Source organism: Canis aureus, chromosome 23 (genome assembly GCF_053574225.1).
Source record: "Canis aureus isolate CA01 chromosome 23, VMU_Caureus_v.1.0, whole genome shotgun sequence".
NCBI lineage: Eukaryota > Metazoa > Chordata > Mammalia > Carnivora > Canidae > Canis > Canis aureus.
Genome location: NC_135633.1, coordinates 12,305,606 through 12,449,784, shown reverse-complemented (window position 1 = coordinate 12,449,784; position 144,179 = coordinate 12,305,606). Strand labels below are relative to the sequence as shown.

Below are 144,179 nucleotides of genomic sequence, written 5' to 3'. Positions count from 1 at the left end.
TTAGATGTGTAGAAACTGATTTCCACCTGGAGGTTCACCTCATCATCAAATGCCTGGAGGAAAAAAGATTGAGTTCAAAGAGCTGAGTAGCTATTGAATAGATGAAAAGCTACTCTTTATGCGGTAAAGAGCCGGCATACGTTACAGGAGTTACAGGAATACCTCCCAAGTTTTAATGGACGCACAAATCACCTGGGAAACTTGTTGAACTTCAGACTCTAAATCCACTGGAGTGGGGTGGGGCCCAGGATTCCTCATTTTCTAACCAGCCCGCAGGTGACCCCGATGACGCAAATGGGCTGTGGACTTCATTTTCAATAGCAAGGCTCAATGTGACGCCAGAGGGGAGAACTGGAGCCCGATGGAAGAAGAGAAAAGGCAAGAGTTCTAGCTCAGGAACCTTCTACCACCTAAGAGCCCTGTGGTGCTTCAGTATCAAGACACACTGAGCAGAAGTTAGGCCACAAAGTGGCAGATGCACAGTACACACAGAGTACGTGCTCTGGCAGCTGGGCCTCCACAGGCGATTTCAAGATGTTTTTATTGATTTTGATAACTGTGTACCGACTTGACTAATTTTAGATTGACGTATTAAAGTTTTACATCATATATTTATTCTTTTTTATATTATATACTTATTTTTTAATATTTTATTTATTTATTCATGAGCGACACAGAGAGAGACAGAGACACAGGCAGAGGGAGAAGCAGGCTCCATGCAGGGAGCCCAATGCAGGACTCGATCCCGGGACTCTGGGATCTCGCCCTGAGCCGAAAGCAGATGCTCAACTGCTGAGCCACCCAGGCGTCCCCGTATTATATATTTAATTCATTTATTTCCTACTAGAAAATAAATTTGAAAGCAGCCATGAAACTTTATCCATGGGTCTTATTTATTACATCTCAAAAAATGTGGTAGCCTCACAAAATATTCCAGTTACATTTTTAAAAAATGATCAAAAGAAAATGATTCAAAATTTGATGCATCCCTATCTTGGTCACAATATCGAGATTTCTTTTTTTTTATTTTTAAGATTTTGTTTATTTATTCATGAGAGACAGAGAGAGAGAGGCAGAGACACAGGCAGAGGGAGAAGCAGGCTCCAGGCAGGGAGCCTGACATGGGACTGGATCCCGGGTCTCCAGGATCATGCCCCAGGCCGAAGGCAGACGCACTTAACTGCTGAGCCACCCAGGCGTCCCAATACCAAGGTTTCAATGCTAAGTTATACTTTTATCAGAATTTTGACCAAGACAGGAAAAGCTCCAACGACCTATCAAAGATACGATTCCGTGGTTACCTTTCCCGGGCACGTTCTCCTTCTGAACCTGCATCATTTTGTCCCACCTGCAGGTCAAAACATCATGAAGATCTGGGTTACGGCTCCAATGCCAACGACATCTCTAAAGTACCGTAGGGGCCTAGTTTCATCCGGAATCTCTGGGTGCAACGTTCTGCGCACCAAATGAAATTGGTCCCCGTGCCCACACGAGTGCCCACGGGCCACCCCGGCCGGGTCCCGTGCACACGGGCAGCATGAGCAGCAGCTGCGTGCTGGCCACTGTCAACACGGGCCGTGTCGCCCAGCCCCCTGGCATCTCCTACTCTTCATTGCCCTTTTAGGCCATTTGACTCTTGCCCTTGGCATTCTCTCTCCCCACCACTGTGGTTTCCTGAACTCTGACCCTTTGGCCAGGAGACCCCCTTGCCGGAATCGTTTTGAGTGACTCTTGTTTCTGTCCCCCACCGATGCTCACTGCCAGCTTCTTCCCTAGTGACACTGCTGAGCCCGCCTCGGGGCTCCAGAGTTTCCTCCATCCACACCTCCTCCCTCAAATCCTAACTCAGCCCCCAGCCTTTGTTCTCTTTCTTCTGGAAAGAGTCAGGTGCCACCTGCAGCAGACCTTGTTGGAAGGGAGGCGCAGCCAGCCAGCGTCGGCCTCCTCCTCCTTGCTTGCGGCCCACCTCGCAGGGAGGCAGGCCCGGGGGCTTAGTCCACCACGGAGAGGGAAACGGGACTGAGAATGAACCCTGGCCAGACAAAAAAATATTTTTGATTGTGCCGTTTTTTTTTTTTTTTTGAGACACAGCATAACTCATCTGCCCCAAGGCAAGTGGTGATATTGCAGTGTCTGTTTGATAAGCACATCAGAGAAGCCCACGGACCATGGGAACCAAGAGAAAATGGCACTGCGGGGTGACGTGGGCCTCGGATGCATTCCCGGACAGAACAAGTGTTACTGTGGGATGACACAGACCAGAGCTCAAAGCAGATGCTCGTTTGTCCTGTTCTCAGAGAAAAGGCCGGCTGGAAGTGGAGCTCTGAGACAGGGTCAAAAGTGGCAATGCTCTTCCTGGCTCATAGCCCTCCTCCAAGCCCTGTCTCCACAGACTTTCACTGGGAAAAAGACAGACCCCAGAAAAACCCCTGTGACTGTCTTTAGAATTAATCGTGATTGATGCTCATCCAAGGGAGTGAATGGATCCAGGACAGGGGGAGAGAGATGTCTGATCGCAAGCCTGAGTAGGCTCTTGCCCAAATTTGTTTTCTGTCCCATTAAAATCTCATCAGGACAAATCCTTTGGGGGACCTCAGACCGTCCCCCTGGAAGCATTTGGAAAAGCAGTGATCCGGGCAGGAAAGAGGGTGTCAATCTAGATGTTCTCCACTGGATGGGGATAATAGCAAGAATGGAGCAAACCGAATCATCGGAACTGGTAAGAACCTTGGAGTTTGGCAAATCTGGGGATTTGGGAAAGAAAGTGGGGCTTGGAGAGAAACGAGGACACGCCCAAGGTCACACAGTCAGTCACAAGGTGCCAGGGGGGTGCGGGGAGGAGGGAAGGTGAGCCAGGACGCATCCTCAGTTCTGCCCACACCCAGCCCCGAGCTTTTTCCTCTGCACTGAGCCTTGAAGGACAGCCTAGGAATTGGCGAGGACGCTGCTTCCCTTTCCTGCTGCTCTGGGGCTGGGGAGAAATGGGCCAGGTCCTAAATGCAGCTCTCAGGGAAGTCTCTAGCAGGTTGTCAAGTGCTCCTGCCAGTGCTGAGCTGGCAAAGGAGGGTGGGGAGAAGTGCTTAGAAATCCTGAGCACTGCAAGGTGGCCTGTAATTGTAAAATTCCATTTCCTTTCAATTAGCAGCTGATTGCATTTGATGAGCTGCAACATTGTTTCCTCCGTGTAGATTAGGAGTCAGAGCAGTCAATGAGCTGTGAAATTCTCTCCCTGCTGAAACAATAGACAGTGATTAAAGCGCAGCTAATCCGATCATTATAGCCGGAGCCCACTGATCATTAGCTGCTAACCAGATCCCAGAGAGCAGCTCCAGCCCGCCGGCCAAGGCAGACTGGATGCAGCAGGTAAGTGCTACCCACATGTGGGCCTGCCTCCTCCCCATTCCCAGAAGTCCCAGTGGGCCCAAGGGCCCGGTGCACCCCGGGATGCCACAGTGGAGGCGGGGAATGAGCCCCACAAGGACAAGGAGGCAGGTGCAACAGATCTGGGCTAGACTTCCACCTCCCACCCCCAGCCCACCCCAACACACACACACACACACACACACACACACACACAATCCCTAGTTTGTTAACCTCTGAGCCTCAGATAAGCTATTTGTCCCAAATCCTCCATAATACCTTCCTTGTGTGGTTGTTCTAAGGATTATTATCACAGCCTAGGTAGGATCCCTGGCATAATGCTAAAAGTCAGTAATAACACTAACCAACATTTCAAGTGTTTGCTACGTGCCCAGCACTGTTCTAAGGGCTTTATATGGATTAACTTGTCTAATCCTCATAAGGGCTCTGATAAAGTAGATGCTATTATTATCCTCATTTTTTTTTTTTCCCAGAGAGGAACACAGAAGTTCAGTAACGTGCCGGAAATCACTTAGCCATAGCGACAGAGCTGGGATTTGAACCGGGGGAGCGCAGGGGTCGTGCTATTAACTCCCCCACCTTGCAGCTCAGCTCCTCAGAGAATGTTAACACTCCTTGTCTCCCTCTGCGAGGCCTGTAGTTTCCAAACTTGATTGTGTGGATGAGCCAGAGAAAGCCTCCAACAGGCTGATCATCAGCCCCAGGCCCCAGGGATTCTGGTTCAGCCAGTTTAGGACGAGGATCAGGAGCCTGGGGGTGACCAATCACCATGTGCCACGGGGGCGTGGCGGGCAGGGACCCCGGAGACGGTTCTGGTAAAGTCCTGCTGCGCAGCAATGTGCCTGCCTGGACGGCCTCTCCTGGCCAGATGAGGAAAGCCACGACTGCGCTTAGGGGAGGGCAAGACGGAGGCAGAGCGCACAGCCTCTCGGCCTTGTAGCTGCTGCTTCCCAGGCTGGCCACATAAGCCACCCAGAGGAGGACCTTTTTAGGAGTCACAGAGGGATGTTTAGGATTATTCCCAGCCAGTAAGCACAGACTGGGAGTATCCCAGACAAACTGGGCCTGCTGCACCGCGGGCCCTAACTGCGCCCCCCAGGTCCCCACCTCCAGGGCTATGGTGGCGAGGTCTGCGACAGCAAGCACCTGCTGCGCACGTCCCGCCTGAGTGCAGGACAAGCATGGAAGGGTCCAGGTGATGTCCTCAAGGCAGCACCAGCCAATGACAGGGAGTCCGTGGCTAAATGCCCTAGCATCCTCACCTTCTTCGCCGGAATAATCACTCTGCAAATGTTCTTCTCCAAGCCCCCGAGTTCTCCAGCGGGGCTGAGCTCCGGCGGTGGCCGCAAGAAATAAATCCATTGTCGCTGAAACTGCATTGTCCTCTTTCCCTTCGCTACCTTATGTTTCCAGTCCTTGTAGGCTCTTCCCTGGAGTCGCCCGCCACATGAGCAACTCGTCCCCAGATCCTTTCCCCAGAGTCTTCTTCTGAAACAGTTACCATTTCAGGTCCCTCTAGTTCAGGTGCCTTAAGGATAAACTGGAAATAACAATTGTTGACACATGCAAACATAGGACACGGCGAGCACCCTGTGGCGATAAACGTGCAATTCTCTCGTCGCTGCCATAAGCAGTGAGAGTGCTGGTCCCTGCTCTGATTCACATCTGGAAGCATCTTTTCTTGTGGTGCTGCTGTTGCTTCCTGCTCCTCCTCTGGACGGCTAGCGATACCCTCCCGCGGGGACATCCGCCCTTGTCACATTCAAGCTGGCCTCCAGACCGCGGCCAGGGGCTGTCCCATCTCTCATCACTACCTGCTGTCTACCAGGCCGAGTGCTGGGCTCCGAGAACTTGTAACGTAGTGTTTTTCGATCTCTTTTGACAAGCGACCCCGGATGACCACTTCCGAAGGAGAACACCACATTTATACACCAAATGCCAAAAATCTCACCCTGACGCTGAAGCTCGGCACACACTTCTAAAGTCCCGAGTTTATCTTCGCTCTCTCTTTTAAATACCTGTCATCGCTGCCACTGAACAAAGTCCACATGTGGCTTTCAAGGTCACTTTGTAAGACCTCTCAGCCACCCAAAAGCTTCGCTGACACTGTTTCTGCTCAGAGGCCTCGCTGGGCCACAGAAACGCCCTCTGCGAGGCTCAACCCTTCTTTTCCTTCGAAGGAAACCAATGTGAGGTGTGCTCGCCTACTCCTTTTAATTTTTTGCCAAGCACAGTTGAACAGCTGATTTCAGTTATTTCTACCTATGGTTTCCTCCTTAAAGCTAATTAGTTTCTTTTCAAGTAATTGCAAATAGTACATTTTCCAGGCCCTTGGAGTCAAGGCTGACAACTAGCTGGTTGGAGTGGGCTCTTATCAATAGCTCACGGAAATTAGACACGCAAACATCACACTGGGGCCCCGAGGGTTGCTCTAAGTTGTTGAGAATAAATAGCTTATGGAAGTCCTAGGGCTCTTTTATGAATGGTCCCACTCATGAGATACTCCGGGGTGGTGTGGGGAGGGGTAGTCGGGACCTTCCCCAAGCGTCAACGGGATCAGCTCCACAAGTGCCAGATTTGCTGGGCCCTCGGCCCTGTGACTGATGCTGACGGTGGTCCAGGGGACACGGACGGCGGGGGGCAGGGGTGGAAGACGAGAGATCGGGAAGGTTTAAAGAGGTGGACAGTGACGTTCCCTGGAGGAGGAGGGGTGGGCAGGCTCCCTGGGATATTAATAGCCCCCCCATACCAGTGATTGGCAAGTCCCAGTACCTCACCCTCCAGGAACCAAAGCTGGCTTCATGCCTATGAAGTTCTAGTTCAGTCTTTGGGACGTGGTGGGAACTCATTCTGGATCTGCTGTTTCCATCGCATCTGGTGTTATCTGTTTATTTTCCTTTTCCTTTGATTTTGACAGCATTATTTGGGACCTTGGACGAGCAGGGCAGACGCATTCAGACTCCACAGTTCAATGCTCGTTGCCGACCATCAAAACCCACGCGAGCCCCTCTGTCCCCGGGGTGGTTTCCTAGGGCTGCCAGGACGAATTGCCACAAGCCCAGTGGCTTCAAGCCACACAGATGTAACTATTTCAGAGTTCTCTAGACCAGAAGTCTCACTTGGATCTTCCTGGAGAAGATGAAGGTGTTGGCAGGGTGCCTTCCCTTCTGGAATTCCCTAGAAGAGAACTGTTTCCTCCCTTTTGCCAGCCTCTAGAGGCTCCTTCTTTCCTTAGCTCATGGTCCCCTCTCTCCACCTTCAAAGTCGGCAACTTTGGGCCTCGTCCTTCTGCTGCCATCACTCCTAAATAGTCACATCTCCCTCTGACCCATACTCCTGCCTCCCTCTTCCACTCTTAAGGACTTTGGTGGTTACACTGGGCCCACCTGTGTAATCCAGGCTCCTCTCTCTACCTGCTGATTAGCAATGTTAATTCCATCTGTAACCCTAATTCTCTCAGGCACATCACAAAACAGACCCACAGGTTCTGGGGATTACGATGTGGACATCTCTGGGGGCGGGGGCCCGGGTGGGGGCATTACTCTGCCTTCCACAACCCCATTCTTATGCTCACTCCTTGTTGTCAGCATCTACACTAAAGTAAGCATGTATTGAACACATGCCCCCAGGTAGGCATGTTTCCTTGTACACATGCCATCAGCGCATGGGTTTTTAACTGGCATATATGGTATTGTTCTATGCTCTGTCTGTGGTATTGTTCTTCCGTTTCTATTGGACACCATGGTTTTAAGGTCCCCCATGTCGTTCTGGACACACTGAGTTTGATGCTGCTGATGACCCCACGTGAGCGCATACTGTGCATCTGCCTTGGTTTCCCCATCTACTCCTCCGTGGGTGACTCCTAGCCTGCCATCGCCCCCACTCCTCACGATGTCATGACAAGTCACTGTAAACCCATGCAAGCACTTCTCTGGGAAGCACACTGAAGCTAGGATTGCTGGGTCACGGGGTCTATATCCCTGCTTAATGTCACCAGCAAATATTTGGCTCTCTTGGAGCCATACGAGCTAGACTGGCACCAGTATAGGCTCCACTCCTCTTTACGATGATGGTGGTTCCGTGTCTCCCCATGTCAAGCTTCTTGCCCACGAGCAGAGCTGAGGGCCCTCTCTGCATATCTCCCGTGTGCATTTTTGTTTCCTACACAGGTTTCAGGGCCACTAAATTGACTGTCTTCAGGCAAAGTTTGGGTCTCCATTGGCTCCCCTTCTTCGTGTGTGAAGCGCTGAGCCAGGACCTGGGCTTCATTAGAGACCCGCTCTGTGGCTCTGCGAGTTCAGAGTTGTATTTCCATCCCTTCTTCTCCATCTTCATGCCTCTGGACTCTGGTTTCATTAAAGCAACAAATATTTCTTGAGCTCCTCCTGCTGGAGTATGTCGCCCCCCACTCCCCACGCTGGACACCGAGGATGTGGAAGGAACAATGAAGGGGTTACATTGTCATGTCCTGTCAACTCAACCTCCAAAACTCAACTTATGCCCATTTGCTTCTCCCCAAAGCCAACTTAGAGCAAGCCATAATCACTGATCACCTGAACAATTGCTTTTGTCTCCTACTTGGTCTACCCATTCCTACTCTTGCTCCATCCACTTCTTTCTCCATCCAGCAGCCAGAATAAGCATTTGAACATATAAATCAGGGTCCTTTTAGTCCTCCATGTCTGTTGACATCCCATTGCTCACAGAATAAAATCCATGCCCCATGGCCTTGTTTGCAAAGCTCCCTGGCAGCTCCCTGCTGCCTGTCTCTCCGACCCCCTTTCATGTTGCTCTTTCTCCATCCACCACATTTCAGCCACCATATCACTTTCTCTCACTGCAGTAGGGTCCATCTCTTCCCGCCTCTCGGCTGTCCCCTCTGCTTCGAATATTCTTCCTTCCAAGCTGCTTATGGCTTGCTTCTCCTCATTACCCATGCTTTGGTCTTGTTTTTATTCTCTGGATAGTACTTATTTATTTATTACCACTATTTATTTATTCATTTATTAATGGGTTTATTGCCTGCCTTGCGCCATCGAGTGTGAGCTTCATGAGAATGATTTGATCTGGCTTGCTCACGGCTCTATCAATGCCTAGTAGACTGCCTGCTACAGAGTGGGTGCTCAAGATTGATTTCTGAAGAATCAACGGATGAGTCTAAAGCAGTAGTCAAGCTTGGCTATTCTCATCCCTTGCAGCGAGTTGTTAAAAATGCTGACATCCAGGTCCCCCCAGACCAAATGAATCAGAATCTCTGGACATAGGGCTCAGGTACTGACACTTTAAAAAGCATCCCAGACAGATGTGCATCTAGAGTGGTAAGCCATCCATTTGAAAGATAAGTGCCCATCTCAAGCACGGTGAATTAGGAACTTTCCCTGGGATGTTGTATCCAGACTCAAGAGAGAGAGATGACCTTCCTCTATTTCTGATGTGATGGGGAGGATGCCATAAGCCCAGAACTGTCTGCAGCCCAGCAGCCAGCACGCTGCCACCAACCCTGGCTGCGTGGAGGAAGCCAGGTTGAGGGGGAGGGAAGGACCAGCTCACAGACAAGTGGAGCCCTCTCGAGGGGGGCTGGTGGGCATGGCAAGGAGGAGGCAGCAGGATTGCTGGCCCTGGCGATGCTGTGGAAGCCCCACTGCAGCTGGTTTTTCTGCTCGAGCAGATGGGGGCTAGCTTTCCATCTCTTGCAACTTAAAGAATCCATCCAAGCGAATAACTGTGGGCCAGAGAAAGATGATTTAAGTGGAATCCAGGAGGCAGGACGTTAAGGCAGTGCCTTTATCGATAAACCCACATTCCCAAACACAGTCTCCTGCGAAACTAGGACGAAGCCCTGGCTTCTCTTATTTCGGCAGGTGTTGGCATGTTCCCAACATGTCACAGTGAGGTGCTTCCACGGCCGAAGGCAAAGGATTAGATCCCTCACTGTCCTCAATCGAGGGGACAGCTTGGCACTGGGCTGCACTGTATGTTCACCACAGGCCCGCGCTGGCCAGCTCTGTCGGAGGTGCTCCTCACCCAGCAGGCCCCCAGGAGAGAACCGCACACAGGCACTGAATGCCGAGTCCTCTCTGATTTCCTTGTACTCCGCAATCCTTTTTTTTTTTTTTTTTTTTTTAAGATTTTATTCCTTTATTCATGAGAGACACAGAGAGAGGCAGAGACACAGGCAGAGGGAGAAGCAGGCTCCCTGCGGGGAGCCCAATGCGGACTTGATCCCAGGACCCCGGGATCCTGTCTTGAGCCGAAGGCAGATGCTCCAGCGCTGAGCCACCCAGGTGCCCCATCCTCCACAATCCTAAAGGCCTGGCTCCTTTTGAGCCTTCAGAAGGATGCTGAGAGGGTGGAAGCCGTGGCTTCTACAGGCCTGATGACCCTGCGTGGTCCCAGCTCAAGCAGGAGCGGGGGAGCTCTGTGGGAAGGTGTGCGAGTCGCCGATGTCTTGGGGGCACCAAAAGGTTGAGAAAAACGGAAGACGATGGAACAGATTGTATTTCAGGGCACTCCTCTCAAAGAGAGCATGTGGTTGAAAGGCCCGGGGCAGCCCGGGTGGCCCAGAGGTTTAGCGCCGACTTCAGCCCAGGGCGTGACCCTGGAGACCCGGGATCGAGTCCCACGTCGGGCTCCCTGCGTGGAGCCTGCTTCTCCCTCTGCCTGTGTCTCTGCCTCTCTCTCTGTTTCACTCATGAATAAATAAATAAAATCTTTAAAAAAAAAAAGAAGAAAGAAAGAAGAAAGAAGAAAGGAAAGAAAGAAAGAAAGAAAGAAAGAAAGAAAGAAAGAAAGAAAGAAAGAAAGAAAGAAAGAAAGAAAAGAAAGAAAGGCCCTGGGCTGCTGGAGCAGAGACGCAGCCTGGCACACCCTGGATGGCACACCCTGGGGGACGTGTCTGAACCCCTTAAGCCTCAGGTTGACAAGACCCATGTAGTGAAATCCCATGTACGCCTTCTTCCCGCGACCTTCCTGCATTCCCCCAAAGATGAGCTGTAGGGCAAAGAGAAAGAAGATTTTCTGCAGGGTCTGATTTCCACATACAGGCCCCGACCGGGGAGAGGGCAGCTAGCACTGCACCGGGGCAGTAGGTTAGCCAGGCGGCTAGGCAGGGGGTAAGAGCCGGCCTAGCTTGCTGACTTGCTGTCGGGCTCCTGCCCCGGCAGCCGCTGTGGTGTAGACGTGGAGAGGCCCCCGCATCAGCCCCAGTGGCGAGGCCGCTGTAGCTGGTGCCTTCCACCCCCGAGGCTGCTCCCCTCCCCCCCGCCATGGGCCAGGGGCTGCAGTGAGCTCCGGACAGCTATTGAAGGGGATAGCAACCTGCGGTGGCATCGACAAAGCACAGCCGTCGACCTAGGACAGTGTTCACGACAAAGGGATAGTCAGTCGGTACTGGATAGGATCCCCCAAACCTGTGCCAAACAGCGGCCTGCAGATGAGTCCGGTTACCTGCGGGGTTGTGTTTTGCTAAGGGAAGCATGCAAGTTTGGGGCCAAGCAGAATGGTTATTACGGCGGAGGAGAAGCCAGCCCAACGCCTGGGTCTCACTCCCACCCCTTCGCCCTGGCGCTGCTCAGCCTCTCCGCTAAGTAGGTGTCGAACAAATACCTCAAGCCTGTGTGTGAAGGACAGCCAGACCCTTGCCTGGCTGAGCAGCTGCACATGACCGCGCTGTCCTGCTCGTGGCCGTCGGGCAGCCTCTCTCTTCCCGAGGTTGGCATGGGAGGTTGGCATGTCCCTCCCAGGACAGACACAATGAAGGACACTGCATGACAGCCTACAGGATGTCTCTTTACTGCTTTTGTATTCCAGGGTGTTTTTTTTTTTTTTTTTTTTTAAGATTTTATGTATTTATTCGTGAGTGATGCAGAGGCATAGGCACAGGGAGAAGCAGGCTCCCTGTAGGGGGCCCGAGGCAGGACTCGACCCCAGGAGCAAGATCTGAGCCAAAGGCAGATGCTCAACCACTGAGCCATCCAGGTGCCCCTGTTTTTCCAGTTTTTGAACCTCAAATTACCCCTGGTCCGTTAGCCCTGCCTTTTGTGGGTTTTCTGTGGAAATGATTGTACTTTGATGGGACTAAAGCCTGAGTAGAGTTCTCCACTATCAACCAAAGCCCTACAACCAAGGTCATATAAATCCCTCCATTTAACAAGTTCTCCAGCATGGAGAGAGAGCCCCTTCATATATTCCGTGATCGACTCTCTGACTGGGATGAACGTCTACATAAACCTCTGCACACTGGACAGGTTTCCAGATTGGAAAGTGGAGCCTCATCTTTCATAATTACGTACCCCTTGGTACCCCTTGCTAGCACTCTTGCCCACCTCCTGACACCACATCCTAGGGTCATTCCCTTGTTTAATGCCGGATCTCTAAGATGGGCGCGCACGCACACACACACACACACACACACATGCACGTCATTCAATGCAAATAGAGAAATAACTGAACAAAAAAACCCCAAACAGGGGATCCCTGGGTGGCTCAGCAGTTTAGCCCCTGCCTTTGGCCCAGGGCGTGATCCTGGAGTCCTGGGATCAAGTCCCACATTGGGCTCCCTGCAGGGAACCTGCTTCTCCCTCTGCCTGTGTCTCTGCCTGTGTGTGTGTGTGTGTGTGTGTGTGTGTGTGTGTGTGTGTGTGTGTCTCATGAGTAAATAAATAAAATCTTTTAAAAAAAAAACCCAAACAATAAAACAGCTAAAGAAAATGAGATTATCTTTTTTAAAATTTAGGGGTATAATATTCTTCTCTCCTCCCAGCGTGATCTAAACAATACTTTTCCTCCCCAGTTGACATTGGTCTTGGCCGTACTACTTGCCTTCCAATAGGATGCTGTGGATGCGGCATAAGCAGGTGCACGAGCTAGTCTGTGTGTCTGCCATCGCCGTGAAAAGAACACGCCCTGCCGGCCCACTGATCCAAGGAGGATGAGAGACAGGTGGACCAGGGCTGAACCCAAGCTATAGCTGAAAGCCAGGCTTGATTTAGATCAGCTAATACTTAATCCATCGATGCACGGATGATTACAGTTTGAGGCCACTATATTTTGGGGTGGTTTGTAAGACACTTTTGTTGTGACTATAGCTAAATAAGACTGAACAATAAGGATTTTCTGAAGCGAGACAGGAAATGCAGATGTCAAAAGAGAAAAATTCCCAGAGCTGGGTATGGATTTTTAAGAAGACAGGACCATACATAAGCTTGCAGAATGAATCTGAACCAATAAGGAATGCTATCTTTAGCAGAGTTGAGGGTGAGATGCAGGGAATGCAGAAAGGGACGGAATGTGGGAAATCTGTGTGCAGTGATGATTCTCAGCCCTGTTGTCTGCAGAACATCGTGCAGCTGATAAAAAGAATGAGGGCAGTCGTTCGTGAGCCACCACGGAAGGATGAATAGAAATTTCAGAATACTCGATGGGTAAGATAATATCTTGAAGAGGGATCTGGAAGGAAAAACCACCGTTATTTGTTGTTCCTGGGGATTGGAACTGGGGGGGGGGGTGAGGATGGGGAACTTCAGTTTGGCTGTGACTGTGTCGTTAATCCTTTTCTAATGACCATGTATCGGGTCTGCATTTGGTCTCAGATACCCTTTTGTCCAACCGCTCAGTATTATAATTGTGCCATCATCATGTGGTCGCCAGCCATGTGTGGAAGACCTCCTTCAGCGACGGAAGCCCTTTGATAAATGCAATTTCTAGAAAGTTCCTCCAAGTATCTCCACATATTTAGATGAAATCTGCTGCCCTTTCTCCAGATTTCAGGTTAACTTTCCTCAGACAGTTGCTACATCTTGTTTGTGCTTCATCTTCCTCCCAGCGAAGGTTAGTTCACAGTAGGTGTGTTTAATATTGGAACACGCAGAAACGAGGGTGCGCAGCTCCACTGTCTATTGTGGACTCTGAGAGAGATCTCAGACCGTGCTGTTGGCCGCTCCCTCTTAGTACAGAGAGGCATATGAGGCTCCAGAGGGACAATGACCTACAGAGGTCCCAGAGGTGGGAAGTCAGAGCCAGGACTCAGAGGCAGTGAGCCAACTTCCAGGTCAGTCCTCCTTTACCTCTCCCACCAGAGGCCTCACCAGTCCTGTTCATTTATTTATTTATTTATTTATTTATTTATTTATTTATTTATTTACCAGTCCTGTTCTAAAAACTGTTTGGGGGCACCCAGGTGGCTCAGCAGTTTAGCCCCTGCCTTTGGCCCAGGGCGTGGTCCTGGAGTCCCAGGATCGAGTCCCATGTCGGGTTCCCCGCATGGAGCCTGTTTCTCCCTCTGCCTGTGTCTCTGCCTCCCACTCTCTCTCTCTGTGTCTCATGAATAAATTAATAACATCTTAAACAAATAAATAAAATAAATAAAAGCTGTTTGGTTCTAGGGCCTGGGAAAGCAGGGAGGTAGCAGGATATGGTGGCAAGAGCGTGAGCTTTGGCATCAGACAAATATGGTTCGAATTCCAGTTCTGGGATTTGCATGACCTGTAATGTCGGGCACGTTACTTAACATCTCTGAGTCTCTGCGCCCTCACTCATAAAATGCGGTGGTAACAGCCACCAGCAGAGTTATTGTGAGAGAAAAATGAGACAGGGTTTATAAAGCTCTCAGCACAGTGCCTGGCAGAGAGTAGGAGCTAATTAAATGTGAACTCCATCCCTTCTCTGTGGAACACCTCGGTAGCCGAAACACTCCTTTATCCATCAGGAAATTAACACCACTGTTATGAGATTAATTCACGGCAATGCACATGAAAACAGTGATTCGGATCATGGCAAAAAACTATAATTAAAGTATCTGGTATTGTTTGATTACAGGGTTGGCTTCACTCACTTCACCACTTTGTGGGCAGAGAGCAGGCAACCTGGGGGCAGAGCAGCTTTGTTCTCGGGGAGCCTTCTGACCACTTCTCTGGGCCCTGCGGGAGGTGATGATCCCCGATTCCTGTTCGGCAAGGCCGAGAAAGGGGACTTCACATTTACTGAACATCTACTATGCGCCAGGCCCTTTAAATGCTTGTCCTCACTGGATACCCCCAGAATTCCCCAAAGGTCAATACTTGGAACTGCGTTTGACAACCAAGAATGCTGAGGCCCATTGGTAAATTCGGTAATGCTCAAGATGTCATGCCTGGTAAGAGATGGAGCTGGACATACCGGACTCCAAAGGCTACGTCCCACCCTCCAGGCAGGCTGCCTCCACCGAATTCACAGCCAACTAAACAGGCACCAGGTAAGTGTTACAACCAGACTGCTGGTTACCGATCGGATTGCGTTCTCCCCTTCTTTACTGCCAAAACCCCACATTTTCATTCTGAACAGCGGTATGTCCAACCGCAGATCACTTCCCAGTTTCCCTCGCAGCTGAGGAAGCCCCAAAACATCCAAGAAATTATTGGTTGGAACTACCAGGAGATTGCCTCAACAGATACTGACCCACTTGACACACATGACTTTATGCCCTCTGTTCCCTCTCCCTTTCCTTCCGCCTCCCCTTTAGAATATAAGCTGAGAGTTGGTGCCTGGCAGCCTTTTTGAACCATGAGGCTCATGAGGTGAAGATAGGGCCAAAGGTGGAAGAGCAGCAAGGTAGACAAAGCCTGGCCCCTGACAACTATGGAACTGCCCTGCCAATAGAGGGTTGTCAAGCTTTGAATTTCTTTTAAATGAGAAAGAAATGTGCCTCTACTAATTTAAGTCACTTACTTTTTTGGTTGTCGAGGCAAAACAAGATCCTAACTTCTATGCCTGTAATACAGTGTTTAATCTTCTAATAGTTCTCCGAGGTAGGTATCATTTTTGTTTCTCAGTGATGTAACAGAAACACAGAGAGGTAAAGCAACTGGCCCTAGATCACTGAGCTAGGAAGTGACAGAGAGTGGATTTGAACCCAAGCCGATGTATACTCTTAATAATTATATCAGACGGCCGACTTGGACTAGACATCAAAGACTATTTTTCCAAGCTGAAAAACTTTCATGTCTCAGTGGAATTTTCTTTCAGAATCAAACTTTATTTCTGATGGCTTGAGCCCTATTTGCATCTGGCATGAGGTTAGTTTTTCACTTTGTAAGAAATAACATTCTAATGGGTTTTTAAGGGCCCAGAAGACTTGTTAGCCATTCCCTGGCTGCCGCAGGACAAACTCATTAAAAACATCTGAACAAAACCAACAGAACTTGAAGGGCAACAAGAAAATGAGGAAGACGCTGCATGCATGGGGTTAGAGAATCTGAACAGTAAATCACAAATGTCAGAGGGCCCGCTCGCCCAACTGGAGTTGGGACTCCGTCCAGGACATTGAACCAGTTTGCCTTCCCCAAGCTCAGAGCTTAGGAATGAGGATTGCAATCACACATTCATTCTACCAGAATTTCTTTCGATGAAACAATCTGGATGTTCCTGCAGTTTTCTCTTAACAGGATTTTACCTTTATGGAAAAGAGTTTGCTAAGTAAATGAAGGAAGCACATAAAATTAGAGGAGAAATGTTTGGCGAGCTGAGGAGGGCAAATCATTTTGTGGCACCAGGAAAGTACCCAATCGTAGTAAAATGCGGTTTTTTCCAAGGTTCTATTTTTTTTTTAATTTATTTATGATAGGCACACAGTGAGAGAGAGAGAGAGAGAAGGCAGAGACATAGGCAGAGGTAGAAGCAGGCTCCATGTACCGGGAGCCCGACATGGGATTCGATCCTGGGTCTCCAGGATCGCGCCCTGGGCCAAAGGCAGGCACTAAACCGCTGTGCCACCCAGGGATCCCCCAAGGTTCTATTGATTGGGACTTGCTATTCAGTGTCATCTGTAATGTGAGGAAAATCGCATTGACGTTCCAGGGTGGTGGTAAGGAATCCTCAAGGTACACCACGTAGAGGTGACTCAGCACAGTGACTACCACAGAGATAAAAATACATTGAGATATGCTTTTATTCTGCTATGGGGCTCCAGGCCCTAGGGCTGGCCACCATGTTCCCTCGTCCAGCTTTTGAGAAGCAACCTATGGATGACACAGAGGTAATTTTAAAAATAATGAGCAGAGAAAAAGCGACAACTCCTCAACTTAAGACCGATGCATTAACAACTCAAGCACAGAGCAGATAGCATTGGCCCGAGTAGCTGCAAATAATTTTGTGGGCTTTCTGGCTACTTGGTTTTTGGAAGCCCACCTGAGCAAATATCAAAAGGCAGCACAGCATATGTTGTCCTGGGTTTAAATCTTTGCTCTTCACCTGCATGGCTGGGTTAGTTAGATGTTTGCAAAGTGGAGGTGGTAATAATACCCATAGTCGGTTGTGGCAAGGATTCAATCGGATAATACAAGTGAAGTGTTAGAAAAATATCTAGCACACAGTGAGGGGTCACTCATGATCAATTTAGTGATCAGAATTATTAGTGCATGGTCTGCCGTGATTGTCTTCCCCCCCCCTTCTGTGACAGCCCCATAATGGTTGTTCCCACTCTTGTGGGGTGGTAGCAGATTAGACTTCAGAGCATACTCAAGAATCCAGCACAGAGATCGACCAGGGGAGGCCCTGATCAAAGGTCTGGCAAGCTTCTATTAAAATATTGGAGCTTAAAATTTGGAGCCAGGTCCAAATTTAAATCCTTAGTTTTCGGATGACCTGCTGGCCCTGTGACCTAAAGAGGATCTCGGGACCTCAGAATGTACATGTATATCTCTGCGTACCCATGAACTTTGCTAATTAAAAAGTAAAATAAAGATAAATTAAAAGTAAAATAACCCTTCCTCTTGTGAGTTTTAAACTTTGTAACTAGTGACCTACTCACTGCCAGGACTGTTCTGAACTGATGGACATGTTAGAGGGATGGCCTATGGAATTAAATTTAGAGGACCCCTGCACAATAGACCATCTCAAACCTTAAGCAGCTTCAAACAACAACCATTTGCTTAGCTGATGGCCCTGAGGGTCGCCAACTTGGTTTAAGCTCAGCTGGGCGGTTCTTCTGCTGGTTACAAATGGGTTCCCTCACCTGCCTACAGTTAACTGCCAGCCAGCGAGGTGACTGTGCTTCTGGGAATTAACTGGCTGTTGATTGGGGTGATGGAGGCAATAGGTTACATGTCTCTCATCATCCAGCAGCCTGGTCCAGGCTTGAGTACACGGGGGTAGTGGTGGGGTTGCCAGGGAAGCAATAGAGGGTTAGGTCCCAATACACAAGCACTCTTCAATTTGTGCCACAATTGCCAAAGTAAATCAATACAGCCACACCCAGATAAGTATATGGGGGGACTCCCCAAAGGCATGGCTGCAGGATGGCATGAACCCATTAGGAGCCATCACTGCCACAATGTACTACAAGCACCACAGAAACTAGTCTGAGAGAGATAGTTCTGAAATAGGCACTTTGTACACATGAGGCCAAAGTGACTTTCCTCTTCATGAATCCTAAGGAGAAATCTTTCAATCCAGCAGTCTAGACAAACAATTTGAATGATAAAATTCTTTTTCCAACCAACTGAAAAGTTGGATCTCATGTATAGATTTTCTTAACCTGTGAATTAGGGCCCCAGAGCAGGAGGTTTCTAAATTCTCTTTAAACTCTGACATTCTGTGAGTCTCTACTTTTCCATTCCAATTAGATCAAAGCAGAAGCCCAGACCAAGAAAGCTCCATTTCCTCACCCAATGAGGTAGACAGGAAATTTCAACCCAATGCAAGAAGCAACCGGTCAACTATTAGGATTGAGTGAGCATGGGTTAAAATGCCTCAAGAAATAGTGAACTCTTTGTTATTGGAGGTGACCAAGAACAGACTGGACAGCTGTTTATTTTATTTGAATGATGTGAATCTGTGGTTTTTATGGTAGGTGCATGTGGGCACATCAGAATTTTCATGCTGCTCCTAGGGATTCTGATGCTGGCCCCAAAGCAGACCACACAGAAAGGAGGGATTAGCCCTTGTATCAAGTAAAAATTTGGGTTAGATTTACCCAACAGTAAGAACAACAAATGAGCACTTACTGTTAGCAAATCAAAGTGCTTTTCCATGTATGCCCTTCTATTGTTTGAGCGCCAGTAATTTCTTTTTACAAACAGAAGAAGAAAAACTCAGAGAGGTAAAAAAAAAATTGCTCAAAGCCATTTCCCCATATATATTGATGATTGTTAAGTCCTTTTGTTGGATAGATCCTTTAAGTATGATATAGTGTCCCTCTTCATCTCTCACTACAGTCTTTGGGGTAAATTTTAGTTTATCTGATATAAGGATGGCTATCCCTGCTTTCTTTTGAGGACCATTGGAATGGTAAATGGTTCTCCAGAGGGAAGGGAGAAGAAATGGGTAGAAAATATCAGAAAGGAAAAAAAAAAACAAAAAAAAGAAAATATCAGAAAGGGAGACAGACCATGGAAGACTCTTAACTCTGGGAAACGAACTAGGGGAAGTAGAAGGGGAGGAGGGTGGGGAGTGGGGGTGAATGGGTGACGGGCACTGAGGGGGGCACTTGATGGGACGAGCACTGGGTGTTATTCTGTATGTTGGCAAGTTGAACACCAATAAAAAATAAATTTATTATTAAAAAAAAGTCATCTCCCCAATTAGTAGGTGTGTGAGCACTTCTTGTCCTGTGTTCTTGGGTGATCTGCTTCCTTTCCTCCTTTCCTTCCACTGTTCATTCATTCATTCAGTCTGTCACTCACCCGAGGCTCTTCTTTAGTGAAATTCCTGCTATGAGTGAGGAACGACAGGTATTCGTTATCCTCAGAGCGTGTTCGCACCTCAAGTTCCACACCTTAAGGCTTGGGTACAAATGACACCAGGTAACACATGGAAACTCCAGGGGGCCCTGGTAGCTAAAACACTCCCTGAAGGCTGGCTGCTATTATTCTGGGAGAGATGACAGGAAGCTTTTGAAACTGAGCATGAGGGACACCTGGGTGGTTCAGCAGTTGAGCATCTGCTTTCACCTCAGGGCATGATCCCGGGGTCCTGGGATCGAGTCCCACATGGGGCTCCTGGGACCACGTCCCGCATCGGGCTCCTTGCAAGGAGCCTGCTTCTTTCTCCCTCTGCCTTTGTCTCTGCCTCTCTCTGTGTGTGTCTCTATCTCTCATGAGTAAATAAATAAAATCTTTAAAAAAGAAAAAAAACTGAGCATGAGCTCAGAGAATCTGAGATGACTGTTGAGAAGGAAATGTGTGCAAAGGGTTAGAAGACAATAACCAGAGCCTTGGTCCCTTGAGCCCTGTGGTTGTCACAGGAACCCTGGGGAGGACACCCTGCACGGTGGGCAAGTGGACACCTCCAGGGGAGCTGGCAGAGAGGGAGCGCAGCCCCGTGTGCACCCCGATCCAGGCTCACCCCCTCCCACCATGCAAGCCAGCACTGAGAAGTTCTTGGAAGGGCCGCTCTTTGGAAGCGCTGTGTCTTTCTAGAGCTTGCCAAGAGAGCATGCCACTGAGACCACGCGGGGGGTCTGCTCCACGCGGCGCTGCCCGAGGTAGGCGGGCGATGGAGGGGTAGCTGTCTCCCTGTTCTGTGCTCCCGCATCACCTCCGGTAGCCCCCCGTGGGCAAGGCCTAAGACCGCCCCACACTATTCCTTACAGGGGGCCAGCGTCTGGTCCCCAGAAAATACTCAAGAACTCCCCGCCTGGCAACTCCGGGAGTGCGGGTCACACTCAGCAGCCCGCCCCTTCCTCCTTCGCTCCAAGGACATGACAGCGAGCCAGGTCTAGCTGGGCCTATCCCGGGCACAGGCGGGTCACAGCCGGGCCACCGCGCAGCTCGGGGCCTGTCTCGGGCTCTTTGCACGGCCTGGGAAGCCCGTCCCTCGCCCTGGGTGCAGATCTGCGAGGAGGAACGTTGTCTCTGAGCAAGGGCGAGCGCTTGGAGGGAAGGACCGACTGTTCTTTATTTTATTTTTTTTAAGATTTTTATTTATTTATTCATGAAAGACAGAGAGAGAGGCAGAGACACAAGTGGGGGAAGCAGGCTCCATGCAGGGAGCCCCACGTGGGACTCGATCTCGGGTCTCCAGGATCACGCCCTGGGCTGAAGGCAGGCACTAAACCACTGAGCCACCCAGGGATCCCCGAATGTTCTTTAAAAGAAGATCCTGGGCAGCCCCAGTGGCTCAGCTGTTTAGCTCCGCCTTCAGCCCAGGGCATGATCCTGGAGACCCGAGATCGAGTCCCACGTCGGGCTCCCTGCGTGGAGCCTGCTTCCCCCGCTTGTGTCTCTGCCTCTCTCACTCTCTCTCTCTGTCTCTCATTAATGAATAAATAAAATTAAAAAACAAATAAAAAAATAAAAGAAGATCCTTTCCTGCAATTGTTTTAAAGTAAGATGCCGATAAGGCAACTCTTGGCCATGGGGGAAAGATCAGCATTAGCTGCCTGAGCCGCGTCGTGGAGCATCAGGTGGAAACAGAGGCAGGTGGAGCAGGTGCTTCGCCTTTGAAGGCGCCCCCCCGCGGCAAGCGCAGGACTCGGGGCGCAGGCCCTGAGGGAAGTCTTCTTTCCAGGACACTTGGCCACCTCGGAGCCGCGGGCCACACAGAAGCAGTGTCAAGGCCCCCGGGGTGACAAGCTGGCGCAGAGCAGGAAGGCACAGCATTCACAGTCCGCTGTGTGCGTCCTGATGGGCTGAGCGCCTTCTGCACTGAACCCCACGTAAATAGAGAAACAAACAAACAGGTAATTCGGTGCCATCCGTGGTGCAGTTGGTGTCTTAATTAATTAATTTTTTTTTTCTGTTTCCCTGCGAGGTTCTCGGTGCCCGGAAGGCCCTTCTCCAGCATCTCCATGCTGCAGACTCCGTCTGTCCTTCCAGCCCCCACTCGGATCCCACCGTCTCTCTCGGGGAAGACTCCCGTGGCCCCCCTCTCTCAGCACTGCCCTCCCCCCCGCCACTCCCCCAGCTGGAACCTCTTCATCCCGTACTCACGCGTTCTGTGCTGTAGTCTCCACCTGTAACGTGGACCTGCCAACAGTGGCTGCTCCAAAACGTCCTTGCAGGGGCTCGTAAGGACACTTGGACAGAAGCTTAGTATACACACCAAGCTCAATCATTAATAATGATAATAGTGACACTAATCGTGGTGACTGATGGATGTGCCTGCCCTCCTTTGCTGTACCCTGAGGTTTTATTTCATTTTATTATTTTTTTTAAGATTTTATTTATTTATTCATGAGAGACACACAGAGAGAGGCAGAGACACAGCCAGAGAGAGAAGCAGGCTCCATGCAGGGAGCCCGATGTGGGACTCGATCCTGGGTCTCTAGGGTCACACCCTGGGCCGAAGGCGGGTGCTCAACCGCTGAGCCACCCGGGCTGCCCCTTGCCCTGCGGTTTTAGACACAGGGCAGGGATGAGGTCTTACTCATCCCCGAGCCCGAGAGGCCGCAGGTGGCCTTGGCACTCAGCAGATAGTAGGCTCAGGAGGCAATCAGGGGGATGTGCGGACAGGAGCGGCGGGGGCCAAAGGCAGGCGTGATCCTCGAGCCCACAAGGGCGCTGCTCTGACCCCTCCATCCACCTGGCCTTCCTTCGGGGCTGCTGTCCCCCTTGTCCAAGGCCAGGCCACGGGGTCCTGGGGCTGGCTGCCCGCATCCTCGCCAGAGGGGTGTCGCCACTGCCTCGCAGGCGGATGGCCTCCCCGAGGCTGCCTCCCAGGGGGCCGGTGCGGGGGCCTGTACCCGGGAGGTGGGGGGCCCCGCGATGCCGCCCCCCAGGCCGGCCTGGGCACCCGGCAAGGCCCTGAGCTCCGCGCGGTTGACTCTCTACCTTGTGGCCGCCGCTTCCCGGCACGGACAGTTCCTGAGGGATGTCAGACTTTGAATTTCTTATCATGTTGTTTATATCTAATAAGTGACTCGCCCTGTTTTTTTAAAAGTCAGCTTTTAAAAATACTGTGTTTGAACATCTGTCAAGGGCTGGGGATTAGCTGAATAGGCACTGGATGCCAGGATATTATATTCTCTCTTATCCTTTATACTGTAATTATCTTGATCCTCAAACAACTCAGCACCAGTTACAACCACTTTCGCAGACTTGTTGTTGCTGCAAATTCAAAAAATTATTTTATTTGAATCTAAATTAAACTGATATGTAACAAGGTTTTTTTTTCCATGCTAAGTCTCAAAAAACAGTATCTGCAGATGATTAAAAAACAGTAAAACATGGACAATTTCAAAGTTTATTTCAAGAATAAACTCATGAAAATTCATCTAATTATGCAGCAGTGTACCAAAAATAATCTTTTCCAAACCTAAATTTGTTTAACAAAACACACAGTCAGCTAAGCCAAATGAAAGCAAACGTGTGTTTATGGCACAGTCACCCCCCCCACCCCCGCCCCCACCCCGCCACTGGTGCTCGAGTGGGCAGGAGGGCTTGGCGGGGTTCGGAAGCCTGTTGGCGGCTGGTGTGTCCTGAGCTGTGCCTGTCGCCCTTTCCAGCGAGGGGACACTGGCATCGCTGGTCATGGAAATGGGCCCTCTGGTGGGGGGGCTCAATTCCTGGCCACGCGCACAGCTCGGCGTGGAGAACTTAGAGCATTTCGCCGTCAGGAACCGTCTCAGGCAGAGGGCACCACCAAAGCATCGTGCACGTAAATGATGCCCAGTTGGGCCACGTCTGCCACCGAGTCACAGGAATCGTGGTGACAGCTACCATGTACTGAGCCCTTGCTCCGGGTCAGCTCTTTATTTGCGGGCCTTACGTTCATTTTGCCAGCTGAGCCCTAGAGCAAAACTGGGGGCTGGCTGCTGCGCCCTTGCTTCACAGGTGCAGAAGCTGGGTTCAGAGGCAAGTAGCCTTCCTAAGATCGCACGAGTGGTTGGCTGAGCTGAGCTGGACTCTGTCTTCCAGAGCTATGTTCTTCTCTGCTCTGTCATCTATGTTGGCTTGGTCCGGGGTCAGCTTCTCTGGGGAATCCATGGGAATCTGATCTCCCAACCCAAATAGGTCCTTGTTCCTCTCTGCATCTCACCTGAAAAATGGAGAAGGCAAACCTTAGGACATAGTAAAAAGTCCAAAAAGTCATCAAAGATTACTCTAGCCCTGGACCGTACACTCTCAGAGAGCAGGAAGGTACCATCTCCATCGCATCCCTGGTGCAGTATGGTGGCTCTTAGAGTGTTGGCTGCATTGATCCATGGGAAGTGGAAGAAAAAGAGAAGTGTCCTTCCTATTAATTGTTTGCAGCATATTTGGGGAGACAAGACTAATTTGTGTGGCGGAGGAGAGACCCACTCCAGTGAGCATGCCGTTAAAGGGAATGAGTATGGGTTACCTACCAGGCGACCCATCAATAATGTCATCCTGGAACTGTACCTTGCCAAGCATTAGACATTGGTTTCTGGACCCAGTGACTCAATTTTCTAGCTGTGTGGCCCAGGCAAGTGTTTGAACCTCTCTGAGCTTCTGTCGAGGAGAAGCCATGCTGCTCTCACTCTGCTTTTCTCCTTGTATAGTTGCGGGGATCCCCTGAAATACCAAAAATACTGTCTTGTACTATAGGAAAGGTCATGATCATCATTATTCTTGACAATGAAAACAGGCAAATGAGGTTGAACTCCCTGGAGGGAATGGGCAGTGGTTCGAACCATGAAGGAGGAGCCACATCTCACAGTGGATTGGGATGGATTCCAGGAGAAGAACTAAAATCAAGGCTCTATATCAGATCCAAATCCTATGTTTCCAGAAGCCTATAGCATCCTCAGGGCTTCTCATTCAATCTTGCCTCCCAGTGGTGATATTAGACACTCACTGAATATTTTTAAAAATTAGCTCATTTGTCTTAATTGCAATTAAAGAACTGGGTTAAATGAAAGGGAATAGGTTTGAAACATAATTAAAATCCACCGACCCCCCCAAACACACAAATAAAATAAAATCACCAGATCAACTGTCTTTGCAAAGTTCTGTGGTCTGTCCCACCACTATACCTTTTCCCTAACTGAGGCAGAGAATGCGGGGGAAGAGCTTGGCTGCCAGAAAGGACCACAGAGGATTATGTGCTTGGACACCCAGGAGGAAGGAACCGGGGGCTTCTAGGACACAGGAACTCCAAACACGCTTTACAAAATTGGCTTCAAGAGGGAAGGTCTTCATCTCAGCAGTCAACTATCAATCCACGCAATATTTTTTTGTCCCTGCTGTGTGACTGGCACTGTGCTAACACTTGGATCTCCAGGCTTTTCTTATTTTCTCTCTCTGTTACCTTGGGCAATGCTCTGATCTGCAGTTTATCTGTAAAACTGGTACCATTTTATATGCCTGCCAGAGTCAGTAGGACAATTGAATTAGACTAAAATGCTTAGCACACTATGTGACATATAGTGAGTGATTCCTTTAAAAGAAATAGTAGTGAAAGAAAGAAGAAAAGAAAGAAAGAAAAAGAAAGAAAGAAAGAAAAAGAAAGAGGAAGGAAGGAAGGAAGGAAGGAAGGAAGGAAGGAAGGAAGGAAGGAAGGAAGGAAGAAGGAAAGAAAGAAAGAAGAAAGAAAGAAAGAAAGAAAGAAAGAAAGAAAGAAAGAAAGAAAGAAAGAAAGAAAGAAAAGAAAAGAAAGATCTAATAGTGGGATAAGCCACAGAAAGAACTAATAAAAGTTGGAAGTAAGGCGTGCGTGTGCAAAACACAATCCGGATTATGCCACTCCATCCTCAAACACCTTCCGTGCTCACCACACTGTTCTAGGGAGCCCAAACTCCTGAGGCCCTGACCATTCTCCAGACTGTTCTCCAGACCTACCTGTCACAGCCCAACTCCAGCCCCTACCCTGTGGCCTCCTTTTCTACCACATGTGGATTCGTTTGGTTGGTTCCTTGTGTATGTGTGTGTTTTAAAGATTTTATTTATTTATTTGAGAGAGAGAGAGAGAGAGAGAAAGAAAGAGCTCGCACAAGCAGGGGAAGGGCAGAGGGAGAGGGAGAAGCAGGTTCCCTACTGAGCAGGGAGCCTGACGTGGGGCTGGATCCCAGGACCCTGGGATCACGACTTGAGCTGAAAGCAGGTGTTTCACTGACTGAGCCACCCAGGCGCCCCAGCTTGGTTGGTTCTTGAAGAGTCTGTGTTCTTTCAGGCATCTGCACCTCTACTTGAAAAGCCCCAGCAATTCAGCGACAGCCTGCTGAATGGCAGCCCTTCTGGGAGACCTCCTGGCCTTGTACTCTTGTTCAGGTGGAGTTCTGCTCCCTCCTCTTGTCCCCGCAGCATTTGGACAGTGGATGCAATGTTCATTTTGTGACCAGTTCTCCAGTAGACCACGAGCTTCTTGAGGAAGATGCCTACCCTTCATGGATCCCACGATTGGAGGGGTCTAGCACGGTGCCTGACGGGGGGGCTTTGGGTGACAGAAGGGTTGGAGAGAGGGAAACCCACAGGCAGGAAGAGGTCAAGAAATTCTGGACAGTTGTCCCCACAGGGGGGAGGGTTGGTGAGTCCAGAGATGGGCTACTGAGACTCACCTGGAGAAATTCTGAAAACAAAGCAAAATCAAGCACACATATTTCCACCCTCCTGAGATTGTCAGTGTGTGGACCCAGGCAAAGATGGGCTCGCCCCGAAGCTACTGGAGCTTATACGCCAGCATCCTTCCCTTGTACACCCCATTCCTGCGCCCGGAGAGGAGCTCCAGCATTTCTTATTTATAATCATTTTTCTTTCTATCTATCTATCTATCTATCTATCTATCTATCTATCTATCTATAATTGTATATTTAATTACATATAAATATATCTTTATATCTATATATCAATATAAATATGTATTATTTATATATCAACATAAATATATATCAGTATATAATTATATATTATAAATTTATCAATATATTATTAATATGTAATATGTTTAATATAATTAAATTATATATATGATTAAATATATAATTTAATTATATATTAAATATATATATATTTATTTATTTAAAAGGACCCTCCATATGGAATGAGCTCAGGCCTCATAAAACCTGGACCACCTCTGGCCCCCAGGATCTAGAGCTTTAATACGCCTGCCAAGTAATTCCGATACACAAGTACGGTTGGAGATCACTTGCCACTCAGTGCAATCAACAGACCGGAAGAATCAGTGTCACGGGCGAGTGTCTTACAGTTCAGAATTTCGGGATCCCCCTCAGACCTATTATATTGGAGGTTGCATTTTCACAAAATCCCTGAGCTGACTCATATGAAAAAAAAAATCAGATCCAAAATAAAATTTGTGAAGCGTGGCCCTCAGAATTTCTCTGAGAGAAAAAGTATTTCCAGCCATGAGATGATCAAGGAGGCCTTCCTGGAGGAGGTGATCCTTTAGCTGGGCCTAGGAGGGCAGGGTTTGGATGCGTGAAGTACATCCAGCAGAGGGAGCAGGATGGGGAGGATGCGGGTGTGCGCGAGTAGTCCGGGGCCTTTGGGCTGGGATAAGAGAAGAACAGCCACAGGTAAGCCACAGGTAAGCTGTCTGGAGCAGGAATGAGAGAGGCAGGCAGGATCTCAGGCAACCCAGGGCTGGGTTAATAAGGCCTCTGGGTTCTAATAGGTAGGGATGAGGCAGCCTGGAGTTTTGGTCGCAAAGATAGGCCACATCAAGCCACAAAGGCAAGGGTTTCCCTGGGAGAGAGAAAAGGCCACAGGTACAGCCACCTGCTCAGTACACATGGGGCTGCCCCTCTCCTGAAAGGAGTACTAGAAGGGGGGGCAGGAGGCCCAAAGAGGGGGCTGAGAGCAATCACCAGAGGCCCTCTCTTTGTTTCCACCCTGGGGTCCCCCTGGGGCTCCCCCCCCAGGAGCTCCCTGACTGTTGGCCAAGGAGGTCTCAGCAGGGGGGCAGGGGTGCTGCAGGCGGGGCCCTGCGAACCCCGTGCCCCCTCCCTCCGGGCTCCGCAGCCTCCTCTGGCTCACGCCTTCCTGCGGCCCCAGCAGGAGCTCCCGCCCCGTGGTTGGGAGGGCTGAGGAGGGCTCTCGGGCCCACCGGGATGTCCCGGGACCTGACCAGGTGCGTGCGGCCCTTTGAACTTTGACATCACAGCTCGCCCTTACGCATTTTTCTACCCTGTACCTGGTTCAAATTCTGACACCTGGTGGATCTGCAGCGAATGCTTGGCGGAGCCCACGGCCCAAATACCAGCTCGTGGGAAACTCCTTGGCCCGCGCACACCAGTAACCACGGGCGAGCGCTGTGCACCCTTGCATTATGTGAGGTCCCCGCCTGGGGCGTCCCCGCCTGCCCCCGGAAATGCACACTGGGTTCCCCCCACCCCACTTGCCCTTCTCAAGCGGTGGGGAGCCTCCACATCAGGTTCACGCTGATGGATCCGTACCCACAGCCCCGGAGTCGGAGGATCCCCAGGAAGGATCCAGTGTGATGCTGCTGCCCTACAGGTGCTGGGGGGCCCAGAGAGCCCCTTGCCTCGCTCCAGGCCGCGCACCCCCAGGGTGGAGGGGTGGGCTCCCCATTGGGTGGCTCCTACAGGGGGAGTAGAACCAAACACTGGGGACAAGCAGGTTATCGTTCTCACTGTGCCCTCACCTCTTGGGTCCCACCCCCCATACCCGCTGTCCCCTTTGCTCCTCTTCTACTTCATCTCTTTCTCAGGTCAGCAAACATGCACGAGGTCCCCTGGAGCCAGCTTTTCGAAGCCCCCCGAAACCTTGTGCAGCAGGCCCTATTCGTCTCCCCCTTTTACAGGTGAGGCCCTTGTGCACAGAGACGTCCAGGACATCGCCCAAGGTCAGAGAGCTGGCCGGTGCGAGGACCCATGGGGGTTTCCGGGTTGCGCTGCCCCCCGGACTCTCGATGGCACTGGAAGGGAAGTCAATGCCAGCCGTGGGGACAGACAGTGTTCCTGCAAGACTTTTACATTTTTCTCCTTAGTCGTTTTCTGGACGACAGTCCTCACGTGGTTTGCCCCAGACGGTCAGCGGGGACTGCTCGGTGCAGGGGGCGCAGGGGGCCACTGACAGAGTAGTGGGGAGGGGTTGGGGTCATGTGACGGGGAGTCCCGAGAGCTGGAACTTAGCTGTGTCTCTGCCACTCGCTCTCTGTGACATGGGGCGCGTCAGTTCACCCCGCTTTTCCTCATCTGGAAAATGGGAACAATAGTCCCTTCTACACTATCGTACTTCGGAGGGTTAAACTGAGCTGAAAGTGGTTCATAATGTCAAAAGGCAAAGCCAAAGAGAAATCAAAGTCATTTTGGCTACTTATTTTCCTTTGCTGATTATGTAGAGCGGTTTCTCAAAAAAAAAAAAAAAAAAAGAAGCAAGAGACTCTGTGGGGCGCCTGAGTGTATAATAAAGAGCCCAAAAAGGAAGAAGGGCTTAGCAGAAGAGCTCTCTGTGGCTAAGGGTAAGGGGACTGATTATTTGGAAGAACGAAAAAGGCCCAGGGGATAGTTAATGGTCTCAGGTTAAATGGACGGTCGTAGTCCTTCATTCATTCAATAAATATTTATTGTGTCCCATGTGCCAGTCACAGTGCTGGACCCTGGGGTGGTTTACAGAACAGACACAGCCTGGATCCTCACGAAGCTTCCCGTCTACGGAGAGTCGGACACGGAACAAATGCATGCAGCATTAAAATGCTTTATTATGAACTATAAGGCCAAGGAAAAGAAGAGGTTTTTTTTAAGATTTTATTTATTTATTCATGAGAGACACAGAGAGAAAGGCAGAGACACAGGCAGAGGGAGAAGCAGGCTCCCCAGAGGGACTGGATCCTGGGACCCTGGGATCACGCCCTGAGCCAAAGGCAGATGCTCAACCACTGAGCCACGCAGGTGTCCCGAAGAATTTTCTCCAAGAGGGAAAACAGCATTGGGTAGGTGGGGACACACTGGAGGACTCAATGCCCTACTTTCCCCGCCCCCCTCACCCCGCCAACCCCCACTCCTCCCAACCACCCCATCCCCTGCTGCATCCCCTGCTATCCCAAACACCAGAGGCCTCTGCTCTGTCCAGCTTTGTATTAGCTTGATTCTTACTTCATGGAAGCTGCGATCACAAAACACCCAAACTGGGTCACTTGTAACATTTAATTCTGGGATTTCGGGAGGCTGGCAAGTCCGAGATCACAGTCCTAGCGGACTGGGTGTCTGTGGGGACCACTTCCTCATTGATGGCTGTCTCTGCACTGTGACCTTGAACGGCCAGAGGGGCAAGGACTGTCTTTCCTGAGGACACTGATCCCATTCATGAGGGCCCTACCCTCCTGGGCGGGTGGGTGACCTACTCACCTCCTGAAGGCGCCCTCACCTTGGGGTTAGAATCTCAACGTGCAAACCTTGGCGGCCCGGCACAAACATCAGCCCGGGACAATGAGAAATTTTTGGAATGTCCAAGAAAAATCTGCACACATATCTGCAGGTGTCAGTCTGCTTCCACGGGTCTTGACCCTGCCCTCTTCCATGGGCTGCAGGCATATCAGGATTAGTCCCACTTTACAATAAAAAAAAAGTGGGGTCCCTGGGTGGCTTAGCGGTTGAGCATCTGTCTTTGAGCATTTGTCCAGGGCGTGATCCTGGAGACCCACGTGGGGCTCCCTGCATGGAGCCTGCTTCTCCCGCTGCCTGTGTCTCTGCCTCTCTCTCTCTCATGAATAAATAAATAAAAATTTTAGAAAGAAAAAATGTTCACAACCTACAGTGACCGGCCTAAGATGCCACAGCCAGTAAGGCCACAGCAGAGCTCCGAATTCGAGCCCTAAGCGAGGGTGACAGACGGGCCGGGGGAGTCCCTAGAAGGCTGCGGCCGGGCCTGACTCAGAATGAGGTCAGGCTTCCAGGACGGGCGGAGGGCGGAGGGCTCAGCCGGGGAGCAGGCATTCTCTGCAACACCCGGTCGGGTCGGTCGGGTCGGGTCGGTCTGGCGGCCCGCGGCACCCCCCCCCCACCCCCCCTACACCCAGAGCAGGGTTTTCAGAGCTCCCAAGGGAGCTGGAGGCAAGTGGGGGGGGCCCTGGGGCTCCCTCCCGGGGGGCAGGGCCCCAGTCACCGTCAGCCCCCTGGGAGCGCGGCAGAGGAGCAGGGCTTGGGGGGCCCGGCTGGGCTGCCCCCCCACGCCGGGGCCCTCCCGCCGCCGCTCCCCCGGGCGGGCCGCGCCTGCAGTTCCCCGCCGCGGACAGTAGGTGGCAGTGGGTCGTGCGGAATCTCGGGCGTCGCGGGGCCGGGCCGGGCGCGGGGACCCAGCCTGCAGAAAAACCTGGCTGGGCTTCGGCCGCGGCGCCCGGGGATGCGCGCCCCGGGGTGGGTGGGGCGGGCGGGCGGGGCGGGGGGCCGGGGCTTCGGCCCGAGCCGAGGTCAGCGAGGACTTGGGAGGCAGCGCCGGAGCAGGACCCGGAGGGCTCCCTGGGGCTCCGCGGGGCGCCCTGGGGACCCTGGCGGGGGGAGGGGCAGGGGAGGGCCCTGCCCCCTGCCTCCTGGGCCAGAACGAGTGCCCGGCGTGGGAATCTACATCCCGAGCGAATAGGCCTTTTTTTTTTTTTAACTGAAGAAGCAATTGCCTTCCAGGGAGGTCCAGGGGTTTGGCTGCGGCCACCGCGCGCGCCCGCCGTGCAGGACTCGAACCCAGGGCCCGGGGCTCCCGCGCAGGGAGGGCCGCCTGGGCCGCGCGTCCAGGGGCTCGGCTCGGCGGCGCCGTGGCCCCGGGCGGCTGGGCTGCTCCGGCTGCTGGGGCTGCTGGGCTGCTGGGCCCCAGGGCGGCGGGTCCCCAGGGCCAGGCCTCCCGCCGCCGGCTCTTTGCAGGCGGGCGCCGAGCGGCTTCCCGCGGGCAGCTCCCTGCGCCTCCCCGCCCTCCCCGCGCGCAGAAGGGAGAACGTGGGCCACGGGGCGGGGGGGGGGGGGGGTACAGCCGGGGCGGGGCTGCGAACCCGGGTCTTCCCTGCCGCAGCCCCAGGAGAGGCCGCGCGGGGTGCGGGTCCCCTGCAGCGGGGGGCGCCCTCGCGGCCTCCTCCACTCGCACCGCCGGCAGGCAGGGAGCAGCGGGCAAATTAATTCACGCTATCTTTACATTATGTATAATGCTGCGTGATTTTTATTTTGCTTCATTCCCGAAATCTTTTACAGTAATTAGTAGCCGAGTAAAATATAAAAATCAATGCAATATAACACTTTAATGGTAATAATACACCATCCTGTCTAATTAATAAAATCTGTTGTTTCCAAGCTCGATTATTTATTTGACAAATTGATAGCACACATCCTGTTCATACCCTCTTTCCCGGCGCACATCCTTTCAGTTTATTGAATAAAATCGTAGCGGGAAAATAAACAGATTGTCTTCTGACCTGACAAGCAAGTGAGAAATAAACCCCTCACTCATACATCCCTAATTGTTCTCAACAATATTCTCTAACACATGTCCAGATTGGTTAGAGATGCATCTCGATTTCTTCCTCCTTAAAAAAAAAAAAAAAATTGTTTCTTCTTATTTTAGGGAAAAGAGACGTGGCTTTCCCTTCCTTCTGGGCAGTGTTTGCGTTGAGGCAGTTTGGGGAAATGAATTTTGTGGCTGTGCTCAGAGATCTGCATGGCTCCTGCGGCTGTTGAGGCTCTGGGGAGAGGAGGTGCCCTGCTCTGAGCTGCCCCTGGAGCACTGAACCCCTGTCAGAGGCAGCAGGAGAGGGTCAGGGGACTGGGGAAACTGGAACCCAGAGCCGGGTTAGGGCAGGATCCTCAGGCCTGGTGATGTTTGTGGGTGGGGGTAAGGGTGAGGACCACTGTCCAGGGTTTTCATAGGCAGGACTTGGGGGTGAAACACTGATCTAATTACAAACTCGAATGTGTGTTATTTTATGCAACACAGAGATGGTTCAGATGCTAAGTGTGAAAATACAAAGCATTTTACGCTATATATAGGGCCTCGAAGAGAGAGAGAGGCAGAGATCCTGAGACAGAGACAGAGAGACACAGAGAGAGAAAGAGCAAGACGGCAAGAGAAAGAAAAAAAAAGAGGCAGACTCACCATCTGCAGGTTATTTTGCAGCACTTTTCTCTGAAAGAAAAATTGTGATGTGATCTGTGTTTGGGGAAAAGCTGTGCTCTCCTCAGCTTTCAAGCTACATTTACTGTAATAAAAAACGGAAAAATGTCCAAGTGCACACAGGTGAAGTCACCCTCTCATGGAGATTGGCCGCAGTACACACACAGAGGTGTGCACACCTAAACACACACACACACACACACTCACTGCAGGCACAGTGATGTACCACAAAGGCACACACACTCTCCTGAGCCCAGGCTATTACATCGCCGCACACGTGCCACATTGCTGACACTTTCTGAGCCATCACAGTAACCACTACCTTCCCTTGAAGTTTCAACAATGCTCTGATCTTATTAAACCTCCCCCCACCTTTTCCTCTGATCCACCTCCACTCCCACCACCATTTTGTGCTAATATATTATTTTAATAATAATAATAATAATAATAATAATAATAATTTAGAGAAGATTTGCCTGAGAGCATTTCCTACCATCTCTGGAAGCCCATCAAGTAGGTGGTCACTTTGAGCTTGTTGCCAACATGCAAGTACACAGAAAGTGATCAATAAGTGCACTTGGATTACTTTACCTTTTATAAAGCATTCCCTATGAATTGTGTTAGGCCAGGGGTTCTACGCCCAATTTATAGATGAGGAAATAGGTCATTTCTCTCCAAGAGAAAGCAGTTGGGGTCTTCACTGAAAAATAATTTTCACTGAAAACTTTCCATGGGTCAGAGACTATCTAAATGCGTTATAGGCATTATTTCATTTAATCCTCACAGTAACTCTGACATGGTTTCAGTTATTACATCCAGTATGATCTTCAGGAGGTTTAGGTAATTTGCCCCAAATCATACAGCTAACACGTGATAGGGCTTGGATTTGAAGCATCATGTGTCTGAATTAGCAATTCCTCAAAGCTGTGTTCTAGTCCATCTCTGACAGTCAGTGGCTGAGTGACTTTGAGCAAGTAGCATATCTGAGACTCAGTTTCCCCAACTAAAAAATGATTAAAAATTCCCACCTTATGGAATTGATATAAAGGTTAAAGGGGGTGGGACATTATTATAAAATAATGTGCCCAGGAGAATGCCAGGCATGTATTAGGATCTAATAAAGTCCATTTTCCCCTTCAATTTTCCTTTTGTCCTTCAAAGGGAAAGTCACCCCACCAGAAATCGCTGGAGAGAGAACTCAGTAGGTTGGGGCTGCACCTAGTGGCAGCTCAGGGTTCCAAGCCTTGGTTTTATCATTTGCAAAATAGGGAAATAACAGGCTTTTTGCAAGAACAAACTGAGGTAAAGCATAAGAGGTGAGCATAGTGCCTGGCATACAGTTGGCGCTAAACAAATATTTGTGAAACAGAAGAAGGGAGGGAGGAAAGAGCCTGGTGAATGGTGCTCAGGTGCTCCAAAAGAACCTGTCCCCAGCAGCTGTCAGGGCCCGGGACAGTCCCACCCTGGCTCCACCAAGCAGTGGGCAGGAATGTTCCAGAGGGTGGCGAATGTCCTGTGGACCTGCTCAGTGCCATCGATCAATATGTTTTATGATGGGTCTAATTAAGCTCTCTAACGAGAGATCACGAGATGACAATTTATCCCAGAGCCATCACTCATTAAAATGCTATTTCAGGAGATGACATCGTTCCAGCCGTAATTGGAGGAGTTCGCGTGACTGGAATCTCTTGGGAGCAGAGATGTCCCTTGTCACTCCTCACCTCTGTGGTGAGGGGCTCAGAGGGGCCCTGAGAGGCACAGGAATTCCTCCCGTGTTGCAACAGCCCGGGGCTGCACCTCCTCTGCTTAGCTTGGCCCCCTCCAGCCGCTGGGGCGCGGGGCTCTAACCAGGCAGGCAGCCTGCGGCTGGGCAGAGACCCGCACCCAGAATCCGAAGCTGGGCACCCTTGTTGTGTAGGATGGGGAAGGGGCCGTCCCCGTTCAAGCCTCAGTTTCCTCATCTGTAATGAAGCCCTGGTGATGCCTTCCCTTCCCAGCTCACTGATTTGTTTGAAAGATTAGAGGAGGTGATCCCGAGGTCCTGGGATCGGGTCCCACTTTGGGCTCCCCACAGGGAGCTTGCCTCTCCCTGTGCCTGTGTCTCTGCCTCTCTTTGTGTGTCTCTCACGAATAAATAAAATCTTTAAAAAAAAAAAAAAGTGACTTCATTTCAGCAGTCAACTATCAATTCACAGAATAGGTTTTGTCCCTGCTGAGTGCCTGGCACTGTGCTGACACTAGGACCTCCAGGCTTTTCTTATTTTCTCTCTCTGTTACCTTGGGCAATGCCTGACCTCAGTTTATCTGTAAAACTGACATCACTTTTATTATTATTATTATTATTATTATTATTATTATTATTGCTATTACAGAACAGAGGAGTGGGAAGAGCACAGCCGTTGAAGCGATAGTCTATAGGTTCAAATCTCTGTTCTATGACCCACCAGCCATGTGACTCTGGACAAGTCACTCAGCATCGCTGAGGCTTGATAACAAATCAGTAATAGTGGCCACTTCCACAGGCTGTTGGGAAGATTTTAAGAATTCTACAGTCAGCTTGGTTTCTGAAGGTCCTGGGGACACAGAGATGAAGAGACAGGGCAGTTTTCCCAGGGCTCCTGTCATACCTGAGTGTCCGCAGAGTAATATCCATGCCTAGGGCAAATGACAAATCTGAAGAGGACCCGATCAGCCACGCCGGCTATACCCTAGAGGACATAAGGGAGTAGGTGGCATTTTAGCTAGACCTGAAATAAGAGAGCTTCTTCAGTTGAAGAAGAAAGGAAAGAGCATCCTGGGATGCTAAGGACTTGAGGCTGGAGAAAGTTGGGGTGTTGGGAGCATTGAGAGCAGGGAGGAGGAGCTGGTGGATGAATAAAGGGAATGGCATCCAAGGATTTGGGGTCGGAGAAAGTTGGGGTGTTGGGAGCATTGAAAGCAGGGAGGAGGAGCCGGTGGATGAATAAAGGGAATGGAATGGCACAAGGAGAGAAGGAAAGGAGGCTAGCAGGGCCAGCAGAGGGCAGGGGTTTCTTAAGGTTCCCGAATGTCATGCAAAGTGTTTGGACTTGAGTCCGAAGGTCATGGAAGCTTCGCTGAGGATGAGTCTCATAGCGCCGTCACTGAACGTGAACCTCAGAGAGGAGGCAGGTTCAGGCACCCCTGCCAACCAAGGTGGCTCAGAGCCTGCGGCGTGAACCTCCTCCGCCCACTGGGACCAGAGGCCCAGGCCCCCCACCCAGGGCGCCCGCTGTGGTCCTGCAGGGAGCAGGTGAGGAGAGGGCAACCGGGATGGGGCCCCAAATCTGGAGCTGCTCTTCTCCCAGGAAGGAGGCCAGGAAAGGCCACCTGAACCCACTGAGCTGCTATCGTGCATCATGCGTCAGGGACGCAGCACTTAGTTCTGACAACACTCAGATGCCATTGTCCCCATTACCAAGTGACGCACCTAAGTCTCAGGAAGGGACAGGGGCTTCCCCAAGGTTGCCAGCTAACAGGAGCAGAGTCAGGATTCTATCTGTGGTCAGCTGGTCCCACGGCTGCACTGTCACCACTGCCACCAAAAGTGGTCACATGTCGCATCTCCAACCTGCACTGGCTCGAGGTACGGGCAACTTACCTCGGTTTTTCAGAGGAGGATGCTGACCCCCAGAGAATTCTCCAGGAAGCATCTTGCCATGGATGCCTTCCATCAGATAACTTTCTGATAGAAAACAGAGATGCAGCTCTGACCTGACAGCTATGATGCTGAGGAACATGTTTTCCTGCAACTCTGGGACAGCACTGATGGCCTGATTCCAATCTGTTTTTCCAGAATCCATTTGCCTTTGCTCATTCTTGACTTTAAGAGCATATGTGACCAATACTGGCTCTTTGATTTTTTTTTTTTTTCCGAAGGGGTAGAGCTAAGAAGTGGAGACATTTTCCTATTACATAATAAAATCATTCCCTTAACCAAAACGGTGGGAGGGGTCCACCGTGTCTAGTTTGAATGCTTTTCAGAAAATAAATGGGGGGAAAAAGTAGCTAAAGATATTTGAAGAAAGGATGCACCCCTAAATGTGAAATTGTTCAGAAAGTATTTGTAATAGGATTCAAAGTATTCATGACAGCCACTACTTACACTGTTTAAAAAGTTGCAATTAGTACCAAAAGGCTTGGATGAAGAAAACATCATATCATAGGCATATTTATAAAACAACTTCCATCAGCCAAAGGAAAAATGGACAGAACTCTATTACAAGCTTTTTATATTTGAAGAGCAATTTCTAATAATATATCTAGAAGCCATTTCTGAAATTGACTTAGTGTGCATGATCTGGGATTAATGTTTCCTGCAAAATCACATGCTCGTTTGAACGTAAACATTTTGCACTTCCGTTCCACCTCCTGGTTCAGAAGAATGCACCTCCAATGTGTAAAATGATCTATCAAAATTAATTGTGAATGCCCTAATCCAATCAAGTCCACCTCATTAGGCAAACATTTAAATTATTAAGTTAAATAGTGGGGTATTTCAATATAATCTTGTTATGCTATTTTTATGGCAATACAAATGCTGTCTACAGATGGGCGCAGCTTCCCAGCCGTCGTCCCCATTGTTGATGCACTTGCCATCCCCACTGCTGGTGCGTGGCATCGGTCCACAACCACTCAGTCTCTCCTTCCTTCATAATTACAGAGGGAGCCCCTAGTATGTGCTAATATTGGAAAGCTGGAGAAGACGTTCACTTCTCCTTTGTGGATGCGGGGACCAAAGTTCTGAGAGGTTGGGTGATTTTTCCTGGATCACCCAGCAAATCTGTGGCAGAGCTGCATGAGTGCTGCAGGAGAACCCCGGCTTCGGGACTCTGATCCACCCTTGTGCTTGCTTCACTGTCCCGAATTGGTTTCTCTGTCCATCTCCTTTCCACTTTGACTCAAACAGAAATATAGAAACAGAATACATCAGGTCAATGCTGGACATCGTCCAAATAATCAGTATTTTGCACAATGACTTTTTTAACCTCCTTATATAGTACAAGATATCTCCCCAACCTGGTTGCTCTTCACCGAGCCTTAAATAGCTTGTTCTTTCCCAAATTCCTCCAGCCAGCAAATAGCTATTCATCATTTGATATTTCCTTGAAGGCCAGCCCAACAAAGACATGTTTAGAAGAAATAAGATCTGGAAGTCTCAGACTCTAGCCCCTAATTTAGTCTCTGGATATGTGTATGTTGTAGGGAAGAAGAAAAAAAAAGGAAACAAGCAGACTGAAAGCAGGCCTGGGGGCTAGCTATCGCGATGGGCTGGGCGCCCATCCTGGGATCCTTTTCGGAGCCAGAGCGCCCATCCCGTGCTCCTCTAGGGAGTTGCGTCTATGGTGTCTCAAGATTCAGATTTAACTCAGAAGACAGGTCTAAGGGAACTTTAGACCCTACCCTACTCTTGGCCATAAAGTGAAATGAAGAACTTCCCAGTGTGCCCCTGCTAGTGTTTGGCTCATATGTAGACGTGCTTTTCTTTTCTTTAAACCTGGGGCATGGCTGAGACAGGGCGAGACTTCTGAGTCATTCCCAAGGGGAGCTGACTGACACCAGAGTGCCATGAATCTGGGTATCCTTCTCCCACAGTTTGGTTGGTTCTCTGGTCCAGGCTACAAGACCTCGTTATGACTTCCATAAGCCCTAGTTTATCACTCCATCGATATAAAGAATACATTAATAAAAAATAAAACATTTTCTTCCTAAAAGTTCTTTTTTTTTTTCTTTCTGGTTTTAAAAGAAATTAAAGGGCGCCTGGGTGATTCCGTTGGTTAAGCGCCTGCCTTTGGCTCAAGTCATGATCCCAGAGTCCCGGGATTGAGCCCCACATCAGGTTTCCTGCTCAGCGGGGTGTCTGCTTCTCCCTCTCCCTCTCTTCCCCCATCCCAGTTGTTCTCTTTCTCTCTCTCTTGCTCACACACTGTCTCTCAAATAAATAAATAAAATCTTTTTTTTTTTAATAAGAAAGGAACTGAAATGTTTTCATGGGCACCTAAATGTACTGTGGGTCCTGGGCACTGAGCCTGCTATGGCTAATAGACACATGGGCCCCGCCAGGCCTAAGGACATGAAGCCCAAGGAGAACAAAGCCTCCCATTCTGCCTCTGTTTGGTGGATGGACCCCAACCATCAACTCCAACACTCTGAAAATATCTAGCTTCTTTATCTCCCATCCTCTTACTTCCCATTTCTTGTGTGGGGACAGGTTAAAAATTACTGGTGTAAAAAAAATGCCCTTACTACCAATCAAGCTCAGGCTCTCCAAGTTTATCATTGCAAGGGGGATGACCTTTGTTCTTTGTCCTCTTGGTTTGATTCCTTCTGCCACCATCCTACTCAGCCTCATTCTTCACATACTAAAACATGGCTCAGTTAGGGTTAGAACAGTCAGAAAGACCTTCCCAAGGGGAAAGCAAACACATAGCATGCTGTAAATGCATGATACAAAGGGGCCCATAGGAACAGAGGATGTCAGCAGCTAAGACTCAGCGGGAGGCTCTGGGTAGCCCAGGCTGTGGAAATTGGAAACCGACACAGTAGTGGTGGGAGGGTAAGCTGGTGCGACCACTTTCGAAGACCAAAGTCGAATGTAATGTCTTATGACCCAACATTTCTACTCGAAAGTAGTAGATTGAACCATGTGAACTTGCCAATATTTGATTGTTTCTGATCTACAAAAATGGCAACTTAATTTGATTCGACCTAATACATAACTAACAGAAATGCATACATATGCTCACCAAAATTGTGTATGAGGATGGTCCAGCAGCACCACTCAGAATAATCAGATACTGGACACTGGGCAGAAATCCACCAACCATGGACTGGATAAACAAGTTATGGTTTGTTCATGTAATAGATTAGGGCAAGCAATGAAAATAAGGTGTAACTATACTCAACCACTGCTAATTGAAAGAAACCAAACACAAACGTGTGTGTATTGTATGATTCCACGATAGATAATTCAGACACTCCTTATCCATGGTGTTAGAAGTCAGAAAACAGTTACCCTAGTCAAAGGGGACTAAGCATTGACTCCAAAGGTACATGAGGAGCTCTTTCTTGATCTGGGGACCAGTTTCGTGGATGTGTGTGTGCACTTCGAGAAAATATATCAAGCCAACTTATGAGCTGCATATTTTTCTGTACATGTATTTTCCTTTCTTAAAAAGTTTAGCTAAAAAAAAAAAAAAAAAGAGGGCCACAGAAGGATTCAGGCAGCTGTTGGGGCAGAGACAACAGCAGCTGGTTCCAGGAGGGCCAGCACTGCCCTCCTGCTCTTGTTTGTGCCTTGGTAGATGTTTTGACCATTAGGTAATACGGCTCCGTGCCAGCTGCTCCCCATGCTTTATTTCACTCAGTCTACGACTCAGCACTGAGTTGGCTCCTATTATTTATCCTAACCGATGGATGCAGACGCTGGGGAAACGGATGCTTAACGACTCTAAATAACTCTCCCAAACGCACACAGCTACGGAGACATAAGCCAAAAGCTGCCCCCGAGAGCATATGTGTCCAAGCCCTCATCTTTCATGTCCGTGCTCCAGAATCAAAGGAATGGTGATCACCCGGGACAACTGGATGTTACAACGAACTCCCTTTGATTTGGGTCCAGATCCTGCCTTTCGGGCCCCTACCTTCTCTCATTGGTCCCCGTTCCTGTCCCTTCCCACCAGCATGGCCACCCATGAAGCCGAGAGATCTTTCAGAAGGAGCCAGGGTCGTGCACCTGGAGGTGGCTGGCCCAATCGAGCAGAGATGTGGTTTTCTCTGTGTTGCCTGATGGGTTGTGGCAGGGCCTCAGCCCCCCTGGGGCTGGTTTATGCCAAGGACGCCTCAGCTCCTTCTCCTGCGTACTGCTTTTTTTGACTTGGTTCTGTGTCAGTTTGTATGCAACTATGATATATGGACAATCATGTGGCTCTGGGCCACAACGAAGGCCAAACTCGGCTTCTGCCTTTTCTGACCAGAAACCCAGCCTTCCTGTGCCCTGATTCTTCCCACAGCCCCGTTCTTGCTGAGTGTGGGAAGAAGTGGCAAGGAGAAAGGCAGGAAGGAGCACTTCCTGAGTGTTCTGCGCGAGTCCATGGGTGTACTGTTTCCCTTCAGCACACAGGCCACCCCTGGGAATCGGGAGTCATTACCCTCACGGTGCTGCTGAGGAGTCGCAGAGCTCATGGGGTTAACTGCAAGGGCTCCTGTTTCCTGGGCCTGGGATGGTGAGGCTGGCAGAAAAAAACTGCTGAGATTTCAGGGGCAAGCAAAACCCCCTCTTTCTCTACTCAACACTCCTGGAGTCCTGGCATTGGGTATGGACACGCTCTCAGAGCTTGTGTCCAAAGGCTCTGGTGCATGAGCTGAACCTGACTGGTGCCATTGACAAGACGTGCGCTGCACACTGGACACACAGAGAAGGGAACCATTGTATACGATGAGGGGCAGAGGATGAGCGAGATTAGCAGGTGGTGGTTCTAGGTCCCACTTGGCCACTTACCGCAGGTGAGCTTGAAGAAACTTCTCTCTTCTCTGGGCCTTCACTTTCCCATCTGTGCAATGAGGGAATGAGGTTTGTGGACGTCTGCTGGTCTTCTCAGTCTAGGCTTGTGGCATCTGTGACGAACCTTGGGTCTGGACCCTGAGGTATTGGTATCACTAGGAAAACACTCTCAGAATGGAAGAGGCAGGAGGGAACTTACCCCCTTGGCCTGTGGCTCAGGTGGTTGGCCGAGTGACAGGTAGGAATGAGGGACACGCATATTTGGTGGCCTGGGTCCATCAAAGGTATGGGTCCATCAAAGGTATGCCTCTCACTAGGCAGTGAGAGGAAGGGCTCAGGACGGCAGGGCCTGACAGGGCAACTAGACCAGTGCCAGATCCACACCCAAATCATTGCTGCAACCTTCGATTTTATATGTTCACCACCTGACCCCCATTCACCCCAACTGTTTCCATAATAACTCAGCAGTTCTTAAGGTGGAATCCGTGCCCTTTGAAGTCGTTTGCAAAATAACACGTGTAGGAGAGTATGAGAATTTTTCTGGAGCAAGAAGCTTCAATTAGAGCTTAGACACACACACACACACACACACACACACACACAGTGAAGAATAACTCTTTCAATTCAAATGCATCCCTCCTCCATCCCCACCACCTGTGCCCAGGTTCAAGCCCTGGTCATGGATATCTTGGACTATTGCAATGACCTCCTAATGAGACTCTTTGCCTCCAGCTTCATCTTTGGCCAGTCTGGCTGTCACAGAGCCCTCAAGGTCACCTTCCTCACACTTTGCTTTAACAGCCTTCTTTGGCTTTGCATTAAATTCTCCAGATAAAGTCCTAAGTGTTCAGCCTAGCTTGTGAGGTCCTTCCAAATGTGGCTTTGACTTCTTCTCCAGCCTTACCTCTTGAGAAGCCCCTTGCCTGAGCATCTGGTAGGAATGTCCTTCCTCTTTAATTTGTTGAACTCTTAGGACATAAAAAGGCTTAATTTGAAAAAAAAAAAAAAAGGCTTAGTTTGTTTTGTTCACTGCACTATCCTAACACACAGTGAGCGCCTGACACGTGTAGGCACTCAGTAAATATTTTTTGTAAATAAATGAGTGTCCCCATCTGTTGAAGCCTTCTCTCATTCCCCTGGTAGAGGTGGTCATTTTCTTGGATCCATAATTCACTGCATTGCAACTATTTTTATATTATACATGATAGTATTAGGTGGCATTGTATGCGTAGTTATTATACGTCACTGAGCTGTAATCTCTACGTTCACAGACCCAGTTTGGTGTTTCTTTATATCTCCAGTATCTAGACAAGGACTTGGTATCTACCAGTTGCTCCAAATAAATGTATTTTAGATAGGTGAGAAAATGACTGAGTGTCCTTTCAAACTCCAATGCTAAGCCAATCTTTGCCCATCAAAAAACCTATGCATCTTGAGGGGTCTGTCTCAGGTTCTAGTTCTTTTGTGAATCTATTTGCTCCCTTGTCCCCAATTTGATATATTTCTGGCTTCCCTGTATGTTTTGTTGATCCCTCTCCCGTGGACTAATATCCCTTTCCCCTGCGCTAAGAATTTATCAGGGAGCTCTCAGCTGCTAGTCTGCACACTCTTTAAACCCTGGAGACTCATCTATTCTGTTCGTTATCCACTCCCGCCCTTGCAGGCTAACGCAGCCCTAGCACAGCGCTCCATACTGTGATACGTTACCAGGCCATTGTCAAGCTGATTGTTAAATTTTCCCAGTTTTGGCTGGAACTCCAGTTCTTCTCCTCACACGTGGGACAACTTCAGTGTTTCACAGAATCCTGTTCTCCAAAGAAGAAAGAGAAAGATCCGCTGGCCCGTATGGAAACGTCCCTGGGAGCGTCAGCCCTTTGCATCCTACCGTGCGCACGGCCAGCCGAACCCTCCCCAGGAAACCTGACACAGCGAGACATTCACACTTCAGAAAAAATAAAGATGCAGAACAGGGGAAAAAATCATTATGGGCCACAGCCATTGCACAGTGAGAAGCCCTAATTATTCTGTGTAGCCTGAGTTTTTCTTAGTAGGCAAACTCTTTTGAATATTAACAAATATTTATTTAGGAATTAATAATTGACATCTATTAAAGCATAATTTATGGAGAGTGAATTCCTCTTGCTTTGGGTTCCCACTGCTCGGCTACATCTGGCTGCTCCAGGAGTCACTCTTTCTTTTGTTAAAAGCGAGATGCAACGCTGGGGAAGAGCTCCAGCAGGGGACAGGGACGCGCTTCAGTGACAGAGGGCACTCAGCCCGGACTGGCCGCTCCTGTTTCTTGCGGCCTTGGGAGAGTTTCCTGCCCTCCCCAGCCTCCCTTCCAAGTCTAAGAAACAGACATCTTCATGTCCACCTTTATTTAGATGGACATGCTTGGTTGCAAGTAAAGGAAATTATTGTGAGTTGGCTGGAGCAGTGAAGGGGGATTTGGATAAGGACAGGGATCATCTCCTGAAGCCCCCACGGGGATATGGCTGAGGCCTGGGCGCCCCTGGGAGCCAGGACTGGGAAGCTCTCTGCTCACTCTCTGCTTCTCACCTCTGCTTTTCTCTGCGCACCTGCTGTTCTCGTCCCTTCTTTGGTCTCCACAGCAAAGGCACAGCCTTCTCACAGCATGCGAGCATTCCCTACGTTGAGTGTGGCCACAGAAGAGTGTGTGAATATCCCTTTCTGTCCCCATTTCCGCTTTGCCCCTGTGTGGTCCTAGCTGCTTAGTGCAGAGGTGGAGAGGTCACACAACCAACCATGGACAGGGGCACGGGGCACCAGAAGGCCACACCTTCTGGGCACCACTTATTCATTCACACATGCATTTGTTCATTCATTCAACAACTATTGACTAGAACCCCCTGAACCAGGCACTTTTTGGGTGCTGGAGATAAGGCAGTGAGTGAGGCAGAAAGGGGTGTGGGTCAGAGAGGTCAATCCAGCAGAAGCAGCATCAGCAGAGAATTGAAAGCAAACCACTCACCATCCAGGTCTGCAAGGCTGTTTTTTTGTTTTGTTTTGTTTTGTTTGTATTTATGATAGGCACACACAGAGAGAGAGAGAGACAGAGAGAGAGAGGCAGAGACACAGGCAGAGGGAGAAGCAGGCTCCATGCACTGGGAGCCTGACGTGGGATTCGATCCCGGGTCTCCAGGATCGCGCCCTGGGCCAAAGGCAGGCGCTAAACCGCTGCGCCACCCAGGGATCCCTGCAAGGCTGTTTGAAATGCACAGTGAAAGCTCTAAGCTTTTGCAAAATTGTAAGAGGTTATTATGATATTAGACATTTTTAGGGAAAACTGGGTAGCCCTGGTGGCACAGCGGTTTAGCGCCGCCTGAAGCCCGGGGTGTGATCCTGGAGACCAGGGATCAAGTCCCACATCGGGCTCCCTGCATGGAACCTGCTTCTCCCTCTGCCTGTGTCTCTGCCTTTCTCTCTCTCCTCTCTCTCTCTCTCTCTCTCTGAATAAATAAATAAATAAATCTTTAAAAAAAGACATTTTTAGGTAAAACTGATAAGAGGCTAGAAAAGGAAGAAAAGGAGGAAGGAAGAAAGAGATCAAGAGAAAAAGGAAAGCCCATGGAAATAGGAATGATAGGAGGTATCTATTTTGGACCAGGATAAGAATTATTCTTATGTTCAAGGCTTTGAAAAATAAAATCGAGAGAGATTTTATTTGAATACTGAAGCGTATTCAAGCCAAAACCAGGTGGCCTCAGCCAGGGCTGATTTATAGGTCACTCTCATCAATGGGGAAAAAATAAACAAGGTGACCGAGGAGGTGCAGCCCCATTTCCTAGTTTGAGAAACCAATCTTTATAGTCAAATTTGAGGTCTTAGGAGATGCCACACCTCTGGCATTCAAGGAGAGAGGCTGCCTGTCACCTTCCCTGGCCTCCCAAGACAAGAGCGTACACCTCATTTTAACGTTAAATAAAAACAGCATTTCATCTCCTCTGGAATGCAAAACTGTGAATTTGAGTGAAATATGCAGTTTTCATTATGTTAAAAGATCTACTCATTACAATCAAGATAAGAGGATGTGAATAAGACAAATTGATCACCACTTTAAATGTATTAATCAGCTTGCAACTCTTGTCACCAGTCAAAACAGAACAGCTAGACATTTATTCTGTCTCAGTTGTGTTTTAGAGCCCATCCCGGGAGGTCACAGAATCAGTGAGCTTCCCTACACAGTTTATGGGCAAACAGTCTCAACACATTACAGAAGTTCTCACCTGCTTCGAATGGGACTCAGAAGACACAATGAAATATGTCTACTCATTCTGCAAATATTTATTGAGCAGGTACTAGGTGCCAGGCATTGTGTAAAGCTCTGGAGATACAAAAGTAAGTCAGAGCTGGCTGGTCCTTGCCGCCCACGTTCCCGCAGCTTAGGAGGCAGAGGTGCAAGGAAACAATTCCAATACAGGGGAATTGGGGTTCAATCAATGGTCGGCATGATATGCTATAGGACCGAGGACCAATCTGGAGATCGTGGTTGTGATGGCATAGCTGGCATGAGGGGTGCTCTGCACAGATGGTGTCTATGCTTTAGAGCTGGAAGAGAAAAAAGCTCCAGCAAGAAGAGATGCCGGCGCATCTCCAGAGCCCGGCTGTCGGTGGTGTAGTAAGGAAGGCCCGAATACTCAGTTCAAAAGAACATGTCTTCTTCTAACCTTGCCTGGTAGGGAAGCCTTGGGCTGATATGCATGAATTATCATACTCGGTCCAAAGGAGAGCCATGAACCTGGGCCCAAACCCCACCCAGGCCGTGCCTTCCTTTTCTCACTGCTCCTGGCCACAACGGGGCCCCTGAGTTCTGGAGGCTGAGGGGTAGGTCGGGTCAGGACCTAGGATCAGCACAGAGAAGGAAGCCGGGGGAAGGATTTATCCAAACAGTAGGAAGAAGGCCAGTGTCCCAGAAAGTGAGCTTCTGGGGGAGTTGGACAGGAAGGAAGCCGAATGGCCGAGTTGGGTCAAGCCCAGGCAGCATGCTCATCCCTGGGATAATCTCCACTCTCAGAGGGCACAGTAGCAAGTCAAAGGACTTGGGTGCAGAGGAGCCAGGAACAGAGCCACTTGCCAAGCCTGAGCATGAAGTGGCAGCTTGGCCAAAGTCAGAGTACGCCAAGAGCCAGCCTCATTGTTCAACTCTAGCACCTTCGATCCTCCCTGCCTGAGAACGGTTGAGCAAGGCTGAGCTGAAATATGTGGGGAACTCACCCGCGGCTGGGAGTGGTCAGAGATACAGGGACAGACCACCTGTCCAATGTCTAGCAGCCCTCTCTTCTTTCAGTCAAGGCTGATTCTCAGGGGAGTGTCTAAAATCCTGAGAATAGACTCCTAAGAAGCCTAGTATTTACCTGAATTGAAACATTTTGGTTTGGGGCTGGAGACTCAGGTACCAGTGGGAAAGTGCTAAAGGCATGCTAAAAGGCAATCAGAAAAGGAGAGCTGTCCCTAAGATTTCTTTCTGTGCCTTTGCTCCAAGCCTCCTGGAAAATGTGGAGGAGCCATTTGGAAAGGCAGGTATCTTCTGGCACGATCTTTACCCCAGGCCATCCATGAGGCCAAACAATCAGCCCACTGAGTTGAACTTTACAAGTTACTGATTTTTTTTTAACTTCAATTATCTGTTGTTGACGATTCCATTATGGGAAGGGAGAAAGGTGTAAACTCAATGTAGGGACCTCTGGAGCAAGGCATTTATCTGCCTTTTATGAGGCTTTGAGACACCATAATGCATGTTTTATGGGCCCATTCTCATTTTTAATCTGCTATGATAAGATCACTGTGCCAGAAGGATACGGAAACTCACTGGCGAGCCCAGCTCAAGGCAGAGACCATGATTCTGGCGTGGGGAGGTTTTGCTCCTGTGGGGAGTTCCCTGCATGTGGCCTGTTAGGATCCTGCGCAGTGAAGGCCCTCTTGTCCCACCCTGGCAGCTGTCCCCTCTACACGGATCCTCGGTGGTAGCAGACATGAGAGGGCCCAGACCTCACACTGTGACAGAGTAAATCACTTTAACCTCTCCTGAGGTCACAGAAATAGCAGCATTTTCCAATGAGTAGCACATGTAGTGAATAAGAGAAAATGGAATCCACGTGCCTAGAAACAGACAAGGCTTTAGGCACAGATTTCTGATCCTCGCTCTTAGTCAAAGGCTGATTGAAGGCCATCATCCCCGGCCTTGATCCTCTTCAATCATCTACTTGGATCTTCCAATTCTGTCTCCTGCATCAATTCTCCCAGTGGAAGAAGGAAAGAGCGTGTGCACCTGCCAAGGAGGGAGGACAATCAATCCTCTCTAAGTCTCCACATGCTCCTCTCCGTCGCCTGGTCTCCTCTGCATTTGGGCTGAGGCCACACGCCAGGTCCACAGGCTGCGCACGGCAGGCACTTATGTTGCTTCCAGTTCAAAATTGTCAGGAACAGCTGTGAATTCTCCATGCTTTCTTGCCCTTCCCCAGTATGGAAAGCGAAGACCATCAAGATACTAGTGATAAAGGGTGGAAATAGCCTTGATTCGGGAGTTGCTTTTGGAAAACTGTCTCCAGTGCTGCCAGACCCATGTGGCACTTGATGGAGTTATGTCATTGAGATGTAGGGATTGTTCATGCTTGCCCAACCTGAGCACCATCTATGTGCTTATGGATGTCTACTCTGGAGAGTTTTGGCCTAGTTTGGGGATGTGATGGAATTCCCATGCCCACCCCCCAAGATTCTTCTTCTTCCAATGTACCTCCAGATCTTATGCCAGAATCTCTGACACCGGATACTCCTGGGTTCTCTTCTGTAGAGTTCTCCTGAGAATCCAGGCTATCGCCTTGGTCTGGGAGGTATCACCTTTTGCTCGGGACTTAGTCACTGGATGCTGGAAGACTCACCATTTTCCTGAATTGAGTTGATCAGAAGGTGACTGAATAGTGTATAAAACATTAGCTTTTCAGTTGGACAATATGAGTTCAAATTTTAGTAACACTTTATTCCTTCATGGAAGCATTCGGCACACATAACGTGCCGTTTACGCCCAGATGCGCATCTCGAGCTTGGACTGCTACTCTAACCTCCAGATCCAAGTATCCTTCTGTGGTTTGGCACCTCAGACATAACCAGAGCTCTTGATGTCCAGAGCTTCTCAGGTTCCCCTTCCCAGTCAGTGGAGTCTCTATAAGCCTGGGTGCTGAGGTCAGAAGCTTCCTCTATTCATTGCTCTCCCTTCTCACTCGATCATCCAACCATCACTGAGTTCTCTAGATTCTATTGCAGATACCCCGTGAGTTCCTGTCTGCATTTCCACATCCATTGTGCAAGCCCCAGCTCTTCCCCTCTCTCACCTGGAGTACCTCAATAGCCTCTTTGCTGTGTGCATCTAATTGCCCCACTCTATCCATTCTCTGTCCAGAGCCAAAGGAGCTACTCAGAACCTCCCTGAAGTCTGATAATGCCTTTAGGGGGAAAACAGATCCCAAATTCGCATGCAACCCTGAGTGACCTGTGTACCCTCTGCTGACTTCATGCCCTCTTACCCAGACATGCCAGATTTTTAGGCTCTGATCAAGTCCTCAGACGGGCCTCATCATGCCATTGCCTAGAGCTATCACTCATTTCTGGCCTGGCCACCTTCCATCATTCTTTTCAAACTCAACTGAGATGTCCTTCTCTCTGGTACGCCCTCCCTAAACTCTAGATTTGGTCTGCCAATATCACTTTCAATCACACCCTGTACTTCTGCTTCATCTTACAGTTTGGAGTTGAATGTTTGTGTGTTTATGTGCTTCATGTCATCTCTTTGACTTGACCTTGAGCTCTATGGGGCAAGGATACCCACGATATCTGGGTATATAGCATAGCATGTGCCCAGTACATGCTGCTGGATGGGGGGAAGGCATTTTATTGAGTGATGCTGCCACTGCAGTGGTGGGCAAGGGCCCTAGCTTCAGGGGGAAACTAAAGCGCCCAGTACAAGGACCCTACTACTCTAAGACAGGCTCTGAGATGTCCACATTTACAAGATATCGAAAGGAGAGAGTGATTGATACCAAAATGGAGTTTGGTAACAGGCTTCTTCCCAGGGATCACTAATAGCTAATATCTGCACGGAGCTTCTCATGGGTCTAGGACCCTATATGGATCCTCACAAAAAGGAGGTAGGTTCTGCTTTCTTGTACCCATTTTTAAAGTGAAGAATCAGACACAGAGGGGTTTAGTGACTCACCCACTGTCACACAGCTAAAAACAGCAAAGCCAATATTCTCCCTAGGGTTTTGTGTCCCCATGGTCGGGGCCTAGCCACTTTGTGCTATGCTGGGAAACGGATTCATTAAAGTGGAAGATGAGTGACAGATGAGTTTCAGACCTGCCTGCCTCTCAATCAGACACCTAACACAGGGACATGTCGCTGGGCTTCTCAGAGGGAATGGTGAGCCACCCCTGGGACGCAGCATTTCCTGGCAGGGGTCAGAGAGCCAGGTAGACCTGGTGTCTAGTCCTGGCCTTTGCCAACTCACCAGGTGACGTCAGGGCAGCTTGTGTCACCCTCTGAACCTCTGCTGCTGCTCCCCGGGCAAAAGAAGTGGGATGGACGGGTTGGCCCGGAGCCTTTTCTGGAATTTAGCTCTCCAGGATCCTGGTGGTTCTACCGAGAGCCGTTCCCTGGCAGGCCCCTCGCCCGGGTTCAGGGCAGGAAGGCCCCCGCCAGCCGGGGCCTGCCCCCAGCCACTCAGGTCCGGGGCTGCGCTGCCACAGGGGAGGCAGAGGCCGGAGGCGGAGTGCAAGACAGGACACAGGACGGGAGGAGAAAGGTGGGGCGGAGAGGAGGCAGGCGAGGAGGGAACGGCCGGGCAGGGCAGGGCGCCCGCTCGGTGGCCCTCGCCCCGACCACCGCCACCGCCACCCGCAGCGGCTTTTGACCTGCTCGGAGCCAGGAGAGAGCCAGCCCTGAAAAGGATGGTTTAAAAGCCACAGGCCCGCGGAGCAGAGATGACAGATACAGGACAATAAGTGTCCTGGTGGTCAAATCGCCGATTGGAGCATCTGCGTTAGGCCGCGGTCGGGGCCTCTGCGAGCGGCGATGGAGAGCCTAGATTGCGGCCGGGGAAGTCACACAACAATGGGGCCTGATGTTTTGTTTCCACTCTTCAAAGGCGCTCCTTTTCTTCCTCCCGGTGATAAGGCCCAGGAACTGGTTAGTGACATGCTCGTGGGAACCGGGGAGAAGAATGGGCGGCGTATCAGCGGCCGGCGGCGGCCCGGGGCGGCGGGCGGGCGGGGCTGCGGCGGGGAGATAGCATTGAGGAGCGGGGCGCCCGGCCGGCCGGGCCCCTTTATCCAGCCGGGATGGGTGGGAGGCCAGACAATGTAGCGCTATATTTGGTTTGACAACAAAGGGCCCCAGAAAGGCTTGATAGTGGGGGGAAGGCGGGGAGGGCGGGCGGGATGCAGCACAATGAGGGCTTTGCAAAGGTATTGAGCCCCGGCCCTTTATGCCCGGAACGTGGCACCGGGCGGGTGTCCTCGTGATGTCGCATGGCTTTTGTCTGCGCCACGGCTCTGTTTGCTAGAGTGAGGTCCCCCCCTGGCAAGGCCGAGAGAGGAGCCAGGGTGCGCCCCCGGCCGTGTCTCCGAAGGGCCACCTGGACTCCCACTCCGCTGAGACAGTCCTCTCCTTCCCCAGAGCCTGGGCTCCCGAAGGCCCCCAGTGTCCCAGGGTCAAGGAGCAGTCAGAAGGGGAAGAGCTGTAGCCTGGATGTCTGCAGGGAATTAGCAATCAAATGAGACCTCCTGTCCCCAAAGAGGCAGCCCCGGTTCCGCTCAGGTCCAGGCATCACAGAGCACAGCACCCCAGCAGAGGGGGAAGGGATGAGGGCGAGGCCTGGCCTTGTGTACTGACCTTGGTCATTCTAGGAATCCAGCCCGTCGTAGGGCAATAGGCACAAAAGATGGCTAAGGCCTGAGTGGTAAGGCTGGGGAGAGTCAAGGGGAGTAGCTCCAGGATGGGGGAAGGGGGTGTAGAAGGAGGACCTTTCCTCTCTGGACTCTGGGGCCTTCTGGAGGAGTATATAGAGTGAAGAGAGCAACCCCAGAGACACAGGACGCTGGGTAGTGGGGGTAGCCAGGAGCCCGGCTGTACCAGAGCTGCATTCAAGACCAGCAAGCGGTATGGGAACAGGGGCTACCACCCAGTAAAGACCCTGATACACTTAGGACTTCAGTCCCGGGGGGAAGGAGTATCACTGACTGTTTTCAGCCTCCATTCTGGGTTTTGTTATTTGCAAACTCCTGCCAGGCTGCCCCCACATTGATTCCAGGAAAGGAATATGACAACCAGGGTTGGGATGGGTAGGTGGGATGAAAGTTGGGACTGGAAGAGGATAAGATGGTGCAGAGTCTCTTTGTTCTGTCAGAGTGACCTCAGCAGTCATGGGGCCATCAGACTGATCTCCCAGGTGCAGCTTGAGAAGCCAGGAGTAATGCAGTCCCCACTGGCAGAGAGATCCCTGGTGTGGGAACACTTGATCCCTATTGCCCTCTTTGCAAAGCAAGATTAACTGCTACGGACAGAACCCAATGCAGGGGCTCCCCTCTGAGAGTCCCATCCAACTCCCCTCTGCTCCCTTAGACCATGGAATCTACCAGAAGTGCCTGCCTTATTTTGTTCCATGTTTATCAGTTCCATCCATCCATCCATCCATCCATAGAACAAGGATTTACTTCACTCCTAGGCGCCTCGTGTTATGCCACGTATTAGAAACAGAACATGAACTCCTTGAAGCCCAGCTTGTGAGGCCTCAGACTAGAAGGAAGATAGTGGTCTAAACACATCGTGACCATGACAAAATCAGACAGCAGTTATTATGGGCGTATCACATTGGACTGAAGAAAGCCCAAGAAATCTTCATGGATGAAGTGATACTTATATTATCTGCATCTATTTTGTGGGCTAAATCGTGTCCCCTCTGAAATTTGTATGTTGAAATCTTTGTCTCCAGTATTTCAAAACGTAACTGGCTTTGGAAATACGGTCTTTAAAGAAGGAACTGAATTAAAATGAGGTCATTAGGACGGGTCCTTATCCAACTTGACTGGTGTCTCCTTAAGAAGAGGAAATTTAGACATAGACACATACAGAGAGAAGATGATGTGAGGACACGGGGAGAAGATGGCCATCTACCAACTGAGGAACGAGGCCGAGTCGGGAACTTTCCCTCATGCCCCTCAGAGGGGACCCTGCTGACACCTTCTGTTGTGTAAGCCACCCAGTCTGCGCACTTTGCTATGGTGGCCCTAGCAAACAGATGCAGCTACCACCCCAACACGTCGTAGCATTCTGTGAGGAAGGAGCTCTTCCTGTGGGTCTGGCCCAGGGCTTGACACACAGTAGGTGCCCAGTAAATGCTGACCTCAGTGGAACTGCCCATTCATTTTTAATTCCGACTATTCCAGCCTCAAGTAGAACATGCAAATCAAAGAGTGCACAGCCCTGTCCCTAAACGGTGCCCCGTCCTTTACCTCAGCTTGCGTTATCTGTACTCGGTCAGGAAGTCAGTTCGTAATTTAGTCAACATATATTGAGAACTAATTATGTGTTAGGCACTGGAAATTGTAGTGGGAGGAAAGTTCCTTTTGCATGATAAAATTCCTTCTCAGCTGCTCCCCAAAGCAAAGAATACCTCTCAGCAGGGTCACAGCTCCGTCTGCCATTGGGCTCATGTCTGGAACACTCTGGGCTGAGGCCTGTGGCCCAGCCTGGCCTCAGTGCAGGCTCAGTGGAGGGCGGTGGGGGAGGGCAGAGGCAAGAATAACAGGCAGGGGGGACATTTCAGATGTGGGAGGGACTGCACTTTGTGAATTCCCTCTTGCTGACTCTAGGGAGTATTCTCAGTCCTGGGGTGAAGCCAGGACTGACAGGGACAGATCTGTGCATCCCCTGGATAACGTCAGGAGTCCCAGCTTCTAGTTGGCAGGCATCCAGACTGCTGGGACAGCTTAGTGATAAGAAGGCTGCGGAGCAATTGTGGGTGTTAATGAGGGCCGGGGAGTCAGCCAAGAAGCAAAGAGGTGGCATCTGCTGCAACACGACTTCCTGTACCTGCAGCTTTTGAGGCAAACATGATAGGTCAAATCTACATACATTCACACACATACAAGCACGCACATCAACCCACGTGCCCTCATACTTCCCTGGAAGCACACGCATGGGTCAGCATGTAAAACATGCATGTCGACATGGCCCCTGTGGGTATCACACTGTCAGGAGTCATGAGCACAATGCACACACAGAGCTGGGCATGCTCTTGGGCTCCCACATGCCTTACATTTCAAAGCTCACACTGACACATTAGAAATTAAGTCTGGCTAATGTCTGGGCTGTGAAAGTCACATAAGAGTTCCATATAAGATTCATCTCTACAGCATATAAGCCTATAAGATTCATCTCTCATCAGAGTCTATATCCTCTTCAATGCTCCAGAAAGTCCTCCTGAGACCCAAAACTAGCAGTCTTTTTATTTTTTAACCAGTTGGGTGAGGGTTTTTTGTTTGTTTGTTTTTGTCTTTCCTACAGGTCTTTGAGGAAGACAGTTGGAAATTTCTCAATTCCTTTAGGAGATACAAAGTTCAGCCAACACCAGGGTAGAGGTACCATCTTACCACCACTACAATTTTGGGGGCAGAAAGATGATGTGATACAAATAAATGAGCAATGGACTGAACACCAGAAGATTTAGATTCTAGTCCCAGTTTTGCCTCTCTCTTGATGGACTGTTGGTTTGGATCCAGGAGGACAAATTTCTTCAGAGTCCCATCTCTGGTAGCTGTGTTGTTGAGTGTTCTGGGGCTATGAACAGGCTCAACGAGGAGGAGTGCCATATGTGATTAGCATAGAATAAGGTGCTTCTGAACCTTCTATTTCTAACATTTTTTAAGTCTATAGTACAGTTATCATGACTTAGGAACTAGAGGAACAGTGTTCAGTCTGTATCAAATCACTTCTCTATGGCACTGCCAACTGATTAGTCAAGATGGACCACACATGCACCTCCTTCTCCCTATTCTATCCCTCCAGTGGTTCTTCAGCCCTAGAAAACCTCTCAGTCATTAATACATTTTTTGGTTTTGTGACCTGAATCGCTTCCATTAAGACTTTACTGCAGTGGCTGAATTCATCATCTCTGTAACGGAAAGATGTCCCCAAGGACTCCCCAGAGTTGTATATAAAGGGCCCATCTTGTGATTGCCAAAAGAGGTAGAGGGCCATCTTTTATGCAAGTTGCACAGCATGGTTCCCCCTGCAACTCTGGAGAGTGTTTGCCTCCTGGATCTATGATGAGCCTGGTCCCTGAACATTTGAAAACTCTAGGCTGTTGTTATAATTCAGACAGAGGGGAGAAGGGGAGACCAGAAAGACTGGGGTCCCTTATTATTCTAACAATACCCATAGAAAAAGGCAACAACAACCAAAAACCCAGTTCAGACAGACATAGGACTTAAACTCCACATGCTCACATACAAGCCCTCCTCCACTAGGTTATGGGTTCTCAAGTGTAAGTGAGATGCTCAACATCACTAATAATTGGGGAAATACATTGAAACCACAATGGGATAGCATCTTACACTTGTCAGAATGGCTAAAATAGAAAAGACAAGAAATATCAAATATTGGCAAAGATGTGGAGAAAAAGGAACACTCGTGCACTGTTAGTGGGAATGTAAATTGGTGCAGCTGCTAAGGAAAACAGAATGGAGGTTCCTCAAAAATTAAACATGGAAATACCGTATGATTCAACAATTCTATTACTGGATATTTGCCCAAAGAAAACGAAAACATTATTTCAAAATGTTTATTGCAGCATTATTTACAATAACTATGATATGGAAAAAAATCTGTGTTCGTTGATAGATAAATGGGTAAAGAAGATTGGTATAGGGGCGCCTGGGTGGCTGAGCGGTTGAGTGTCTGCCTTCAGCTCAGGGTGTGATCCTGGAGTCCTGGGATCGAGTCCCGCATTGGGTTCCCTGCATGGAGCCTCCTTCTCCCTCTGCCTGTGTCTCTGCCTCTCTTTCTGTGTCTCTCATGAATAAATAAAATATTTTAAAAAAGAAGATTGATATATATAGGAATATTATGCAGCCATAAAAAAAGGATAAGATCTTGCCATTTGCTATAACGTAGTTGAACCTAGAGGGTATTATGCCTAGTGAAGACATTTGTCTGAGAAAGACAAATACCATGTGATCTCACTAATATGTGGAATCTAAAAAACAAAATAAGTGAATAAACAAAGAAAAAAATAGAATCAGACCTCTAAATACAGAGAACAAACTCAAGGTTGCCAGAGGAGAGAGGAGTGTGGATAGGCAAAGTGGATGAAGGGATGACACAGATGTTGAAATTATCACTCATTATAATGTATTCCAAGAAGTAAGACTGAACACTCTTGAAACAAATGGAAAGATATAAGCTCTTGAGAAAGAAATAGAAGACATAAATAAGAACCAAACAGAAATTTTAGAGCTGAAAAATACAATAGCCAAAACAAAAATGTCATTTGATGCACTTAATATCGCAAAGGAAAAGTTGGTGAACTTGAATATAAATCAATAAGAATTACCCAATCTGAAAAACAGAATTTAAAAAAGTATATAAATAAAAATGAGGAGAGCTTTGGGGATATGTGAAATTGCATGAAAAGTTTCAACATGAGAAGTAGAACAACATTTTCAAATTGCTGAAAGAAAGGAACTGTCAACTTAGAAATAAGAATATTCTTTAGGAATAAAGGTGAAATAAAGAAATTTGTTGCCAGTAGACTTGCCTTAAAATATTTGATATAGAAAATTCTTCAGGCAAAAGGGAAATGATACTACAGGAAAATTTGGAATATCACAATAAGGGAAGAACAAGAGTAATGGTAAATGTCTAGCTAAATATGATAAGCTATTGACCTTCTCCTGAATTATTTAAAATATATATGAATGAAAGAAAAGATCATAACATTGTATGATGGGGTTTTCAACACCCATAGATATAACACCTAAGAAGACTATTGACATAAAGTGACACCTATATGGTGATAAGATTTCTATATTACACTTAAAATGGAAAACATTTATTCCTGTAGACTTTGAGAATATGCCTGTATATTTTTTATATCTTAGTAGCCACCGACTATAAACATACAAAAATATATAGCCAAAACAAAATAGGTAAATTAAATTGGAATAATTTTTTTAAATTTCCAAACAATTCAAAAAAAGAAAAGGAGAAACAAAGGAAATAAATCCGAGGGAACAAATAGAAAACAAATAATAATATGGTAGGCCTAAATCCAAATACATCAATAATTACATTTAATGCAAATGGGCTAAATACACCAATTAAAAGTCAGAGATTCTCAGAAAGGATTTTTTTTAAAGACCTACTTTAAGGCTGTCTACAAGGAACTTACTTTATATATAGTTGTATAGAAAGATTCGGAATGAAAGCATGGGAAAAGATATACCATGCCCATCAATACTCATCAAAAAAAGGCTGCAGTAGCTATAAAACATCAGATAAAGTAGATTTCAGTGCAAAGAAAATGGTAAGTGATATAGAAAGGTATTATGACGGTTACTTCAGGAGTACCTGGTTGGTACAGTCCGTTAAAGCATCTGACTCTTGGTTTTAGCTCTGTCCATGATCTCAGAGTCATGAGTTTGAGCCCTGAGTCGGGCTCCACACTCATGGTGGAGTCTGCTTAAGACTCTCTGTTCCTTTCCTTCTGCCCCTCATGCTGCACACGTGTGCTCTCTCTCTAAAGTATATAAATCTTAAAAAAAAAAAAAAGTCAATTCACCAAGAAGATTTAATGATCTTACTTAAAAAAAAAAAAGTCGGGATCCCTGGGTGGCTCAGCGGTTTGGCACCTGCCTTTGGCCCGGGGCACGATCCTGGAGTCCTGGGATCAAGTCCCGCTTCGGGCTCCCGGCATGGAGCCTGCTTCTCCCTCTGCCTCTCTCTCTCTCTCTCTCTCTCTCTCTCATGAATAAATAAATAAATAAATAAATAAATAAATAAATAAATAAATCTTAAAAAAATGTCAATTCACTAAGAAGATTTAATGATCTCAAATGTGTATACACCTACCAACAGAGCTTAAAAATATCTGAAGCAAAAATGAACCAAACTGAAAATATAGACAAATCCACAATTTTAGTAGAGATTTCGACACTTCTCTCTCCAGTTGACAGGACAAGTAGACAAAATCAGCAGGGGTGTATAAGAACTGAATAATACCACTGACTGCCCGGCACTTAGAGAATACGTCATCCAACAGCGTAAGCCACATTTTAAAAAGTTCCTAAGAATCAGTTACCAAGACAGACCATATCCTGGATGATAAAGCAAATCTTCACAAATTTAAAAGCATTGAATCATATAAAGTGTGCTCTTTGATTAAAATGGAACTGAACTTGAAATTAGTACTGGAAAGATAACAGGAAAGCCTCTAAATAGTTAGAAATTAAACCATATACTTCTAAATCACCTATGGGTCAAATAGGAAGTCTCAAGAAAAATTAGAAAATACTTTGAACTAATAGAAAATGGAAATACAACATGTTAAAATTTTGTGAGATGTGGCTAAGGCGTTGCTTAGAGGAATAGTTATAGCTCCAGATGCTTATAGAAGCAAAGAAGAAATACCTCAAATCAATAAGCTCAGCTTCCACATTAAGTAACTAGAAAAAGAGCAAAATGAAACCAAAGCAGGAAGAAGGACAAGAAATAAAGGAGCAGAAATCAGTAAAATTGAAACCAGGAAAAAACAGAAATTTCAATAAAAATAAAACTTTGTTCCTTGAAAGTATCAATAAAGTTAATACACCTCTAGCAATACTAACAGAAAAGAAGGTAAGAAACTACAAATTTCCAATATCAACATTGAAAGGGAGGATGTCATGACAAACCCACAGACAGGGGAAGGCTAATAAGCATTCGTAAAACAACCCTGCACACATAAATTTGACACATTAGGTGAAATGGACCAATTCCTTGAAAACCATAAATTCAGCCAAGATGAAATACACCATTTAAGTACTTTTAGAACTATGAGAAAGTTTGAGTTTATACTTTTTTAAAACTTTTGGAAAAAGAAACCTTTAGGCATGCATGATTTTACTGGCCAAGTCCACAAATAGTTAAGAAGAAATAGCACCAATTCTACATGCTTTGATCCAGAAAGTAGAATAGAAGGGAAGACTTTCAATTCATTTTATGAGGCCCACTTTACCCAGACAAAGATATTATAAGAAGAGAAATTCAAAACCAATAGCCCTCATGAACATAGATGCAAAGATCTTCAACATATAATTAGCAAAGTGAATCCAAATTAAATATTAAAGCCATGATCAATGAGGCTTATCCTGATAATATAGGACTGGTTCAATATTCAAAAATCAACCAACAGAAGCACTTTATTCATATTCTAAAGAAGAAAGACTATATGATCTTATCAATTTGACAAAATTTTTCATCCAATCATGATTTAAAAACAAAAACAAAAACTACGGGATGCCTGGGTGGCTCAGCAGTTGAGTGCCTGCCTTCAGCTCAGGTCATGATGGGAGGGTCCTGGGATTGAGTCCCATATCGGGCTCCCTGCAGGGTGTCTGTTTCTCCCTCTGCCTGTGTCTCTGCCTCTCTCTCTCTCTCTCAGTCTGTGTCTCTCATGAATAAATAAATAAATCTTTAAAAATAAATAAATTAAAAAAACTGCAAGAAGGAAATAACTTTCAGTAAACAGGGAATAGAAGGGATCTCTCTCAACCTAATAAAAGGAATCTACAAAACAAAACAAAAACAAAAACAGCAAAGGACCCTGCAGCTACCATCATGCTTAATGGTGAAAGACGGAATATTTTTCCCCTAAGATCAGGAACAAAGGAAGGATGTCCACTCTCCTAACTCCTGTCCAACATGTTGGAAGTCTTAGCCAGTGAAATATGGCTATGAAAGTAAATAAAAGGCATGGAAAGGAAAAAAAAATAAAGCTGTCTTTATTCACAGGTGACATTATCATCTATGTTGAAAATCCATGAGAATATGCCAGGAAAGATCTTCTCGTGCTCTAGAACGAATAAGTGGGTTTGGCAAAGTGACAGTACACAGGGCCCTGTCCCCAGCCTGAACCTTGGATGGCAGAGCCACAAGCTGGAAAGTGCCCAGCAGCCCCTCCTTGTTCCTTGCTTGCATTCCTTGTTCCATCTCCTCCCCTACTCTTCCTGCTACTTCAAGTTCTTTCCACAGGATTGGAGAGGGACAGCACCTGAAGGCAGTCGAGTGATTGAGGTGGCTGTTTTCAGGAAGGATGCCTCTGAAAGGTGCATGGCATCTTTGAAGGAACAAAGGGAAGATGCTGATGGGACAAGTAACACCCCGGAGTTTCAGTGGGTCTAGATTTGATCCTGAGTCAGCCATGCACTTACCATCCCAGCAAAGAGAAAGGGCCAGAAGGAATCAGAGGGCATCTGCCATCACCCATCTTTAGGTCTTAGCTGTCCCATCTCTAAATAGGGCGGTAATACTGTGTGAGTAAGGGGCTTCCCAGAGTGTGTCCAACTCTGTAATACATTGGCTTGGTAAGAGCTAAGGCAGGAGTGGGGCTGTTTGTGCACTGGCTGGGACACGGGCTTGCCCCACACGCATGCGCACACGCACTCTCTTCTCTCCTGCAAAGAAGTGAGTCCATCCGCATCTCACCAATGAGAGCTGTACACCTGCATCCCCACCACAACCATCATCTCCCAGCCTCAGGTGGAAGCTCTCTTCCACGACAGATGGGAATCAGAGCACTGCAGGATTGTTCTGAGTCAGTAATGACAGTCATCACAATAAAGACCCTATAGCTGGACTTGCTCTGTGCATCTAGGCTCTTCAGCGTTCTATTGATTCCTCATAAGGCATAATAGTCACTATAAGCATCCTGTTTTACAGATCAAAAAAGCCAAAGTCCAAACAGTTTACCATTTTACAACAGGCCACTCACTGGAATACGGAGAAGCCCAGTTTAGAATCCGGTCGATCTGACTCCAGAACCTGTGCTTTCCACTATCATCAAAGTTGGCTTCCTACCTGAAGCTGAATTGCTCTTTTTTTTTTTTTTTTGGTCCAGATAAATAGAATATTTTATTTTTCATTTCTTAGGCCAAGAAGAATAGTGCCTACTATGTGCCCAACATTGTGCCAGATGTTTCACATCCAAGCATAGCAATGAACGTCCCAGTTAGGTTTTTCCCTCCACTTTAGTGGTAAAAAAAACTGAAGTTCAAGGAAGCTGAGAAACTTGCATGGAGTTACACAGCTCATTATGGGCAGAGAGGAAATTTCAACCTGACTCGGCTACTAAACCAGCCACTACCCTAACACATTTTGATGCCAATTGGCTGGAGGGTAATTCAAAGCATATGTAGAATCCTTGCCTACAGCCTGCAAAACTCATTAGCTCTCACACATGGCACCCCCCCCCATTGTCAATAATTCATTGTCACCTCTGCGACATTACTCACACTGGCTTGCCCTTCCCCACCCACAATATCCTCCCTGCTCCTTTATGTCGTAGTCTTCTTAGGTGTTATATCTACATGTGTTGAAAACGCCATCACACAATGTTATGATCTTTGCTTTCAACCATCATATATATTGTAAATAATTCAAGAGGAGATCAATAGTTTATCATATTTAGCTGGACATTTACCATTACTCTTGTTCTTTCCTTATTTGTGATATTCCAAATTTTCCTGTAGTATCATTCCCCTATTGCTAAAGAATTTTCTATACGAAAAAAAAAAAAAAGAATTTTCTATATGCTAGTCAACCCATCATAGAACTTAGAAGTGTTTTCCTTCAGGAAGTCTCTGCTGATTTCTCTAGGGCAGGGGACTTCTTCCTATGAGCTCTCAGCTCGAAAGAGCACTTCATTCTCTTAATTTGTGAAATATCCCTTTGGAATTGTTAGCCTTGTCCTTTCAATTTTTAATGTAATGCTTTGTTCCCCATAGGCATTAAAAGTTCCTAAATGATAAAGGTGGTGTACTACCAGACACCACTGCATTTCTGTGTGCAGCGTATGTGATGACACTGTCCTCTGAGAGCACTTTTCTGATAACCCTAACACAGTGGCTTATGTCGCTTTTTACTCTCTTGCCCTGCCTCATTTTCCCAGATGGTGTTTTCTAACATAGCCCTGTGTCAATTTCTCCATCATCAATGTTCCTCACTAGAATGTAAGTTCCGTGAGGGCAGACACTAGGTTCTGTTCACTACGGGATTCTGAGAATCTTGAACAGGGCCTGGATCACATTAGCTATTCAAAAATTTTTTCAAATGGCTGATTCAGTGAATGAGCACGCAACTGAATGGAGAGTGCCAGCCAAAGGACCATAGGTGCTGTCACTGGAGTCAATGATGGGGGTCATGTGAGCTGATGAGAAGGGGCTCATCAGAAGCCTCAAGACCAGAGGCCAGAATAGCATGTGATCTGGATATTTTGGGCCTCTCTACCCTTCTTACCCTGCTTTGTACTCTGGGAAGAGGAGCTTTTCAGACTCCTTACCTAGATTCCCTTGCTCTTTTGGCTTCTGTTTGAATTTAGGTTCATCAGTAGATAAGAATGTAGAAGGGAGAAATTGGGGCACTTATTTCCCCAGCTCCCTTCTTGCCATGTTTCTCTGTTTAAGGTCTCACTCCAATCTGGAGGTGTCTCTCACAGCCATAGCTCCCCCCAGGTCTGATAACAGTCCTCTCCACTAGGTAACACCTCCCACCATTGCTAGCCTCAGGGCACCACATCATCCTGGTCAGTTGCCTCGACCCTGTCTGGTCCTTTGTAAATAGTCCCTTTGTTAAACTCTCTCATCCAACCTTTTCAGGAAGGACCTTGCCAAACACATCTCAAAAAACCCTTGACTAGCAGCAAAAGTGAGAGGTCAAAGGAGGCAGGGAGGTAGAATTGGAGAGAAAGGGAATCATGGAAGAGCAGAGTTTCTGCCTAAAATCCCTATGACAAGGGGTCAGACTAGTTCTAGGCAAAAGGTTAATGCCTAAAACAATCTCCTAAAGCAGCAACATGGCCAAGTCTGGCTTGCAAAGAAGATTCCATCTACCATTTTGGGCTCTTTCCCACTCCATTTGGGGAGGACACACTCCCCTAGTGAGAGTGGGGATTGGATGAGAGGATCAGCCTTGAAGCAGTATTTGTCATGCTCTGCTTCCTCCCTCGGACTTGAACCCAGCCAAGCCCACCCACGCTACAGAAACACAAAGGCCTCTGTGTGGTTGGCGTCCAGCACTGGACCGTCCCCTCTCTGCCGCCAGCCATATTCCCCTTGCAGTGTGTCCTGTTCTTGACCCTTGGCTTTTAGTTTCTTTATTTTTCCTTCTTGGCCTTCTTTTTGGACTCCGTGACTAAACATAATTTCCCCGCTTTGACCTTCGATTCTTTCTAAGGACTTTGGCCCACACTCACCACTCTTTCCACTCCTGGATGCATTTTCAGGATACAGTGACCTACTAGCCCCTGGCTCACTTAACTACGAGCACCGTGGGATGCGTGTGTGTGCTTGCTCACGTGTGAGTGCACATGTCGGGGGCGGGGAAGTATCCTGTCAAACTGCCTGAGTCTGAATCTTGGCTCCCCCCTTTACTGGATGCATGAGCCAGAACAAGTTACATACATTTCCTTCCTGTTCCTCAGTTTCCCGATCTGTAACCTGCAAGTCTATAAAATGGAAAGGAAGATCTTTAAATACCTGCCTTATAAAGTGGTGTGCAAATTATAAAATTATTTACTATTTTCAATTGATTTCCAGTTGCCATGCCCCCCACTTGTGGAACACAGAGCAGGATTGTATTTCCTAACTCCTTCGTGGAAAGGGTTACAAGATTAGTCTTGTTGGCCAGGAATGTGTGTCACTTAATCGCTGATGCAAGATCCTCTGGAACTTTCTTGTCCTCTGCCACAAAGGCCATGTTCCAGATATTGGCTGCTTGGCTTCTGGGATCCCAGAGTGAGGGTGCGGTGGAACAGGGCTCCACCAACACATGTGCATGGGTAGCAAGAAAGAGAAATAAGCCTTGTCACTGTAACCATGGGAATCTTGGGGTGGTTTGTTACCACATCATAACCCAGCCTGTCCTGACTGAAACAGTTGTTTTATGGCATGAGATCGTTCACCTGAAAAGCATTAAGCATAGCGTCTGGTACACAGAATATACTCACCAAATATTATGGCTTGTATGGTTATGTGGATATGCGTATGTGCAGACATGTATGTTTCCTTTGTTAAACCAAACAGTTGAGTAGACTTCCATTCTCAGCACTTGAGAAGTGAAGTGGGGGGAGCTCCTAAACTACCAGGACAACTTAAAGGTAGACTTTCCTTATCTGAGGAATCCGTGAAAAGGTGATCTGACTTCAAGGTCACATATAGATTTGTAAATACACCCCCCAAACTGGAACAGGCCAATCATGTCATCAACTTAGCTCCTCCAGTGTGGGCTAACGTGGTGGCAGGCCCAGAGACAGCTCCTTTGGCTTTGGATGAGAGATAGAAGAGAGGCTGTGTTGGATCATCCTTTCATACAGTCTGAATGATTGTTGGTCTGTGGGGACCACAGAAGACCTCCAATTAATTATTACTGGAGAAGATGAAATCATAAACAAAATTCCTTGTAATAAATTTTTCAAATGAGAGCGCATGTTTTATTTACAGTACTGGCCCATTTTGGGCTTTAAATCTATGAACAAAAACAAACATACTTTTTTATCAAACAGACGGGAAAAAAAAAGTACTCAATAGCCTTTCTTTCTCTCCTTGCCAAGGAGGACATGCGCTCAGAGCTACAGAGAGGAAGGCAGGTCCAGGCTTTGTCGGCTCGGAGAATAAACTGACTCATTTCGCTTTGCAGAGGAAGATTTAAGCTATAATGATCCTTCCACGTTGGGGGAGGGAAAAAAGAAGGAAAGAAGGGAAAAACAAAAGGTCCTGCTGAGGTTCAGATGTTTTACTTCCTAATTCAGCATGACACCTGCATAGAAAATAGAACATATGCAAAGTGGAACCTTCTATAAACTAAAGACACTGCCATCAGGCATGTTTTTACAACTAAAAATCAGAAATCTACTTGAACTGAGCATTCTGCAGAGAAGGTGAAAGGGGCAGGAGATAGATTCTGGCTTCATGTCTCATTTGCCCTTTGTCTCCCTGTGGCCTAGGGAAGGCTCTCTGCACCTGGGGAAGAGGCACTCGATGTAAACTCGCACCAGTTCTCATCACCTCCCATCCACTGAGCTCAGAGATGCTATTGTCAAAATGTCTATAAAGATCTATTTTCTGACAAATATTGTTGATGAATCAGAGGATGCAGGTCTACCAGAATAATAGAATGATACATTAAAAACCCAGCAAGGCACCAGTTTGGGGAGGATCCCTGAGGGGTCAGGCCGTTTGTTTCCAGTATGTGGTTCAAGAATAATCCAGAGCAGTGTATAGGGCTATGTCCCGGTATTCATTTCCTGTGGCTGCTGTAACAAATTGCCATAAAGTTGGTGACTTAAAATAACAGATATCCATTCTCTCATAGATCCAGAGGCCAGAAATCTGAAATCAGGATCAATGGGCCCAAATCAACATGTTGGCAGACTTGTGCTTCCCAAGGAGACTCTAGGGTGTATCCTTTCTTGCCTCTCAGCTTCCTGTGGCTGCCAGCAGTCCTTGGCTTGTGTCCACATCTTTCAGGCTCTGCCTCCATCTTCTGTCTTTCTCTTAGAAGAACACCTGTGATGGCACTTAGGGCCCACCTGGCTAAGCCAGGGTAATGGTCCATCTCAAGATCCTTAACTACATCTGTAAATGTACTTTCTCCTTATCAGGTAACATTTACAGGTTCCAGTGATTGGGACTTGTTATCTTTGTGGGCCATTATTGAGCTCACTAATGTCTCCAAGAGCTACAAAGTAAGGATCCAGGAGGCAAAAGTAAAGTTGGATCCATTTACTTCCAGTGACCTATCTAGAGAATTTGTATTTCCGGCCTCCATACCTTAGGTTCATCTAGGTCAGAGGTCCTGGTTCCAAGGGAAAGACCATTTCCAACCGGAAGCACAATAAAGGGGCCACTAACCTTGAAGATACAACTGCTGCTTATACTTGTGCAGCAGCCAGTAAAGAAAGGAGTTCTTTAGAGGGACAATGGTTGCTGCTACAAAATAGGAGCAGTGAAGAATGGCTACAAAGCAGAGGAGTCACAGGGTGTCTTGTTTTTTTCAGACCCGGGGGAAATGGTGAATGAACAATTGCATATCCGGTGAGCCAGGCTCCTGAAGCTTCAGTCCTCTCAGGTGAAAGTCTAGATGCAAGTCACTGAGGGACGCCTGGGTGGCTCAGTGGTTGAGTGTCTGCCTTCGGCTCAGGGCATGATCTTAGGATCTGGGATCGTGTCCCACATTGGGGTTCTTGAAGGACGCCTGCTTCTCCCTCTGTCTGTGTCTCTTCTACCTCTCTCTCTCTCTCTCTCTGCCTGTGTCTCTCATGAATAAATAAATAAAATATTTTTTAAAAAATAAAAAAAATAAAGTCACTGAAAGGGACAAGTAGCCCTGAGCAGCTGCAGAGCTTACCGCAGGGGGAGCAGAATTTAGAATAGGTGGGAGAAGAAGGAGATGACAAAAGTCAATTAAAAACCCTCGTGTGACTGGAATTTGTGCAGGCAAGCCTCCTGCATTAAGTGTTTTCAGAGTTTGAAGCTAAAATATACTTTGAAGTTTTGGTTGACAGTGGAGGTAATGGGAGACATAAGTTGTCCTGAGCTGTGCCAAGGGCGGACTCTGGAGACACCTTCGGTGACTGTGGTGGCTGCTGCGGGCACCACCTAGAGGCCTGCTCCACGACGCAAGGGCTCCTTCCCCCGGCTGCTGGGAGCGCTGCCTGCAGATGGCTGCCACGGGGACCCTCTCGTGGAGTTGCCATGTGCTAGAGGGAACCCAGTTTATGCCTTCTCTCTGGAACAGCACATGCTCAATGACTGATGGATGTGACACCACCGAGGTCGAGGTGCCCCGACTTGATTCAAAGCATTTTTAAAGGAGATCCTAGCTCCAGAGATCCTTCTGGCACCGGCTGAAGCCCCTGGTGCAAGTGATTAGCATTCACTTCTGCTTCTGCCCAATCCTGCCTCCCTTACTCCCCTAGAGCTAGCTATTCTTGTCCAGAATACCTCCCAATAAGCCAGAACCCTTCCACCTCGAGTCTGATTCTAGGAATCTCCACCAGAGACATTGCCCCCATCACACCCTCTGAGCTCACCTCGGACTTCAGCCACAGCTTCAGTGGATGCTTGGCGCAGACTCAGACTCACCTCAAACCAGCTTGCATGTGCTGTGCATCTTTTCACTTTCTGCCCCACTCACAGCCCTTGGCAGCTGCCTGAGAAGCCTCTTGGCCTTATATGTGCAGGACTTGGAAATGCAGAGGAGCTAATGACCTCAAGGGAGCAGGCCTTCGCTGAGGGTATATGCGAGCCAGGAGATAAATTTCCCAGCTATCTGTCTTTCAGGTGTATCATTGTGGGAGACACTCTGGATGCTCTTCCAAAGCTTCCAGGGGAATATAGCCCCTGATGTCCAAAGGGGCAAACTTAATATATTCTATTGACTTTCTGCCCCAATTCCGGTTTACTGGAAACACCTCCGCATAACTCCTGAAACAAAGTCCTTATCTCAGGCTCTGCTTGGAAAGAAACCAAACTTCTAAGTACCATCATCAGCTAGGTGGATGTTTCCATCTCCTACAACTTGATCTTTCTCAAAGCATGGAAATTTGGGGCCTGACGAATTCTCCTTAATGACTATGTAATAAAGGGGGAAATGCCATGTGTTAAAACCTATGTGCTATGATCTCTGGCAGGCGTACAGCAATGAGTAAGTTAAAATCATATCCCAACCACAGCTTGCAGTTCAGTAAGTGTTGGTGATTAGAGTAGCAAGAAGGGTTGAGATAAACATCTAAAAGTAAAGTAGGAAGAGACAAAGGAAGGAGTGGTTCCATCTCATTGGATAAATCAAAAGGGTCTTCATAGAAGAGGTGGCATTTGAGAAGGGAATTGTGGGTGAGGAGGATCTGCTAGGTTGGTAGAACAGGATGCGCAAAGGCTCAGGAAGAAGGAAAGGTAGTGCTGGGTGGGATCACCTGAAAGGGCCCAAATGTGATGGAGTGTCAGCCATGTGGATGAGGGTCACTGGAGATTGAGTTGGGGACCCTTGGATGTCAGAAAGGGGAGTCTGGGCTTTGTTTCTCTGCAAGAAGTGACCTAGTGCATGTGCTGGCATTGACAGATCTTTCTTGCCACTTAGCAAGGAGAGAGGTATCTTATAAAAACCAACTGGATTTTTATTGGGTCCCGGAGAGAGCAGGTGGGGTAGCTTGCAGGCAACTAATCAAAAGAGCTAAGTAACGTTTATTGAACACTTGCAATATGCCAAATACAGGTCTTTAGTTGCATTACCCAATGTAATCCTCCCAACAAACTCATAAGATTGGTACTGATACTATCTCTACTTTACAGGCAAGAAGACAGGTAGAAACAGGTTAAGCAGCTTGCCCTAAGTATAGCTAGTAAGTGTTAAGGTGCCCGAGGCAGCCTGGCTCCCACGCCCAGTGCTTACCCGCAGTGCTGGCAGGGTGGGGGAAAGGCTAGGCAAGACTGGAAGCCAGCAAGAGCTCCTGAGCACAGCCCTAATTCCTTCAGAGGACTCTGCCCATCATGGGGGATCATAGCATCATTTTTGGCCTTACTACAAAAGTCTCCCTAGTCTTCCGTAGGTTTGAGCTGATCCATGTGTAGGGCAGGAGTCACGTCCTGGGCTGGGATTCCAGAGCTCACCGTGTAGCTATTTGCAGACATTGCTGTCACTGGCTTTGAATCTCTTAAGTTTCTACCTCTTCAAATAAATTTACCTCAAAGTAGCCCCTAAGATCCTAATTATTCATTTATGAAATATCTTCCAAATGTAAATCCAGCTACTCCATGGTGTTTATTCATCAATAATAACAACAGCTAATACAAACATCTACACACGTCGTATCATTAAATTCTCATGACAACCCTATGAAATATGTACACTACTATTATTATCTTCCTATTTCAGATAAGGAAACTAAGCTACAAAGAGGCAAGATGACAATGTGAAGTTAGTTGCAGAGAGTTGGAACAACTGATGGAGCCATTTTACTAAGTCTCCTTGGAAGGACCACAAAGTACTCCACTGGGGCAATTGAGACATCTCTGGGCTCCCCTCTCTGGCAGCCTATCCCATCAAGCATTGCTCTTGCCAGCAAGAACCATAAAGATAGTCTTGTTTACCAAATGCCTCTTATGAGCCAGAACCTTGCCATGCATTTCACCCTTACAATAACCCGGTGAAGAAGATAAGGCTACGGCTATCCTCATTTTATAGAAGAAGAACGTGAAGCTCAGAAGGAATTAACTTAAATTCCCATGATTGCCCTCACAAGGCTTATAGTCTAAATGGGGGGATAGTGGTAGGTATAGGTTGGCACATCCTGGAGGGATGAGTGGTCAGCCATGGCAAGAACATTGGGTAGAATGAGGAAAGATGAGAGAGCAGAGAGGCCAGAGTCAGATCCTGGAGGTCCCTCCAAGTGATTTCATGGAGTTTGGATGTGATCTTAGAAATTATGAAAACGTTTTAAATTCTTGAGGAATGCAGTAAAATTTACCTATGCATTATCCACAGAGCACAGAGTGGAAGTGGAAATACAAAGGGAGTGGAGGGGACAGAGGAAACATTTAAGGGGTCAAATCAGTAAGTCCTCATGAAGGTTTGGGATGTATATATGATAACTATGAGCAAAGGCTTCAAGGATGACTCTCCAGATTCCATATTGGATGATTGGGATGGATGGTGACATTTATTGAATTAAGGAAGAGCAACTTGAGGGAGTGTGGCATATAGTACCATGGCTTGAGGACCATGGAACTCCAAGGGAAAGATGTCTAGGAGGTCAGTGGACCAGAGATAAGAGAGAGAGATTGAATTAATCTGTTGGGTACATGCTCACTGAGTGTCCACCATGTGGCAAGCGCTGTGTTCAAAATGGGTGATCCAGAGGGGCTAACTCAGGATCCCACTCAAGGACTGCACAGTCTCAAAGAGGGATGGACCAGTAGGTATCCTACCATGTCATAGGAGCTGACGCATGTCCTGGGTCTAGGGAATAGCATGAAAGAAGTAATGGCCAACTGTACTGTGTGGGGAATGATCAAAGAAGGCTTTTTATAGGAAGGGTCTGAGATGTGAATCTCAAAGAATGGAAGGTGTTCACGGGCCCTCAGTACAGAAAAGGGTATTCTGGGCAGAAAGGACAACAGTGCCAAGCCCATAAAGGTGCAGAAGAGCCTACATTCTCATGACCTGCAATTAGCCCAGTATGCCTGGAGGGTGGAGACACCCGAGGTGGGAAGAGGAGGGGTTATAAATTATGATCCTGAATTATTATAGGCAGAGGACAGGAGGTAGGGTACCTGGAAATGCCATGTCAAGTGGTTTAGACTATTCTTTGGATAATGGAGTCCACTAAAGGAATTTAAGCAGAGGAGTGGATGATCGAATTTGGGATGGGGAAGTCAGGGAGTGCAGTGTAAACCATAGGACTGAATAAGATTTCTCTGGGAGGAAGTGGCAAAAACCTTCACAGTCCTGTGCAGGCAGGCCCTTGTACCACTTTAATCCCCATAATAATCCTATGAAGTGAATTAACTAGAATGTGATGGGGCCATGAGACTTGAATCCAAGTCATACAACTTCAGGGCTGATGCACCCTCACTACTTGACCATGCAGCCTCCCTGCAATGAAAATAGCTCACACATGTGAGGGCTTACTAGGTGTCAGGAGCCTTGACTTGCCTGCCTACCTTAGTGCTTACAACAACCCCATAGAAAGGAGAAAATGCAGGTACAGAGGGGCAAAAGCAAGTGTCGTAACTCACCCAAGTTGGAACAACTAATAATTAGCCAAGTTTAATCCTAGCTTCCTGGCTGGAAGAACTGTGTATATATAATGACCTTGTGCTCCAAATACTAGCTGAATCCATAAATTGGGTGGTTGAAAGAGCAACGTTGCTAAGGACTGGCTTCTGCATCCTGAGGTTTGAGCATCACCAGGCCCAGCACGCAGACAGTGACTTTCCACAGAGGCCAGGGTAGAGGGAGTAGCATGGCTGGCTCCTACCCCAACTTGCCTGCTTCTGCAGCAAAGGCAGTGGGGACAGGCTGGGCCAGCCTGCAGCCCCCTCATTGGCCAGGCCCCATCAAAGGCGCCTGGGCCAGGCCCTGCTCCACTCCAAGGCTGGGCAGATCAAAGGGCTCTGCAGAAGTTGGGTTTCTGGGCAGCTCTAGTTCTGATCATCAATTGTCACTTTGGCAGTGACAGCAGAGGGTCCAACATGACAGGACTGCCACAGCCAAGGCTCCTGGGGCGGACATCAGAGAGGCAGCTCCAAAGGCCAGGAAGCTGCCTGAGGCCCCTCTGGGCGTCAACCCCTGGTGGGAAGAGAGGGAAGAACTGGAGAGGCCCCTAAGGAAAATGTTTGGAACAGGATCACTAGAGGAAAGTTGCCGCAGGCGAGAAACCTGACCTTGGCATTTATATTCCTGCCGTGTGACCGTGAATCCCATTACCTCATGCAGCTGGGAGAGCTGCTGAACATGCCCACACATGTTCACTCTCACTCATATACCCATGTGCGCACACACACACACACACACACACCTAAATATGTACACACACCTGTATCACCCACCTGGACATACGTGCGTGATAAACACACCTCCACACATGCAGATTCTCACACATACTAAAACAAGCAAAAATACTCACACGCATATGCTCCCTTACATTCATCACACTTGCCTACATACACACTCACATGTGCACACATACACACAGCCAAACATGTACCTAAAAAGGCAAGTACATGAACACACACATATACACGCTTACTCACACAGGAGCATATGCTCCTTATAATATATTCTGCTAGCTTCCAGGGCCTGAATCCAATATTTTACTCCCAGAAAGGTGAGAATCATCCTCATAAATAGGCTTTAAGTGCAGAAATAGCTTATTACACAGATCCTGATGCCAGCCATTCGCCAACTCCTCTGTAGAAAAATCGAGAGGAAATGTCCAAAATTGTAGCAAACAGGATTTGTGTCAGCTCTTGGAAAGCCCTCCTTGCCCCTAAGAGCTATTGAAAATATCAGCACATTAGAATTCTGTTCAATGAGGAATACTTGGTTGCCAGAAATTTGAACCGGTTGAAATATCAATTTTGCCTCAGAAAATTGGTATATGTCCTGAACTAATAGAACATATATATGTGTGTGTATATATGTATGTGTATATATAGAGAGAGGTGTGTACACACACACACACACACACACACATATACACCTCTCTCTCTCTCTCTCTCTGTCTCTCTGCCTAACTTATAAATCAGAGGGATTTGTTACAATTTTGTAAGCTAAAAACACTTTAGTTTAAAAGGCAATTAATATCCGATTTGAATTTCATTAAACATTTGACAAGTGAGTACACAAAGCAGTCTTGGTACCCCGGTTTGGAAGTTGTTCAAATGCCCTCTCTTTCATGGGGCAAAATTACAGGACTCAGAAAAGTAGCATGGGGTCCTTTAAAACCAGTCTAACTATCATGTCCTCTTGGCAGTCCTCCCTGAGCCTCCCCACACCAGCCCGGAGTGGCATCTGTAAGGACAGTGTGGCTCGTCACCCAGCTCTCTCCTGAGGACTGAGGTGCTCTCTCCCCAGCTGCTGGGGGCATTGGCTGCTGACAGCTCACAGCAGAATCTGTCTCCTGAACTGCCCTCAGCAGGAAGAAGCCACCTCATCCATGGGTACACTCCTTCCCTGGGGGTAACCTGCGTCCAAATACATCTGGGAAGGGCCTCTCTGCTCTTAACTGGTTGGTATGAGGGTATAAATATCCACCCCTTTTCCCTAAGGGGGGAAATAATAAAGGGTTATCTCAGTTTCACAACTTGCCATGGGATCAGCTAAGGCCTCTGTTGCACCCGCATCACACATCCCAGTGCAACCTCTTTCTCGCTCCAGCTTCCTTCCCTGGCACACAGGTATTGCTCCTAAGATTACTTCCCAAGCAGTGTCATGCATCCAAACCTCAGAGACTTGGAATCTGTCTCCCAGGGAACTTGACGTATAGCAGCATCCTTCGGCAGTACTCCGATGTTCCCATATATCCCTCTTTCCGTCACAGCTCTTACCCAAACATCAGCAAAGTCATTAAAAATATTAAAAATATAGCCCAAATGTCATCATCTCTCATCACCTCCATGGCTACCACTCTGGTATGAAATTATCTCCTTATCTCTTTCCTGGCCCATTTGCAATATGGACCCGTCTCCAAACTGGTCACCATACTTGTGCTCTTGACCTCCACCATCTGTTCCTCAACATGTCATGAAGATAATCTGTCAAAACCTAATTCCATCATGTCAATTTCTTTGCTTAAAAGTTTCTTTAAAAAAAAAAAAGATTTTATTTATTTTTGAGAGACACAGAGAGAGAGGCAGAGACACAAGCAGAGGGAGAAGCAGGCTCCCCACAAGGAGCCCGATGTGGGACTAGATCCTGGATCCCAGGATCACATCCTGAGTCAAAGGTAGATGCACCCAGGCATCCCGCTTAAAAATTTCCACTGGCTTCCCATCATATTAAAATAATAATAATAACAACAACAACAATAATAATAATAATAAATCCAAAGCCCTTACCCTGCACTCAGGATTTCCACAGTGTGGCCCTCTGCTCCCTGTACGAGCTCACCTCTTGTCTCCCTTCCCTTGTCCATTCCCCTCCAGCCCCACTGCCTTTCTTGCTGCACCTTGAGCATGTCAAGCCTGTCCCTGCCACAGGATTTTTGCATTTGCTGATCCCTCTTCAATAAGGACTCCCAGGATTTTTTCATTCTTTTTGGTTCTCTCCCAAATGCTATCTTAACCAAGAGGCCTTTTCTAACCCTTGTTGTAAAAGCCACAGTCCCAGGCCTGCCATACTCGGCACCCTTTTCTCACTGGCATTTCTTCATAGCACTTACCACCACGAAACACATTATCCACATACTTAGAATCGGCGATGTGCCTTGGTACTTACCTCCTTGGCCTCTGTGGCAAGCCTCACCCCTCCCCCCCAGCACTTATTCTTCTGGGACTCCAGTGGCGATCCAGATGTGGGGGCCTAGATTCCTCTGAGCAAAGTCAGTATCTCTACTGCCTCACCCCCTTATCATTGGAGTCTTTTCCATAACAGCTTTCTCCCCATGCTTAGATCCAGTTTTTCTCCTTCAGATCTTCATCAGGTCCATCCCTGACTGCAGATTTAAACTTGCAACGGCTTAGGTGGGAACCAATTTGTGACACCCGCGCCCCCATTACTGGAAGCGTTTGGGTCCCAGGCTCGGAATGGACTCTCAGCTGAGCCACCCTGAATTTGCATCAGGCTTTAGTGTCTATTCATCTCAGAAAGAGCCAGGGGGCTAAGTAAATGACAAAAGGAAACCAAATTTGGGGCCAGACCTCAGTAAGCCAAGAGCCTTGCTTTGGCATCTATGCTGTAGCCCAGCAGAGCCTACCTAGCCTGGCTCCTGGTGGCTAATTCCAGACATTCTGAGAAGACTCGCGAGGGATGGAGGGACAACTGAATGAGACATACGAGTCATTCCCCCCCCCTCATCCCCTGCATCTAATCAGTCACAAAACATCTGGCATCTGACTGGAAGTTCTCTCTAATCCAACCCCTCACTGCTATCCCCAGTGCCACTGGCGTAATTCAGATCCTCAAATACCTTGTAGGAATGAACAGAATACTGATTTGAAATTTTAACCCAGTGATTTTGTTCCCATTATTATTTCTGTACATCACTATTTCTCCCTCATTAAAACGAGAACATAAAGCCTGAACATCCATTGCCTCAAACTAAGGTAGTTATAGCAGAAATGCAAGGGGAAATAAGGAAATTCCTTATTGGCGTAGCAGCCAAGCCCTATGCTCAATAGTAGATTAGAAAGCTTACTGCAAGGATAAGGTTTAATGGAGTTGGGCGAATGGGCAGAGGGTCAGAGAGGAAATGAGCAGAGTGGATGCCTGTGTGGGTCTCTGAGAGGGGTCCCTGTGTCCTACCCGCCCAGCTGAGTCCAGGGGTGAGGAGGAGGCCATTGTTCACCTCTTCAGTTCTGGGATCTGAGAGCAAGCAGGGCCTGGGCCCCACTTCTCATCTTCAGCCTGACAAGATGGTAGCATCCAGAGCTCTGATTCCCACCCCCACACCCCAGGAATGGAAACAGAATGGTTGGTATCATCGCTTAGGAAATCTAGACATAAGGCCTATCTCAGATCCCTTGAACTTCTCACAGTAGCCAGAGAATTTCCAGAATAATCTGAATGCTGTGGACCAAAAGGACCTGGTGTCTAGAAGATGAGAAGGCCACACAACGACCTGTGTGCATCAGGCTTGTTGCCAGATAAGAGCCTGGGTGTCCCAGCAGATGCCAGCACAAAGAGATGAGAGCCACTGCCACTGCCCCCCTATCCCTATCCTGTCCTTACCCCCTAGCTTCATGCTATGTAAACCCCCTCCCCACACAGAACTTCATACAACCATGCAGAGAAGGACAAGAGGGAGAAATGCCTGAACTAAGACTAAACTTCTGCCAAGAGTGGATTTGGGTTCAAATTTGTAGAAAATAAACTCCATTTTTGTTTGTTTGTTTGCACACCTCATTATGTGGCCTGGCAGATTTTACCAGCTGCCTAACTGCTGCAGTGACGTCCTACATGGTCTCTCCATCTCTACTTCCTGCCCCTCCACTCTACATCAGAACCAGAGGGACGCTTATTACGCCGGATAAGACTGCCTCTACTGGTAAGAAGCCAGCTTTTCAAGTAGGCAGATCTGGGTTCAAATCAATTGACTCTGCTAGATGCCAACAGTCCATAGCATGTTACTCAACCTTTGTGAGTCTCATTTTCCTCCCTTATGAAAGAGAATAATCCTAGGGCCTACCTCGTTGGAGGCCTTTAGGATTCTTGAGATGATGTAGGTCCTGGCACGCATTAGGCGTTCAGTTAATATTGGCTGCTCCCCAGGGTACCATGGTGTCTATCGCCTCCTCTGCTTTTTCATGTGTCCTTCTCCTCTCCCACCTCCCAAACAAAAAGCAAAAACCTCTTCCACCTACCGCTTATTCCTTGAGATATCAGCTGGGCTACCTTTTTCTGTGCCCCTCCACTCCCAGGATAGGTTGAGGGATTTCTTGGTGGTAAGCCCTCATTTCCCCAAGCTCAGCCTAACCATAGCATTCATCACGCATTATTACTTGCTTGCTCAGAAGTAATCTAATCCTCCAACCCTACAGTGATAACCCTGGGCTCCCTTACAACCCTGGGCTCCCCTTTACTCCAGAGAGTGCCCAAGGGGCAAGAGGAAGCCCTTCTGAAAGACAGTGGTGGGGAGAGGGTCAGGGGTCAAGCTGAGGAAGAGGTGGGCTTACAATCTTGTCCATGGTTCCTATGAGAGTCTTTCATGACCTGTGGGCCCAGGGCAGCCTGGCATCCCAGTGGGCTGGGACGCAGGTTTTCCAGTTCAACTTTCATCTTTGTACGTGGTGTTTGTCCCTTTGATCCTTGAGCACATCAAACAAAGCTCACTAATCAATGGCTTCCCTCCTTGCCTTTCAGAGCAGATTATCAAACAGCCTACATCTCTCCCTGCTTCCCTCCAAACCCCCCTGTTTTCCAGTAAGAGGCAATTGCTCTACAAGGCCCAGCCTGTGGTACACCTGTCACCCGCCCCATATATACCACCACCAAGCAGTACAGGTGTGATGGTCAGTTTAATTTCTTTAATTCACATGAATACAAAGATAATGCCAGTAATTCCTCACTGATACATCCTGGTACTTACCTCTAGTCCAGGCCCTGGGGCAAAGGTGACAAGAAGCATAACCATGACTGGCTCTTGTTTAAGGAAGCACCCAGTAATGAGACAACAAGGAGAAAGATAAATAGGGTCAGGGGCAAAAAATGAACCTTTCTGAGCCCATTTCCTTATCTGTGTAAATGGAATATTACTTCCTGCCCCACCTGCCTCACAAGGCCAAAGTGAACATTGAGGAAGTTAAGGGATGTCAGAGTTCACTCAGAAGTATGGCTTCTGCGTATATACTGGGTTTCTCTGTTCCTTCTAGGTTTTACATATTGACAAAGACTCAGGTAAGGCTTCTGCACAAGCTAGTCACCCATCTTCCCAGTTTTCCTGGGACTGAGGGAATTCCCAGGATGTGGGTATTTCAGTGCTAAAGCTGGGAAAATCCCAGCAGCCTTGGATGAGTTGGTCGCCCTACAAAGAGGTAGCACTCGAGAATGGCTGCTATGGGTTAAATGACGTCCCTACAAAATTCGTATGTTGAAGTTCTAACTACCAATACCTCAGAATGTGATCGAACTTGGAGATAGGCCTGTAAGGAGGTGATCAAGTGAAAGATGACACCCTCAGGATGAGTCCTGATCCAATCTGATTGGTGTCCTTGTAAGACAAGGGGATTTGGACACAAAAAGATACCAGGAACACAGGTGAAGACAGTGGAATGGCAGCCATCTACAAGCAGTCAGGCTGGCCTCAGCATAAACCGGCCCTGTGGACACCTTGCTCTTGGATTTAAGTCTCCAGGACTTTGAGAAAATAAGTTTCTATGGTATTGTGTTATGGCAGCCTGATGACTGATACAGAGGCTCACATACCATATACCTAAATATCTGGAAGTCATACATCAAGAGAATAAACTGATGAATAAAATGTTTCTCTCCTATCCCACATGCCCTTGCAAAGACCTGAAAGGCTACTTTAGAATTTGGAATTCTCAGGACTCCGTGCCAGGCCTGCTTAGGTACAGTGGAGCCAGTTCTGGCCCCCAGCCTCTGCCCTCACCCCTGTGCTCCCCATGCCCTGTCTTGGTCTTACACCATGTATGGGAACTCCGCTCTGCTCACAACCTCTATAAACAGCCACTGCTTGGCCAGCCTCCAGGCCTAGGGGTGTGCACACTGAAGGTGGGGTCCCCCCAGGGAGTATAGGCCACTGTAGGCCTTGAAGTAGACTCAGGGTCATCTAGGCTGGAATTATGGGGTGCCAGATGCCCATAACATAGTCTAGATGGAGAAGGTGAAGGTTCTAGCTTGACACATCCCTTCAGTTCCTCAAATGCCTCTCTTTAAGGGGACTGGCCTGGATGGACCGGAGTAGAGCCCTCTGAAGTGTGGGGCTCAGGGCAGGGCTCCCCTGTGGAGGCTGAGAAAAATTAAGGCCATCCCACCTAAAGTTTAGCATTAGCACAAGTACAGCCATCTTAGGCCCCTGTGAGTAAGAGCTGAACTTTACGGGAAAAACTGCAGAATGTCCTCAATGTCCTTGGCAGGGAATCCCATACCAGAAAGACAACAGAGCTCAGAACTGCCCTCGGCAGAGAATCCCATATCAGAAAGACAACAGAGCCCACGCCCGTGGTAGAAAGTCCCATATTAGAATGAGAACAGAGCTCAATGCCCTTGAAAGCCCCATATCAGAATGTAAACAGAACTTGAGAAATTCCTCCATCCCTTCTGAAAATCCCCTAGACCAGCCTATAAAAAACCCAGCTGTAACCCACTTCGGGGTCCAAGTCCCTGCTCCGCTGTGTCGGGTATACTTGGACCCAAGCTCGAGCTTGCTAATAAACCCTCGTGCGCTTGCATCGGTGTCGGCTCCTTGGTGGTTTCTCGGATTCGCAATCTTGGGCACAACAGCCCACGGTCTGAAAGCAGTACTTTCCAAAAATCAGATTCCATGGTGTGGGATTGCACCCAAGGCCAGGAATGGGAGAGTGCTCCAACCGGGAGAGAAAGAAAGAGCCAGTCAAGGGGAGGAGGGATTTGAACCCACGCTGTCTGGTTCTAGAGCCCATGTGCTTAACCACTCTGAGCCGTTGCCCACCAGGCACAGTGGTCAGAGGAGATGTCCAGAGTGTGAGTGCGGGGTTACGGCCTGGCCTGTAGGAAATGCATGGACAGAGGTGCCCTGGGGATGACACTCTGGGACCCCCACAAGGGGCACTTCTCAAAAATCTGGCCTCAGGAGAACATTTCTGAGAAGCGCCCCTCCTGGGTGCCCCATCCAAGAGGCCCTCCCAGATTGGAGCTCTGTCTTCTAATGATGATCATCATGAACAAAATAAATATGTGTTAGAGAACTTAAGGTGAGCACACAAGAAAGGGCGTTGTCACTTGAGTCGCCCTCATGGAATCTAAGAAGCAGACTGCAGCTTGGGAAGGGGACATGGCTAGTCAGAGGTGCGGGAGTTGGGGTTTGCCTCCAGCATCCAAGCTCGTTCAAACGGTGGCACATTTGAGGCAGCCCGTGGTGGCACTAAGCGACGTGCGCTCACTTGGACAGACGGTTATTAAGAGCGTTTCTGTGCCAGGCATCGATTAGCTGCCAGGATAGAGACGCGGACAGGATTCTTCTCCACTCGAGTGGCTCACAGGCCGCGGGGGGAATGGGCAGGTGAACTGTGAAGGGGCAGCCGAGGCGTGCCAGCCCTAAGGAAATGCGGGGGGCCCAGAACATGGCCTGTGACAGCTGCCCCAGGCGGTGACCCAGGGGACCTTCTAGGCCAAGTCAGAGGCTGAGAGCGGAGAGGGGCGCCCTGCAAATGGAGGGCTGGGCTTGCAGGGGAGACCCAAGAGAGAGGGGCTCCCGCTGCTCGGAATGCCCTGAGCCTGGCCGGGGTGGCCGAGGGGTGGGGGGCAGTTGCTGGACCCGAAAACGTGGCATTAGAGACAAGGATGCCCCGGGTCAGCTTTTGATCTAGGAAATGACCAGCTCTGACCTGGGCTTGGGCTGAGCAGCCGCTCACCTCGCCTCGTCCCTGCGAGGCCTCAGGATCTGCGGCTGGGGGCGCCCCGCGAGTCCGCCCACGACCCCAGCAACACCGGGACTCCGCTCCTGGTCGCCTTCCCCGATTTTAGCTGCCTCGGCGCCGCGCTGCTCCCGATTCAGGACTCGCGTGGGGCTCCGAGCGCGGGTCTTAGGTCCGCCAGGCCGAGGGCAAACGGCAGAGCCGCAGGTGTGCTGCTCCCTGGGCACGCGGGGCTCCGCCGCCGCCGCTGCTCGCTGCTCCCCGGGTCCGCGCCCCGGCCTGGGGGGGGGGGGGGGGAGACTGCCCCTCCTGCCCCTTCCTTCGCCTACCCCTTCCTTCCCCTCCCCTCCCCCTTCCTTCCCCTCCCCTCCCTTCTTCTTCCCCTCCCCCTCCCTTCTCCTTCCCCTCCCTTCCCTTCCCCTCTCTTCCCCCTTCCTTCCCCTCCCCTTCCCTTCCCTTCCCCTCCCCCTTCCTTCCCTTCCGTTCCCCTCCCCTTCCTTCCCTTCCCCTATCCCCTTCCTTCCCTTCCCCTACCCCTTCCTTCCCCTCCCTTCCCCTCCCCCTTACTTCCCCTCCCCCTCCCTTCCCTTCCCCTCTGTTCCCCTCCCCTTCCTTCCCTTCCCCTCCCTTCCTTCCCTTCCCCTCCCCCTCCCCTCCCCTTCCTTCCCTTCCCCTCCCCCTTCCTTCCCTTCCCCTCCCCCGCAGCAGGGGCTCCCAGTGCATGAAGCTCCTTTAAATTAGAGAGGATTTGAAATTCCTTGGGTCTCGGAACTCTGCAGGCGTCCTTGGCCCCCCAAGAAGGCCGGGGGGCAGTGCTGGCGGGGCGGCAACCAGGCTACCAGGGAGGGGAGGACGGGAGGTGGCTGGCCCCACCCGGGGCTCGTGCTCCCCCACCCCTGCCCCCCCCCCCCACGGCCCGCGCGCCCCCTGGGGCTCCCTTCTGGGAGGTGCCCAGCCCCTGGGGGCCTCAGGTCCGAGCAGGGCTCAGAGCAGGGCTCGCCCGAGGGCCCTGCGTTCCTCCAAATCCTCGCGACTGCCTGGCTTCGGGCGGGTTCCAGGCTCGGGTCCCCTCCTGCCACAGCCACCACAGCGGGCATCGCCTATTTCAACACCAAACCTCCTCACAAGCCCACCCCCTTCTTTCTGTCCCCTGCTCTGCCCAAGGTCGTGCCCCCTCATCCCCCGCCTGGCCTTGCAGGACCGCTTCCTGCCGTCTCCTTGCCTCCCATCTCCTTCCTCTAATCTCTCCTCCTTTCCAGGCACCGTTTTAATCTAAGTTATTAATGCGAGCCAGGTGCACCTTTACCAAATAACAAAGACAAAAGCAAAAACCAAATCAAGTGGTTCCTGCAACAGAGATGGTCTCTTGTTCTTCAATCTCCGATCTTCTCTCTTAGTACAACCCTCGCATTTTAGGAGGCGGCTCTAATATATCTTATTTTTATTTTATTCACTTATTTTTTAAAAAGATTTTATTTATTTAATCCTGAGACAGAGAGAGAGAGAGAGAAAGAGAGAGAGGCAGAGACACAGGCAGAAAGAGAAGCAGGCTCCATGCAAGGAGCCAGAAGGGGGACTCGATCCCGAGACCCCAGGGTCACACCCTGGGCCGAAGGCAGAGGCTAAATCGCTGAGGGGGTCCCAAGGCTGCTCCAATATAAAGATCACATTTCCCGACCTTCTTTGCAGTAGGGCATGGCCACATGACCCGGGTCTGACCAGTGAGATTTTTTTAAAAAGATTTATTTTTTTTTTTCATGAGAGACACAGACTGAGAAAGAGAGAGGCAGAGACACAGGCCCAGGGAGAAGCTGACTCCTCCCAGGAAGCCTGATGTGGGACTTGATCCCAGATCCTGGGATCACGACCTGAGCCACCCAGGCGTTCCCCAACCCCCTTTTTTTTCCTTTTTTTGACCAGTGAGAGTTACCTAGAAATGGAGTGAGTGACTTTTTAGCAGTGTCCTAAAATTAGGAAAATAGTGTGCTGTTTATTATATACTTTCTTCCTGCAAGGTGGAATACAGATGTGATGGCTGGAGCTGGAGTAACCTTTCTAGGCCATAAGGTGTCATGCACTGGTAAGACAGAAACATACCATGGGCCACTCTACAAACCCTACTTTCCCAAACTGTCACATAAGAAAAAAAATAAACTATTATTCTGATTAAGCCATCAATATTTCAGGGTTTACTGACACTCTAGCTGATGCCAGTTCTAATGAATTATTATCTACCACGGGGCGTCTGGAAGACAAATGCCACCAGGAGCCAGGTAGGCAACATAACTTAGCAATGCCTTCATGCAACAGACTAAGGGTGGATTTATTTGTTCATTTAAAAAATTTTTTTTAAAGATTTATTTATTTATTTATTTATTCATGATAGACAGAGAGAGAGAGAGAGAGGCAGAGACACAGGCAGAGGGAGAAGCACGCTCCAGGATCGCACCCTGGGCCAAAGGCAGGTGCTAAACCGCTGAGCCACCCAGGGATCCCCTAAAATTTTTTTTTATTTAGTCACTCTGTTTGTCACTCAACAAGTATTTGTAAGGCCCATTATGTGGCAGGCGCTGTTTGTCACTGGGAAGGCAGAGACAAATCAGATTTGGTCCATTCTCAGAGGAAATGCAGTCTGGTTGGGGAAGACATTTTTTTTACATTTTTATTTATTTATGATAATCACACACAGAGAGAGAGAGAGAGAGGCAGAGACACAGGCAGAGGGAGAAGCAGGCTCCATGCACCGGGAGCCCGACGTGGGATTTGATCCGGAGTCTCCAGGATCCTGCCCTGGGCCACAGGAAGGCGCTAAACCGCTGTGCCACCCAGGGATCCCTTGGGGAAGACATTTTAAGCAGTGATTTGGAAAAGTGTTATGGGCACTGTGAGGGTTGATGTACAGCTAGTGGTAGAAGCACGAAAGAAGTTGGAGTCAATTCTAAAAAAATATCTGAAAACAAAACTTCAAAGGGAAGATAACCTTCCCAAAAGATGAGTAAAGAAGGGGGGATAACCAAAGTTTAGGAGGACTTGATACCCTACTGTTGCCATTCCTTTCTCTTCCCTTTTGGGGAATTGCAAACAATTTGGTGGCATAGAGCCCGCACAGGCTCCACCCAGAAGGCAGCCGGGAGAGGACATTAGTACAGCATAAGGAACTCTAGGATTTGGTCGGGGCTGGTTCTGCAGCCTTTTTTCTTACTGAGCCCTTTCCAGGATTTGATAATACCAAGGAATCCTAGTTCCTTCCTGAGAGCATCCTGTTGGAGAAGACCTGAGGCTTAGGGACTACGGTCACGTTGAAAGATCTGACACACAGTAGGTGCTTAGTAAATTTGGGTGTAGTTAGGGAAAGGCTCCCTAAGGGTTTTTTTAAAGATTTTATTTATTTATTTATTTATTTATACATTAATTCATTCATTCATTCATGAGAGACAGAGAGAGAGAGAGGCAGAGACACAGGCAGAGGGAGAAGCAGGCTCCGTGCAGGGAGCCTGACGTGGGACTCCATCCCAGGTCCAGAATCACACCCTGGGCCGAAGGCAGCGCTAAACCACTGAGCCACCCGGGCTGCCCTCCCTAAGGGTTTTTGTCTCTCTGCTAAAATGTCCTGGAGGTGTGGGTGATATTAAAAATATGTAACAATCCAGTATTGCAGAGAACTGCACTGATAATCAAATCAGAAACTGATCTGATTTCTACTGATTTCTACTACCCAGAATTGTGTGGACCGGTGTCTATCAGCCCTGCCTGCGGGAGGCTTTTTAAAATAACGACATAAAAGGGACTGACCTGAATTTTTATGAGTATTAAAAGAACATCCAAAGCAGGAATTACAGAAGCACACAGCACAGAGATGATGGCCTCTAATTTTCACCCTGTGCTCATTGCTACTTAATCTCAGGATGCATCCTGGCTCTAATTTCATTGCAGTCCAGTGGGGTCAGGTACCAGTTACGGGGGCCGGACTGGGCCAGTTAAGACCCTGAACAGATCAAGCCATCTCTGGGCTTCCGTGGCTTCTGTGAGGGGCTCAGAGCCCAGCTCCCTACACAGGGGCCCTTTCCCCGCTTCCAAAGGAGCAGGGGATTCCCATTCCCGACTTGGCATGACTCTTCCTTCCTCTTCGCCTTCCCATCGTCTCCAATTCCTGTACTCCAAACTGACCTGACAGAACCACAGGGAACACATACCTGACATATTTTCCCCTCCAAAGCACTTTCCTTGTGGGAAAGCTCTCTGCAAAGAATGCCTGAAGAGAAGAGAAAAGACCAAGGCTGAGCTGCATTCGTCAGCCGATAAGGACCTTGGAAATAACTCCACCAGCTGCTCATTTCCAAAAGTGGAAAGCCGAGACCCAGAAAACTGGAGTGGGTTGCCCAAAAACACCCAGAGCACTTTAACTAAATTCTTCAGCGGCCTGAAGCATGTGTACTTTCAGTCCTCTTCCCTGCCTGCACCTTGTAAACATGTTTGGAACAGATGGAGGCCTTCTTCGTCCACTGCCCTCAACCCCAGGCGCACACCTAGCCTCAGGGGTAAGGAGACATTCAGGGGCAGAGCCTTCTGGGAGTCTCTCTGGGCCCAGGGTGTCAGGAAAGCTCTGGAAAGTCACGTGGAAGGAGGGGTCGGGGTGGTGGTCAGCGAAACATCAGGGAGCCCAGGTGATAGGAGGGGCTGGGCTTTCCCCTCCCTGGTCTGCAAGCTTTGAACCTCTTGGGCCCAGCAGGTGGGCAGCAGGTTGGGGGCATTAGCATTTGTTTTTGCACTTTGATCTTTTGTCTTTTAAGTGTTGTGGAAGATCTTGTGGGCTGGAGCCTGCCTAAGAACATCAGTGTGAGAATGTGGCTTCTGGTTCTGTGAAACCCAGTCTGTTCTCAAAGCCCACTGAGCAGGCTCACTGGATCCCACAGGTCCTTTTCTTATACTTCCTGCTTCTCCCTTTTCTTCCTCCACAAAGTAGGAGGCTTGGACTAGCCCAGTGGTTTCCAGACTTCACTTGTTAGCAGGGGAATCTTACCCTTTCTCCCCTCAATTCACAGCCGGGAGCCCCATACTCAAGGCAAAGTGCAGCTGCTCTGATGGAAGCTGGAGGTAAGACCTCTCCCCACTGCGACCAGCCTTGAGGTCCCCGTCCTGAGGCGGCTGACCCTCATCCCAATAGAAGCATGCCCAAAGTCAGCTAGAAAACCTCTGTGCTAGATGGCCCTGAAATCCCCGTCCTGGTCTCCTGTATACTCCCAAAGCTTAGCCCTGTGAATCAGGGGAGGGCGGGACCTCTAGTCCAATTATATAAATGAACTTACTTCAAGTCCTCAGTGGCACATAATGTACCCAAGTCGTCAGGCGACTCTATTTTTCTTTCAAGTCTCGTCCCCTGGCATGCTTCCATGTGGAGACCATGGACCCTAGCCAAATAGAAATACTGGGAGTTCCCCAAATATGCATTTTCAGTCCCCCATGCCCCTATAAATGCCCTTCACGCTACCCAGAAAGCAGTTCATTCTTTTGCCAGGCTATGGAATATGCACATTTGTTTTTAAACTGAGCTCAGTGGCACCTCTTCTCTGAAGACTGCCCCAATCCCACACCCTTTTCATTGTGTGTGCGAGGTGCTCTGGGGCTGCCTCTGCCATAATATGTCACCGTCAGGCTGGCTTATCCCCTTGACTCTTCCACTAGAGGGCCATGAATCTTCTTTATCTTTCCTGGATGGTTCAGGGTATTTTGTACATAACAGATATTAAAAACCACATAGTGAGTGAATGGGTAAAGGAATAGGGGCTTTGCCGGGACTGGGGTGCGGGCTTTCACAGGTACAACTTCAACATCACAACAGCCATGGAGTGATTTCCATCTTGCTCTCTTTGGTGTGGCCTCATTTCCTCCTTCATGGTATTTCTTAACATTCAGCTCCAAGGAGCAAAGACATTTTAAGTGCAAGGCTGTCCTCAACTTGCTTAATACAACGAGCTGCATCTGCCAACCATGGATCAGTGTGGTCAAAACTGAAAACCCACAGGACAAGAACCCCCCAGGGAAGTCATTCAGCATATGTCACAAAGAGAGATTTATCTATTGGTCCCCTGCTATGTGACAGATACTTTATGCAGGGAGGAGAACCAGGTACTCCACCCTCTTCCACATCTCCATCTAGGAGAGAGTTGGAGAGTGTGTGTGTGTTTGTGTGTGTGTGTGTGCTGGTTTTGTTTAATACATCAAAGTATTGTTAACCAGATGATCTCACTTTAAAAGTTTGCAAACATCTCTGAAAAGTATGAAATGAAAAAGGAAAAGGGCATTGTCTTCAGAGATCACTTCCAGAGGCAGCAGCGAGCATCCCAGAGCTGCAACATGGGAGTGTTGGGAAGTGCCCAAGTGTCCCAAGACAGTGGCCCCAGGATGGTTCCAAGCCAACCATTCTTGGGCAGGGGCTTGGCTGTACCTGCCCTCTCTTGTTCCCTGTTTGAGCCCGCTTGTTCTCCATCTTCCTCATTTAAAGTGTGGTCAACCTGGGAGAGTCGAACAGATCCCTTCTGCATTTTCATTTAAAAATAAGTAGGACTTGCCAATTTAGCCTGAGGAGGAAACAACTTGGAACAGAACTTGCATTTCGGAGCACAGTAGACAAAGCCCAGACCCTTCCAAGGCAAGATGATAAAGAAGGAGGAAGAGAGACGAAGATGGTGGAGGAGAACCAGGGGCTCCATTCAAGGTGGACTTGTTAGAAGAGCTAGAAGAAAACATAAGGAAAACAGTTTTTTGTTTTTTTGTTTTTTGGTACCACTTTTGTATTCTCAATGTTTTAGGAGAAATACACACCCTTTCTGGTGGTGGACTGAGGTGCTCACACCGTTCAGCCCTTGCAGGGCAAAGAACTGGCTTTGTGTTTCCTCGTATCATCCTCGCAACACCTCTGAGTACATCCTCACAGTCTGGCACTATTCAGAGCACAGGAGGCCTTTCCCCAGCCCCCAGCGGCTTCTTGCCACCTGGGGCCAGAAGTGAGGAATGGGGGCAGGGCTGGAGCAAAGGTTATGTTCTGATATTAAAAGAGAGAACAGAAGAGTAGTTACCCTTAAGCCTCCTTGGGGTGGTAGTGCTGTTACCACTGAGACATCTCCAGAGGGGCAGGAAGAGGCATTTGTCTACAGAAACTAGGTTCAGAGGTGTGTGGGTTTTCAAAAGCCTCTGGCCTACGTGAGGCCAGAGTTCAGATCCTGGACATGTACTGAGTGTACCATGTAGCTATCCCCACACCATGCTCTGGGACACCAGAAAAACACAACCACATCATTGCCCTCCAGGGTCTGAAGATCAATTTAGTGCAGCTGCTGGGAGTGGGGGGCATGGGATCCCCATCTCTCTTTGCCAGAACATGGATGGAATTGTGAACCAAAGGTGACCGAGAGAGAATCCTCCCATCCCCTTTTTCCTTTATCTTCGTCATCTGCTGTCCACTGACCTGCTCATGGTTTTGTCTGAGAGTTGAAATGATTTGCAGTACGTTCTCTGCCTCTTGTCTGCAATTGCACAACCTTACTTCATCATTTGCTGGCTTTATCAGTGGTGCGTACAGCAGTCAGTTGTATTTGCATGTTGCTTTTGTCCATGGTGCATGTCCATGTCCATGGTTGGCCATGGAACCAGCACGTAAAACGGCAACTCTGGCACCGCAGGAACAAACCATCGTCACCATCAACGCTGCTCCCTACAAATAACCGTGGTCCACTGGAGGGTTCAATAAAATGAAACAATATGTAAAATGTATTAAGATTGTGTCAGGCATTCCATACATGTGAGCCAGTCTCATTAGAAATCCATACCATTCAAGTTGACAGTGACCTGAAGAAGTCCATTATTTAGAAGTCCTTCTTGGCTGTCATTGTCAAATGGCCCTTTGCCTATGGCAGCTGGGTTTTGGGCCACCTGCCTCCTGCCACTGTTGGCTTCCCTGCTCAACAATTTTATTCCCACCTCAGAGTGGGTCAGAACTACTCTTCATTTACCACCCCACCCTGACCTTGACCTGCAGTGAGGCCAGAGAAGTGCATTTCCTATTAAATTTCAACCACACATTGAGGACAGTGTGAGGCCATCTGTCTATCAGCAGGTACTATGAGCGCTTCCTCTGTGCTGGGTGTGACACCGGGTGCTGAGGTTAGAGAGAAAAATGAATCACGGTCCCTGCCCTTCAGAAACGCCACTCTGTAAACAAAGTAGAGTGTGTTAACTACATCCACGCATGAACACAGTGTCCCTGTGCGTTATGGCAGGTGTTCCCAGACATTCCTATTAAAATTATCCTGGCAACAGCCCCCCTGTTTTCTCCCTAATCAAAACAAAATCTCATGGTATCGTGGCAGGCTAGAGGATTATTAAACAACTGTTAACTCAGTCTCCTGACCATCATCTGTTTCCCTCATTCCCTTTGGCCATGGCCGCATGACCTGTTTTTGTAAAAGGGACAGTTTTTAATTCCTGAGCCTTGGTGTTGTGAAGCATCACATGTTTCTACTTGCTCCTCTGAGAGTTTCTGACCTCCCGCGTGAACACACTCTCAAGAACTGTCACCCTCTGGCATGGACCCATGGGGAGACACATGGAGCAGACCTGAACTCACCCCCAAGCCTGAAGCAGCGCTGTTTCAGTGAACTGAAAATGCAAGTCCAAGAAATCAATGCCCATTTTTTTTCTGTGCTTTTTGTTACACAGCAGAAGCTGACTAACGCTGTCTTCAAGATTTTTGCTCCATCTGTCCTCACCCCCCCTCTTTAGCCTCCTCTCCCTCTAACCACACTGAATGACTCCCTTCTTCCCAAGCCTCCCCCCCCACCACTGTGTGAAGAGTTCCCTCTGCCTGGACTAGTCTTCCTCATCTACACATCATTCAAATCCAGGATCAAATTTCACCTTTCTTATGACACCTTCTTTAATCCAGTCTTCCCTCTACCCCCAAAATACAAATAACTAAATAAAGGTGATGATAATGACACTAATAATAGTTAATTCACTCAGTGAGTATTGTTTGGGTGCCTACTGTACAGCAGATTCTCCTCCCTCTGTGTGAGCAAATCCATCCAAATCCATGTAGGGCCTTTGTCACATTGATTGCAGTTGGCTGTTTAAGAGTCCTGCACCCCCAGGAGCAAAGGGCTCTCCTTCATCCCTATGTGCAAGGTGTGAGGATGAGCACAAGGAAATGCCAATCTCCCTATGAAACAGTTGACAGCATAGGTGTCCGGTTCCCTGGCTGAGAAAGGAAGAGGCCCAAGTGACTCACAGCTGGGGCTCATGCTGCTCCCACCTGCAGGCCTGGCCCTGCCCCAGCTCCAAACCAAATCGTACCAGGAAGGCAGGAAGTCCTTAAGCATCTCCAGAACCCAGTCCAATGGGGCTTAGTGTTTGTTCACTCTGTTTATTGACCTTGTGTCTGAGTCATTTCCCGGGACTGAGTTCAGGATCCCACTGTTTTTCCCGACTTGCCTCTCCACTGGCTGACCTGGGAGGTGGTCTGTGTTACCACCCAGGTTCTGGGCTGCCCCCCTCCTACCTCCCACTAGCTAAGGCACCTCCACAAAACTCGGGTTTTGAGCTGGACCTTTTGGCTAGGTGTTCTTAGGACCAGACCAGCCCAGTTGGCCCCAAGTTCTGGTGGCCTCTCCACTCACTAGTTTCCTCTATGAGGGAGAGCTGCTCTGTTTTTGCCAGCTTCTTCTCCCTGGTCACTGCAGTGCTACTCCTGACCCCCAGCTGGTCACTAGGGTCTGCTCCAGATGCTAGCTACCTCTGGCTTTGACAAATTGAGTATAAAATCCCCACTAGGGTTTGGCAAGTTCAGGGACCACTGAGGACAGGGGTTTCATTCCAGAATATGGATAGGGCCTGTCTTGTGTATGCCACTGAAGAAATGTCAAATACATAAATGAAAGGATGAACACCCGGCCTCAAAGCTCACCTTCCACAGGACAAGGGAAACAGTGGGAACACAGCCTTCGAGACTGGAGCCTGAAATCTCATTTTTTGTCTCTTTCTTACTCTGCACTCTCTCTGATTGGCTCCTCCTGTGGATCCTAACAATCTCCATCGTGGCCTAAGCTCTCTGTCCCCACCACGCCATCCCCGATGCCCAACACCCCAGTTCTTTCCTGTCTCCCCTTGTTTTGGCCAGTCCGTCCCTTCTGGCACAAGGCTTCTGCCAATGGGAGGGACGTCCCCACCTGGTGAGGACCCTGGTAGGTGAGGTCACCAGGTGGTGACCCTGGTAGGTGAGGACCCCAGGAGGGTCTCATCCTCACCTGGCGGGGACCCTCGTTCTGGGGTCAGGTCCTCATTAGCAGAGTCCCTGGGAAGCTCCCCCAGTTACTCATATTATGTTTCCAGGATACAGCTCTCAATCATGAGTGCAAAGGGGTCTAGAAGCACTGGGCATTTTACCTCTGCCTCTAGCCCCACCACTGATTCCACGGTGCCCTTTGCCGTTCCCTAAATCCCTGCGCTGTGAGGGTTGAGGGGACAGGACTGGGTGAGGCTTCTGTGGAACTCCACACTTCCCCACGGCTCCCTGAGGTCCCGTGTCAGCAGCATCACCTCCCTGAGAGATCAGGCAAATAAATGGAGAAGGCCAAGAATCCCACTCTGTCCCTGGGTCATAGGCCTCTGTTCTCACAGGACCCTGAGCAATCTCTGGTTCTGCTAAGAACACTTGATACGAGGTCCCACCCCATCTTGAGAGGGGGAGAGAAGTCTGAGGCCACCTCGTCAGTCAAGCAAGAGAAAGACCCCTCTGCAGGGAGTGGAGTCCTTGGAACGGTGGGTGGAGGGCTTCGGAGGGGCGCTGAGGCTTCTCAGTCACTCCAGGGACAGCTGTGGCTCTCTCACCCACGCCCACATCCAGGCAAGTGCCCGAGGCAAGCAGCCTGCCTCCAGGAGTCAGAATCCTGGAGGAGGACAGCGCCTCCTGAACTTCTCTGAGTCCCGAGGACTGAGAGTGCCAGATAGGTCGCCCTCCAGCGATGCCCTTAAAATACCTCTGATCAGAGGTCATCACATTTTAGACTGCCTCAGCAAACGGTGAGCTTACTACCTAACAAAGTCATACATCACCACCTTCACATATTATATTCCCCTTTACATTGGGCTGAAAGCTGCCTTCGCGCGAGGTAAAGTGTCAGACTCTCTCTCAGCTTTGGCAACTGAGCACTCTTCTGATATTTAGGGGTTGGGAGCACCCAGAGCGCCCCCAAATAATCTAACAATCCCTGGTTTACTACACTCTTCCAAAGCAATCAGAATCCTATTTTTCTTTAAATGTTTCTTTGGGGCTAAAAAGAGTGTCTGATAAGAAGATAATGTGAGTTAGGTCATTGAGACACCCTGATGTCTTCAAGGCATTTACTGACAACCCCCGCAACCCCCTTAAGAGAAGCATCGCTCAGCCTCCGTGCCGATTCCCACCGATTCTGGACTCTGGGTCAGGGCAGGGCCAGAGACAGCCAAGGCAGCACTTGCCCCACATTTCCTCCCTGGCCCCCCGGCCCTCAGCCTCATGCCTGTGCACATACTTCTAACACTCCTTGGCCACTGGGACTGCCTTTTTTTTTTTTTACATGCAAATGTCGCATAAAATCCTTCAAATGAAAACAGGTACTTTTCATTTTGCTCCCATAAACAGACACTTTCTAAATATTTAGACATCTGTATATAATGCCCTTAAACTGTTTGTTCTGAAGCATAAATAGGTATCTCCGTGTTTGAGCTAGTGTCTGATATGCTCCTCATTTATGGAGAAAACATAAAACATAATTGGAATAACTACAGCCAGGAACAATGCTTACACAGCATGCCAGTGTCTTTTACTGTGTTTTCAGGTAAAAGCTTCCATTGTGGGAAAGCCCTTCCTCCCCATCAAACAGAACCAAGGCTCCTGCTTTTCACCCCTTGCAGGATCCAGCTGCCTCAAGGCCAGGGGTACTGGCAAAGGGCCTCCCCCGCAAAAAAAAGGGAACCCAATTTGCTATCTAATTGCATTCACAGAGCTTAGGGGGCTGATTTCTCATTCCTCATCCTCAGCTTTTCATCCAGGGGGGCAAATTACCATTTTACTCCAAGGAAGGCAAAGTCGGAGCCCTTCTCCTGCCCCTACTTACTCCTCAAGGAGCAGATGGAATGAAGAAGAAGGATACCAGCCTGTGTAGTTCCACCTCTGAGTTCTGTCCTGGATGTCTACCTCGAGGGTCAGTCATGGTGCCTCCACCTTTCCCCAGAACTGGAGAGGGAGCTTCAGTCCAGAGCAGGAGGAATGAAGGAGTCAGTCTGGGTAAAGATCCAAGCAATTTTCTCCAATTAGCTTTATCCTAGTGTTTGTATCTCCATCTCTCTGACTCTAACTGCTTTCTCAAATGGTCTGACCTATGGTATGAAGAGAGATGGGATTAATATCACTCCCAAATTCTTACTACCAAATAGGCTATTCCATATCCCTCAAGCTCTCCTCTAAAGACACAGATGAAAGGTCCTATATATATACATATATATGTATATATATAGTACCCTTTATGTATATATATATACATATATATAGGACCTTTCATCTGTATATATATTTTATATATATATTTTAAACTGCATCCTTAAAATGGAGCTTACACAAGATCATTTTTAATGGATGGCGTTCCAGATCTAATTCAACCCTCACTGGATTGTCTTTAATAGCCCCACCAAGCTGTTAATCCAGCCTTGCTTGACCTCCCAGTGATGGGACATTGTTGGAAAGCTCTGAGTGTTAAATCTGTTTTTTTTTTTTTAATTGGCTGAAATATCCTATAATGTCCACTCATAGGCTCTGCTGTGTCCTCCCCAAATTCGTGTGGTGAAGGCTTCACCTCTAATGTGATGATATTTGGGATGGGACTTTGGAGAGATAATCAGGGTTAGGTGAGGTCATGAGGGTGAGGATTTCGTGATGGAATTAGAGCCCTTATAAGAAGAGACACCAGAGAGCTCAGTCTTTCCTCAGTGCGCCGAGGGGAGGCGGTACACAGCCAGATGATGTCACGCACAAGGCAAGAGCAGAGGCATCAGAATGAAACTTACCTTCCTGACACCTTGATCTTTGACTTGTCAGCCCCTAGAACTTCGAGATATAAATTTCTGTTGTTTAAGCTACCCCAGTCTATGGTATTTTCCTATAGTAACTTGAGCAATCTAAGACCGACTCTGCTCATTCACTCTTTTACTTATTGAACATATAACGAAACTCTGTTTGTATTAGACATTCTGCTAGTGTTTGAGATTAAAATAAAAATGAGGAAGTTTCTATTTCTGCAGAGTCAGTTTGAAAAGCAGACAAAAAAGCCAGTAATTTCAGCCCAAAGTACCCTTTAGTGTAAAGACAACTGTGAAAAAGGCAGTGAGGACCCAGCAGAAGGATCTGTTTGCTTCTGCGGCAAGGCCAGCATCTGAGTCCACAGAGAATGAGAGCAAACCATGCAATCTCGCCTCCCTTGGGTGCAATCCGATCTCGTCCAGAAGGAGGGGAGCAGGACAGACCATCCCCACAGATGCAGCGTGGGCCTGGAACCCCCAAGCCTGGAGGAGAGCCCAGAATCCCATGAGAGTCCAAACATTTGCAGCGTCAATGAGTGGGGCCTTCCTCTCTGACGGGGGAGCAGCTGCAAGATAAGCAGTGGTGCCCACGTCTCGTGCTCTCCCTACCATCTGTCCCTGCAGCAGCCAGAGGGATCCTTCTACAACGTTAAATTACGTCACTCTTCTTACAAAACCCTCCACAAGCCCCGGTTCACTCAGTGGAAACACCAATGAAGACGATGCGATCCTGCCTCTTTTTACCGTTCTGATTGTTCTCTTAATTCCTGGCCGCTTCCCCCAACCATACTGGTGTCCTTACTGCCACACACCAGGTGCGCCCCCACCATATGTAGTACCTTATCACAGCTGGGCCCTCTGCCTGGGACCCTCTTCTCCCAGGTCTCTATGTAGTGCACACCTTCCACTCTGCTCTGTAAAGTCTCAGCTCTAATGTCACCTTCTCAAGAGCCCTCCCTGACGATGCTCTTATATACAGAACAGCCCACACCATCTCCTGTGCTAATTCCTCTATTTCTGCTTTCCCTTGACTGTTATCATTTTCTAAAATAATTTATTATGTCTGTTGCATTGTTGCCCCTCGCCCCACTACACACACACACACAGAACACACACACGCACAACGCACACACATGAGTTGCTGAGTGCGGAGATTTCTATCTGTTTTATTCACTGACATATTTCAATGCTCGAGAACTGTATCGGGCACAGAATGGGTACTGGTGAGGGACTGAATTGTGTTCCCCCCAAATTCATGTTGAGTCTTAGTTCTCAATGAAATGATATGTGGAGATGGGGCTTTTGAGATGTAATTAGGTGTAGATGAGGTCATTGGGGTGGGGTCCCTATGATATAATTAGTGCCCTTATAGGAAAAGACCAGAGAAGGTTCATGCACTCTCTCTCTCTCCCTGTCTTTCTCTCTCTCTCTTCCATGTGTGGACACAGCAAAAAAGGTGGCCATCTGAGCCAAAAAGCGAGTCTGCACAATGTGCTGAATTAGCCAGCATCTTGGTCTTGAACCTTCCCATCTGTAGAACTGGGAGAAATAAGGCTTTATTATAGCAGCCTGAGCAGACTAAGACAGTACTTAAAAACCTATCAAATGGATGAATAAATGAATAAATGCAATCAAAGAGATAGCTCAAACCAAATACTGCTTTGATGTCAGCGTTTTCTCTTGATTTCTCTTGCAGCTTGTCAAAAACCAGGGTTTGACCAATAATTCACATTCATACACATACATAGTAAACCCCTCTAACTCATAAGCTCAAGTAAATTCCTTTATTCATTCAATACTTTTATTTATTTAACAAACGTTTACCTTCTTCCCATCATAGACAAGCCCTTTAATCTGATGATTGATCTTCTCCCATCTTGATTTCTTTTTGGTACACCATTGCTTCTGATCAGAGTTTTGACTTAGGATGCTATGACTTGGAAGGAACAAATGCAGCTTCTTTGTGGATAAGCAGGATGACAGCTCTTGTGTCCAAAAGACTAGGAAGCCCAGGGTGACCTGATGCCTACAGATAACTAACTCCATTCATCCCCTCTAAGGCGCGGCGTGGGGGGATATAATCTCTCACAAAGATACCAGCTTGTGAAGTTGAAGTCGAAGGGTCTCCTGGGACAAATTCCACACCAATAAAAGAATACTTGGGAGTACAAATTTGTTCTTTTCCTTCCCTGAGCTTTGGGTGTTTCATCTGTACAGTGGAGACAGGAAGTATCTACCCCACAGATTTGTTGCAAGGATTAATGAGACCATCTATGATGTGCACTCAGCACAGTGTCTTCTGGTTCACTATAAGGTCTGTTGCTATTAGTTTTGATCAGAAGGACCCAGGATGGCTCCTGGACATGTCTTGGTTCTATCAACTCAGGGGTTTGTCCACTTGGCATCCTGGCAGTCCAGGAAGAACATCTGCAACACATGGCCTGGGCCTGGAAGACCTCGCCTTTGATAACTAGTACTATTGAGACTCTGGGCCTGAGTGTGTGGCTTCTATGCATGAAACCCTGAGCAGTGGGAGATGGTGAACCCATGAGCGTTTGCCCTTTCTGCTTGTCTTCTGATCTCTGCTCATATGCATTTACTGACAATTCTATTTGCCTACTTCGTGTTGTCCGATCCCTGAGCTAACCCTAAAAATGACAGAAGGGACCAGCCTATAATATCTGGAATGAGCCGTGCCATCAGAGCCCTGGCATCCTCTCTTTCTAAGACGAACCCTAGAATCTACTATATATTTATTTAAACTTTAAGGGGCATATGTTGTAGATTGAGATCCCAAGGAAACTGACTCTGAGGCAGAGTCTCGCACACACACAATGTTTATTAAGGCACCCTTGGGTTCAACACTTGGGGAAGGAAAGGGGAGAAAGTAGGAGAGGACGGAGGGGTAAGTCTAGTTGCCATGCAGGCCCAACCACAAACTTGGCCAACCCCTTGGGCCCTGTGGATATAGAATGGCTCTTCAGAATCCTGGATGCAGTGAGATGACCAGGCTTTTACAGCCCTGCACTGATCAATCATTGATTGATCAAGGCCTGTCAAGCTTTGATAAAGGATGTTACTTTGTGCAAGAGAGTCTCTGAGGTGAGGCAACAAGCTCTCTGAAGGGGGAAGCAGAGGCATGTCACAGCATCCACAGGCTATACTTTCTACCCATCTGGCTTTTGGCTTCAGTTTCCCACTCAGGATACTACTTACCCAAGCCCACCTTCAACCCTAGCTTACTTGACTATGGCCCAACAACTGTCTAGTTCTTCCTGACCCCTCTCCTTGGGAAACAGGAGAGAATCAATGTGTCCCAGCTCGTTGGCTGGTGTCATGCTCTCAATGAGATGATCACTTCCGACTTGAAGGCCGATACCTGTTGGACTTTGGTCATCACTCACTGCTTAGAGAGCACAGCTCTGTTCACCAGCTGGGATCTCCTTGGACACTGACCCCAGCTAGGATAAAGCTTAATGTCTATACCTATGGGCTATGCACTGGATCACCTTTTAGGTCTCCAAGTTCTCCACCCATGGCCTCTTCTTACTTCGGCTTTGTGACTCCTCTGTATCTCAGTTCCCTCATTTGTCCAATGAGGTTCATCTTACTTACATCATAAAGTTTTGTGTATACTCATATAATGAATGCAGAGCACTGAGCCCAGTGCCTGGCTGCCGTGTTCAGTTGTTGCTCAGAAAAGTCTCTTTCTCTTAATAGAACTCCTCTAGAGTTGGCTGGGAGAAGTGATGGGAGTGAGTTCAAATGGGACAGGTGGAAGAGCAAAGCATGCTAAGACCTCAGGTGGGAAAGAGCCTGGTGTCAGCTTGTGGGTGGATGCGCTGTGGGTGTGTTGTGAGCAAGATCGAGGGTGGCGACAACAAACTGAAGTGAGCCATTGGGCAGGTACTAGACCACACTAAGACCTTTGCAGGCCAGTGCTTGGTTTTGCTCCAAGGACAAGGAGAAGCCATCAGAGGGTTGAAGACAGGGGAATGATGCGATCTAGTTCTCACTGTAAGACCTCACTGTCTATTGATGGAAATGTTTACAAATAAACCTTTCCTCCTGTAATAGCAACTCTTCGAGTGACGGAAATTGGGTTTGTATTATTTAGCTAGTGAGCCAGCGTATTGGTTTGCTAAGGATGCTGTCTTACTCCATTTGGACTCCTGGACCAAAACACCATAGACTGAGTGGCTTATAAACAATGGAAATTTATTTCTTACAGTTCTGGAGGTCAGAAGTCCAAGATCAAGGCTCCAGCTGATTCACTGTCTGGTGAGAGTCTGCTTCCTGGTTCATAGATAGGGCTGTTTTCTCACTGTGCTCTCACATGGTGGAAGGGTGAGGGAAGGCTCAGGAGCCTCTTTTATAAGGGCACTAATGGGACTCAGGGGCTCCATCCTTATGACCTCCTCACCTCCCAAAGGCCCCGATTCTTAATACCATCAAGGTGGGGATTAGACTTCAACATAAGAATTTTGGTGAGCTATAAACATTCAGTTTATAGCAGCTGCCATAACAAAAAATATCACAGTCTGGGTGGCTTAAACAATAGAAATTTATTTCCTCACAACTTTGGAGGCTAGAAGCTCAAGATCAGGGTGTCAGTAGGTTTGGTTTCTTCTCAGGTTTCTCTCCATGGCTTGCAGATGGTCACTTTCCCATTGTGTCCTCATCTCCTCTTTTTATAAGGACACTGATCATTCTGGGTTAGGGCCTATCCTAACAACCCCGTTTGACTTTAAAGACCTTATCCTCAAATATAAGCATGTTCTGAGGGCTGGGTAGGGGGATAATAATCCATATTTTGTGTCCAGCACCAGGGATGGAATTCATCGCACCTGAATATTTTTCAGGGGAGGGAGGACACAATTAGTCCACATCAGTTAGTTAGTTTAGTTAGTTAGCTAGTTAGTTGGTCCTTATGTCATTTGGTAGGCTGAAGAGTAAAGCTAAAATAAACTAAGTTTGTAATTCTGTAAACCTCCATATCACACAGTGTAGTGTTGGGTCCATGCTGGGAGTTCACTATAGGTGTATTGAATACATGGAGATGTTTGGCTTGGTCATGTCAAAAACATAGACATGTTAGTTTGGAGAGCTCTTAGTTTGGTCCATACACTTTGGCACCACGTACATAATGTCATGAGACCAAGGACAGACTTTCATCCACAGTTCAGGCATCTGTGAAATCTAAAGCCTGGTCCAAAACACCTGGAATGCAAGGCTCCTTCCTGGCATCTCTGACTGAGAGCCTGTGGTTGTAGCTTGAACAGCAGCAGAGATGGAGTCCATCACTTCATCGGACATCCCATTCCATGTAGTTCTAGATGTGTAAGAAGCGGTGGGTGGCCAACTCAAGTGTTCAGGACCCAGGATGGGAAAGTACTTGAGTGAAAGGATTGGAGTGGGGAACTGTCATCACTTACCACCAGATAATTTCTTCCTTGTTGGAATGTGGGGGCCAGTATTACCATATTTCCCAACTTTTCCACAGGTGCCAGAAATCTAGATGCTAGTGGGAAATCTCCCGAACTTTAAAATCTGACAGCCAATTCAAACTAAACACAAAAACAAAGAAAAATAATTGGTAGGCCAACAAAGAATATCTGTAGCCCAGACAATGCCTTTTGATGACCTCAGTTCGGGGCCACTAGCGGACTCTGTGATGGCTCTGTGCAAATTGGAAAAAGCCCTAGCGCAAGGCAGAGACAGCCCTGTGGCTGCTGTCTAAAGAACAAAGTAAAGGAAGGCGCAGGTTTCAGTCCTCATCACACCTCAGTACAAACTGCGTGCAGTACACAAACGGACCCACTGTTGGCAGTTACATGCCTCTCTTTTGACTACTATGTTGACCCTAATCACACTAGAGATCACATTCATTGGTCCTAATTCTGACCAGTCATAAAACCCCTCCATGCTCCTGTCTCTCCCCTGTTGATTACCAACCACACCTAAAATTACTCATTGGGTGTTTGTCTTTCTAAGTAGATTTTCAGCTCCAGGAGGTCACAAGATCTCTTGTTCCCCCAAAGTACCCACCATGATTGGCATGGAGTCTGGCACATGGAAGACATCCAACAAATATTTCTTTGCCAACAGAAGAGAAAAAGGTAGACCAAGTCAGCTCTGGCTTTCAGATTCAAGTGAGTCATGGCTGTGAAAGCAGTAGTACAGCTCCCTCATCTTCTCCACACTGAATGTTCAGTTCCTAAGCCCACCCAGCCCAGGGCCTGGCTTCTGGACCCCTCATTGTCTTAGTTTCTTCAGGACTCAGTTCAGTTCATCAAAGACCTTTTGAAAGTGTAGTTTCAACACTGCAGTCTGTGACACTAGCGACCAAAGGGAATGAGAACTCGGTTTTACTCCACCACTCACTTTGCAAGTGATACTTTATTCAATCTGTGGAACAGCTCTCGTAGAAGGAATCAGAGGAGAAATAAGGGCTTCTGGAAGTTAAGTAACTGGCCTAACCAAAGTCACATTGTTTGTAGGCAGAGACACTGGGATTCAAACTTAAATTGTCCTGACTCCCCAAAGCCGTGCTCTTTCTACTATGCCAGGCCTCTCTGTTCCATTGAATTATATTTAACTGCCAAGTCAGGGACTGTCTTGGGTCCAAATATCTCAAGCATGAATGAGCTGAGATTTTCCAGGCTTGAAGGGTCAGAATCCATGGTAGTTGGGTCCATGGAGAGCAATGTAGCAGGCCGCTCCATCGAAAGCCATGTATCAGCCTCACAAAGGGAAAGATGTCTGGGGCCAGGACAGCTGAAAGGATGTTTATGGGATGAAAACCTGGCGGAGATTAAATCCTGCGCACCCACAACGCCCTTGATCCCAGACTGCTGTTTATGGCCAGAGCAGCAAAAAGCCAAACAGAAACTTTGTTTTTTCTTTTTCCTGGTAATTGCTTTGGGGATTTATCTTGGGACAAAGAAAAAAGGTTACTGACCTGGGACAACTGCCCACCCCCCCTCCAAAAAAAGCAACATAACTCACAAGTAACAAATGGCAATGAGGGGAGGTGAAGTCCAAAACTCTCAACTTTACACTCTAACCTAGTTTCCAGCCACATGCCTTTGGCAGTTGTCAATGACTCCAGGAAGAATTTGAGTCAGGGGTGATGGCTGTCATTCTGTCTTGCTCCAGAGGGCCTTTCGAGACAGCTGGGAAAGGAGAGTGAGACCAGAATGACCCTTATGGTCCAGTCAACTTTGAACAAGGCCCCAAAACCTCAGTGGAAAAAAAAAAATCAAAATCATGTTTGCAAAGCCAGCAAACATATATTTCCTGTTGTTTCCAATCTCACTTTTATCTTCAAAAAATTTACAAATAAGACAAGCACATTGATAGGAATTTGAGAAAATTTTTGCAGAAGCAAATTATAAAACGGACAAACTTCACCTCCTCTCGCCCCCTCTTTCTTACCCAAATACTCCGAATTTCTAGGGTTTGTTTTCTGTTTTTTTTTTTTTTAATCTTCTGCATGCAGCCAGGTTGCAATCATAGTGTTCATATAATGCTTGTTTAATTCTACATATTTTCAATTAACATTTATCATAAACTTAAAAAAATTAGTCTCTATTATCACTGAGAGCTGCATAATATAGCTTAATTGTTCCTTGACTAGCATTTAAACTGCATTTTTATTAATGCATTAGATTGCTATTATTAATATAATAGATGGCTAGTAAACTAATTATTGTTTAAATTTAGTTGTAGTTCTCAAAAAAAAAAAAAATATGTGACCATCCCCTCCCCCCCCAAAAAAAAGCCCTGAATATGTAGGAATATGTAAATTACACACAATACTGATTAAAGAAGAAGTCAGTCTGAGATTCTTGGCATTCGAAGGGAATGTCAGAGTCATTTCATTCAAAATTCTTACTGGTAATGGTCTCCTTTACCCTCACGTGAACATGTTCAGTCATGGGAAGCTCTCTCTTAAGACAGGCAGCCAGTTCCTTCTAGAACAACTCTGATGTCTATCTGTAACTTCTGTGGTATATCAAGAAAATAAGACTCTTCTTCCTCCTTCCCCATAAGTGGTCATCACTGTTTCCTTGTCCCAACTGAAGAAGCAATCCCAGAAGTCAATTACTTTGTATCTAATTGTTCCATGAATATTTATCAGGGCCTCCAGTGTGTCAAACCCAGTAATGGGCACTGGGGAAGGAGAAAACAGGACATGCAAGGCTCTGGCCCTCATGGAACTTTTATTCCTGTGAAGAGACATGGTCTGGAAAGTAAAAGACCTATCAGTTGGGTAACTGGGCCAGAGCTGAGGCATGGGGAAGGCAGCCCAGTGCACATACCAGTGAAGCCGAGATGAGAAGGCTGAGTTAGCCAACTACAAAGTATGGAAGGTGTTTCAGGCAGAGGAAAGAGTGTCAGCAGAAGCCCGCAACAGACACTCATCAGCGATGCTAACCCAGAGAGGCAGGTGCCCTGGGTCTTGCTCATGCACATCATGAACTAGTTTTTCATTGATGATTCTCCTGTTGATTAGAGAAGCACCGAATATCCTAGGACTAAGGAACCACAGAGATGATCTAGATCACTATTTCTCTGATTGTGTGCTGAGGAGTACTAATCCCTTGGGCAATAAAGGCATGTACTAGGAAAACAGACATTTACGTTCAAAGACCATTCCAGACACACAAGGTTTAACACAGAGAAACAGGTATTTTTGTTGCAGGATGTTTGGAGCCACTCACGGGCACATCAGCATTGTCATTCCCAAAGGGGGGTAGTGGTTTACCTGGGGTTTCCAAGCATATTTTACCATGAAATCATTTTATGTGATTTCGCTAGTGGGACTAAGTTTCCCTGGAACCTTCTTTGGGAAAGGAGCTAGAGACCAATCCTAGATTTTTACAGATGAGGAAATTAAGATCTACAAAGGGACAGTACTTTCCCCAAAAGCACACACAAAAGGAGAACAGTAAGCAAGTTCTCCTCTCAGAAGGTTGCAATGCTCCAATATAATGTAGTGTTGCTCATCCACTAAGCTAATGTCACCATAACCAAATTCTCTTCATGTACTGGAACCTACATTGCAATGTGACAATGCATTGCATTGTGCATGTCATATTATGGAATGCCCACCATTGCTCTGAGAAGTTCTGGTTTGGCATAGAATTTTATAGATACCCTGACCTAGAGTTTCCCCTTGCCTGCCATGGGCTCCTCTTCCTGAGGACCCAGCCATCCCCGATAGCTCCAGCTAGGCCTTATATTCCATTAGATTCTTTCTTGTTGGACCTGCTTTTGTGACACCATTGTAAGACTGGTGGCACATGGCCCTGGATTCAGGAGACTTCCATGTAAAAGTAGACTTCAGCAGTCATCCAGTGTGAATGCTCGGCCAATAGAGGATCAGTTGTCTTCTATGCAAACCTTTATAAGAATGGGGAGCTCACTACCTCAATCCATTTTGAGTCTGGATGGCTTCCAGAAAGAGAAATTATATGGGTCCATTACAGAAGACTAATTGGAAACCAAGCACAGAGCTCCCTTCCACCTCAGAAGAGAATGGTTTTTGGGTAGAAACATGCAGCCTCAAATGCTACCAACTTCCTTGTCACTAGGCTGCACTGTGGAAAGGGGATGAGAAGCTGACCCTAGGAGCTCAGTATTGGCAGCCAACGATCATCATTTTTGACTTGAGTTTCAAGTCAAAGAGTTTCAAAATGATTTGTGTAAAGAGAAGCAGCTATGGATTTGGCTTTGATTGCTCTTAATTCTCTTAATGAGAAAATCTATAAAGAGAAGCAGGAGGAAGAGAGATTTTTATTGTCTTTTTTTCCCCTTAATGACAAGAAGAGACACACTGAAGAGAAGAGGGGGCTTTCTTGTGGGTTCTGGGCCTATTTGCTGCAAGAAGATGCTGGCTGTGTCCCAGCTCCCCAGAAAGGGACTCGTGAGCAAATGAGGCAGTGGGGGAATAATAAAACATGTAGAGAAAAGCATGTGTCTTCCGAGGGAAAATCGGAACAGCTGAAGGAACAGACAACTGATGCAAACAGGATTTGTGTGTGACTAAGGTCTGGGGTCTTGGGATGAGGGAGAGGGAGGGTTGGTGAAAGAATCTTCCCTGAGAAAACCCAGGTGGCCTATAGACCCCATAAGTGTATGCTGAACCTTATCCTTAACCTACTCATCACTCAGTGAGAGGCGGCAGTAGCCCTGGCAAGGGAAGGGGCAAGAGGTGAGATGAGGCATGTTTGTCCATTTGTCCATCTGTCAGCAGCTGGTGTGGCCAAGCCTGCCCTGGGCTCTGACTGAGCAGGCACATTTGTTTGCTTGTCTAGTGCCTGTGGGTTGTCACCTTGCTGGCTGCCCTCAGATCCCATCCCAGAACAAGGTCGTGTCCATAAATTAGCCCCCAGAGGCCCAGGAGAAGGCTTTCTGCTCCGAAGCCTGGCCTTGCCCCGGCTGCTCTTACCACAGGCCTGGCTTGGTGAGACGTTCTGAGCCAAGGGAACCAAACTGCTGTCTAGTGAGGAATGTTATCGCTGAAAGGCACCTCCGGGTAATTGATTTGTTTGACCAATTAACAGATGAGGAAACTAGGAACTAAGCATCAGCAGAGGCAGTGATATGCTCGAGGACACATGGCTGACAAGAGACAGAGCCAAGTGTTCTGGAACTCATGTCAGCTGTGTGTGCGGGCTGGTGACAGAAAAGGACTGGTGTAAACAGAGAGCTGAACCGAGTTCTCCTCACACGTCCCATCCCCATTCCACACAAATGCACATGCCGACATGCCCTCAACCAGAGCCAGGGGAGAAGGGCCTGCCAGCAGAGCTGGCCTCGGCTTCAGACATTAGACCTTCCCCAGCTGGCATCTCCAAAGCAAGATCATATAAAAATTGAGGTACTTATCGACATCACTGTTGGATAGGTTTCTGGCTTCCCAATATGCAATTTTCCTTAAGTATTCCTTTTATGGTGTGGCCTTCTGCCCTAGAATGGTTGGAAGTTCTCCATCATCCAGGATATTAGGCCCTTGTATCAGCCTAGGCTCAGTCAAAAAAAAAAAGATTGAGCTTTTATGTCATTATGAGAATAAAAAGGTCATTAATATAGGACCTACACCAGTGTGGGAAGAGCTAGAAAAATGAAGGTCTAGAAGGCTATACCGTCTGAGGATCAGATACACTCAGCAGGATGAAGCCTGATGAACAGAGGCAGGTTGCAGCCATGGAGGGGTTGAGAAGAGATCTGGAGGCCTGTTATGTGGGACCACCACAGCCTCCTGAGAAAAACAACTGGTTCTTTTTCACCTTCCAAACCCCACGCATCTTCTCGTCAGCAGACTAACCCAAAACTCTACAGGAAAGGAGATTCATCTTCAGAAGGGCTTGGGCGTGGGGCTGCAAAGAACACAGTCTCCGGGCTGACATGTCTTATTCTGCAGCCTAATTTTAAGAGGGATTTACATTTCAATCCCTCTGGCCTGATACTCCTTCCTATATAGACAGGAACACAGAAGCATGGTGTCCCATGCCAAGCGCATAGCTGAGACTATCACAAATATCCCATGGGTTTATCATTGCAGTACACAGGTCCATAGTCTCAAGTTAGGTCAGGAAATACTAATGGAACAAAATGAGATAAAAGGAGCCAAAATGAGCCCAGCTGGGACCATGGGATGCTGAAAGGGTGGTGATCACAACAAGTGGAGGTGATTTGGAGCCAGAGGCCTGAAACAGATCCCCTAAACAGGATTTCAGGTGTTCGCAGGGCTCCTTTAGATCAGTGGTCCTCAATAGTGGTTGCACATCACAATCACCAGTGGAGCTTTTACAAAATCCCATGTCCAGGCTCCAAGCACATGGTGAATCTTGATAAAGTACAAGAAAATGCTATTGTTTGAGAGTGGGGGTGGAGGTGGGGTAGACAGAGGCTGACTTGGAGGCTTGCAGGGTGAGGAAGATTGGGATACTTTTAAAGAAGATGCTAAATGAAATCAACCAATGGTGATTAAGACCATGAAACTGTAGAGTACTGAAGTTTATGGTTATTTGCTGCTTCTCCAACATCACTCAGCTGTACAGATGTAGAAGATGAATAAGTAGAAAGGAAGGAAATCTAGAGTTGACACAGATACGGCAGAAAGATGGAAGGCAAGGAAACTGAGAATGCCTTTGAGAAAATAATTGCAATGATGAGCCATGGGATCCCTGATGGATGTGGGAGTGGAGGAGAGAATGGCAGGACCAAGGGCCAGTCTGTGCAGGTGTAGTGAGGAGCAGGGGATGAGACTGCTCGAAGGAATTGACGGTTATGGTCAAAGTGAGAAGCAGGAGGGGGACTTTTCGAGGGAACAGTCCCATGTGATAAGATGTGGCTCTGAAGTGTTGTAGAGAGGATGGTAATAGGAGTCCAGGGGGCCCAGAACTGATGAAACTAACTCTGTTCGATAGGTGTCCGATGTAGATATTAGAATTCCCTGAGACTGTGGAATGGAAAGATTGTGATCAACTCTCCAAATCCTCAACAGCAGAAGGGAAGGGCCTGGAAGACAGTAGGTAATAACTGTAGGTGGGGGACATGAGTGGATGCTTTTAGATTATTTGGCCTAATTCAACAACCAGCCCGAGGCACATAAGCAAACTGTGGAACTAACCGACCATGTCCATAGCTCAGAAGTCAATGTCTGAGATTGTATTTGGAACAAAATCAGCTACATCTATAAGCCCTTATTATGTGCCAGGCCCTGCGTTGGGGGCTTAGGAAGGTGTAAAGATGAATGAATCCATCATGGAGTGAAGAACACTCTCTCATTCTTGAAACATATTTTCTTTTATGACCCTTTCTGTGTCGTTTAACACTTATTTTACTCATTTATATCAAGCAGTTTTGCCACAAGTCATCGTCTTACTTAAAAAAAAAAAAACTTTATTCATGAGAGACAGAGAGAGAGAGGCAGAGACACAGGCAGAGGGAGAAGCAGGTTCTATGCAGGGAGCCCAACGTGGGACTTGATCCTGGATCTCCAGGATCAGGCCCTTGGCCAAAGGCAGGCACTAAATCACTGAGCCACCCAGGCTGCCCCTTACTTCTCATTATATCTTGAAGCATTAACTTTGGCAGGGGGAGAGGGAGGGAATGTTATCTGTGATTCTCCAGCCTGGGATTTGTAGTGAGCAATTGACATGTCATACCTTCTTTACTGTCTTGAAGAAGGATCACAAAAAAATCAGGAACCCAAGCCTTCAAGAGAGCACAATTTTGTATGTTCCATCCGTGTCATCTAGCCTCCACGGTGTGCAACTCATATAATGTTAAAATGGTTTCTTCTTTCTTCTCTTTTTTTCCTTTTCTTTCTCCTTCTTTATAAGTAAACTCTATCCTCAATGTAGGGCTCAAACTCATAGCCCCAAGATCAAGAGTCACATGCTCTACTGACTGAGCCAGCCAGGTGCCCCTGGTTCTTCTTTTTTAACTTAATATGCAACATTCCAAAGGGAGGTGAGAAGCCATAGAGCAGGATTTGCAAAAAGTATGCAAAAGTTAGGCTATATCAGTCTTAACTCTCAGCCACAGCAAAACTGAAAATGAGTTGAGTTGGAGTTTAGAAGTGAATTTTGTAGGTGAGGCTATGTATTTTGAGACTGAGATCTCTAAGGGAGAGAACTGGAAGACCCTTCTACCTTGACCTCAAGTCAAAGGAGAAGAATTTCAAAGACATGACTAGCCACCCTTAATATGTGTCCTATGGGCAGGGGTCGGGGGGACTTCAATGGTGTGGCCATGTCTAATAAATCTACAGGGGCAGATATTATGCCCAGGCAGCTGTTCACATGGAGGAGCAAATGAGAGACAGCTACATTTGGGATATGAAAAGCCCTGGAGATAGACAAAGCAGGAAAGGGAGAGAAGAATAAAGGTCCTAAATGGGCAAGGGAAGGGTGGCCCCTCAGAGCCTGTTCTCTTGGTGCAGCCTTGCCCTCTGCAGCAGATCCAGGGTGGGAAGAGGAGAAAAGTTATGCCTTGTAAATCTAGGGAGAAAATTCTACAATTACATGAGATTGGACAATCTAATTTGTAAATCGAGAATATTTTTGGAGACTTCAAGTGACTGGCAAACTTTTTTTTTTTTTTCTTTTTTCTTTTTTAAATTACCAAACAGTGTCCAGGAAATTCAAGGGATAGTCCAAGTTTTCAGCTAGGGGCAGAGAAGGAACTTTTCCCAGCAAATAAGGAAGATCATCCTGTTCCAGTTGCTTTGCTCGTGCAACCAGCTAGGCTAATCTTTCACATGCAAACATTTTCCCAAGGTGTGCCCCCCGGTGTCAGGGAGACGGGGATTGAGTGTAGCACTGTACGGAGGACTAGTTCTCCCCCATGGTTGTGGGTGGTACCTGTTCTCCAGGAGTCCTCAGATTATTGTTTTCTGAATTGTTGCTTGTCGAGATAAGCAATTTGGAAACAAAGCACCCACCATAGTTACTGTCCCTGGCACTCCTGTTGATGGCCCAAGAAGAGGAAAACAAATAGAAATGGGGGCACTGCTCACCCAGCCTGCTCCATGAGTCAGAAACACTTGCTACTAGAATCGTTCCTCTTCCAGCCCGTAGGTCCAGAGAAAGCCTTTCCCACTTTTACGTCCAAGGCCTGTTCTACTTCCCACTCCAGGACCAACTGACATCGAAATTCTTGCCATATTCTCTATTGCTTCTGATAGACAATTAGAAAAACAAAATGATCGGAGATGCTCACATATCTCCCATGGTTTAAGAGGTACAGTCTTACACCATGGCTACTTTATTACATCATTATATATAAATGTATCTGTTCCTCTCTCTGGAAAGAAAGACTTGGGAGTCAGGAACCATACTATATCTAATTCATGCCTAAATTCCTGGCTCCTGATTGTGTATCTGGTACATGGCAAAAACTCAATCAACGTTTGTTAAACAGACAGAAAGCTAGATAGGTGGATGGACAGATGGGTGGGTAGGTGGGTGGATGAATGGACGGATGCTTGGATGGGTGACAGATGAATAATAAATCAGTAAGTCCGTAACCACCCCAGGAGCATAGCAATAGGCCAAGCCTTTGACTAGAAAAGAAAAACAAATATTAGTAATACTTCTTAGAGCTTAAAAGACTTACTCATAGACTTCATCAGTTGACCCTGCCAACACAATTACAATGTGGATATTATAATCTGATTTTATAGATGAGGAAACCAAAATTCAGAGAAGTTAAAGAGCCAGGCCAAAATCACATCCTGTGGTCCAAGGCCCAGGCTGTATCTACCACTGAGTTGACTCTCAGAAGAGAGAGGAGGAATCCTTTAAATTCTTGAAATTACATTAGACTTTTTATAGAAATAAATGTTTAGTGTGCAGATTAAGAATCTGATGGTAACATGAAAGAGTACGGGGTAAAATGAACACAAGAATAGAGTGAATTATTGCAGAAGAAATGCACATTTGTATTTTATGTGATTTTACTTTCTTTTTTTATAAACCACCATCTTGCAACAATTAGGTTATAGTTATAGGCAGCTTAGAGAAGGATGTTTTAAATTAACAACTGAATTGTCAGGTTTCTTTGTGAAGCATTTTATTGTTAGGCACACTTAGAGGGAATCAGTTCCAGGGAGGCCCATTTGTCATTCACTTCATTCTGCTGAACAGATGACTTGCCCACAAAGCATCCCCTTGCCTTCTTCTCTGCAGCACTCCAGTCACATGTCGCCAGGCCACCAGGACTGTGCACAGAAGTTCAGAGCTGGAAGGGACCTTAGAGAGCAGCTAGTGTGAGCCTCGCTCCATGTTTGAGTTCATCAATCCCTCGCCATGAGGTCATGCAGCCTCTGCTTGGTCATTTACTGTAATAGGGTCAGAGTGAAGTGGGAGTTCAAATACATGCTGTTCCCTAGCTCTTCCCTAGCTCTCGGCTCTTGAGTAAGTCCCATCACTTCTTTGGCTTTCAGTTCTCTCATATAGTTTCAGAAACAAGATGAGGACTTCATGATCAAAAAGACACAAAATGCCTCCTACAGACCCTGGCTCATCATAGGTGCTCAGCCAATGGTACTAGTCCCACTTCCCCTCCATCGCTGGTGGGACCCTTAAAATGTGGGAATATCTCCCTTTGTGCATTTCTGGTTCTGGTTTCTCTGACCACACATTCACATGGCAGACGTTGATAAACATCTCTCGCTGCCCCTCTGCCATCTTTCCTTTCCCACTACACAAAGCGGAAGCCCTGGGCTCTTCAGTTACTCCCAGCATGGTTTGTCATCCTCTCTGTTGCCTGGTCTCTCTAGTCTGCATGTACCCTGCCTTGCACAGTGTCATTGTTCCAATCAGAAGGCCAACTCTGGAGGTGATAAAGTTCTCCCCAGTTCTGTGTCTTCCCTTCTCCCACCCCAATCTCAAACTCTTTGTGCCTTCATGGGTCCCTGACTCACCTCCTCGCTAATAGCTCTGAGCATGGAAGGCCATATTATTGAATTCAATCCAAATGCAAGAGAAGATAGTGAGAGGGGGTGGGCCTCCAGAAGGCCCTGATAAGACTCTACATGAGCAAACCCTTCATCCTCCTAGCACCAACCCTCCTTGCCCTGTTTCATACGGGAGGACTCTTAACTACCTCGTCTTCTGATGATTATGCTAAGGATAATTTTACTTCTCTAGGGGTGTCTGAGTTCCCAGGAGACATGAGAAAAATCTGGATTTTTCCATGATGCTTTTAATTCCTCATAAGCATCAGTAGTTGTTGCCAAGAGAGGCCAACGGTTAGGGCATCAGCTAAAGTGGGTCCCTCCCTATTCCTATGTCAGCTATTGATATATTTGTAAAAAGTTAACACAGTGTTCAAAATCATAAATATGGGCCAAAGACTTTAATGTGTATATCCAAAGCATCTGAATACATAAGGAGATTTGCGATAAACCAGGGGCCGATTTCTGAGATTTAGCTGCTCTTCCTCGAATTTCTGTTTTATTTATTATTGGAAAGTTAAAGATCCCAGACACTTTATGCCAACGAAGTGTCCAAGCCAGGCCTTTAAATGTGTAGGCTTAAAAGAGAGATAGAGAAAGAGGCATGCAATTCGGCATCAACTCAAGCTTACAGGTGCAAAACCCGGCCTGGGAAGGGCAGCGCTGGGCATTAGGAGGTGGCGTGTTTCCTGCAGTCCCCAGCTTGGTTCAAAGCAGAGTCATTCAACTAAGTAGGGAAAGGAGCGAGAGGGTGGCAGGGGGCAATGCGAGCTGTTTGTCAGTCTCTGAAGGGGGCCTAAGTGGGAACAGAGGGAAAGCGCCATGCTAGGTACAAAGGCCATAGTCCTTGCTGTTTCCTCTCCTCCTAGAGCCAGGGTGGCGAGGCTGCTGTGGGTCTTCACACAGCTCCTAGAAAGGGGCAGGCTTGAGGCTCTTGGTCCCAAACTCAGGGTGCTGAGACTCCAGCCTTTTTTTCAAAACTGGTCGTCAGTGTCAAAAAGGCTTACTCACCTGGATCATCTGGGAGGCAAACTCTGCTCCACGTTAGAGACTTAACTTTTGGAAGTTCTCTTGCAGCACATAATGCACTTTGCAACAGACTAGACTGTCCTGCTTTCAGGATGGGAGAGAAAGAAGTGCCTCTACTGATTTCTGCCTTTGGGCACAGGCTGCAGCTCAGGATGGGGAGGGAGAGCGTGTGGTGATGTGTCACATAGAGTGAGAGGTGTAGCACTGATGAAGGAAGTGGCCGCTGACCAGGTGACAACCTGGTAGGATTTGACAGGTTACTCCCAGGACCTGGGCTCAAAGTAACCCCCACTTCCTGTGCTGGGATATCATATGGGACTTGCTTTCTTTAAGTACCATTTAAAAAAATCTTTTCTTCCCCCGTCTTCATGAGACTTAAGGCATTACGTCACCTTAGAACAAGCTAACCAATGCCTCATGAAGAACAAATTTTTTTTTTTTGAGCCCTTACTCTTCAGCAGACATTTTATATATGTTCTAACAAACTCCTTACAAAATCCAACCCTCCAAGGTCAAAGAGATTTCTTTCCTTTTTACCAATTTGAATACCAAGACACAAAAAGTCTCAGAATGGCTTTCCCAAGGTCACAGGGCTCAGTCACTAAATGCTGCATGATTTCCACTAGACATTGCCAGTCGCTGGTGTCCTACAATGGCTGGATCCCAAAGGGGAGAAGAGGCAGCTTGGGATAGGGAAGAGAACTTTAGGGATCTGTATTTACTGGTTGGGACAGTCTCTTGGATCTTGGTCTTATTTGGCCATTCTTACTTTACAGAGTTGCTGTGATGATCAGATGAGGTGACACATGAGAATTTCTGTGCATGCTTAGCCTATGTGGTTGGTGCTTCATCTAAATAAGCTGAACCTGGCGTGGGCTCCAGACACTAATGCCAACAAGGAAGCTGGTAAAGAGGTACAAGAAAGAGGCAAGGGGTACAGGAAATGAGAAGAAGACCCACAATCCAGTCTACAGAGTCCTCAGGGGCCAGCTGCCAGGATTCTGAGCTCTAGAGGGAACTGGTGTCACTGGGAAAGCACACTAGAAGCCTGTCCTGCCACTTTCCCCACTTGGGAGAGACCAAATAAGCCACTGTGCATGATGTCCAAGGAAGGACAAATATAGATGCCCTCAGCTTCCCTTGATCATTGATTGTGTTTGTCATGAAAAATGCTATTGCTGTCTTTATGACAAACTGTAAAAGAGTATTTTCTCTCATTTATCCAAGAATAATGCAATCCCCTCTCTAAATAGCTATTTTATTATGACTATACTCAAAGCTGAAAACAATTTCATTTTTCCCCTTTGAGGTCCTTGGAAACAATTTTAATTTCATAATAAAGTGTGGGTTTGCTTCTGACAGAGAGCAGACAGGGGTGTGAAGCCAAGGACCCAGGAATCAGAGCTGGGCCCGTGGCGGGGAGCTTCTCTGAGCCTGTGCTCCAGATGGCTGGGGAAGCATTTCAGAAGCCATTTGTAGTGCTCTTTCTCAGCAGGCTCTGACTGTGGAGGAAGGCAGAGCATGGATTCACTTCACTTGGAAGCAGGAAAAGGAAAAATATCTGTGGGGCAGAAATTCAGAGCTTCAGCAGATCCCAGGCCACAGTGGGGCTGGTGGGCTCCCCAGAGGGAGGTGGGTCTGTGCCGAGGTTATGGGGGCTTCCTTGCGTTGCCAGCCTATCAGCAAGTGAAGAGTGGCCTTCCCCCTCCCCCTGCCCCCAGCTGGAAACCTGAGTCATACTAGATAGCCCCATGGGCCTACATGTCTTCCTGTGTCAAGTCTCCTTTATTTTTCTCTTGAGTTTTTTCCTTGAAATCACCTCTATCTCTGTAGCCACCTTTGCTCGGATACGATCATTCACTCCTGTCTGGACTATTACAGCAGCCCCTGACTGGCTTCTCTCTCTCCATCTTGCTCCTACCCATCCCTCCAGCACGCCCCCAGGTCCGGCTTACATTTTAGCCCTCTGCTTAAACCCTCCAGAGTCTCTGGATTACTTTGAGGATTAAGTCCCAGTCTATAGGACTCTCCATTATTTGACCTCTGCTTAGCTGTTGTGACTCAGAATTATCCTGTTGCGATATTCTTCTATAAAAATGTATCTAGGGATCCCTGGGTGGCGCAGTGGTTTAGTGCCTGCCTTTGGCCCGGCGCATGATCCTGGAGATCCAGGATCGAATCCCACGTCGGGCTCCCTGCATGGAGCCTGCTTCTCCCTCTGCCTGTGTCTCTGCCTCTCTCTCTCTCTCTGTGTGACTATCATGAATAAATAAATAAATAAAATCTTTAAAAAAAAAAAATGTATCTAATATCTTACTGACATATTTCCCCACATGTTATGATGAAAATTTTCAACACAGAGGAGTTGAAAGAATTATACAGTGAAACCCATATGTCCACAATTTAGACCCTACAATTAATATTTTACATTTGCTTCATCATGCATCTTTTCTATTCACTTATCCATCCCTCCATCCATGCATCAATTTAACTTTTTTTGATGCATTTCATAATAAGTTCTGGACATTAGTACTTTTCACTCCTTAACCTTCAACTCGCACATCATATGACTATTAGATTTGCTTTTATCATTTTCTTCCTCTAAAATGGCTTCTGACCAAAGAATGGATATACTAGGGTCAAAAGATTTATAAAAAGACACAGATAAAAAATAGAAACAAGATGAGGGGAGAGCAAAGTTTATGAAGACTCTCTGACTGGGGCTCTTGGCTGGCTCAGTTGGAAGAGCACGTGACTCTTGATCTTGGGGCTGTGAGTTCAAGTCCCACGCTAGGGGTAAAGATTACTTAAATAAACAAACAAATTTAAAGAAAAAAAAGAATCTCTGGTTGGGAAAAAAAAAAGCAAATGAATTAAAGTTGAGCGTCTACTTTAGCTCAGGGCGTGATCCCTGTAGGGAGCCTGTTTCTCCTCTGCCTATGTCTCTGCCCGCCCCCTCGCCATGTCTCATGAAAAATAAATAAAATCTTAAAAAAAAATTCATGTTCCTTATCTGGAAAATCAAGCTTTCATAGTATCAATCTCAACTTGCTTATTTGGTTTCTATCATCAGATGATGCACATAAATCCCTTACTATAGCACTGAACACATACTAAGCACTCAGTAATTGTAGTTGTTATTTTAGCAATAAAATATGTTTCTGTGGAAGGTGAGATTTATGACATTAAAACATGGTCTCATGAAAGTTTTTCAGTAAGTGGACACAGTGGTAACAAAGAAATAGTGTTTTCTTTTCATCTGATTTAGGACAACAAAAAAGCTGTAAGCTCCTTGAGGAATGTGGTAGGTACCACTGATTGCTTACCTACCAATGATCCCTGCTTCTTCCTACTAGCAGCAGCCAAAATTTTTTTTCCAGGTAAAAGACAAAATTTGGTGCAATATACTCATTTCCAGAACATGAATCATTCTAATTCTAAATCAATTATGCTATTTGCATTCTCATAAGGGAGTGACCAGTATAGAAATAAATTGGCCTACAAAAAATAAGACGAAAGAACAGTGTGCTAGAGTGAGTGTGCAGAGAAACTTTCTGACAAGAAGAAATAGAACACTCCAGGGGAAAGACCTGGTCTTTACTTCCTGTTTTAGATGTTGTATGAAGATGTGATGCACTGAGCTGCAGCAGCCACTTTGGAACCATGAGGAGAAAATCAAGAAATTGCAGAGAAGCTGACTCAAAGCCTTGTCTTCTAACTTCTTGTTATATGAGCTGAATGAATGTTTGAAAGCTGCTTTTCAGATGGGGGCAGTCTATAATATTCAGCTAAAAGTGTTCTTAAGTAAACATAGAACAAAGGGCTAATATTTCCCTTCAGCTCATCCCTGTTATTAACTTTTTCCAGCAGATTTGACAATAGTTGAAAGACATATAATGGGCCTTAAATGGGTTAGTCTTATATTTTGCATAATTGTGGTGTCACTAAGAGCAGACACCAGCATGTTCCAGGAACTCCCAAGTTTGAGTAGATCATATAAGTCATTTCCTGCAGCCATTACAGAAGCCCTGCTCACTGAGAATGGTAAGTGTCTGGCCAAACAGCCATACGATCAAATGGCCCATTATTCAGAAACTCCATTGAGAGAGACTAAGCTTGTCATTTGTCAAAGATATTGCCTGGATGCATCTGAAATAACACCTTCAAGAGGTTCTTGCAGTTAGAGATTCTTGTTCTGTGCTACAACAAAGGCCAAGTAGTCATGATAGATAGGAAAGTCAAGCCCCACAGAGTTAGCAAAATGGCCATTTGCTGTGTACTATGTCTCAACACATTAATTTGTTGAAATCTTTCTGCAAGATCAGAGAAACAAATTGTACATTTGGCTACCATATACCAGGGAATCAACTATTGGCAAAATTGGGTATCTGGTTGGTGTAAATATAAGAATTCATAAATGGGACTTGTATTCTGTGTTTGGTGACCTATCTCCAAAGTTATTATAGAAATAAGTGGGAAATACTTAGATTAATATAAATAATACTTGGAAACATGAAGCTCTTCAGGAATGCTTCAAATATAAGGGACGCCCATGGGAGGGGCCATGTGCAACCCACTGCAGTTATAATCTGTGTCCTCCACGCAGATTATGAAGAGGGAGAGACAGGAGAGAACTAACTTAGATGGATGTGCCACAGACTGCTTGCTCTTCACTAACATCCATTTCCTTTCCTTCCTGTGCACACAGCAAATGGTGGTCCCCAGCTGTGCTTGTAGTTAGGCAGAACTATGTCACTAAGTTCTAGCCAGTAGAATATAACCAGAAGTAACAAAGTGGCCATTTTGAGGCCAGAGCCGTAGAACCTCCCACATGGCTCACTCCATGTTCTTTCCATTTCTGCCGCTTTGGTGCAGGAGAAGATGATGCCCTACAAGATAATGGAGTCTGAATATGAAAGAAGGCTGGATCCCTGAATCACTGCATGGAAGAGAGCTGACTGTCCCCTGGATGCCCATGTGGCATTGTCATGTGAGAGGTGACATTACATTATCTGGTCGTATTTGTTAGTAGCAGTTTAGCCTGTCAAGGGATTCAATCATGTATCTATTTACTTATTTTTAGTGGACACCACACCCAGCATGGAGCCCAATGCGGGGTTTGAGCTCACAACCCTGAGATCAGGACCTGAGCTGAGATCAAGAGTCAGATGCTAAATTGACTGAGCCATCCAGGCGCCCCTCAGTCATGTACCTGTGAAGTGCAATGGATGTTTTGCCTCTCTGGAATCCCATGTCTGCTATAATATACATGTGAATACATATAATAAGATCAATACAAGTATATTATTTCAGTCTTTAATAAGGTACTATTAGAGAAACTCACCTTTGTTAAAAATAAATAAATATTTGAAAAGCCTGGCAGGATGAGGTCGCCCCACCCAGGGCTTTCAGTTCTGTAGCCCCTCCCTTGTGAGACCAGGAGAGTAGTAGGTTCCCTCCCACAGGCCCAAAAGGGAAAGAAGCAAGCAAAATGGGAAATGGGAAAAGCCAAGGTGTTGCACGGTGTGGTTCCTTCCCCATGGTTACTGTATTATTCACAAGGTCTGCTTTGCTCACCAGTGCTTCCGTTGAGTAGCATATCTGGATGGGCATATCCTACAAAGTTCTGAGTTCTGCTCCTTGGGCATGGAGAAAAGGCAAGCATATCAGATACCCATATAGTTAGAGTGATTCCAGAAGATGGACAAGGGGCTCTCAGAGCTCCAGAGGTGAAGTGTTGTCTCTGGCAAAGTCAGAGAAAACTTTGAGAAGGAAGTGTCTTGAAAGATGAGTGGGAACCTGCCAGTCTAGAAAAGGAGCAAGGGCATCCCAAGCAGAGAATGACAAATGGATTTGAGCCTTGTCAGGCCATGGCCTTCACAGATTTCCCCGATTATTTGGGCCCTGGTTGCTGACCCTGTCACTCCACCACAGGAAATGCAGTTAGAATCACTGTCAGGACAACGATTTGGGTCTTTTGCTGGTTGCCTTGGGTTGGGGACATAAAACCGGCTCAGGTAAGGAGTCTGGGTGCATCCCAGCTATCTTGTCCATCACCGCTGGCCCATTTGCATGTCTGCTTCCTCTGGCTGGCAAAGGGGCCACTTCCCTTGAGTGGTGACTATTGTGCTGTCAACCTTGGTTTACATCCCAGTAAGCTTACAGACACTTACAACTAATGAGCTTCTCATGAGTGTTCACAAACACATTAAAAATGAACAGGTAGCAAATTATCTATGGATCCCGATAATCTGCACTTATGTAAATATCCAGGTTTTAGTAGACTGGAATTGTCTAAAAGCCCGTCATTTGTCAGGTCGTGTGTCAGCTTAATGGCCCCAGAGCTCATTTATGGGTCACCAGCTTCCACTAAACTAAGTTGTCTGCTGGCGCTTCTGAAAACCCACCCACGGGACTGAAGAGGTGGCTCTAGAACATGGGACTTACTTAGCCAAACTTGACATCTGTGTGTTTGTGACCCGGTTCTTGGGAAATCCGCTGTGGAATTCTGCATAAAGTCCTCTTTGGTTTTGTTGCTTTAAATGTGTGTCCACAAGAAAGATGCAGGTGTGGAGAGTGGGGGAAAAGCATGTGTGGATTTGGTTGAGTCTCTCTGCCATGTAGGAAGTGGGCAATTTGGGGAAAGTCGCTTCATGTCTCTGGGCATCCGTTTCCTCATCTGTAAACGGGGATGATAATAGCAGATGTGACACGAGCATGAAGCAGAACAAAGAATGTGACAGTAAGCTGACACAGCACTATGTGCCATGGGTCATAAAACACTTGCATGGTGAGTTGATTTACCCTCACTATGATATTACCTTACAGAGGGAAGCACTATGTTGTAACCCAAGTTTTTGATGAGAACACTGAGGCCCTGGAAGGTAATAATTTATTTAAAACCACAGAGCTCCTAAGTGGCAGGGCTGGGGTTCAAATTGGGAACCAGGACCCCAGAAACCGTGCTCCTCTAAGTACTCTGTTACACTATGTGGTGTGGTACCTACAGGGTGGGAAGTTCCTGCTCTGCACATACGACTATGCTCCCAGACTTCAAGGAAATACCAGCCTGTCAGGGAGAGAAGGCCATCTGCGCTCTTGGTTAGGGTACAATGAGCAGCCACATGGATCTGACTGTTGCAAACAAATGACCACAAAACTTCCACCAGCACCCATTCCTTACCTCACAGGGTCCGTGGGTCAGGAGAGTCTAGTCACCGCTCACTTGGGTCCCCTGCTTGGGATCTCAGGGGCCATAATCGAGGGGTCAGAGGTTTTCCTCTCTGGAGCTTGAGGTCCTCCTCTGGCCCAGATGACTGGGGCAGAACTCAGTTGCTTCCATCCAGAAGCAGGGCCTTTGGCATCTCAAGGCTGCCTAGGGGTCCTGCCTGCAGTTCCTGAGACCCTTCCCACAGGTGGTTCACATCACAGCCCCTCGTTTCTTCAAGGCCTGGAGGGGAATCACTCTCTTTTGTCACGAAGACAGTCTTGTGAAAAGTGACATAATCAAGGGAGTGGCTATCCTGTCACCTTTGCCACATTCTATTGGCCAGAAGCAAATCACTGGTTCTGTCTGCATTAGAGGAAGAGGATGAAAGGATATGACCTCATGGTGGTCACCCGAGGGTGTTTCCACCATGCTATGCAGTCTATTGTTCAATTGTGACATTTTTGAAAGTGAATTATTAATTATTAATATTAATGAATGCTGGCATGACAGGTATAAACTAGAACTGTCCCAAGCAAAACTAGGATGTATGATCAACCCATCCACAAACAGCACAAGCACCTGACTATGGGGCCAGTGTGGACAGAGTGTGATTCTGTCCGCATAGATCTGAGACTATTCCCTTGAGCAGATGCCTTTTCTATCAGGCTGTGAAGAATGGATTAAATTTCCATAAGCGGAAATGGGGTGGGGGCAGGAGACCACTCTGGGCAGAGGGGACAAAGATATGGCAGTGAGAAGCAAACAGGCTCTCTAAATAAGAGATAGTGGTTGTCTTGTGACATGTGTTTCAAGGCTGAGATTTCTGAATAGAGGACACCTTTCCAATTCTTAATGCATCTTGGATGTTTTAGGAGACCCATAGGTTAGGGAAGAGAGACCCTCAGTTTTCTTCATCCCAGGGGGTGGGGTTTCTCTTGTACTCCTATGTGGGTTAGGAGCCCCTTACCTTTCACTTTTATGGAGAACATACTAGAAGAAGGAGCAAAAAGGAGTTAGCTAGTTTCATAAATTTGATCAATGATTTGTTACAATTATAATTAAGTAGGTATATTACTCCACATATCAGCTCCACAACTGTATTATTCAGAGGCATGATGGGTGCAGAGATTGCTCTGTCATTGTTTCCTGTGGGCCTCTTCCATGGAGCAGTGTGTGCCTGGCCAACTTCTCTCCCTGCTTTGGGGGTGGTCTCGTTGACTTCCCATCCGTCTGAACCCTTCTGTGACTCACTGACTGCCATGAGAGGGGGTTCTTGACTTTGCACCACTTTACCCCTCACCTAGATAAATAAGAGTGATTCCTGACATGGCCCCTGATGGGCCCGGTGCTGCCACTAGCCACTGGTCAAGTGGCACATGCAGTCACCACATGAGAACCACCTCCAGGGAAGGTGCCATGGAAGACAAGGCATTTGGTTCAGATAGGATCTGAGTCATTGGACCAGGCTCCAGTAGAAAAGTTGAGATGGAGCAGTAATCCACAGCTGTGCCAACCTGTGATGGTTCCTTGTTTTCCTGTTCAGGAAAGGAGGACAGGGCCTTACCCTCTAGCCTCGAGGAGAATGAAGGATGTCCACATGGTTGACCAAGGGAGGATGAAGGAGAGCCAGACAAGTCCAAAGAGTCAAAAAATATTGATTCTTCTCCATTATGAGACAATATACATGACCTGGGGGCCTTTCCTCAGCAGCTATTGATTGATATCCGTCTGTATGCTAGGCACTGGGCTTGGCACAGGAAGTAAACCGCCGACCAAAACAAAATCTCTGCCCTCACGGATCTTACAGTCTTGGTCAAGAGTGGAGGAGGGATAATAAGGAAGAAAACAATACATACAAGATAGGATAAATGAAATGGAGTGTTTGTGGGGGTATCTGATTAAATAGAAGGAAAGAAGGTTCTTTCTAAGGAAGTGACATTTTATCTGAGGTGTGAAGAATGAGTAGAAGCCATAAATGCCAAGAGTATTTGCAGACAGAGGAAAGAATGCGTACCAATGCCATAGAGTAGAAAAGAGCAATCGGGAAGAAACCAAACCAAACCAAACCAAACCAAACCAAACCAAACCAAACGGTGTTGCTGGAGTTGATGAGTGAGCAATAGCACAGCTCTGAATGACAGGGGAGTGAGATTAGAGCCAGGCCACATAGGCAGCACTCCGCGGGGAAGGGGGTTGCTGATAATGGGGGAAGCCACACACATGTGGGGGTGGGACTGTACCTTCATCTCGAGGTTTCTGTTAACCTAAAACCGCTCTAAAAAAAATAAGGTCTTAAAAAAAAAAAAACTAGGAGGAGGTTGGGGCTCCTTTTCAAAGGTGGGATACTGGATGATTTAGATATATTTGGATATTGCCTGGTGATAACAGTCTGACGAGGAACAGCGCGCCTGGGGCCAGAAAGCTGAGGTCATCCCTGGGGAGATGGACAGAGTTGACAAGACAAATAACCCGACAGCACCCCTTGAGGAGACAGAGGGAGGCCCCCTTTGCCAGAACAATTTCCTTAGGCTGCAAGCCCCGCCCCCTGGTCTGCAAAGGGCAATGCCTTCAGGACAGAGAATCCACTGGGGCCCTAGTAGCAGACGGAGCATGGGCGATATATCTGAAGGAGAGAAGGGGACGTGGAGGAGGTAAACTGGTCCAAGGCTGGGGATGGTACTGCCACCAGGTGATATGCACCAACAGATGGGTTTCTGGGTGTTTGGGACGAGGGGCGCCCCCAGCTGGGAGGCCTGGAGTAGCCCACAGGGAGATGGAAGAGGTGCTTCCTCCCTTCCCCGAGCTCCACCCAGAGACTGGCCGCACTCACAGTTCTGGTCCGTGATCAGCAGACCTTTTAATAAAGAGGGACTGTGACTTTTACCTCCTTCCCCGAAGGGAGTTCCCGGTGGAGAAACAAAAAGACCAATGGTGTGGCACACACTTACGCATGTAAATTCTCTCCAAAGAAAGAGTTAAAGAGCTTTCTAATATAAATTGGTTTTCGGTATTTCAGTGCCAATATAATTAGATTGTAACAAGCAAAGCCCTGTAACATAACACAGCGAAAATTTGAAAATTTGATTCTGCCTGGCAAACAACCAAGTCCCCGCGTGTGCGCAAACCTGACATTAATAAGCTACAAGAGATTACATGATTTAGAAAAGAAGCACTTGGTGTTACCAAATCAAATAATAGATCTCTAGGCTATAATTAGGAGAATTGGGATTCAACAATGAAGTCATAATACTGTAATTTAGCTGTGAGTAACAGAGCCACGGAGGCACATTAGGAGGTGGATGGTGTCTCAGTGGCGCGCAGCTCCCAGGGGGGCAGCTGCTCCGACACCCGGCATGCAGCCACCTGTTGGCACCGCCAGGCCACAGGACGGGCCCTGGCCCACCGTGGCTACATGGCAGGAGGGCTGCAGGGCCCTGGTGCTTCGGAGGCATGGCTTTAGGGACAGAGCTTCCCAGGGACAGCGGAGGAGGACGGAGCGGCTGCCAGGGCAGTGCGGGCGAACTGAGGCCCCGCAGTGCTTTGGAGGCCAACAAAGGACCCGTGAAGAATGCAAAAACATAAACAATGCAAAACAAACACTGTAAAATATAAAAAGGGAGTGAGAGAGGCCGGCAGCAGCGTTCAGAGTCCCTGAGCTGCGGGGGATTGTCAGGTTGGGTGAGCGCATTTTTCTTCTGAAATGGTTTCTACACAGACTGTGCAGAGCTTTACTCAACCACCTCCTGGCAGAGTAACACAATCCATGCTCTTAGGTCATAAAACCATATAATTTCACATTGAAAAGAAACCCTAGCAGGGCTTCTTAACCTGGGGTCCCCCGAGGGGTCTGTGGATAGAACTGAATTTCAATATAATTGGTTTTCTTTGTAATCCTATGAATTTTATTTTATGCATTTCAAAACATTATTCTGAGAAGGGGGTCTGTAGCAGATGTTGGAAAGTGCCCCTCTGCATATCCCCTGTACCTTTCTGTGTGCTGGGGCTGGCTTCCAACTGCCAGCATCTGTATTCCTGTGCTTGAGATCTCTCCATTCCACCAATGATGCAGAGGAGCATTGCCTGCTGCCCACGTGTGGCATGCTGGAAGTGCCAGGGCATTGACACCCTGGGAGCAGGTGTATAATTACCCCAGCTCCCTCTCCCTTCAGGTGGGAGATTGCTCAGAAGTGGTCTTGCATCCCTCGACCCAGAATAGCCTGGAGGACTAAGGGCCAGTTGTCCACCTAATTGGCTGCTTTTCCTTTCCCACTTCTCAGTGGGTATTTCCTTCACCTCTCAAATAAATTATTTGTATTTGAGATTGGCTTCTGGAAGAATCCAAAGATAGGGTCAATAGACAGGTCAGCAGATTACCAAAAGAGACCAAGGCAACAACAACAACAAAATGTAAAAGAAGCCCTTCAAGATATAATACGGGTCTTCCCTTAATCACAATCACCATTTCACAGATGAAAGATGGGCACCAAGAGCTAAATGTCTCGCCTGCATGAGTCATGAAGTCACTTCTTAGGCCTATTGTTGTTATGATCATTTTCCACATGTCATTCTTTCAACTTCACTTCTCTTTTCTTTTTATTTCTTCCCAAATTCTCCCTAGCAGCAGCCCTTGGCCGAGCATTGCTTGAAAGCAGGGCCTTTGGCTGGATACTCTTTTCCTCTCTGCCTTGCATGAGGGCATTAGGCAGGGGCCTTGCACTGTATGATGCTAGTTCTACTCCTAGTCCTTAGCTGAGTTCTTGACCAAAGATGAGTTACAGCAAAGTGTAGGAGAGGGGTCTCATTCAACACAGATACCATTTCACTTAAGCCAGATAGTACCTAAGTATAAATTTCTCTGTTCCAGGATTCCACAAGAGGGTTTAACACAGGGCTGGCAAATAGTATTCTTGCTTTGTTTACAATCTATAACATTTACTTATAAAGGACATTGCTCCAATTCTGATTTTAAACAACTTTTAGAAATACTGCAGTATAACAAAAGGAGGATGTGTGGATATGAGGTAGAAGGAAAATAGAAATAAGCATAATAGAGATGGATAAGCCAGGGTTAAGTTACACAGAAATACACAGTAATAATAGCAATAAGAACAACAATGACAATAATAAAGCTCTTTACATTTATTATCTCATTTAATCCTTATTGAAAAAATCCTCAGGGGGAATCCCTGGGTGGCTCAGCGGTTTAGCGCCTGCCTTTGGCCCAGGGCGTGATCCTGGAGTCCTGGGATCGAGTCCCGCATCGGGCTCCTGGCATGGAGCCTGCTTCTCCCTTTGCCTGTGTCTCTGCCTCTCTCTCTCTCTCTATGTCTATCATGAATAAATAAATAAAATCTTTTAAAAAAATCCTCAGGAAGTTGGCATTATTGTTTTTAGCTGAAGGAAGTTCTTCAAATGAGGAAACTTCTAGAAAACAAGTTTAATATTTTGCCCTTCATTCCTCATGCTTAAAAAGTTATCTTTTTTCCTTCCTTACTCTTCCTTCTCATAAAAAATGTTCCTTTCTCTTCCCCTTCTCCTCAAGGTGAAGAATTAATCTTGGCTTGCTGTGAGGACAATAGTCTGATTAAATTGTTTATTTTTTACCTCATTTGAATGGCTTGTAAGAACTTACTCTGTGATTATCTCTTAATGAATAGGAGTCTCTGTCTTATACATTTTGACACAGAAAAAAAAGCAAAACAAACATTATTTCGGGTATTATGGGTAAATTGTCAGGTCAGGTGACTTTCCCAGAATTCCACAACACCAGGAATTCTAGCCAGCAAGCAAATATCAGTAAAGGAAAGAAAAACAAAAACAAAAACACCTTGGCCAAGGTAGGCTTTGTGGGCCTTGAAAGGTGAGTCCTTAGACATAACAGCCTTGTCTGCTGTTAAATATTCAGCACCTCGACATGATCATCAAAAAGAAGAAATCCAACTATGTGATTTCCCTGTTCGGGAACTTTCACTGCATCACCACTAAAGAGGATTTACACCCAGTCTTCCTAAAATAGCATTCAAGGCCATCTCTTGCCCATACAGCTTCACCTCCTTCTTCTCTCCTTTTTACTCACCCTTCATTCAAATTCTAACAAAATCGTCCAGATATGTCAAATTTTCTTATATTTTTTTCATGATGTTCCCTCTTTCTGAGGAACCACTTATACCTGTTTTTATTCTCATCCCTTAAAAGGTTTGGCTTCCCATTCTCTCAGCTCAGTAGTGTATTCATTTATTCATATTAGTATGGACTCACAAATATTTTTTATGCCTTGGGTTATAATCCAACACTATTTTATTTACTTTTTGCTCAAGCTACTCCAGTTTTGAACACTGGGATCTCTTTCAGTTGGCTCCTGTGACCCTTTGACATAATCTCTATCATTGTGTGTGTGTGTGTGGTTTTAATCTTTTTTTTTTTTTTTTAGCAATTTCTTAGTTTCTGGCAATACAAAATGTTCATGTTCACCTTGTGTATTTTCAGTCCCACTTCTAGAATCAGCCATTTCTCCTTTTATTGGAGAATCATACTAGAAATCAAGATCTGGATACTAGGAATGCTCACTGCTGGATTGTCATTGCTTCTAGACCCCATGGCTGACCTGGCAAGGAATTATATGTGTGTATAATAACCTATTTCCATATGTAACCATCTATATCCATATGAAGCTTAAACATGAATTCATACTGATGTCTCCAACTTTATTCAATCACCACATGGATCATTCTTGTCTCTTCCCTTTTCTTATCTCTAACCTCCCACTCCAGCAGTATGAAATCTGATTCTCATCATCCACTATTCATTTAGTTGCTTAATTCCAGATATATAGATAGTAGTATCAAAACTGTTAACACATACCAGCATGGGAAACAACTTTATCAACTAGAAAGCAGTGCTTATGTTCAGTTTCTGTTAACTTCGGTCTTCCAGACTCTACTCATTTCCAATGTTACAGATGTCATCACATTTCTGCCCTAACCCCTTCAATGAAGTTGTTTCATACACATACTAAAAAGTTAGATTGTTTTGCCACATTCTACATTCCATTCTGGGAACCTCTGACCTCCCAAATAATTTTTTAAAAATTTATACAATTAAAATTTACTCCTTTGCTATAAAGGTCTATGGGTTTTGACAAATGGTCATCTATTCAACCCTTCCTCTCTCCCCACTGGAAACCACTGATCTTTTAAATTTCCCTGTAGTTTTAACTTTTCAAGAATATCATATAATTGGAATGGCATTTCATTTACCTTTATTTTATCTCTTCTCTTAGCATATCAATTATACTTCTTTTAAAGAACAACTGCAGTGGTTTCCCTAGGGTTTCCAATATACATTTTTAACTATTCTAATTGCACCTTCACATAACATTATATGACTTCATTTGTATACATGAGCAGAATATTCCTAATTCTTCCATCCTTTCCCTTATGGATTGTCATTCATTTCCCTCCCTTATCCATATGCTGTAATCACCAAATACATTGTTACTATTATTACTTTAAGCATTTATCAGTTAAAAGTAAGAAATATTAAAATTGTTTATCTATCTTCATTTATTCCTTCTCTGATACTTTTCCTTTTGTAATGTAGATCCAAATTCTGACTTAGAAAATTTTTCTTCTGCCTAAAAAACTCCTTTTAATGTTTCTTGTGACAAAGATTTGTTAGTGACAAATTCTTACAGTTTTTGTTTATCAGACAATATCTTTATTTCTTTTTCATTTTCAAAGGGTAATTATACTGAATATAGAGTTCTAGATAGATACTTTTTTTCTTTTAAGACTTAAATACTTCACTCCATTCTCTTTTTACCTAAATGATTTCTAATGAGACGTCTCCTTTATTCTTATCTTATTCTTTGGTAGGTAAAGTTCCCATGACCATCTCCCACCCTGGCTTCATTCAAGACTTTTAGCATGGCTTGTAGTTTTTTTGTTGATAGCTAGACATGCTTATGGGTAGGGAACTAAAACAAAAAAAATGTGAGGATTTAGGTTAATCTGGGTAGAATTTAAGCTATGTTTAATGTTTGCTATAGGTGCTAGAGGCTTCACATTTTCCCCATGTCCTTGTTACAGAGTCTCCTCTGTCATCTTTGGGCTTCCCCAAATAATCTTCCTAAAGAGAGTCTTACAGTTCTTTTAGCTAAAATCCACTATTATGTCAGAGGCCTGCTGGTGTGGTGCTAAGGTGGGTAGGAGGGATAGCATTGTCTAATTGTCTAATGATTACATCTCGGTCTTTTAGTAGGCTTGTGACTGAGCTGTGGTCTTCGCAAGTATTTATACTTATGCGAAGTATATACTTACACTTACATAACATAGCTAAGTTATGTTAGCATAGCTCCCTCTACCTTTACAAGGGACAAGAAAACTAGAGGGAGCTGGAATTGGCAACTTGCCCTACTCCCAGATAGGATAAGACTCTGGTAATTTTTTCCCTCCTGGAAAGTAAATAAGCCTTTGTTGTGGAGAATGGTTTGGGAATATTTCACAATAATTATTTTTCCTTTTTTCCTGCCAGAGCCACTAGGGAATTCTTGTTGGGTCTTTCACTTTTCCTGAGGGAAAGCTCATGAATGTGTGTTGCTTTCCCCAAGATTGCAGCCCCCAGGACTCTTCCATGTTCCTGCTGACCCACATGCAGCTTTAGACTATTCATCAACATCACTTACTGTTTTCGTGTTCCCACGAATTTATGGCTCAGCAACTTCAGCTCTAAGTAAGTAGATATCACCTGTATCTCTCTGGATACACTAGTCTCCCCAGATCTTGGGATGTTTGTTTACCCTGTTACCTCACTCTGATGGGCCTAAGAAAAGTCATTCATGTTTCATTCTCTCTCTCTCTTTTTTGCTGTAAAGATGGAGGCAATGATCTGTAAGCCCTTTACATAACACTTTTAACCTTAGAGCAGAAGTTTATGACATAGAAGATGGATAATTCTATCCTTTTTTTTTTTTTTTTAATATATAGGGGATTTTGAAGAAAAGAATAGAGACAGAGGAGGTGTAGGGGAAGGGCTGCCCCAAGGCTTTCATTTCTCCTCCCCTTCATTTCACAACTGAAATTTAAGAGAAATGACTTAGAAACATCAAGATTGGCATGAGAAGGGCATGTTCTTTCCCTGTATCTGAAACAGGACAGAACATCTCCTGGCAGCTGACCCCAGCACTCTGACAGTGCGGAAAAGTTAGTAGAAAGAGGTACTGGCTTATAGCTTTCCTAGGTTTCTCTTGGTTCCCATGGGGTGTGGACTTAGAAGTTTCTGAAAGGGGGACTCAAAATGCAGTTGATTTGGAGGCAAATGGACCTGCTGTGCAGTCCATTGTAAAAATGAGAGTGGTGAGTCCCAGCAGAGGATTCGGAATGGAGGCCAGGGCCAGTGGTGTTTTGGCGGATGCAGAGCCTCAGAGGGGTCTCCAGTGCCAAGAAATGCTGAGATGACGATCATTTGGCAGGAAAAGCTACCAGGTCCAGATTAAACCGAGGGACAGAAAACAAGGCTAAATACTTGCCACAGACTCAGATATAAGTGGGATGAATGCCATTAGACTGAAGAAATCATTACTCCAGAGACCGGAGGACAGCACAAGAATGCCTCCAAGATCTGAGGCCCATTCTCTAAGAATAGCATAAGATGACAGATACACCTAGATGTCATCTTGATGTGCAGTCAATGGTAAAGAAGCCCAATCTTAGGGGCTTCTTCAGCTTCTTGCATGAGATCAAAATTACAGGTTGTGGACTAAAAACCCTAATTATTTTCTAGTCTAACCGTCAGGTAACACATGAAGAATGCCAGAGAAGTTTAGAAATTTAAATAAAATATATTTTCTCTGTATCCATCTGAGTACAAATGGCAATTTGTGACTCCATTGCATCTCCTTTTCATTTCTCTGATTTACATTCTTTATAACATTTGTCATTCTCTCAAGGTATCTTATTTATGTATCTGATTAGTCTGTTTACCCTAGGACAGAGAAAGTTCTGAGAAAACAGTAACCTGGCCTGGCTCAATCACCACTGGGTCCCCAGCCCCTAGGATAGGATCTGGCACATTGAAGATGCTCAATGAATACTTGTTGATTAAACAGCGCTGAGAAAGCCTCTCTATTGGATGAGATGATGGGTTTACGTAAGAATTTTGAATCTCCAAGAATTACTATGTGAACTAATATTTATTAAATGCTAAGCATGTATTGATTCACTTAAATATTTATAACAACACAATGACAATGAAGTTAGCACTTCATTTCCAAACAAGGAAATGAAGGCACAGAGAAGTCAGGTAATCGGCCCAAGGTCACAGAGCTTAAGGGAGCAGACAAAGCAGTCTGACTGCAGAGCCTGCATGCCAGTCCAGCATGCCACACTGCCTCCCAGTCTCATGTGTGGCCTCAGCTCACCGCCTGCCCCCCTCCTCCCTCACACCAGATGAGCCACAGACGGCTAAGTAGGCAGCGAACACTTCTCAAGATGTTTTCATCGATTTTGCCAACACTCAGCTGCTTTATCGGCTCTGATGAAACATTTGTGACAACCACAGCAATTGCAATGATCATTTCCATGCTGAAAACATTTGCCTACAAAGCAGACATTTTCTCTTCAAAGTAAACATTGGTGCTGCTGAGAAGCTGCCACCCCTACCCGTACAGGCTGCTTCCTTAGAATTTAGAATACCTCCAAGGCAAAATTCCCCCCAGGCACAGCAGACGCCAGACAACAGGATGTGACGTCTCCTCCAGTGCCCCACCTGATGCTCCCAGGTCAGTCATGAGGTGTCCCTGTTGCCCAGCGCTTCCTTCACTTACTTCACACACACACCACTAACCATCTGCCCAGGGACCAATCCTTCCCAGTTATGTGTCTATTCAGTCTTGATTCTACGTGATATGATACTGATGATTCTTTATTGACCCTAAACTCAGCACTTTGTGCATTTGCTTAATTAATTAGTTAATAGTAAACAGAAGAGGCCTCTAGACACTTCTAAACCTGGTCCAACGAAAAATGAGACTGGAGGCAGTAGAGCTGGATGGGAGGAGGAAGCAGCATCCTAGGGCAGTTTCTCTCAGTATATTTCAGTAAGTCATATTCCAAAGGATACTAATAGGGCACTTGGCATGGACAGTGGGATGGGAAGGCTCTCACTGCCAAATAAGACTAATAAATGTGGAGTTAATTTTAAAGTAAAAAGGCTTCTTGTCAGCAGGACTTCTCAGAGCCAGAGTGCATGGTGAATCTCCAAAAGGGCCAATCGGGCATTGCTTTTTGCAAATGCCTTTGACCGCACAGATGTTTCCGTGCCAGGCTTTTCAGGGTCTTAGTGGACCATAAAAGCCATCTAAAGGAATGCTCTCTGTGGAAGCAAAGGGAGAACCTCGGTCTAATTTTGCACGGGTATAGAGAGCCTAGATCGTTGGCACAGATGAAGACTTCTGAGAATGCAGAGGCTCTTTCTAGGCCCAGATGGCACCTCAGCAGGAATGGTCTTCCAGCATGTGCTGTAGACATGACGCGATGGACCAATATGTGCCAGGCACCATGCAGGGTCTTCTCTGGAAGCTAATTTTGCCCTGGACAGCCCGATGAGCTTGGCATTATCTTCCTATGGCCAGACGAGGAATCAGAGACCATGGAGGTTGACCAGTGGGCTCAGGCAGACAAGATAAGAGTCTCTTGGACACCAATCCAGTGCCTCCTCTGTTTCTCCTCACTGCTCCCATGAAAACTAAAACCCAGAAAGGTGGGCGAAAGTTGCAAGCAGTTCCCCCATCTTTCAAGTGCATGGGCATCTACAAGACCCACCGTCTCCTTGCTGGTCCTCTCCTTGCAGGACCTGATCAGAAGCCCCCTTCCCCCAGGGCAGCCAACAGGCAGGACAGAGCTCCTAGACCAGCCAGACAGAAGCCTCTGCTCACACCTCATCTACACACCGAATCACGAACTTCGCCAGTGCACTTAAGTGATTGTGACTGTTTCGTTTTCGAAATATCAGTCGGCCTGTTCGAGTAATTTTATACTTAAATTATTTAAATGCAATCTATCCATTGAAGCAATTTCCCCTGCACAGGAGAAGTGTTTTCTTTTTTAGGGAACTGAAGCATGATAAATAAATGAATAAAGACTTGTAGCAGTCTCTCTCTCTCTCTCTCCCTCTCCCTCTCCCTCTCCCTCTCTCCTGAAGAAAGCACTTCGCTGCGAGTCCCTCCTGTCAGAAATCTGGGAACTCATAATATTCCCCGTGGTTCTGCCGCTCAGCATTAAAAATAACCAAAGACTCGAGTCACGGGTTTTTTTCTTCTAGACACGAAGCGCATTTTACGCCACAATGCCCGGGATGACACAGGGACTGCTCAGAGCTTGCTAATATTCTCCCCTGCCTGTCTCCCCAGGCCTGCAAGCAGTTAGAATGGCTTAGTGGTGATCACAAATGCTGTCCCATTTGGAAAGCACTTCTTTAAGGCAGCGCAGATTAAAATTCATGAAAGGCGGCTTGCTTGCATAAATAAATTAAAAGCAGCAAAACTAAAGTTTAAACACCCATACACAACTGGCATTTTGCAAACACCATATGCACCGTGGTTCTCAATTCTGGGCTGTCATGCAAGAAGTACGGGAAAGAGGCCTCCTTGGGTTTGAATGCATAAAACTGGAAGCACCTTGATCACCTTTGGCACAAAGGAGCCTCAGCAGCAAAGTGTGAACTAATTGATTTGAACCTTGTCTAAATGCATATGGATTTTAGGGGAGCATGCCAATATCTGGAGACTATTGTAAAAAGAAACGGAGAGAGCACAGGCTTTGCAATCAGACAATCTCAGATTCTAATCCTCATTCTTGAATCACTGTTACCTAAATGGAGAAATCACGGGAAATCTCATCTGTAAAATAGGCATAAGAAAACTAACCTATAACCTCAAGACTGTTGTATGGAGAGTGAATGATATGCTGCACATAAAGCAGCTGGCAGAGGAGAGGTGCTCACCAACTGTGAATCCCCTTCTCCCCTCTTTTACCATATGTTTATACAGTGGTGGCATGGTGGAAAGGGAGTGAGTTCTTGGGTTCTAGAAGCCTCAGATCTGAGCCCCAGCTCTGCTACTCACTGGCTCTCTGATGTCGGAGAACTCATGTCATGTCTCTGGGCGTCAGCTTCTTCGATCTGTAACATGACCATGGTAACATGAACTCTCTCCCACACATATGTAACATCTGCCAGGGATCTGGTCCTCATAACACCCCAAAGTAGGCATGGCTGGCGAGCTTATCTTCATTTCCTCAGCAAAGAACAAAACCAAAACCAAAAAAACCTGAGGGGGCAGGGTGAGCCCAAAGTGATTTAGCAGATGAGTGGCCGGCCTGAGACCAAAGGGCAGATGAACCTAACTCCTCTGTCCAAGCACCTTGGGCACTCCTCCTACCCCCCCAGTGCCTCTTGCCACCCCATGGCTGCTCAGGGCTGCCAGGGAAGCACCTGGTCCAGTTCTGTCCCAGCTGTAGGCATTTAGGGGCCTGCCCCACCCTGACAGAATGAATACATTTTCATCCTTATACTCCAAAGCCTTGTTGCCAAATTCTGATTACTCTGTGCAATTGGCATTGATGGGCTGGATTCTAGTTCCTGTTTAAGTACTACATGAGCTTCTTGCTAGGGTTTTCTGAATCCCTAAGCTGCTCAGATAGGAGAGCACTGGGACTGGAGCTCCACAAAGCTTATACATGTTGAGGGCTGAGTTCATGGGGTCTGCCTAAGTTGGCTTGGAATAGGATACTCTTTACAAAGTGCTCTAGTGGGGAAACATGTCAGGATCCTGGGAGGCCTGTCTGTCATTTTCTAGCTAGCACCTGCCAGTAAAACATTAAACCTCAGGGGTCAACAAGAATCAGGCCCAGACGCAAGGGGGCAGATTCTAAAACACAAATTACATCTGTCAGTAGTGTTGGTGGCAAGCAACGGAAACACATTCTGGCTATTATAATTAGATTAAAAGTGTGAAAGGGTAGACTGGTAGATTTCAGATGTGAAATTATTCTGCTAAAAAAATACCTAGAAATGCTAGAAGGAAGTTATAAAATGTGTATGAGCCTAGAAGAGTTTTTAAAAACTAAGAGGAAGCCCAAGGGGATTATAATAAAGGGAAAACTACACCTTGTGAGCTGGCCCTGCAACTTCCCTGGTAAGTAGGGTGGGGAGGGGCATGGGGATATTGGTCTTATCAACCTAAAGGCTTGGATTTTTATGCCTACATTGGAAGAAGTGACCCAGCACAATTTGATGCTTGAACAAAGGCACAAAGCCAGGACACTCTGGGTTAAAGAACAGACTTAAGAATCCACTCAATTCATTCTTTGTTTATAAGTTTGCTTGTCTATCTTGACTGAGTTCTGGGAGCAAAAATAAAATCTTCTCTAAGAATATGTAACCATAAGGGCATGCCTCACACAGGTTTGGAATTCAAATTTATGTTATCCATGTTATCCTGTCCTCCCAATATAAGAAATTAAGAGAAAAACTTGACTGAAACAAGGGATACTTTGGGAATCTGGCAGAAACAAGACTGGAAAATGGGTGGAAGGAGCTGAGCCTTCAATCCAAGTGGTACTGGGGTCATACAGTCATACAGATATAATCCACTAAAGATGTGTGCATAACTCAATATTATGAAGTATTTGAGTGTAGCAGAGATGCCTTGTTAGTTATCTCAAGAATTCCATATTCCCTTGCTTAGATCTTAAAAGTTACCAAATTTTCTGGCAGCTAGGGGTAGCCGTATGACTTCTAGGCAGTATATTACAAACAGAAGTATTGTATGGGAGCTTCCAATAAATTTCCCCAAAATTTGCTCCTTCTTTCCACCCTGCTGTTTGAACATGAATGTGATGGCTGTTGCTCCATCTTAGACCATGAGGACAGCTGTGGAGTTACCTTATCAACACTGGACTGCTTATATCACATGAGGACATTGATACAAGAAGGAAAGAAATTTCTATTTTATTTATTTTTGTAACTCACAGTAAAAACAAATCCTAACTAATGCAACAAGGGGAAACTATACCATGAGTTAAGTCAGTGGGTAAAATAAACAGCCAGGCTGCTGCCAAAAAACAATTAGATAATATAAATGTTGAAAAATGATTACAAATTAATTGTTTAAGTGATTAGAAGCACAAAAGAAAAAATAGAATACATGCAGAAAGAACAAGACATTGAGGAAAACACACAGATTTTTAAAAGAACCAATAACAGTAATAGAAATTTTTTTAAAAATGAAGGTATTGAAATGAACAAACAAAAACCTCCATGAGTTAAAGAACCCATTACTTGGAAAGGAAAAGATAACTAGTGACCTCAATGGTATATCTGAGAAAATTACGTAGAATGCAGCACAAAGAAAGAAGGAAATGAAAACAGATAAGGCAAGTTGAAAGACCAGAATGAAACTCTATGACATGTCTGCTCGGAGTCCCAAAGAGAGACAAGTCCCATAGAGAGACAATATAGAGAATGAAAGAGATGCAATATGTGAATAGCTAATAGTGGAGAACATTCTGTATTTAATAAAAGGCATAGATTATAGATTAAGAAGATTTGAGATTCACAAGTAGCCATAGGAAAGAGATTAGATATATAGAGGAGTAGGTAGGTGGATAGATACATAGATGATAGATAGATATGCACAATGAGAGACATTACAACGAAACTTTGTAATTCCAAAGGAAAGATCTCAGAAGCAATGAGAGAAATGATCAAGGTGACCAAGTTGCAAAAATGAATGATGAGTAAGGAACTTGGAAATCATGTGAATAAATTGAAATAAACATTAAATTATTACAAATTACAATACAACTAACCTGAATGTAGAAGAAGAAAGTGAAACTAACACAGAGGACAAAAGACCATGTGAAAGGGAGAAGGGTGACTGGTGCTAAGGCTGCTGCTGTTATATTTACACTCTGGTGACATCAGGCAAGCACGTTAAAAAATTTAAGAGTAATGACTACAAGAAAAGATACAGGATGAAAAATTTCCAAACCTGTGATGGGGTTAGAGGATAAAGAAAACATGGTCAATTCATTAAAAGACAGGGATTGACAAAAGAAGCAGGAATTTAAAAAATCAGAGGAAATAAAAAGCAAAATGAGAAAAAAGAAATAGAACAGAAATAAATATAAATATATATTAGTCTATTTCTGTTCTATTTCTATAGAATAGGAATATATAATACATATCATATATATCTATATAGATATCTATATAGATATATAGATATTCCTCCTAAATATTAGTAAGCATAAAAAAGTTGGATCTGTTAGTTCTGGCTTTCATAAGATCCTTCTTCTCTGAACATGTTGGCAATATTAGGGCTTTTAGAGGGAAAATACATAATTTTCTCTCCCTTCTCCCATCCAAGTTCAGTACCAATTGAGACACAGGCACAGCAACCAGATATATGGAAATCAAAGTATTACTTTTATTGCAGATAACTGCTCCATGGTATTCTCAGTTGTGTGACAGACAACACAGCTTTGCTTGCGTGGAGGCCCAGAAGTCAGGCTGACTGGCTCACCCAGTGATGGATAGTATTAAACCCCCTTAAGTCCCCCCACTAAGGGACAGAGTCTTTCCCTATAAAAATTACATGAGGAAGGAGAGAAGGATCTATAATATCTGTAAGAGATAGATAAAAAAGAGAGGGAGGAGGGGACTGAGCTGGCCATGCTCAGCTTCAGGCCCCCCAAATCACCAGTCTTAGGAATAGAGGGTGGGACAAAAGAGCAGGGATCTTCCCTTAGTGGAGCTTCAGCCAGCATGAAGCCTGGAGACACTAGATCCTCATCTGAGAGTCTTACTAGACAAAAGATAAAAATCAAGATTTCAAAACAGTATAGCTAGGCTATAAAATAAGTAACCATAGCTGTGTATCAGAAACAGAAAAGAAAGGTGAACCCCTAGTGGATAGGCCAGGTCAGAAATTAGGTTCTGACCAGTTTGGCTCCAGCAGAGCAAAGGGGGCTGAAAGTGCTCAACACAAGATGAGGGCCTGTGCTGGGATATGGCTGTTTGACTTGAAATGTTTCCCACCTTACACTGAAGCCAGAGATGTTAGAGGACAGCTCTAATCCCCCAAATAAGGAGGCTGATGGCTTAGTGATTCATTCATTAATAAATCTAATATCCCCGTGGGTAAAGTATTGCTGTGTGACACAGGAGACCTGATTCTCGATTGGGAATTGGCTCCCAGTAAAAGTAACTGTGAGAACCAGCATCTAGAGAAAAGGAAGCACCTAGAAAGAGATGGAAAACAGCCTAAAACAAAACCTGCACTTAAAATGACTCTATTGACCAAAAGTATAAAATACATTTAAAAAACCCCAAAACTAATAAAGAAGCCAACAAAATTAAAAATCAGAACATGTATTCTCTCCATATAAAATTGATTTTAAATCAGTTTACCAAATATATTAAAGTACGAATACTTAAAATTCTCGAAGAGAACAACTAAGAAATAAATTCTATTTAATAAATACAAGAATTGGTGAAACAAAAAAAAAATCAGGAAATGAATGTGAAGTATATATGAAAAGGAACCAACTTAGAGGTGAACAACGTAGTCCTTGAAATAAAATATTAAATAAAATAAACTCTTACTCAAACACTTGAACTTAATCAAACTGTTGAAATGAGAATTAACTAAAGTTCACAACAAAGAATTCACACTCACTTTAGCAGGAAGAGAAAAAAGATGTTTTTTTTTTTTTTAATTGATAAAAAGGACTATTAACAGACCCAGAGAACAGATTGAGAGGCTCTAAATACATGTAATTGGAATTTTTGATAATAGAATGAAAGAAAAGTAACACTTGACAGAAGAGGATTAAAGAAAGATAGGAGGACTTTTTGGCTAACCATAGAGGACTAGGTACATTCATTATACTTCTATTCTTCCTAAAGTCTCAGTAACATGACAGTAAAAGGATTTTAAAAGCCATATACTTAGCAAAACAAAAAAGAACAAGAGAGAAGGCAATAGCAACACAATTTTGGAAGCTACAAATCCAAATCCAAATCTGACTCAATAAACATGAGAAAGCTGAATCCTAAACAGTGGTGGGAAAAGTGAAGAGGCAACCCGATTTATATCCCAGAATTCGCCAAAGGCTCAGAAACTCACAGCCACTAAGAACTTCCGAACTCCAGAGGAAGATGAGGCTAAAAGCTGGGGAACTGGGTTGAAAGTCTATTTAATATCAGTGAGATCCCACCATTCTTCATAGCCAGGCAGCCGCTCCTGCTCACCCAGCAGAAGATTAGAGTTTCACTCTCTAAAGCAGTGGTCTTCACTGTAGGGTCCCAGGATCAGCAGCTTCAGCATCGCCTGAGAATGTTACACATGGAAATTATTGGGCCCCACCTCAGACTTCCTACAACAGAAACTTTAAATCTGCTTAAGATTTATTTATTTGAGAGAGAGAGTATGTATGTGTGTGTGTGTGTGTGTGTGTGTGTGTGCACCCGCGAGTGGGGTGAGGGGCAGAGGGAGAGGGAGAGAGAGAATCCTCAAGCACACTCCCTGCAGAGTGGAGTAGACACAGGGCTGGATCCTGGGACCCTGAGATTATGACCTGAGCTGAAACTAAGAGTCAGGTGCTTAACCAACTGAGCCACCCAGACACCCCTTTAACTTTTTTTTTTTTTTAATTTTTTTTTTTAATTTTTATTTATTTATGATAGTCACACAGAGAGAGAGAGTGAGAGAGAGGCAGAGAGACACACACAGGCAGAGGGAGAAGCAGGCTCCATGCACCAGGAGCCCGACGTGGGATTCGATCCCGGGTCTCCAGGATCGCACCCTGGGCCAAAGGTGGGCGCTAAACCGCTGCGCCACCCAGGGATCCCCCCTTTAACTTTTTTAACGAGGCCTATAGGTGAAGTGTGAGAATCACTGCTCTAAAACAAAGGGTTTTTGAATTGTGGGATATTAAGCATAAGTGAGATGAATGTGCATATTAAAAATAAGAGGAGTTAGTAAAAGTTCACTTAAATTGTTGACCCTCAGCATTATTTCTTCCGTGACTCCAGAATGCTGGCAGATAAAGTACACAGATTCTGGGAAAGGGACCAGCGTCTTCTCCGTGACATCTAACAAACACAAAAGGGACCAACCATAAGATACTGACATGAAGGGTTCTACAAGTTAAATCCCACTCACATCACCCTACCTTGAGTCTCCCAGTTGGCAAAGCCCATACTATTTACAGCCTCTATTCAGCTTTGAAGTCTCCCATCATGAAATACGATAAGACAACTGAGAACTATCAGAAATCCAGGCATTTCATGAAATGTTCTGATAACATCAATGAAATGTTGCATCATTTTATTATCTAATAAAAGAAAAAAATGATGCAACATGGAGAATGTAGAGGTTGGGGAAAGGCAAACTTTTAAGAATACCTCTCATTTATATCATTTCAAAATTACTATTGTGACCATGCACAGGAAGATGGAAACAAAACATCCAAGGAACAAAAAGGAGATCTTCAAAATTAAAAAATAAAGTAATAAAAATGAAAAAACCACAACGGAAAGTTTTAAAAGTAAGATCTCTAAGAAAGTAGACAGGTAAAGATAGGAAAAATCACCAAGTAAAGTATAAAATAAAAATACAAGTCCAAGAGATCTCATAATTAAATAACAGAATTTCTAAACTAAAAAAAAAAAAAAAGACTTATACCATGGCATATCATTATGAAATTTCCAAATAATAAGTTCATGACAAAATTCCCTAAGTTTCCCCTATGGGGTGATGAAAAACAGGTCATGTGGGTTCAGGAATCAGAATGTTACAGAACAATACCAAACTGAAAGATGCAAGACAGTGGAGCCATCATTCCTTCAAAACTCTGAAGGAAAGTAATTTCCAATCTTGAATTCTATTCCTAAACTCTACATAGATAAATAAAGTGTGAGGGTAAAATAAAAACACTTCTAGATCAGGACATTCACAAAGAAAAAAAAAATTGCCTTCCATTCTACTTTCTCAGGAAGCCATTAGAGGATGTGCTCCAATAAAATGAGGGAGTAATCAGAAAAAGAGGATGACATAGGGCACAATTAATGAGAAGGCCACTGTGGGAGAGAGGTGAGGGCAGACCCCCTAAGATGCCGGAAAGGTAGATGCCTGCAGAGTTGCTGTGCACAAGGCAGAGGTGATTGAAAGAGGTCAGGAGGCTCTGGGAGAGAAAATGATGAAACACTTGACATGAATGGATGTCTTAAGTGTCGACATGTGGCAAAGAATTTGGAATTCAATTACTGATTGTACGTGCAATCCTAGGCAAATGAAAAATATGACAAATACTAATTCTAGGAAAAGTCAAATGTTGTGAAGGAAAGGAAAAATAGTCAGTTTGCTAAATGAATCACCTGTAAAGATCATTACAAGCAACAATAACATAAATACTGGATTTTTCTCTCTCAAAACTATAATAGTTCTGTATTATGATGAGAAGGATGTGGGGTATGAGAAGCATGTGAAGTGGGTTCAGGAGAGCAGAGACAGCTACATTCTGTTTTCCATCATGGAACAATCCTTAGATGATGCCTATAACAAACACTCAGAAAGCAGTCATATGAATGAGGGAATAAGTAACAAAATTGTCAGCTTTTTTTGGGAAAAGCAGTTGCCTCTAAGAGGGAGATGATGGAGAGATGAGGACAGAGTGATCAGTTTGGTGTAATTGGCTTTATAAAGTTAATTCTCCATGTGTTTCCAGTTACCTTTAATTTAAAAAAAATAAAAATGAACAAAAGAACTTAAAAGGGAAATATAATACTGAGAAAGGCCTGCGGTGTGGGTTATGAATTTACCCCAAGTATTGTAATCTTTTTGGGGCAATGTATACCAAGTTGTGTTCACTTTTTCTTGCACTTAGTTTATTTTAGTTGATACATTTTAGGGAGGAGAAAAAGACTGTATTTCAGACGACATGAAATGTTCCAAGGACATGTTGGTCTTTTTACTGCTCTGGGAAGACAGCACAGAGGAGGGGAAACAGGACCCATTTCTTTCGGTTGCTCCAAAGCCTCACTGGAGTAACGTGAGAACACTGAGGGCATTTGGGGCATGCCTGACAATGTCAAAACAGCAAGCAGCCTCATCTTCCATTCAATATTTCGAAATAGGAAAGAAAACAGATGAAATAGCTTTTTCATTATTTTCCACATCCCGAAAGGAAATTCACTTCAACTTTAATAACTTTTCTATTTCTTATTTATCATCATGCAAACCTTATAAAAATTGCAAACCCCAAATTTGGGGGATAAGGTGGCAGGATGAAAATGTTTCTGCCATCAGTCTTTTTCCTTTTTTTTTTTTCTTAACTAAAAATAAAATCTGTGTTTCTCTTTTGAAGGAGAAAACAGATGGATAATAGCTAATTCAACGAATGGCCGTGAAGTCTCGGGGACCTGGCTCAGGGCTTCATAGCCAGGAGGAACACCCAAGGTCACGCATAGAACTGGTAGAGCGCAGACACGAGTCCTGCCTCACCTAGAGCTGACCTTGCAGCTCACACTGATGAACTGACCAGCCCTGGGCAATGTCCATCATGGCTCCCACTCAGCTACGAATGATGCTCCTGTCCTCGACTGCCAGGCCCCGAGAGCCTCTTCCCCTCAGTCTCCCCTCCTTGTATTGCTAGCTCCTGATTTGAAACCCAGGTGGTGTTTCTGCACATGGGGCTTATAGCCATCCCTAGTTACAGGCAGTGCTAGGAGGGAGTATCTGGAATTTTCAACTACCCACCAATACGTCTCACATGCAAGAGGGGTTTGATGTCAGGCCAATGGCAGAGACATTATAATAGCAATAACGACTGTCATAATCTGAGCCCCACAGGGTGGTAGTGAAGCATACAGACTTTGCATTCAGACCCCAGCCTTTCCTTTTCTTAGCAATTCAGCCAAACAGATTCTCACTTAAAGGCCTTTGTGCCTGCTGATCTCTCTCCCTGGGATTCGTTTCCCTCCAACATGGGATTCTTGGTTACTGGTATTGTGTGAGTGGAGGTCTCGGTTCTTGGATTCCCCACAAAAGATTTACTTGAGAATCCACACTTGAATAAGGACAGCTAGAAGGAAAGTAGTAGATCAGTTTACTGAGGAAGGTACCAGTCCTAGAGGTGGCAACTACTCTGAGGCTACATGGGACTTTTATGTGAGCAGGGTCTTGGGTCATAAACAGGGTGATTTCTTTCTTTTCTTTTTTTCCCTGCGGGGAGCCTGATGTGGGACTCAATCCCAGGACCCTGGGATGAAGACCTGAGCCAAAAGCAAACGCTCAACCACTGAGCCACCCAGGTGCTCTGACAGAGTGGTTTCTAATGGAGGCTGCTTCTAATCATTTGGGGGACTCCTCCCATTGGTTGGGAAGTGGAGTTTTTGAGCCTACAAGGTTTATACTGGAACCATCATGGCAGCCTTACCCCATGGGGGAATGGGGCTAATACCATAATGCAAATGCACTACACAGAATTTAGGGGTTACCCTGGGGCAGAGGTGGAAGAGAAGAGCGCATGTTCTGCACCTGTGGATCTTGGTCTTAGTCTATTAACCTCAGGGGCCTTGGAAGCCATAAAGCCAGGATGTTGAGAGGACTTGGATGTCACACAGTCAGGATGTTATGCCCCAAGTCTTCTAATATGTCACTTATTTGCCATGGTCTTTGCCTTGAGTTCATGACTAACTAACTGCCTACTCTTATCATCTTCACTCATATTATCATCTCAAGTCTTGCTGTTCAAAGCCATATCCTCCTTGGCATTTCCTAGCCCGCTTCTATGATTTTTAAAAGATTTTATTTATTTATTCATGAGAGACACAGAGAGAGAGGCAGAGACATAGGCAGAGGGAGAAGCAAGCTCCCCGAGGGAAGCCTGATGTGAGACCTGATCCCAGGACCCTGGGATCACGACTTGAGCCAAAGGCAAATGCTCAACCACTGAGCCATGCAGGCAACCCATCCCTTCCATGATTTATGTCTCTCCCTGGAACTTATCACAGTTGAATAAACTATATGGTTTACCTGTTGATCTTTTTCCTTGCTGCTTCTTCCCTAATCCCTGCCCCCCACCCCCCTTCACCACCAACCTTCCCACTTTGATGGAAGCTCCAGGAGAGCTGGGATTTTTTTCTGTATTGATTACTGCCATATTCTCCCAAACCCAGAAGGCTGCCTGGCACATAGTGGACATTCTAAATATCTCATGGCTGAATGAATTAAGTTCAACACCCAAGTCATTTCTTTAAGCCTTAGCTCACTGTCTGTAACATGCAGTTGATAATAGAAACCACATCATAGGATTACGTGAAAAACTGAGTAAGACTGTTTTTGTGCCATGAGAGTGTATCTACCCGGCCACCTTGCATTCTTTGCTTTCATGTCAACCTTCGCTTACTGGGTCAGTGAGATTGAAGTTCCTACCACTTTAGGAAAGGTGCCATGATAGAGCCTGTGAACAGAGACATCCCATTCTTAGCCATTAAGGTCAATGCTCTCTGTCCAGAAGTAAGACAGAAAATACTGGGATCCCTGGGTGGCGCAGCGGTTTGGCGCCTGCCTTTGGCCCAGGGCGCAATCCTGGAGACCCGGGATCGAATCCCACGTCGGGCTCCCGGTGCACGGAGCCTGCTTCTCCCTCTGCCTGTGTCTCTGAGCCTCTCTCTCTCTCTCTGTGACTATCATGAATAAATAAATAAAATCTTTAAAAAAAAAAAAAAGACAGAAAATACTTAGGAGAATATGTGATCAACTGGACCTAGTTTTTCTTGACTCACCACCACCTACCCCCATAAAATCTTCCAAGGTGGGAAGAGGAAGAGAGCATCCGAGAGAAAGCAATAGGACTCTCAGAGTAGTGGCTCTTTCACTCTGCACCAGCCTCCCCGGCCCTGGGAGGCGGTTGCCAGAGGGAAAGAGTGGTCAGGCTAGTTTTCCTAAGGCAGAGACCCTGGGTGCCCATGAGTTTCCAGTGACCCCAGCATGGCACTGGATAACAGCCAGGCTTTCCTATACTCCACAGAATGGTTTCATAATTAGGAGAGAAAGATGCCACAGCAGAAAATGTCAGAGACCATGTGGCCAGGGACCAGCTGGGACAGAGCAGTGTCTGTACGCCTGGGGCAAGGATACCAGTGATCAAACACTGGGAGATACATCTGGGCAAGCACCATCCTTGGAAAAAAATGACCTCTGGCCACAAGCCTCAGCTTTTTCTTCACCCACACTCATGCCAGAATACTACTCAAAAATGTAAATGCCATGCTAAGGGAAAGGAGCAAAAGGAAAATATTCTAAGTTTCCCGAACTCAGTGCAACTCAGAGAATACTAAAGTCACTGTGATTCCCCTGTGATGACTAGGATTGGGTGTCAGCCATCATGCAGAATGGGGGTTTGACCTAAAGTTTTATAAACGAGTGAGTAACTAATAAAAATAATAGAAGTTGTAGGAAAATACAGAGAATGATATTTGACTAAGAGTGCGTGACCTATGAAAACTATGACTACTAAAATATATAAAGAGCACATTATAGCATCTGGCACTTAGTAAGCAACTAAATAAAAACAAGCTACTATCATCACTGCTATGACCTGCCAGACACCAGGCCACTCATTCTACATGGGCCGTCTCTAATTGCCACAGCAATCCTGCAAGGAAGATATTTCTATTTTATATTTAATAAAAATGGGACTTGAAAAGATTCAACTACTTGGCCAAAGTCACTTGCTTAGGATAGGTCAAAGGTGGGGTTGGAAGCTGGGTTGCCTGACACATCCAAGACTCTCACACTGAGTCCTAGGGCGCCCTGCTCAGTGACATGGGTATGTGTTCTACTGACACAGGATGGTATGTGTTCTACTGACGCAGGATGGGGTGCCCTGGACTGGTGGGGTGCCACGAGTCACTCCAGTGATCCCAGGCAGAAGTCAAAATCTGCCTCTCCAGTTACCCAGATAGATGGGCATTGCTTTACAATACAGGGAGATCCAGGGGGCCAGAGGGCTTTGAAAAGAGACACTGGGTGATATCCCTCAAGGGGCTTCTAATCACTCAGCCCCAAGGTCCTCAAGTCAAAAAAAGTATGTAGGAAAAAGGGCAAAGTCCTTCCTCAGGAAGCCTAAAAAGTGAACTGAGACACCGAAGGAAGGAAATCCTTTCCCACCACACAGGGGGCGGCATCTGAGTGACAGTCTAATTCTAACTGAAATGATGGGTTGGCCCCCCTTTGTGAGAGCAAGAGGAATCCAAACAGGGGGTCAGTATCCAAGACAGGAGCTGCAGAACACAAATGCCCACCAAGGAGTGCCAGTGAGTCGTGAGCTGTGAGAGGACCAGTGGGGGAGTCAGGATGGTTTCTACGTTCATACCCAGGTATCCGTGGGCTTCCCTCACTGAGTGCAGGTGAACTCAAGAAATGAGGGATGTGCAATTAAGCAATAACTTCAGGCTAACTTTGCTCTCTCCTCCCACAAGTCACACACACACACACACACACACACGCCTTGGACCCAGTCTTGTTTGTACAAAGCCTGACTTTTCAGGAATGAAAAACAGTCTTTTCACTCCTTTCCACTTGTTGGAGTTGCTATTTAAAAGATTTGTTTGTATAATCCTCTATTTTATCACCTGGGTTCTCCACTTTATCCCCAACACTTACCGCACCTTTTCTCCAGACCTTTATGGGCTCCCGTTGTTTCTGATGCTTCTCTCTGTGACTGGCAGAGACCAGACTCGTGTCAGAGATGGATGTGCCCTGTTTTGGTCAAAAGGTAGGGTCTCCAAGGACCATGGTGGTGTCTGGGAATGTCCTCAGCTGTCATCTCAGATGAGGAAGGACCCAAAGCAAACCCCAGACTAAGGGTTCCCAGGGCTGTGAATCCAGCCCTTCTCAACCAAGTAGAACTGCCCGTAGGGTGTGAAGAGATGAGGATTTGGGAAATGAAGCTGTGGGCTTTGGAGCACTTGCTATTTTTCACAAGGTCCGATGATCAGAGCCACAAAAGCAGGTACCAAGAGCTGAGGCCAGTTAAAATTGCCTGATAAAGCCCCACCCCTTCCCTGTCTTATAATATCTCTATGTCCATGCATAATGAAGGGAGTGGGGGCAGGGTTCTTTGAATAGAAACTGTCTGGACAGAAGCCCAGGAGGGCAGAAGCAGACTCCTCAGCACTTGGAAACTTTAATAAAAGATTAAGTGAAGGACTCTGGCCAAAGACACGTGCTAACCACACCCAGCAAAAGGGAGTGGGGCGGGGGGGGGGGGGGTTCTCCGTATTCAAGACACAGGCTGGAGAGAGTGTGTGTTCCAAAATGAGGGGGGTCAGTTTGGAGGAGGCAGAGGCCAAAGGCTTATGCCCCCTCTGACGGTAACTTCTACAAACAGTGATGTCTGCATCCTCATAAAAGCACACCATTCTGGCAGAGAAAGAAATCGCCCAAAGCCATAGCATCAGTTAGGTCTCAAAGAGCTCCAAGATAGTAACTTGCCATCACTGAGCTCTTAAAACGTGTCAGGCCCTGTTCTAGGAGTGATTGGGTTCTCAAGCCGTGGAATCCTTACAACACCCTCTGAGGTAGCTATCATTTACTCTTCCCATTTCACAGGCAAGGAAACCAAAGGACAGATTGCTTACACAGATTACACAGCCCCAGGTCAACCAGTGAGGAAGTGCCCAAGCTGGGATTCCAGCCCCAGGAGTCTGGCCCCTCACCAGACTGCCTCACCTGTGCTCACTTCTATCGGAGTCTTTAACCAAATGTGCTGCCATAATCTGGTTACTACTAGTACCTCTGCCCTTGACCATGAGCTCCTTGAGGGAAGGTAATATATCTGAGTGTTCTCTATTCAGCCTCAAATGAGTTAAAAAAAAAAAAGACTCTAGTAGGCATTCAGTAAATGCTGAGTTAAAGAAAGGATGAGCTTAAACAATTCTCATAAAGCTTGCACTACTGCAGAAGAGAAAGTGTCTAAGATAAAACACTTGGTGAACTTTTGCCAGGTAAGCAGCAACATGCTAAGTGCATTGCATTTGTCCCTCACTTCATTCCCTAGAATTCTCTGCGAGGTGAACACTGTCACAGAAGAGAAACTGAGGCACAGGGCATGTAAATGGCATGCACAAGGTCCCACAACTAGGATTCTCATTTAGAGAATGACTGGATTTCCCTAGCACTTGATTATGACTGGAGATAGTGTGTCTGGACAAGAATGGGCCATGGGGGGAGAAGATAATGAGGTGCCTGTAGAAGAAGAAAAGATAAAGGAGGAGGTAGTATGATTTCCAACCGGGGGATCCAGGAAGCCTTCCTGAAAGAGGTATCACCTCAAGCTAGATTTTCAAGGAGGGGTAGGATCTAAACATACGGAGAAAGGCAGGCAG

At 46.8% G+C, this 144,179-nt stretch overlaps 1 long non-coding RNA gene across 2 annotated transcripts; it reads right to left on the bottom strand.

The window, feature by feature from the left end:
• Positions 1 to 31,386: 31,386 nt before the first annotated feature.
• LOC144294608 (uncharacterized) lies at positions 31,387 to 143,235 on the bottom strand. 2 transcript variants are annotated; one of them, XR_013361966.1, is made up of 5 exons: positions 142,456 to 143,235; positions 42,550 to 42,647; positions 40,840 to 41,827; positions 34,949 to 35,029; positions 31,387 to 32,333 (listed from the first exon to the last, which is right to left on the bottom strand). It is a non-coding gene; the product is annotated as an uncharacterized LOC144294608 (long non-coding RNA). The 2 variants fall into 2 exon arrangements; XR_013361967.1 differs by having other exon boundaries at positions 142,461 to 143,235.
• Between the last annotated feature and the right edge of the window lie 944 nt (positions 143,236 to 144,179).